Consider the following 144,179-nt stretch of genomic DNA (forward strand, 5'->3'; position numbering starts at 1 on the left):
TTAGACTGTGGATGGTAGGCCGTGATGTGATGTAACTGGGTCCCTAGGAGTGCTGCCCATAGGCTAGATGAAAACTGTGCCCCGCTGTCTAACGGGATATTGGAAGGAAGGCTGAAACGAGCTATCCAGTTGGCGATGAGGGCCTGGTGTAAGATGTCGTGAAAGTGTCCGAGAGTTCGACAGCTTCTAGCCATCTAATGAACCTGTCCACCATCGTGAACAGGTACATGGCACCTCTGCAAACTGGCAGAAGCCCAACGATGTCCACATAGACATGGTGAAATCATCTGTGTGTTGGCGGGAAGGACTGAAGAGAGGCTTTCACATGTCTCTGCACATTGGATGTCTAACAGTGGAGGCAAGTTATGGCCCAGTGGCCGACCTGTTTACATAGGCCATGTCATATGAATCTGTCTGCGACTAGTTGAGTTGTCCCTCGTATGGATGGGTGCCAAAGACGTGACGCCTCCATGTGGTGGGAACCAGCCTAGGTCGGCTGGTGGACATGTCACAGAGAAGTGTGGCTTCGGATGGGCGAAACATACATCTTCCAGCTGTAGCCCTGAGACTGCAATGTGATTAGCTGGTATCTCGCCAGCCTGTCGCTGGACCCCTTCGAGCACTGTATAGTTGATTCCATGGGACAGGAAGTGCACAGATAGGGCAGACATATGGGACAGAGTGTCAGCCACAAGATTATTTTTGCCAGAAACGTGTTTGATAGTTGTCATGTACTCTGAGATATGAGAAGTGGTGCTGCTGCTTTGCCGACCACAGGTCTGACACCTTGATGAAGGCAAAAGTCAGGGGCTTATGATCAGTGAAGACCATGAAATCCTATCCTTAGAAGAAATAGCGGAAATGGCATCTGGTGAGGTAGAGGGCTAGCAAATCCCTGTTGAATGCACTATACTTCTGCTCCAGGGGCCGCAGGTGTCTACTGAAGAAAGCAAGTGGTCTCTAATGTCCATCAATCAACTGCTCCAGGATGCTGCTGACTGTGAGGGCGGTGGGCATATCAACACACAGATTCACTAGAAGGGTGTTGTCGGCCAGAGTGTCTTTGGCCTGGTCAAAAGCTGCCAAAGACTCCACATCCCAGCCAAGTTCTTTGTTCTGACTGGACTGCAGTTTGAAAAGAAGTTGCATAATCCTGGCAGCTAACAGCAGGAACCAATGATAGAAGTTCATCATCCAATTAACTCATGCAAGCCTTTGACTGTAGGCGAACTTACAAATGGTCTTAACCTTTGATGGAACAGGGACCACCCCACGTCGATCGATGTGGTGCCCAAGGAAATCGATGGCTACCAGGCCAAACTGGCATTTTGCTGGGTTGATGGCTAAGCCGTAGTCACTCATTCATTGGCAGAGCAGCTGCAGATGTGTTAGGTTCTCCTGTCGTGAACAAATGGCGATGAGGATGTTGTCTTTGTAGATAAAAACCCAGCTGCACCCACCAAGTCCATGAGTCTCTGGAAAATCTGTGCTGTGTTTTTGAGGCCAAAGGGCATGCGGAGGAACTCAAAAAGACCGAACGGAGTGATGTAGGCTGTCTTGGGGACGTTGCTGTGGTGCATGGGGATCTGGTGGTACCCCCGGACTAGGCCATTTTTTGAGAAAATCCTAGCTCCGTATAGATTGTCCATAAAGTCCTGGATGTGTGGAACCATGTACCAGTGGCCTGTTATGGCTTTGATGAGTTGGCAGTAGTCCCCACAAGGTCTCTGTGCCCCAGAAGACTTTGGCATCATGTGTAAAGGAGAGGCCCATGGGTTGTCCAAATGCTGAATGGTTCTCATCTCCTCCATCTTCCTGAATTCCTCCTTGGTGAGCTGCAGCTTATTGGGAGGATGCCTGTATGGCTGGGCATGTAGCGGTGGTTCCTATGTGGGGATGTAGTGCTGGATGCCATGTTTCAAATGTTGTAGTATTATAATGGCTGGGAATCCTGCCGAGGTAGGGGGGCCGGGAACTTGGCTTCTCGAAAGGTGAAGGTCTGGAAGTTCCTGGAATTGACCAGGCAGTGTCCTTTCAGGTCTACCAGGAGGCAGTGGGCTCAGTAGGGATTGAGACACATTAGCCAAAGTGACCTCAGCAGGAACCTATACCCCATACGGTGAGGGACGATCCCAACTTCCCAGCACAGGTGTCTCACTTCGAGGGGGGGCAAGATGCTGACCTCTCCCCCTGTGTCCACGAGGAACACCGGTCTGAGTGCCGGTCCCATAGATAAAGGAGGCTGTCTCGGCGGCCGTCTGTCATAGCCATCAGCAACGGGTGGTCCCAGTGTGAGCAAGGTGGATGGCAGTGGTAGGATCTAGAACCCCATTTCTGATGCTAGAAACACCATTGCTCTGAGTTTGAGTCTCCACCTGCTGTGGCTGTTGCCAGCCTCCTGAGTGGAGTGGGAGAGAGATGAGTCGCTGGGTGTGACACAGCAACTAGGTCAATGGACATCCCACCATTTTGCTTGGCGTGCCACAGGACATCTGCATGGGCTGCTAACCTGCATGGGTCACTGAAGTTGTCATCCGCGAGGAGTAGGCAGATGTCTTCCGGCATCTGTTTGAGAAATATCTGCTTGAACAGTAAGCAGGGCCTGTGGGTGTCCATTAACACCAGCATATCGTTCATAAGGGCGGATAGTGAGCGGTCACCCAGGCTGTCCATGTGGCGCAGCCATGCCACTTGTTCACGGTGGGTAAGGTTGAAAATGCAGATAAGGTTCGTCTTAATTGCCTTATACCAGTCGGTGGCTGGCGGATGATGTAAGAAGTCGATGCTTTATCTGGCAGTCTCCTGCTCAAGTGAACTGACCACGTAGTAATATCTTATGGAGTCTGTGGTGATCTGCCTGACCTGAAACTGGGGCTCAGCCTGACGTGAAAATGGGGCTCAGCCTGTTCAAACCAGTCTAGCGGCTGTGAAGTCCAAAAGGTCAGCAGCTTCAGTGAGACTGTGTTCTGTGCGCTCATTCATCATGGGGTCCAAAATGCCGTTTTTGACCGTCAGGGTCACCACTGTAATCAGTGTGCTGTGCAGTGAATGAAAAAAAAACACACACACAGAAGCTGTGAGTGAGTTGAACCAACCAACTGACTTTACTGGAACTCTCTGAAAACTTATCAGCACCACTCCTATGATCCTTTTTGGCCCCTCTCACTGGGACCATTGTGATGTCAGCCCAGAGGGAGCCTGCACCTCCATGACTCAGTTCACTTGTGGATCAGTGCAGCTCGATACATTGGAAACATTTTTGGCAGATTCAAAGATGTTGAGACATGGCTGTAAATTGCTCCAGAGATTGCAGGCCCTATGGAAACTTTCTAATGCTCTTAATACTCGGCTAAATCCACAGGGTGTGTTCTTTGCCCCTTGTGAAGATTCAATGTATCTGGACATGTTCCATTTCTCCCAGACCAGGCATCTAATTTGGAAAGTTGGAGGAGCCAGTGATGTTAAAGTATTAAGAATATAGGAAGATAGGAATGTGAGAAATAAGAGTCCGAGTAGACTGCCTTGCCAATCCTGCGTGCTTCATCACTTGATATTGTGGATGATCTACTTGCACACCATTTTCTTTCAATATCCTCATATAAATATTAATATCTTGAAGTCTATTGAGAACTCTTGATTGAGCAAGAGCAGAAAGCTCCAAGATTCACTGCCTATGAACAAAACAAAATGTTGTCCCTGTTATTATGATCCTAGACTCCAGAGCTGGGGAAAAAATTCTCCTTGTAATCCAGTCTGTCAAACTCCATTTTACAAAGGGCTTGGTTGGGTGATCCGTGGGTTGGTGACAGTTGATCGGTTATGTTTGGGTTGGGTCAGATGATCAGTGGGGCTGATTAGGTAATTGTGTTGGGTTGGGTGATCAGTGTTTGGATTGGATAATCAGAAGATTGAGCAAGGTAATTGGTGATCCTGTCAGATAATTAGCTGGTTGGATCTGGAGATGATTATTTAAGCATAAGTATTGATCAAAAGATCAGTGAGAATTTATGGAATGGAGATTAGTATTAAGAGCAGGTTGGTATCAACCATAAATGCTGGCCCTGCCAGCAATGTCTATCTCCCAAAAAATGAAATAGTACAAGCAAATCCCTATTCTTGTACTGCTTTGGGATTCTTGGATGCACCTGACATGGTGAATGGGGCTACAGTTCAATATCTTGTACTCAATATGTACTGCAGTAAGAGTGTCTATCAAGATTTGGCAAGGATATCTCTTGAATGGGATCTTAAGAATTTGCATTATTGTGAATGTAGGAGTTTTGGATGGTTGGCGGGGGGGGGGGGGGGGGGAAGAGCAGAAGGTATTGGAGTGGAATGGTTACAATTAGGAGGGTGCCAGTGTTTTGATTGGAGAGTGAGGACCCATGTAATGACTGTAATTTAAGAAAAGCGATAACAACTGAAGTGGATTCCCTGCACTAGGACCCACTTCACCTACAATGAATCTTACTCAAGTATTGTGAAGACCTCATAATTGTTGGAACTAAAGGTAACATTTCTGCTAGGACTCCATTGTACCTGAATAAATTGTTCTCCTTTTTGATCAACAATCAATATTTGAAATCATGGGATCAGCAAGGTATTAAGTTGGTACAAGACTGTTATGAAGCTGGTTCTTTTCTTTCACTTAATGGATTTAGGGAAAAATTTGGAATTAGGTCAAATACACTGTTTGCATGTTAATTTTGGACAGGAGTTAAAGTTACCTAAGCGAATGAATTTTGATGCTTTAATCACAGAGGGTGGCAAGAAAGAATTTATTTCAGAAATGTACACATTAGGCTAAGAATACGCCTGAAGAAGCAGAAGCGTCCCTTTAAATTGCAGTTTAGGTGGCAGCGTTGAAAGCACAGCGCTGGCCACCTGAAACGACATCTGAGCGCATTCTGGCTCCTATCCCTTGGGCTGTCAATTCTGGATGGATGGCTGTCAGCTGGGACAGCCAGCGTGAGCTATCAGCATGGGGACATCCCACACAGGACGTCCCCACACTGATCCCGCTGCCCCACTCTCTCCCCACTCCTGAAATCAGTCCCCACACAGCCAGCGTGAGCTGTCCCCACACTGTCATGACTGATTTCGGGAGTGGGGAGAAGGGGGCTGGCCGAAACAATGCCGGTACCCAATTCGAGCGCCTCCATCTCCCCCGCTGGCTGCTCCAGCCTCCTCCTCCACCAGCCGCTCCAGCTCCGTGAGTGGGGAGAGAGTGGGGCAGCGGGATCAGTGTGGGGATTGAATTTGTGAGTGGCTGCCCGACAGCGTGGGGACTGGGAGTGGAGCTGTCAGGCACTGGCCAGCCGTCATCTGAATGCAGCTGCCTAAAAGCTGCTGCATTCAGATGATGGCTGGGGAGGCCACTGTGCTGCAGGGATTATCCCTCTTGGAGGAAGGTTACCAAACTCGCCTTGCAGGTGCCTCCTGCACATTCATGTGGTTTTCCCAAGCTGCATTTTGCCAAAATATGCGGCTTTACAAACAGGCCAATTGGCCACCTGAAAGTGCCTTTTGTTACAATGTAAAATGAGGAAGTCAGATCTGTATAAATCAAGATTTACATGGAAGACTTAGCTATTCCAATATCTCAGGAAGAATGACTATGTGTAAAGACAGTATGACTAAATTGATAAATGTGAGATATAGACTGGTTCATTATAATTTTCTTCGTCAGCCATATTTAACTCCTGAGAAGTTAAAGAAATATGGATTTAGTTCTTCAGATTTATGTTTTCAGTGTTGTAAGGAGATTGGGTCTTTTTTACACTCAGTTTAGCTTTGTGAAAAGGTGAAACCTTTTTGGTGTAGAATTTGGTAATTTTTGGAAGGCCTGTTTAAGTTGGAACTTGACCCGATGTTATTTTTAATTGGACAACATTGATTTTGGGTTTAAAATTGGAGAAGTCCCAGCTTGCATTTATTCGATTGGCTTTAACAGTGGCTAGGAAGTGTATTGCAATTACTTGGGAAAACAAAACTGAGTTGAATATTCAGAGATTGCTTGCTGAGTTGTGATCGTGTATTCCATTGGAAAAGATCACACAATTTATATATTACTCTTTTTTTATTAAAGTATGGGATCCGTATATGAAACAATATGGGCTTAGTAATGTAAGGTTTTTCTTTCTTCCCAGGAAGAGAGGGCACTCAGCATAGCAATAAGTAAATGACTATACATATGTTAACTCCATTTTATTTTATTTGGGGTAGTTTTTAGGGGAGGGAGGGGGGAATAAAAGGAAGAAAAGTTTTGTATATCTGTATTTCTTTACGTGCCTGTATACTTTATCTTTAATAAATAAAATATGCAAAAAAAAAGTGCTGTGAAGACCTCTTTCTCCATCATTTGTCACAGACTGTTGCATTCTATTGGAAGTTGCTGTGTACCAGGCATCTCTGTGTTCAAATGAACAAAGGACCTTAAAGGGAACTTCTAGCCTTTAGGGAACCAGAAGTTAGTATGTTTTCTCTATATGATTGTTTTTTTGTTTGAAACTAAATTGCATAGCAGACAAAAACATGGAGGTAAGGAATCTGATTTCTAGGTGTTACTACAGACAGCCATTGCATTAGAAGTCCATTAGTCAACTGATGTAGTAGGAGAGGGTTGGTACCTAAAGTGTTTGTTGTACAGTATAGACTCTGGAGAGCTGTTGAGATAAAACAGCAGGAAGCATCTGCTGTCCAGGCTCACTTCATAAACTGGCGCCAGTATTGTGTGTTGGGTGACAATGTGTTGAACAGTGCTGGAATAAAACATTAATACACTATAAATAACTGGGTCTTTATTTACAAAATGAATAGTAATAGTTTATATTGCACATTCAGTAAGGCAGCTCCAAATCACTTGTGGATCCTGAGGTCTGAAAATGGCACCTGGGTGCCAGGACTCCAGGCTCCAGACTTGGGTGGTGGAAACAGAGACTTGCTGTTCACAAAGCAAGAACAAACAATGGGACGTTACAGGGAGAAAATTCATAGAGATGACTTTCATTTTCAACTTCTTGACTTGGTCTGGGATTTTGCATCCATCTCTCTAATCTATCTCTGCCTGTTGCTGTTAGTCATTTTATTTACTTATTTATTGTCGTGTGTACAGTGTAAAGCTTAGTTTTGCGTGCTATCCAGACCTTGCCCAAAAATAAAATTGCTACTCTCTGGTACCATTTTGGATTAGAACATCAGAGATCCATGCACAAGTGACAAGATAATCACAGCAATGGTCAAACTGGGGATTTAGCATTTTAACACGACAGGCAAATCAGAATCATTTGTAGCAGCTTCCTGCTATTCCAGTAGCTGCTTGGTCCTCAGAGGGTAAATGGGAAAATATCTTGCATTGAAGGTTGGAATTGGTGCATTTTACTCACCCCAACTGGTACCAGAATTACATTCAATTTTATACTGGTTGTGACCACGACATCACGTGTGCCCTCCTTTCCACTGTTCTATGAAGGTATAAAGCCTGGCCCAGCTCCATTTGCTTTATTGCAGTTAGAAACCTCAGGCTGATTTTACTGTTTTACTTTTACTCGGGCTAAGATTGTCCATTGCAGATCCACTGTATTCCAGACAGGTTCAGTCCTATAGAATAAGTAGCACTTGAGGAACCAACCCCAGGCTTACTTTGAGTTTCAAGTTAAACACAAAAGTCTGCAGACACTGTGGTTGAAGTAAAAACCCACAGTGCTGAAGATACTCAGATGGTCAAAAAGCATCCTTTATATAGCAAAGATAAAAATACATAACCAATGTTTGACCTGCTGAGTTTCTCCAGCTTTGTTTTTATTTTGAGTTTTAACCTGGAGTTCAAAGATCATTCAGTCCAGCTTGTCTCATTTGCTCAAAGAGCTTGTTTATTTGTAGAAGTACTATATAATAATTGAACAATTTCAGGAACTTCACTTAGAATAGGTGTTAACTGGGTAACTAAGAGACCTGAAAAACAGCAGGTAGGTATTGACTTTAAGCAAGAACACAAAACTTGACTTTGCTGCGCGTTTTACAATAGGTCTGAAATTAAATGAAACAAAATTTCTGAGAGATATAACCATTTACAGCACAGAAACAGGCCAGTTTGGCCCTATTAGTCTGTGCTGAATATGCATTTGGCCCATAACCCTCCATACCTCTCCCATCTATATATCTATCCCCCCTTTTCCTTGAATATCAACATCGATCTCGCTTCTACCACCTCTGCCTGAAGTTCATTCCGTACCCACACCACCCTCTGCATAAATAAATTCCCCCTCATGTTTTCCCTAAACTTTTCCCCTTTTACTCTTAATCCATGCCCTCTTGTTTGAATCTCCCCCACTCTCAATGGAAAAAGCCTATCCACATTTACTCCATCTTTCCCCCTTATAATTTTGAATACCTCTATGAAATCACCCCTCAACCTTCTATGCTCCAGGAAATAAAGTCCCTGCCTGCTCAACTGTTCCCTGTAACTCAGACCCCGAAACATTCTCATAAACCTCATCTGCATTCTCTCTACTGTTTATATCCTTCCTGTAATTCGGCAACCAAAACTGCACAATATTCCAAATTTGGCCTCACCAATACCTTATACAATTTAAACATAACATCCCAACTCCTGTTGTTTTATACACTGATTTATGAAAGCCAACATACTAAATGCCTTCTTCACCATCCCATCCAATTTTCCTCATTATCCACAACACCGCCAACCTTTGTATCATCTGCAAATTTACTAATCCAATTTTCCACCCTATCATCTAGATCATTAATATATATGACAAAGAGCAGTGGACCCAGTACCGATCCCTGAGGCATTTCACTCGTCACTGGCCTCAATTTGACAAACAATTTTCCACCTCTACTCTCTGGCATCTCCCATCTAACCATTGCTGAATCCATTTCACTACTTCATCATTAATACCTAATGCTTCCACCTTCCTTATCAAAGGGAACCTTATAAAAAGCCTTACTAAAGTCCAAATAGGCAACATTCACTGCCTTCCCCTAATCAACCTTTTTAGTAACCTCCTCAAAAAAACTCAAGATTTGTTAGACATAATCTACCACGTACAAAACGATGCTAATTACTCTGAATCAATCAGTCTTTCCAAATAGTTGTATATACCACCTCTAAAAACACTTTCCATTAATTTACCCACCACCGATGTCAGACTTACAGGCCTATAATTACCAGGTCTACTTTTAGATCCTTTTGTGAACAGTGGAACATGAGCCACCCTCCAGTTCTCCGGCACTTCTCCCATGGCCAGTGACATTTTAAATATTTCTGTCAGTGCCCCTATTATTCTCCTCACATTCCCATCAACTTCCCCACATATTCTACCACTCAGCCACACACCAGGGTCAATTTACAGCAGCCAAGATATGTACCAACACGCATATCTTTAAGAAGTGGAAGCACCAAAGGGAAAGCCACAGTCACAGAGAGAACAAACAAGTTCCACACAGGAGCGCCTGAGGTCAAAATTGGAACTGGAAGGCAGCACCTCTACCAGGGCACCATTGTCGGTATTTACTGTTGAAGGCATAGCCATGTAAAATGAAGTACGTAGTGGTCTATTTCTATCGCTTGTCAATCACAATAGGGCATGAAAAGCATTGGGGTGACATGCAGGCTGGGGTGAAATTAATAAAAGGGTGGGGTTAATTGGATGGGGCATAATCCAGACTCTATTTTCAAAGACATTTTTTCTCCTTACTTTGTATTCAGTTTTCCACAAAAGCCAGTCTGTCTGTGTATGCTTCTTGCTAACAATTGACTTTAAATTATCACGTTATTGCATCTAGAGGCATTTTTTTTCTCTCTCAGATGTAAATGTGGCTCCAGTAAAAGAGGTTTGGGCTCTGCAACCACAACATTTTTATAAACAATTTTAAATACCTTTTGATTCCTCTGTACTGCAAATTTCAGTTGCTGAGAGAAAAATGCCGTCCAAAAGAGCATTTAACACAAAGTTGAAAAAAAAGCTTATTTTATTACAATAAATATTTACATTTTCCAATATTATTGCATTGTTTTTAAATTGGCTTTATGGGTTTACTTTATTACAGGTAAAGATCATTTATAGTTTTATTCTATGACATATGGTTAACAGGCAGAATATCCACATATTTTGCTTAACCGACACATACACACACACACACACATATATATATATATATATATAAATAAAAATTATTTTTGCTTTCTCACTCCCTTCTCAAATGAATTCGCTGGGCTCAAGCTGGTGATGTGGTTTTGCTGGTATCTGTCAGGCAACCTTCTCCATTACTAAACTGCTGGGTTCCTTATTTCTTTCATACCTGGCTGCGGGCTGACCTCTAAATGTATGGATTTGGATTTATTCTTTTAGGTCATGAACCTTGGTCTATGGTTTCCCTGGATAATGTAAGCATAGTCACATGCTAGCCCAATCTACCACAGATCATCTGATGCCCTGTCGATATCTTCAGTGTAGAGGAAGAGCTGCATCGGGCATAAGGACTACTATTCTCTTTGGATAGTCCTTCAGGTGTACGTGTGCTGGTTTACCCAAGACAAGGTGATGGGAGGACTGGAGAGTGATGGGTGAGAAAGCTGTTCTTTATGCACAACTGCCCATCATTGTGCCATATATAAACGCACTGACTCCTGTTGGGAGACCCGAGGGCTTCAGGAGGGAACGAGTGATGGCTCTCCATTCAATTTTCTACTGTACAATGATGTATATAGTTGGGAGCAAAGATAATTTAGCTGCATCAGTAGGCTATCTAACAATGCTTAGCATCACTTTTACAAGGAGCATTGAGGAATGGGTCATAATGGGCAGTCGGGCCACCAATGCACAAAACTCAATATATACGTAAAAGTAATGACAGCCAGAAACTAGTGCTGGCCAAGACTATATCCAGGTGGGGCAGTGAAGGGGTGAGGTAATGGATTACAAATACATGTGAGAAATTTCTCCCCTCTCTAATGCAGTGTGCTAAGGCCAATAGGAATACCTCAGTGACTGCTGTGACTGATGACATCATATCACTGGTCTAGTGGCTTTGCAAGTGTGTGAGGTTGCATAGGTATACTTTAAAATATGAGAAGTGAAACTGAGATGTTTCTGGGAACTGGTGAAAATCTAAATACATATTTCTAAGGAGCCTTTGCTCACATCTCCAAATGTGTCAGGTGCAACAAAGGGGGATGAAGGGCAGTGGTTTTTCTGCAGGCAAAGGCCGCAGTCAAATGACCAAAACCTGAAAGAACAATGAAATGCCTGGAAGTCCTTCTGCTGGCATTGCTGTAGGAGAAAAACACGATGCTGAAACACATCAAAACAGCCCTCATTCTTCTATGTAACACCATGCAACTTCTTTCTCTTCCTACACCCACTTAAGCCCTCTCTTCAAGCTAAGGCAAGTCAGAGAAATAGCCACTGATTATGCTTGGAAAGCCACCAAAGATAAGAGATTAGAGAATGTTACAGTGACATTTCCCAGGATAGTTTGGAGCGTGGACATTATTTTCCGTGCCGTACACAAAATAAGCGTGCTCTTGTCTTTTCCATTGGAAGTGCACCTTGGTCACAGGGATCAGTTCAATTGTCTGCCGCTGCAATGAAGGAGAGGTGGATTAATTAAATTGCACTGCAGTTGGAGGGGAGAATCAATAAACTTCAACTAAATGCAGTTGTCTAGAAATTAAATCGCATCGTTTTGTTGGGCTAAATGATCATGGCTTTTACCACTAACGATAGATTAGACCTTCCTCCCAACCTCAATAAGGAACCTGTAAAATTGGTAACAGAAAGCATTTAAAATTCGCAATGTGACACAGCTGAAAGAACCATTGAAATGTAATCATCTTGGTGAGTTAAGTTCAATGCCGCCACGAGACTCAAAGGGGTTGGCCTCCAAAGCCACAATCTCCCACTCACCACGTAACTCCAAAATTACAACTCCCAGATTCTACAAAGGGAACCATTTAAACATTGGTGAAACTGATACATGCCAGGAAGGAGGTCCTGAGGGTCAAGGGAATTCACAGGGGGGAGTTCTGTAAAAAGAGGTTGGAAGAGGTGGCTGGAGTTACCACCCCCAATAGAGTCTCACAACATTCGTTGAAAATGAACTGCAAATCACCTGTTCAGTCAGGTTTGGCCATCTATTTAACTTCCTTTGCCTCGTCACAGAGACTAAAACATCCAGGAATACACAGGAGGCTAACCAGTTGGAAGGAGGGAAGCCAATACCATGGATGGAAGATCACCTCTTGAATAGTGGAGGTGCAAATGTGGTACCCTCTTTTCAAGAAAGGCAGCAGGGAAAAGCCTAGTGATTGCAAACCTGTGAGCTGAAGGGATATACTAGTAAAAAAATCCAAGCAAGAGAATGTTGATCATCTGGAAAGGCAAGAACCAATCAGAGATAGCTAACTTGGCTTTGATGTTTCAGATCCTGCCTGAACAATTGGAATTAATTCTTTGAAGAGGTAACAAAGTTTTTTGATGAGAGCAGGATAGTAGATTTTTTTCCCCCATTTCTCCATTACCCGTACATGAGCATTTCTCCCAGTCTGCCTGAGCCCCATCCGATCCTAAACACAAGAAAAGGAAGCCTAGCTTCCCCATCAAACTTTTTCCATCACATACCACGTGATCCCACCACCAGACATCTTTCTGTCTCCAACCCTCTTTGCCTTCACAGGGACCACTCCCTTCATGACTCCCTCGCCCACTCATACCTTCCCACTAATCACCTCCTTGGTACCTACCCCTGTGATCACTGGGACTGCTACACTTGCGCCTTCAGCTTCTCCCTCACCATCAGCTCCAAACGGTCCTTGCAAATAAAGCAACATTTTACTTGTGAATCTGCAGGGGGTCATCTACTACATATGGTGCTGCCGTTGTGGCCTCTCTACACCGAAGAGATTAGAAGCAGACAATCTCCCAGTAGCCACCCATTTCAATTCCATACCCCACTCCCATGTTGACATGTCCGTCTATGGTCTCATGAACTGCCAAACTGAGGCCACCTGGGTACTCTCCAACCAGATGGCATTAACGTTGACTTCTCCAGTTTCCTTTAGGTCCCTCCTCCTCTCTCCATTCCTCTTGTCTCCTTTCTTCCAGTTCCCCATCCCCTTGCATCACCATTCAGAGAGTTATACCCTCCCTCGATCATTTCCCAGTTTTTATTTCTTGTGCTCTCCCACCCATATCTACCCATGACCTCTTGCCTTTGGATCTGTGTTCGTTCCTCCACCCATCCCCCCCATATCATTTCATTCGGACACCTCCCTGCTTTCTGCTCATAACTTGACAAAGGGCTCAAGCTCAAAACATTGGTTATGTATCTCTCTATCTTTGTTACATAAAGAATGGTGCGTGACTTGCTGAGTTTCTCCAGCATTTTTGTGCAAATCAGTATCTGCAGGCTTTCTTGTTTAACTCCACTAGTTGATGCAATTTTCATGGACTTTAGTAAGATCCCTCATGGGTGACTGGTTCAAAAGGTTCAAGGCCCATGGGATCTAGGGCAAGATGGCAAAAATGGATCAAAAATTGGCTCGGCAATAGGAGACGGGATGTTGGGAGAGTGTTTGATACCTGTGTGTAATGGTGTCTCACAAGGATCTGTACTGGGACCCTTGCTGTTTGTAATGTACTTGAATGAATGCATCATGGGAACCAGACAGTATCCTCCGGAAAACGAAGAGATGGTGGCGTCTACAGTTAAGTCTTCGTGGTGCTCATATGTGGCGATCCTGACTCAGAGCTGCTTCCCTCATTTGGAACACCTTGTGTTGGAGGAGCTTCCATCTGATGCCTCTACTGCATGAGGGAATTCACCTCCATGGTCCTGACTGTAGTCTGCATCTCGCCCCACCCCCCCCCCCCCCCACACCCCCCGACCCCTGCCACTGGCAGGCATTAAGCCAGCACTGGAGGGTATAAACTGCCATAATCACAAATATTATATGGAGTATCCAAATTACTCCTCAGTCCACACTATGGACTACAACCTTCACGAAGGTCCTCCCAAATCAGCAGTAACATCTCCTCCAATACCAGGAGACTAAACACTCTTGACCATTGCTACATCACCAAGGATGCCTACCACTCTATTCCATGCTTGGACTTTGAAAAATCAGACCACTTGGTTGTGCTCCTCCTTCCTGCATACTGGGAGAAACTGAAGAGAATGGAATCAGCAGAGAAGACTGTACAGAGGTAGTCTGGGGAGGCAGAAGAGTGGCATTGTGAATGCCTGGAATCAGTAGATTGGGCTATGTTTAAGAACTTAGTGGCAGATCCAAATGAATATGCCACACTTGTTATCAGGAAATACAAGGACAAGTATGTTCCAACTAAGACTATTTTTGTGTATCCTAACCATGAGCCATGGATGAATCAAGGGATTGGAAAGTTCTGTGGTGTCGAAGACCAGATCTGTAGTGTTCAGATCAGGCAATTCAGAAGCATCCAGAAATACCAGGTACAACACAGGCCATTACCAACACAAAAAGGCAATTCCAGACCAAGATGGAGTCTCAGACAAATATTTAGCAACTGTGGCAGAGCTTGCACACCATCACATTTTATAAGGAAAAACAAGTTATCTCTGTTGAGCTCAATACCTTTTATGCAGGCTCTGAAAGAAAAAAGTGATACACCCTTTTGAACCCACAGTCCATGGTGATTCTGTGCATCCAGTTCCTAAAGCTGGCATATAAATAATCTTCAGGAGGGTGAATCCTTGGAAAACACCTGGCCCAGATGGCATACCTGACCACATCTCAAATCCTGTACAGACCAATTGGCTGGAGTTTTTGCAGAGGTTTTTGAACCTCTCGCTGCTAGAGACTGAGATTTCCACCTGCTTCTAAAGGGCATCCATCAAGAAGAGCAGGGTGATCTGCCTCAATGACAATAAGCTGGTGGCACTGATGTCGATTTTGATGAAGTGCTTTGAGAGATTGTTTATGGAGCAGATCAACTCCTGTCTCAGGAAGACATGGATCCAGTTTAATTTGCCCATCATCACACAACGTCAATGGCAGATGCCTCCTCTTGGGCCTCCATTCTGTGTTAGATCATCTGAACTACAAGAACACCTAAATCAACTATTCATTAACTACAGCTCAGCGTTTAACACTGTCATACCAGCAAAAGACAATCAAAGCAAGGCACGTGGGATTCTGTTTGTCCCTCTTCAACTAGATCCTCAACTTCCTCAACAGCAGACCTCAATCAGTAGGATGAGCAATATCATCTGCTTTCTGACAGTCATCATGGACACAAGTTCATTGATGCGTGTTTCTTTGATGCTAACTATAAACAACTCCAGGACTATCAAAACACTGGTCTTCACTATTGATTCACCACATTTTTCTTACATTAACAGAAACTGTGAATAGTTATCTATATCTCCTTTATATTTACTGCATGATCTCTTTCCATACTGGGATAACCTATTGTATACTATAGTAGTTAGTGTATCTTATGTCCGTTTGGCTGCAGTAAGCAATAATTTATGTGCATTTCATTATCACCATCAAGTACCTAGAAAACATTGCCTGAGAAAGTGGTGGAAGTTGGGATCACCGGGAGCATTTAAGGAGTGTCAAGATGAATAATTTAGGAATGGATACCAAAGGACCAAGTGCTGGGAAATAGGATTAATTCAGTAAAGTGCTCACTGATCAGCATGGATGTTAGGCCGAATGGCCTACTTCCATGCTATACAATCCTATTGTTCTACGATTTGGAGTGAATCAGTAATTGGGAAATTGAGAATCACCACGACCTTTGCTTCCATAGTGAGTAGTCCATGCATGAGAAAGTTATCAAAGGTCTCTCCATAGAATGTAATATATCTCTGATATAACACAAGAAAATAGGAGCAGAAGGCTACTCTGGCCCACAACCAAGCTCCACCATTCAATTTGATCATGGGTAATCAATATTGGCCTCCAATCCACTTTCTGTGCCATACTCCAGAACCCTCAATTCCTCAAACACTGAATCTATGAAGACGTTGCTCTTCAGAAAGGTATTATGTTACTATCTGCATAGTTTTTTGCAAATATTTCTTTGCCTCTTGACTCCCCTGAAAAACTTGCCACACCTATCCAGAAGCCTCCAGTAATGGAGTTCTGCCAGCAGTGTCACCAGTAATGTCGATTGAGAGAGCTCAACAGTTAAAAGCTGCAAAGAAAACATCCCCTGGTAGTTTTAGGAGTTGTGGAATTTCGTGTGTGCAGGCAGGTTACTTTTACTGTTGAGGCTGTCCCGTGAGGACACCCAATATTGGCATACTGTCTCTTTAATCTGCAAGTTAATCAAGGACGTAGCTTTCTGTAGTCCTCGTTCTCTTTGAGCCTGTTCCACAACAGACGATGCATGGAGCATTGAGTTCCATGTTTTGATGCTGTGGACTGAAATGTGCACGGTATGATGACTAACATCATTAGATGTGCACCTGACACCAGATAAGCAGTCAGTGGCCAGTCCAGTTTAATGATTAATGTGGCCGGACTTGTGAATGATTGCAAATGTGATTTACTCCAGATAAAATCTATTCAGTTCACGTAGCACTGAGAAAAGAAACACCACAGGATCCAATTTCTCGGCAAATATGTGCACAGCTTTTTCCAGAATGATGTGGAGTAAGTTCCTCCAAAAACCTCTTGTGATGAGACAAATAGAACAAGCAGAGGCACCGTCAACCAACTAGATTTCAGCAGTAATTCTTAATTCAGAGAGCCTTTTCTCATGGAAATATGATTTTGACATTTTTAAACTTGTTTAAGGATCTTTTCCAGAATCAAGAAAATGGGATTATACTGTAACCATATAACAGGCAAAGTTTTAGAGGTTGTCATTGGCACTAAGTGTTCTGGACTGTGAAGCAGGCATAAAAGACAGGGTTAGATGATGTGACGAAATAGACAGCACATTAGCAGGTTGGATCCCTCCACATTGCAAAGCTGGAATTAAGACCATTCACTGAACACCAATGAAGAAAACCCCATCTGCAGATACTCCCACCCACAGGTGGATAGACTCCAGCATTCTGTACAAGGTTGCAGACCTTGTATGGAGTAATCATTGCACCAATAGCAAGTTAACCTAAACAGCTGATCCTGGATTTTAGCTGGTAGATAGTTTGGTGTTGGGTGATGAATCAGTCTGGAATAAGGAATGGGAAAGACTTGTACAATCTTTTAGCATCTTGGCTTCCTATCCAAAGGCAGGCACAGTGATCTACTGCAGAAAGGATAGCAAGCTTCAGAAGAAATGCTGTTTGGGTCTGGTGGGATGGGAATGCTGGACAATAGTTATTGAGTAATTTATTGGGCATGGAAAGATGTTTAACCCAAAGATTGGGCTTTTTTTCTTAAACCTCTCAGCCATTGGCTTTCTCACTGTTAAAATAAAGGAGGGAGAGAGTATTTAGAAGGCAAACCCTGTAAGCAGAATAATCCCCTGTCATCTGTCCCACCTCCATTAAAACTGGAAGTGGGCAGGTTTGTGACAATTTAGGTTCCTGCTTAAGATGTTTTGAATGTTAACCACTGAACTGATTCCAATCCATTCAATTTTAGGAATTAAAAATCAGTCTTTCAGTATCAGATCACAGATTTTATACCGGTCTATTGTGGTGCAGTGTCCTTGCCCATTCTCACCTGCTGTCGAATGCACATTGTTCTTCCAAATTTCTCCTGGTGTTCCTGAACCCCTTGTTGAGAAATCTGATCAATTAAAGAGTCTGGAAAACCAACAACAGGGTAAACCTAAGAAAAAGCATAAATATCGGAAGAAAGGAATTAATAAATTAAGAAATAGGAATTCCACCAACAAAACAATTTTTTTGCATTAATTTCTTAGCAGTAGAAAGGATGGGGATGAAGTATAGTAGAAAATGTTTGTGAAATCTGCTTTCTGGAATGAATAATCCAAATCTAGCAAAACTTTCCCTCAGTGGAGATACCCAGTTACGGTTGACAGGAATTACATAGGGGATTGAGAAATATTACGCAATAGAGTGGGTGCAGATGAGATTTATAATGATGCTGTCTGGATTGGAGAGCATGTCTTGTGTGGATAGGCTGAGTAAACTTGTTTTTTTCTCTTTGGAGTGACAGAGGTTGAAGGGTGACTTGACAGAGATGTTCAAGATAATGAGGTTTTTTCCCTCAAGGCTGAAATGGCTGACACAAAGGTGCTTGGGAGTAGGAGGTAAGTTTTTCCAGAGACAGTGGTGGGTGCTTGGAATACACTGCTGGCAATGGTGGTGGAGGCAGGTAAAATATCATTTTTAAGAGACTCTTAGATAGGTGCATGGAACAGAGAAAAATTGAAGGTAATGCATTGGGGAAATTATAGATGGATGTTAGACTAGGTTATTAGGTTGGCACAACACTATGAGCCAAAAGGCCTTTACTGTGCTGTAGGTTTCCATGTGTAGATCCATTTCCTATATTCAATCTTTTCAGATGACTACAAAAACTTGCCAGCAACATTCAAAGTTGGGCCGTTGGGAGGGGGGGGGGGCGGGAAGAAAGGGTGGATAGAGTGGGAAGCTGCAAGATGGAGGTGGCTGAAGTAGGATTCAGGCATATTTCACAATCATGTGTGGCAGAGACTTTGACTTTGTGCATAGCAGTTAAATGATGATTGGATTACCTTATTTAAGAGTATAGGATAAAACAGTTCTACTACCCTTCTAAGTAGCCCTATGAGAGTTGTGGTCCACAGGGTTTTGCTACCCTTGCCTTCACGTTCACCACGGGAACATGCTCAGACCTCCAGACTTACCCCAACAAAGAGACATGGTTTATAAAGGAATTGATTACCAACAGAACACATGCAAGATGAAAACACATACAAGATGGAAAGGCACACTGGGATGGCTGCTCCACAGTTAGCCATGCCTTAGGTTCACATGATAATTATCATTATGTTGGATCACATGATAGATCTGGATATAACATTCAAATACAGAACTATATCATGTATATAGTTAACAAATTTTGTGTTGATGTTTATAATGTCTCATCCATCTAGGGGAGCTCCAACAATGCAGAGCTCCCTCAGAATCTAAGATTGTTGGATTGAGACCTGCCTCTGATGCAGATCCAACTGATCCAGAGCCTCAAGGACCCCCCACAAAAACTAGAACCAGTCAAGTTGAGTGAGGAGCAGCCAATGAAAAATAGTCAGAACTTCCATCATCTTGTTTGATTCAACCATCGTTCTGCTTATTCTGTGATTGCAAGAGGTTCACCGTCACCTGGGTGCTACTAAATCAGACAACTGGAATAATAGATGAGTCTTTCAATACAAGAACAGGAGAAGGAATAGGCCATCTGGCCCATTGAGCCTGCCACTGACAGCTGATCTGGCCATGGACTCAGCTCTACCTGCCTGACTGACCCCCATTCCCCTTAATACCCGTATTATTCAAAATTTTATCTACGTCTTCTCATCATTCTAGTCTCATCTGTCAGTGGCAACAACTTCCCTGCTTCTGTCTTAAATTACAAAATTACTAAAGGCAGGGGTAGCAACACTTTGATGAAACCATCCTTAGAATCAGGATTTATTGTCATGAAGTTTGATATTTTGCAAACATTCATATTATCTTATAACATTACTATATATTAAAAAAAAAGTGCACAAAAAGTAAGACAGTGCCTTTGGTTCATTGATTATTCAAGAATCTGATGGCAGTGGGGAAGAAGCTGTCCTTGTGTCACTGAATGCTCATCTTTAGGCTCCTGTACCCTTTTCCCGATGGTAACAGAGTGAAGAGGGCATGGCTTGGATGGCGGGGGTCTTTGAGAATAGAGGCTGCTTTTTTACGTGGATGTCCTCAATGGAATGAAGTCTGGTGCCTGTGATATTGCAGACCAAGTTAACAACCCTTTGGAGTTTATTCTTGTCCTGAGAATTGCCGCCTTCATACCAGGCAGTGATGCAACCAGCCAGAATGCTCTCCATGGTTCGTTTACGAAAGTCTTTGGTGACATACCAAATCCCCTCAGACACCTCACAAAGTATAGCCGCTGGCGAGCCTTCTTTGTGATTGCATCAACATGGAGGCTCCAGGGGGAGGAGTCACGCGATGGAGTAGTGGCCGGACGGTGAACTCCAGCCCTCTCCAGAAAAGTCGGGAAAAACAAGAGAAAACACAAAGGCACAGAAATAAAAGTTACAGAAAAGTGAGTATAAAGGTGGAAAGAAGATGGCGACAAAAAAAGAAAAGTCGAAAGCAACGGTAAGAAGAGAGGAAGAGAAGACAAAGGAGGGAAAAGGTGAAGGCCTTACCTGTCCGAAGAGGCCCGCTGCGGAGAGAGAAACCCGCTCCCTCAGGTCGGTAAATAATGGACTACAAAAATGGCTCGCAGAGCCGAGTAAAAGTGCGCAGCCGCGCATGCGCGAAGTTTCGCGCATGCGCGATGCGAATGAAAAAAAACACACCGACGGGAGGGGGGAACAGCTGGGGAGTCGATCTCCACAGCCGGCAACGACAGCTGCAGAACACCTGCAGCAAGAAGAGACCACAGAAGACAACAGAAACAAGAAAGAAGAGGAGGAAAGGGCAACAAAGAAACAACAGATGGCCAACCCAGAGGAAGAAGAAGAGGAAGAGTATGGTGAAATAGAAGAAGAAAAGAGAGGCAAGGTAAAGGATATACTTGCTCTTATTAGAGGATACATGGAATCATTTAAAGAATGGCAAACACAGGAATTTAAGGATTTAAGAAAAAGAATAAACAACACAGAAGAGAAAATAAATAAAATGGAGATGACCTTAACAGAAATGGGAAAGAAAATGGACAAGATGGAAGAGCGGGCAGTAGCAGCAGAAATGGAGGTAGAAGACTTAAAAAAGAAATTGGAGAAATCTAATAAAAAAACTAAAGAGACACAAGAACTACTAGCTCAAAAAATAGATACAATGGAAAACCATAACAGAAGAAATAACATAAAGATAGTGGGCCTTAAGGAAGATGAAGAAGGCAAGAATATGAGGGAGTTTATAAAAGAGTGGATCCCTAAGACCCTAGGATGTCCAGAACTACAGCAAGAATTGGAAATAGAAAGGGCACATAGAGTATTGGCCTCTAAACCACAACCACAACAAAAACCAAGATCTATTGTAGTAAAATTCCTAAGATATACTACAAGAGAAAAGGTACTGGAGAAGACAATGGAAAAAGTAAGAGAGGTCAACAAACCACTGGAGTACAAAGGGCAAAAAATCTTCATTTATCCAGATATAAGTTTTGAACTCCTAAAGAAGAGAAAAGAGTTCAATACAGCAAAGGCGATTTTATGGAAGAAAGGGTATAAATTTATACTAAAGCATCCAGCGGTATTGAAAATATTTATTCCAGGACAACAAAACAGACTATTCTCGGATCCAGAAGAAGCACGAAAATTTGCAGAACAATTACAAAAATAGACTGAGGGAGGAAGACGGGTAATGAGAGTTAAGATGATCACAATTGATATGTATGTGGGTAAAGACAAAAATAGACTGAGGGATGAAGACGGGTAATGAGAGTAAAAATGATCACGATTGATATGTATGCGGGTAAAGAGGTATAAGAGTGAATAGAGACAAGGAGCATACGTGAATGTATCTGTACTTAGAGGAAAATATAGATAGTATAGACAAGAATTAATAAGGGAAGGTAATGGAATAGAGAGAATAAGGAGGGAATTAAAAGAGTGACCTTTGTGACATATGAAAAGTGAAATCTTTTCTGGGGGAGGCGGGGTGGGGGGAAATAGCGGTCACTGCAAAATCAGTTGACGCTTGCGAGTGGATTCGCAAATCCAAATGGAGAGGGGAGATGTGGTTGTCCGACAAGGGATAAAGGACAACTCAGGAGGTGAATGGGAGATTGGGAATAAATAAGATAGAAATAGGAGAATAAGGAAAATGTTGGATGTTGTAGGAATGTTGTCTTATAAAGAGTTGAAAATAAGAAAACAGAAATGGAAAAGGAGGAAAGGTAATGATGGAAAAACGGAAAGAGAAGATAAACAAAATATAAAAGGGCTACGCTGAACTATATGTCTTTAAATATTAATGGAATACATAACCAAATTAAAAGGAATAAACTACCAAATTTAAATGAATAAATGTATTCCATTAGAAAAAATAACATATTGGTTAAGAAATAATATTGAAATATTCGAACAAGTATAGGAGCCTTACATTAAATACAATAGCGAAAACCTACCGGGGACAAACATTACCTAAGTTGATGGAAGGAGAAGGAAAGAAAAGAATGGACTCAGTAGAATTTCTGGTGTAATTTTGTTGAATGACAACATTGTCTGACTGGATTAATGCAACCTAGATTGTATACCTAAAATGGATGAGAGGGGGGGTGGGGGGGTGGTTTGGGAGGAAAGGGGGGGGGGAGAAAAAGTCACTGTATATGTGTGAAAAAGAAATTGTGTATATCATGGCTAATGTGATTTATGGTGTGAAAAATAAAAAAAATTAAAAAAAAAAAAAAAAAAAAAAAAAAAAACATGGAGGCTCCAGGACAGATCCTCGGAAATGTTGACACCTAGGAAGGTTGTACCTGGTTGTAAATAATTGTACAAAACCCTGTTAGCGTTGTGTACAATTTGGGACTCTTAGTGAAGAAAGAATCTTCTTGCTTTGGAGCAGAGTCAGATTGGATCTATCATTTGAGGAGAGATTGAGTAGACCAGGACTCTGTTCTCTGGGTTTCAGAACTGTACTATTAAAATGACAGAGTGGAAGCAGAAAGGATATTTCCCTGGTAGAGAAGGGTAAAAAAAATTTTTTTGGTGGGGGGGGGGAAGTGTCACTCAATTTGAGGATATTTTTGGATAGGCAATAAAATGAACTTTGCTGGATTGATAAAAACAAACTACTGGAGGGTCTCAATGAGTCTGGCAGCATCTGTGGAGGAAGAGACACTGCATCTGGATTGTACTTGTACAATTGGATGATAAACAAACTTGAACTTGATGGGTATGTGTGAATGGGAACACATTGCAGGGTTACAGGGAAATCCCAAGTACAGCTACATGTCATGGATGTACATTCAGGTCCCTTTGGAATATTTTTGCCATGAGCTGCTACTTTCTGGAATGTTTCTGGTCTGTGTGACTACTTGGGCTTGATAAATGTGGTCAGCAGACGTCCCAGAAGTTGTTCTCTCTTACCTCATAATTTTCATCGGCAAAGACATTTTGCCCCGTTACATTATTGAACAGTGTGACGGGAAGTCCGATTTGTTGATCAGCCACCTGTTCAAAGACGTTATTGGTCCTGGCCAAACACAAGAATAGAATTATTGATGGTTAACACTGGTTGACATGGTGTGATAATAGCATGAATACCTCATTGAATCAGGTTGCTAGTTTATTATCACATGCACATGTTGTTTGCCATGCTGTGCATTGCATCAATACCAATAGTGACATTAAACCAACCAAACATCTGGAGAGAGGGAAAATCAGATATAAATACTAAAAATGCTGTGAATATTCAGCAGGTCAGGCAGCATCTGTGGAGAGTGGACAAACTGCAATCTTTCATCAGCAGTGTGATGAGTGAAACTTTTTTTTAAAGCTGAAAGGAGGATGAACAAGGGAAATATCTGGGATTAGATGGAGACAGAGAAATGGAATGACACAGATGACATTGGACTTGCAGAGAGAGGGTGATTAGGCTATTTTAAATTTCAACTAAGATGAGAGGCTGCAGATGTTGGAACCTAAAGAAACAAATTGTTGGAAGAACGCAACAGGTCAGCAGTATCCAGGGAAGCAGTGGTCTGGTGCATGACACCAGAGGCAGGGAGAAACACCCTGCAATGAGAAGGAGCAGTAGAAAAGATGACTCAACAGAAATGGTAACTACGGCAGCAAGAAAACAATTGGCTTGCAATCAGGGGACCCGTACGGGCTGCTGGAGACTGGCTCATGGAAACAAGTATCAGAACCATATTTCGAGAGGAAGCTGAGAGCAAGGGTTCCTGAAGAGTTTTGGGCGCTGAAGGTTTCCTGATCATGTTGGTGGTTTGGATCTGGAGCTCAGGTTGCCAATGGATCAAACAGGAGTCTGTGTGGCTGCAGAGAGTCCAGGAGCGCCAGAGGTGAATCCATGAACACTGCGACTCTGAAGGGACTCGCCTTTGCTTCTCTTTCTTTCCTACTGTAAGGGTGCCAGACAACACTAATGGTGACTCTTTGTCTGCCTTAAAGCAGGCAGAAGGCAATTTTGCTTTACATGTTCTGTACTATTATGACAATAAAGGAATCTTGAATCTGAGGAAGTAAAGGGTGGCACATTTCAGCATGAGACTTTGCATTGGGGCTGAGAGTGTAAAAAGGAGATAACCAGTATAAAGAGGTGAGTAGGAAAAGTGAGGGGGGTGCTGGCAAATGATAGATGGATCCAGGTGAGGAGAGGCTGATAAGTCAGAAGGGGGAGGGAAAGGAGGTGATAAGTGGAGTCAACAAAGGGCTGCAGAGAGTGATGAATGGAAATACAAGGAAGGAATGGTGGGCAGGAGTTGAAACTGATCTGTATAGAGAATATAAATAGAGTGAGATGAATGAGAACAGTAAAAAAAAAACCAGTGTTGGGTTGTAGGATGCAAGAGAATTTGTTTCTGGAAATATTAAAGAGAGTGTTTCAGATGCCCATCAGGTTAGGCAACGTCTGTGGAGGGAGAAAAACTGAGTTAACATTACGTGGATGAACCTACATGAGAAATGGCCAGGAGGAGGAGGTGCCAAGTCTAAGGTTATTGTGGAAAATAAAGCTGATCATGCAGGAGGTAACTTACTGATGTGGTCAGATGACTGGGCTAATGGGAGCCATATTTTTCCTGAAAATAACTCAAGCTTCCAGGGAATATTAGTGAATCTCACTGATACTAATGCGATAGCATACAAGGTTACTGCATGTGAAACCCTGTAGGAAACTCACACGTCATTTCAAAGATTCTGCTTCTTTATATATATATATATATATATATATATATATATTGCAGTCTGGCTCAGCATTCAGTATGTGAGGGGCAAAGAGGCGACATGAAGGGGTAAAAATAGGGCGATCAGCTTTAGCCACTGCAGAGGTCATTTCAGAGAGTAGGGAGTGACCCATATTACCTGTGCTACCATTGATTGGTACAGACCTACTCTAATGATCCCATCCACCTCCCTATTTAGTCAAATCTGTCACTTCATATTTTCTTTCAATTAAAATTTAAGAAAGAATATTAGCCAGAAGTTGCAGGACTTCTTAGAGTCAAACTGGAAGTATCCTAAAATTATTCTTCCAATAAAAAAGGCAACATTTGATAGAAACCCAACCCACATCAGATAGAAACTCAACCCACACCAGATACAAATCTGACCTACACCAGATATAACCCCAACACTTACCATTTGATTGTCAGCTGAATGTGGAATAGCAGTTGGCCACTAGTTTTGCAGACATGGCAGGATCGAGTGCCCCGGCCTAGACAAGGGCCACACCTGTGCAGAAGAACACTGGTGTTACCTGAGAAAGTTCAACTCCTCCTGCCAAAACCATGTGAGCCACACACAGATTATTAAACAGCCTGTGCTGCATTATGACCCAGGAAATCCCCTCTTGGTTCTATGCACCTCAATTATATTCTGGATGTAGATTTTGGGACAGAAGCTCAACAATGGGATCATCCAAACAAAACAAGATCAGAAATTACAGTGATAGCTATCTCAGGGGCCTGACCCTGGTCTGTTCTATTTGATATCTCTTTGTAACTCTGCAGACTGTACTGAGTTTTTGGACTGCTCACAAAACAAACTTTCTCGCCTTACCTCAGTACATGTACCAATAAACTTGAACTTGCGTAACTTATCTTATTCCATATGCCATTGAGCCCTACCTACACAGAGAGAGAACAAATGAATCACTCTGCACAGCTCTTTAAAAGACTACCACTCCATCTAACTGCCTATTACTTCACCATAACCCAGCAATCTCTTCACTTTAGTAATCCTTAGAGCAAGGGCATCCTCTAGGGCAGGGAACTCACATTCCACCTTAAGTATTCCCTATGCCATAGGTACTCTGTGATTAGTAAGGGATTGCTCAAGGTGGTATGTGAGTGGAAAGAAAAAGTTTGAAAACCACTGTTTTAATTGTACCTAATTGACTCGTTATGTGCCCGGTTTCATATCTCCAAACGAAATGGGCCAATGACTATTTTTCTCAAGCAAAATATTTCAGGAACATTCGGGTCTGAACCTTCCCTTCCCACTCACATATCACCTTAATCAATCCCTTACTAATCACACAGCACTTATGGCATAGGGAATACTTAAGGTGGAATGTGAGTTTTAATAAAAGGTTGCCCACCCCTGCCCTAGAAGATGGGCCTTCTCCCAGACCCAAACCCAGTGAGAGTCAAGGAGCAGCGACATGTCAGGAACCATCAGATGGGCCATGGCATGCCAATCCCACTCTGACTAGAACCAGTACCTGTCTTGTGCTCTCAAATAAATTTAAGTCTTTCTTTTCCCACTTTACACAAAATAACTCCTGTTTGGGTTGGATCAGAATGGAAAAAAGTCAGAAGTGACTCGAGGAAGAGATATAGAAGCATAAAAACTAAGACCATCAGGCTAGGAAACAGCTTCTTCCGCAGGCGGTGAGGCGGTTGAATAATTCTAGATACCTATAATTATTTTTATATACTTTTTTTTGTCATTTTTGTGTATGTGTGTGTGTGTCATGGTTGGGGGGGGTGTAGTGGGTGGGGTATGTGTGGCGGGGGTGCGGGAAGGAGGGGGTGTGGGTTAGCACTTTGCTCTGGATATACACTGTTTCATCAGCTTGTACATTCAGATGACCATAAACTTGAACTTTTACCCATGGATGCTGTCTGACCTGTGGAGCTTTCCTAGTAATTCTTTGCCAGCTCAACTTTTGCACCTTTTGTCCAATTAATTGTCAAGTTGGATGCAAGATTAGACAATCAGAGTGTCCAAGTCAGTGAGATATCAGCAGGGTCAAATCTGCCAATTTGACTTGTAGAGAGTGAACTGTCAGCAGGAGATCAGACCAGCAGGTTAACCATGACAACTATCGCCAGACCCTCTCCCGGAGAGATTTCACTGTATCAGGAACAGACCAGAGGCATCTTCTTCCAGGACTCTGAACCAGAGGTCAAATGCTTCATGCCTTAATGCCAACCCCCATTCCTCCCTCACTACCACCACCAAGAAGCAGCAGAAATCAGTTAATAAACTGACCTGTTACACACAGAATCACACAGACCTGCACCCTTGGAAATGGCCCCTGCTGCCTGCGAGATACAGCATGGTCCAGGAGCCCATGATGCCCAAACACACACACACAACCAATGAACCTACTAAACCAATATGCCTTTGGAGGAAATGCACATGAACAGTGTACAAACTCCTTACAGAGCGTCAGAATCAAACCCGGGTCACTGGAGCTGTGATAGCATCATGCTAACTGCTACGCTAACCTTTTAGTCAATGTATAGAACGATTCTCTACTTCCATGTTGGAACCTAATAGTGATTGGAATCTGCTCTTGATCCTTTTCTAACCCCCCCCCCCCCAAAAAGAATGACCCTTACATTTACCCCTTTCACTTACCTTTTTAATCCACTCCCTCCACACTGGATGCATCTCTTATTTCCATGTGATAGCCCTCGCCCTCCGCATGACAGACACTTCAACTGTGCTCAGACAAAAACAACTTGGGGTCAGCAGTGACTATCTGGGAATCGTCAGCTAAACGCACCACTGAATCACCCAGAAAACACCCGTGGTTTCAAACCTTTCCCCCTCCCACACACCTGGGAGCAGATCCTCCTCAGGTGAACTAACAGCGTACGCATCAAAAATGTGGATGTTGAGGCAATGAGATGGGAAGGGATTTGTACTAAAGCATAAAGTTTGTAAGGAAACCAAAGCTGGAGGTTTGAAACAAACAAAAAAAGGGTATAGCAAATTCAGAAAACCCTCCTTCACTGCTGTCACCATCTCACTGTTCAAAAGCAAGAAGCAGAAATCAGAGGAGGTTGCAGGTGAGGCACCTTACATCTGTTGCGGTGGTGGACTGCAAAGTGTAGGTGGGATGGCTGCAGCCTAGCGACTGTATCGTGGCAACAGACATTGATGGAGGGAAGGCAGAGCAACAGCTCGAGGACAGTTATGACCAGTGAAGGGTTGGTGACCAGTGAAGACTAGACTGACCTCAACCCACCTTTCCTTTTCCACCGCACTGTGAACACCGGTACTTCCCTCGGCCTTTGCACTTGTGGCAACGCTGAAACAAGATGCAGTTAGTTACATGAACCTGGTCTCACTGAAACAACAACAAAACCTAAAGGTCCACTGGACACAGCTCAGTCCCGGTCAGTGTGTCTTGGAGTTGGGCATATTGGGTTAGTGAAGTGCAGTGTGGAAGAGACCAGAACCAACAAGGATAATCTGGATTGGCAAAGGAATGTCTGTATTAGGACAGGGCTGCTGCCATCTGCGTCAGGGTGGGACCATCTGCTTTGATATGGGATTGTGAATCAGGACATGACGGGGATCTGCTTGTATCAAAGAGGGGCCAGTTTGTTTGCTTTGATACAGGACTGTTTGCTTCAACAGGGCCTTCAGGGCAATCTGTTCCAGTACAGGGCTGTATGTATCAGAACAGGACCATTTGCTTCAGGGCATTGGAATGAGACCATCTATAATACAACAGGACCATTTGCTTTGATATAGGGCAGTCTGCATCAGAATAGGATCATCTGCACTAGCGTGGGACCATCTATATCACGACAAAACTATCTACATCAGAACTGGATTGAAACGAGGGGAGATTTGATGAAGGTTTACAAAATTATGAGGGAGATAAACAAAGTAAATGCAAGTAGGCTCTTTCCACTTGGGTCAGGAGAAATAAATATGAGAGGACATGGCTTTAGGATGAAAGGAAAAAGGCTTAGTTGAAAATTAAGGGAAACTTCTTCTCTCAGAGAGTGGTGGGAGTGTGGAATGAGCTACCACCTGACAAGGATATGGTAAATGTGGGCTCACTCTTAAGTTTTAAGAGAAAATTGGATAGATACATGAATGGGAGAGGTCTGGAAGTTATGGACTGGATGAAGGTCAATGGTACTAGTGGAATAATATTTCAGCACAGACTAGAAGGGCCAAATGGCCAGTTTTCTGTGCTGTATAGTTCTATGGACTGGCTGGATCAGAACAGAACCATATGCACCAGTATGGGACTGCCTGTATCAGAACAGAACTGTCAACGTCAGGGTGGGGCCATCCACATCAGGGCACGAGAACAGGCTATATTAGTTGCTGGCAGGATCCAGCTGGCAATGCGTTAGATCTCGGAGCAACTTACTTAGAATAGGAATAGTAATCACTAAACTCTTATTAGCTGTGAACATTTGGAATGGAAAAATAGGGACGGTAGATCAATGTGATTCATAGGAATGAATTTACAAAGTGCAAAATGTTCAATTTAATGTTCCATTAAAGAATGGCACTGGTTTGTTTGTTTTAATCTTGCACAGTGAGGGTGAAGCTCCCCTGGATTTGTTGCCTGCCCATAATTACCTTGACAGCTGCAGTGTGAGGAACTGGGACTTTCTTGGTGAAGTCTTGAAACATGGGGGGTACCTCAACTGTGATGTCCCACGGAAGGGGAGGCGTTCCACAGGCACTGCTGTCGATAGATTGACCTGCCAACAAAAACAGGTGTCAGGGAAAAAAAAAAAATCAGAGGTTTTTGATTGGGGAAAAGCTAGATTTGAGGAGATGTGAAAGGACTTGCAGGGTGTGCATTGGGACAATTTGTTTTATGGGCAGGATGTAGTAGAGAGATGGAAGTCTTTTAAAGATCAGATTTTGAGAGTGCAAAAGCTTTATGTTCCTGTTAGGTTAAAAGGAGGGGCAAAAGGTTTGAGAGAGCCGTGGTTTTCAAGGAATATTGGAAACTTGGTTCGAAGAAAAAGGGAGGCGTACATTAGATATAAGAAGCATGGAGTTAAGGAGATGTTTGAAAGATACATTGAATGTAAGAGGAATCTTAAGAGAGGAATTAGGAAAGCTAAAAGAAGGTACGAGGAAACTATGGCAAGCAGGGTGAAAACTAATCCAAAAGAGTTCTACAAATATGTTAATGGTAAGAGGAAAGCTAGAGACAAAATTGGTCCCTTAGAAAATCAGAGTGGAAAACTGTGTGTGGAGCCTAGAGAAATGGGGGAGATATTGAACAGTTTCTTTTCTTCGGTATTCACTAAGGAGAAGGATATTGGGAGATGTGGGATAAAAAAAGCAAATTGGATAAATATGGGGAATATAGAGATTACAAAAGGTGTAGTTTTAAGGCTTTTGAAGAATATAAAGGTGGATAAGTCTCCGGGACCAGACGGGATCTTCCCCAGGACATTGAGAGAAGTGAAGGAGGAAATAGCAGAGGCTCTGGCGGTAATTTTCCAAATGTCATTAGATATGGGGATAGTGCCGGAGGATTGGCGCATTGCGCATGTGGTTCCGTTATTTAAAAAGGGTTCAAGGAGGAAGCCTGGCAACTATCGGCCTGTAAGTTTGACGTCTGTGGTAGGTAAATTAATGGAGAAAATTCTTAGAGATAGTACTTATAAACATCTGGATAGACAGGGTCTGATCAGGAGCACTCAACATGGATTTGTGGGAGGAAGGTCATGTTTGACCAATCTGATTGAATTTTTTGAAGAGGTGACTAGGAATGTGGATGAGGGTAGCGCAGTGGATGTTGTCTATATGGACTTCAGTAAGGCCTTCGATAAGGTACCACATGGAAGGTTAGTTAGGAAGGTCCAGTCTTTAGGTATAAATTTTAAGATAGTCAAATGGATTGAACATTGGCTGAAAGGGAGAGGCCAGAGAGTGGTAGTGGATAATTGTCTGTCAGGTTGGAGGCCGGTGACCAGTGGTGTGCCTCAAGGATCTGTATTGGGCCCATTGTTGTTCGTTATATACATTAATGATCTAGATGATGGGGTGGTGAATTGGATTAGTAAATATGCAGACGATACTAAGATAGGTGGAATAGTGGATAATGAAGAAGGTTTTCAAGGATTGCAGAGAGATTTGGGCTGCTTAGAAAAGTGGGCTGAAAAATGGCAGATGGAATTTAATGCTGATAAGTGTGAGGTGCTTCATTTTGGTAAGAAGAATCAGAATAGGACATACGTGGTAAATGGGAGAGCATTGAGGAATACAGAAGAGCAGAAAGATTTAGGAGTAACGGTACATCGTTCCCTGAAGGTAGAAACTCACGTGAATAGGGTGGTGAAGAAGGCTTTTAGTATGCTGGCCTTTATCAATCATTGCATGGAATATAGGAGTTGGGAGGTGATGTTGAGATTGTATAAGACGTTGGTGCGGCCTAATTTGGAGTTCTGTATGCAGTTCTGGTCGCCTAATTATAGGAAGGATATAAACAGAGTGGAGAGAGTGCAGAGAAGGTTTACCAGAATGTTACCTGGGTTTAAGCATCTAGAGTATAGGGAGAGATTGGACAGATTAGGTCTTTATTCTTTGGAGCGTAGAAGGTTGAGAGGGTATTTGATAGAAGTATTTAAGATTATGAAAGGGATAGACAGAGTGGATGTGGATAGACTATTTCCGTTAAGAGGAGGAAAGATTAAAACAAGAGGACATGAGTTAAGAATTAAGGGGCAGAGGTTTAGAGGTAACATGAGGGGGAACTTCTTTACTCAGAGAGTGGTAGCCGTGTGGAATAAGCTTCCGGGAGAAATAGTGGCGGCGGAGTCAATTGTATTATTTAAGAAAAGGTTGGACAGGTATATGGATGAGAAGAAGATGGAGGGTTATGGACATTGTGCAGGGAGGTGGGACTAGAAAGGGGTGTTTGGTTCGGTGCGGACTAGAAGGGCCTAATGGCCTGTTCCCGTGCTGTAATTGTTATGTTAGGAAAGGTTTGGTGGCTGGGCCATCGAATAATGCAGTTAAAGGGTTCATTGTAGGATCCTTCCCTTCAGTGTAGGAGGTGGTATACCCACTCTACCTGGGCTATGCAGTCTACAGTGCCTTTCTGTCCATATCCCTCATGTTCATTCCCTGTAGCACCGGTGCTGTGGGCACCATAACCCGACTTCCCTTGCCAACTCCAATGACACCTCCATGACTTTTTAAAATTTAAACTAGGACATACAACACAGTAACAGGCTCTGTTGGCCCATGAGCCTGTGCCACCCAATTGACCTACAACTTCCATATGTTTTGAAGGGTGGGAAGAAACCAGAGCACCCGGGGAAAACCCATAGACTCAGGGAGAACATACAAACTCCTTACAGACAGTCCCGATTGGAACCTGGGTCACTGGCGCTGTAAGAGCTTTGTGCTAACCTCTATGCTAACCATACCACCCAGAAGGGCACTTTTACTACCAAGGGCAGGGGGAAATCAAGGTCATGGACCACCACCACCCAAGCTCTCCTCCAAGTCGCACTCTTTTCCAATTTTAAATGTCATTGGTCCTTTGTCATCACTGGGTCCAAGTCCTGGAGCTCTCCATCCAGAGGATCAAACTGGTGGAGGAAATTGGCAGGTCAGGCAGCATCTATGAAGGAAAATGGACGGGAAAATGGACCATCGACATTTCGGGTTGAGATTCTTAATCGGGAGTGAAAGATTACAGGGGGATAGCTTGGATAAGGAGTTGGGTGATAAGAGGTTGGACAAGAGCTGGCAAACTATTTCTGTATCCAGGTGAGGAGGGGTTGATTGGCAGATTGGCAGCCAAATTATGTGCTGGCAGTGGAACCTGGTGGGGTGAATGTTAAGGGCCAAATGAAACCTATTTTTGTATTGTCTGATGGCAAGAGGGATGAGAGCAGAATAAATGGAGGAGATACATATGAGGGCTCCCTCAACCACAAAGGACAAGAAGCCAGTTTTCCTGAAAGGAGAACCTTTCAGATATCCTATTTTTTTTAAAATAATTGTTTATTCAAACTACAACACTACCAAAACTAGTGTTTTTTTTTGGCCAGGGCAGCAATGGCCAATATCAGAGGATGTGTTTAACAAAGGTGAGGGAAAGTTTAGGGGAGATGACAGAGGCAAGTTGTTTTTTTTTTAAAAAAGATTGATGGTGGAGTAGGTTTATATAGGTCATCACATCATGTACTGTTTATACATTCTATGAATGCTGCTGAGAGTTGGAAATAAGTTCAGCAGCGATTGAGGGAATGAAGTGAGATATACAGGAGGCTATAATTAGTCCAACCTCCGCATTTCCTGTCCAACAGCTCACTGAACCAGCAACATCCTGGATGTGACCCAAAGTCAATCTGCAGACATTGAGATACAACCCAGTCAAACTGCTTGAACCAATAGGTTGAAGTGGGACTTTGATCTGAAGATGCACATCTCCACTGTTCTTCAGTGTTTGAGGTTAATTTCTCACAGCTCAGTAACCTGGCTCCAGTTGTCACTGCAAAGCTTATTCTAATGGAGGTTTCACTCACCAGTGAAGGGAACATGAGTCCATTCAGTTAGCCGGGATTCAGTGAAGGTCTCAAGTCGATACTGGAAGAGAAACATTCCAGTAAGTTGGGAAAATATTACTTTTAAAGGGGGTACTTATCACGGCTCCATGGGCAGCAACAGTTCTAATCAGTGCCTCATCACAGCCTCCAATCCATCACTGCGGCATCAGTAGCTCCTCTTCATCATAGGAACCCAGAGACAGGCATGCATCAGGGCTAAAACCATAGTCATGCATTTCAACAACAGAAGCTAACTGTCATCGAGAGTTGCACAAGGACCAATCAAAGCCTAGCATTCAATCAGAATCCAATTATAGCCTTGAGTTACATCATTGAATTACACCTTTGCACCATTTGGAGAGGTTCATGGATATATTTTATGACACTGACAAAAATGACTTCATGAACATCTGTTAAAACACAGCACATATGTTACCAGCAGACAGCCTTATCAGTATGGTCTAACCAATGTTTTGTACAGCTTCAACATGATGTTCTAATTATTATACTCAAATGTCTCAGGCTATGAAGTCAGGTGAAACTGGTGTTCAACAGCCTCTGGCCAGGTTCCCATGGATAAAGGGCCACGCTATCTATCTATGTTCACACACCACAAACAGCAACTTGTGTGCATCACAGGAGAGAGCTGGTTCTCCTATCAGCTCATTTAGTGATGCAGCCTTTTGTACACTACTCCTGACTCAGTGTGGCTCAAGCCTCAATCCAATGGGTAGCACAGATGGAAGTGGTACTTCACTGTGGTCTTGAGGTCCAATACATTGTCTCTCCAACAAGAAATTTAACCAAAGCTCCATTTGTATTCATGTAGTTATTGTAAGTTATCAGAGAAACACAAAATAGGTGTAGACGCTAGAAACTTGAGCAAGCAAAGATTTGCTGGAGGGAGTCAGCAGGTCAGATGGCATTCATTGGGAGAATGGTCAGTAAAAACACACCAAAATACTAGAGGAACTCAGCTGGTCTTTCAGCATCCACAGGAGACAAATATATACAGGTCGTTCACAACTTAAAACCATAATTGGGACTGAAGGATTGGTTGTACCTTGAATTGGATGCAAGACTGATTCACCCCACCACACATGGCTTAACGAGGTCTTAAAGCAATTTTTAAGATTTTCAACAAATGAAAACAATATAGTACCTTTAATAAAGATACTCAACATATGAACTTCTAGTAAATAATTAAGAATCTCAACATATATACAGTAATTTTAATACAAAATATGTACCTTAGTTTTAATTAAGATTGTCAACATTTAAACTCAATTGTGATCTTCAAATTTATAGATCCTCTTTCAGCCTCTCTTTATCCTTTATCCTTTAAAATCGTTGACACGGTGGAATGCGACAACTCTAGACTGCATACATCATTGACCTTTCTTTCTTCCTCATGTTGGTTAATGACTTTTTTTTAAACCTCCAAAGTTATGGTTTTCCTCACTCTCTTAGCAGATCTATCAGCAAGGGATGTGTGTTTTCTCTTGCATGCCATGTTTCTAGGCCGCCTACTGAATGGCAACTGCACACACAATCCTATGTTGCGCATGCGCAGACATGGATTTAAAAAAAAAAATTGATTGTATGTGCAGGTGGATGTAACTTGTGTAGGTCAGAAGTCAAGGACTACCTGTATTGCTGATGTTTCAGGCCCAAGCCCTTCAAGGAATAAGTAGAATAAGCAAAAAGCAGGAAATCTCAGAATACAGACAATGCTGGCTGGGGGAGGAATTCAGACAAAAAGGTGTTAATTGGATATGATAAGGGGAGAGGTGAGCATTTATTATGCCTTTGTGAAAGGAGTCAAAGAGAGATGCAGAGCTGGGAAAAGGCAACAGGGAAAGAAGTGACAGGGGTGGTTTAACAAAAGCCAGAGAAGTTGATATTAATGCCATCTGATTGGAGGATGCCAGTTGGAAGATAAGGTGTTGTTCCTCCAATTGGTGGGTGATCTCAGTCTGCCAGTCAATGTTTGGGGTTTAAACCAATATCTTTTATTATGATAGATTCTCTGGCATTAGTTATTAAGGTAGTTCTCTCTGTTATCTTGGTCGGGTTTATCTTTCAACAAACACTTAAAATCTTTTTGTTTTTTGAAATCTGGCTGGCTTCATAATGTGCAATTTGGCAGCTTGAATTTCATCTACTTTCAAAAGTGCTTTGGTCCATGAGGTTGTGAAAGGCTTATTATAAATTTAAATTCTCTTTCTGGCCATGGTGTTGTAGAGTGAGAAAGCAAGCAGAGTGAGAAAGCAAGCAAGCAGGGTAGAACCACAGCTAGGAGTGAGAAGACATCGACCTTCGATTGACTCCCTTACCCGGTACATGTTGAATGGCGTGAGGTCCTGAAAGACCATGTCTCGGGCAGGACTGCTACTGTAACAGCAGCGGGCAGTCGCAAACTGCACCAATGCCTCCCTTGCTACATCTTCAGTGATGGATGGAATCCTGTAGGGAAATAAAGCAGTCACAAGAACATCAAGCCGATATCCCAGCTGCATGTGTGGTAGGGCTATTCTCCCAGGTCTTCCAGCCAGTACTAATTCTCAATCATCACTGACCATTTCCACACCACAGTGTATGATCTGACAACTCAGGGACAGGACTGGCTAGAGTTATCACTGTAACATTGACTCAGAACTACAATGTGAAGATGTAAGATATTAATGCCTTGGGATGCTGGTTTGTCCAAGTCAAAAGGATTCAAGTTGTCTTAATGAATGAATTACTTGTTTATTATTATTAGTGCAGCATGTAGGTCTGGTATCTCACAGCTCCAGCAACACAGATTGATTAGATTCTGACCGGACGTTGTCTCCATGTTTTCCCCTTGAATGCATGGATTTCTCCCAGGTGCTCCGGTTTCCTCTTGCCTCCCAAAGATGTGAGCTGAGTTAACTGGCCGCTTGAGATTACTCGAGTGATTGAATCTGGGGGATGGGGTGGAGAAGTTGGAGAGAATGAGGGAAAAATTGGTTACAGGGAAATTGGGGAATGGGAATTCTCTGTGAGCTGGCACAGACTTGGATGGGCTGAACAGCCTCTTATACTGTAAAGATGTTTAAGCAGGAAAACTATGTAAATCATGCAGCTTTTATTAGAATGTAGAATAGTATAGCACAGGAAAAGGCCCTTTGGGCCACAAATTTGTGTTGAAAAGGATGCCCATATTGAACTAAAACTCTGCTGCCTGCACGTGATCTACATTTGTTCATTTGCTACATATCCAAAGTCTGTCTAGAACCCATCATCAATCACTGTGTTAGACCACCACTTCAAGTGATGAAGAGAACAAATATTCCAACATACAGTATCTATGATCAAAGTTACAAGAGAAAGCTGCATTGAGGTGGGTGGTGATTTCAAAGCACACCATGTGTGTCTCCCTGCAGTTACAGCGAGTCAGTAGTTCTTGGAACTTACCTCCACTCCAACTGGGGCTGCTCGCGCTCCCTCTTATCAGATGGGTGAGTTGGTGGACTGATGTAGCTTCCACCTGCAACAAAGAGATTCGAACCATAGTAGTGTTAACATTTACAATGACAGTACTTGCAAATCCAGACTGAGGGCATGATTAAGGAGTTACGTCATAAAAGAGATTCGAAAGCGGCAATTGGCTCCTGTTGAGTGGTCTGGACAGCCATTCTCATCAGATCCCGACAGCACATTTAAGTAAAAGCCTCATTTTCTTTTCACTTTAAAATAAGACATACAGCACAGTAACAGGCCATTTTGGCCCACAATACCATGCTGCTCAATTTACCCCATTAACCTACACCCCTGGTATGTTTTGAATGGTGGGAGGAAACCGGAGCCCCTGAAGAAAACCCACACAGTCACGGGAAGAACATACAAACTCCTAACAGACACTTCTCGAAACGTTAATATTTTTTATGTAATTGATGGGAGAAGAAAGAAACCAAAGGACTCACACTATGCTGCGGGCAGCTGGATACTGGCTCATAGCCACGATATTTGAGAGGATGCTGAGGCCAAGGAGGGCTCCTAAAGGGCCCTGGACGCTGAAAGCTTCCACATCACGTTGGAAGTCTGGATCAGGGCTTGGGGTGCCGATGGTTTGAACTGGAGTCTTGAGCAGCTGCAGAATCGCTGTAGGAGAATCCCCAGACACTTGGTAACTCTGGGGGGGATTCTCTTTGGTTCTCTTTCTGATTGCAAGAGGTGCTGGACAATGCTAATGCTGAATCTTTGTCTGCCTTTGGCAGACTAAAGGGAATTCTGTGTAATATTACATTCCCATTTTATTACAGGACAATAAATAGTATCTGATCTGAAAAGTTGATTGCTTCACAGCAAAAAGGTTCATAAACTTTGAACAGAGTTTGGGGGGCATAGCCAAAAAAACGTTGACAATGGCTGATCTGGAGCACTGCTTGAGATGAGTTACAGTATCTGAGGCTTCTCCAACAATCCCTGCTCTGAAGATGAGATTCTATCTGAATGCACCGCAATTACTTGCCCAGGCTACACTGACAAAACCTCCCGAACCCACTACCTCTGCCCCCCAGAGGACCCTCACCACCTAGAGGCCCTCCTTTCTCTCACACTCACTATCCTGACTGGGAAGTATGTCATTTGTCTTCACTTCTACTGGGACGAAATCCTTGGAAATGTCAGCCCAATGCTACTGTCGTTCTGCCTTCACCAGAAAGAAGGCAGTGATTTTAGAAATGGCTCACACCCTCTTTTTCAAGCCATTCAGAGCTGACATTGAAAACAATTGCCAAATGGTCATCAACATTTCACCATGTCTCAGACAACAATCATTGAGAGGGTTCTCAAGTTCAAATTCATTGTCAAGTTGTACCTGGAAGGGTGTTCTGTGAGCAGTACAGCAAGTCAACTATAAAAAGTAGAAGAGCAAGAGGTGACTTAATAGAGGTATTTAAGATTATGAGGGGCTGCCAGCATCCTTTTCCTGGTATGACAATAACAATTACCAGGGGACATCAGTTCAAGGTGAGTGGAGGAAAGTGAAGGAGAGATCTCAGAGATTTTTTTTTTCTCAGAGTGATGGGTGCTTGGAATGTATTACCAGGGTGGTGATGGAGGCTGGTACAATAGTGTCATTCAACAGACTCTTACATAGGATGCAAGAAAAAGAGGGTTGTGGGTGTGAAGTAGGAAAAAAAATTAGACTGTTGTTGAGTAGATTTACTCAAGTCGACACAAGATAATGGAATGAAAGCCTGTACTGTGCTGTTATGTTATGTTCTATGTTGTAAGAGCACATTCCAGTTTGTGATGTTAAAGATCAATTAGTACAATAGCAAGGTTAGCATGGGAACACTATTGTGAGGTCCATTCAGAAAGCTGATGGCCGAGGAAAGAAACTGTCTTGTTGCAAAATCTTACACTTTTGAACCTTCTTCCCTACAGGAGTGTGTCCGGGGAGAAAATGTACTTTAACTGTGAGGAGCATTGCTGGTCATCTAGACCTTACCTGGAATCTCCAGTGGGAATCATGTAATAGCAATCAGGATCCAGGATCAGAGGCAGGGCAGCTGGTGTATTAATCCACTGTATATCTGGGCAGCTGCTTCTTAGCTAACCTGCTACTTTAGGCCTTTAAAGTAGCTTCTACAAAGCATTAATGTAACAATCGCTGCCTTAGAATGTGATAGGCCAAGTACCAAAGCAATCAGTCCTCAGAGAAAGCACGCAGAGGTTTCACTCCATACCTACCACCGTCTGCGACAGTCCCCTCATAGCCCGTCACCTGGTCCAGCATTTCAATGGGAGGTGCTGTTGGGCCTTCCTCATCTTCCAGGTCTTCTGGTCCATCTGCAGAAAAAGGCAAGAGCTGAAAGCACGGTGCAGCTCAAACACCTCCTACAAACCCTGGTGTACTGGGCAAAGCCAATGGTTCTACTGAAGCCACTGTCTTCACACTGGGCCCAGGAAGGCATACTAAACAAGCCAAGCCTTGTGGACTGGTCCACAAAATGTCCTCTTGGTCTATTTAATATGCTATATTTAATATAGGATCTTTCAAAAAGCATGGGATGTGTGAAAGAATTTTACAGCAATGTTGGAACCTGGCGCTGAACTTACAATTGTCATGTAGGAAGTATAGAACCATTATACATAGCAAACTCCCACAGACAGTAAGTAGTGCTAATGTGTGTTTAGTGTTGAATGGTTTGGGGAGGTGGGGGGGGGGAAGATGTTTTAAGATGGCTGTTTTTAAATAGGTCCATGAGATCTTATAAGCACCTTCATATCTCAGATTTTCTTGCAACACTGGAGGCCATTTGACCTTGGGATCTCTGCTGGCTCTTGGAACAACTCAGAAATGCCTATAACCTATTCTCTATCACATACTCCCTTATTACAGTTGTACACGGCCTTGATGAGATATATCTAGAGTTTTGATCCCTCCTGATTCTCCTACCACCCACCCAAATTATGGCACCTTCTAATGATTCTAAAAGGAGAAATTGACAAACCTTGTGGAGCTCACATGGTCCTTCATCCTATGGCACTGCCCCAACTGCAATACCAGTAACAATTTACTCTTTGGGGTTCACAAGCTAGCGCCTGAACTTCAATTCTTGTTTCATTAATTAATCAGGGCCAGAGGACACAAGGAAAACCGTAGCGACAACCAACAAGTTTGCAGCAGAGATTTCAGGGCTGGGGCTGATGAGGACAACACAGTAGTGGATTCCAGGAGTGGTTCCATAACTTTGCCACAATGGTAATGGGGTACCTGAGGAAGGGATGGGAAAGAAATGCAAAGTCCTCTCCGAATGCACTGCTACCTCCTGCTTATCCCCCTCATGGAATCATGGGAAACTTACAAAACTGAAGGAGGCCATCCTGCCTATTGTGTTTCCAGTGGTTGAAAAATCACCCTAGCCTAAATTCACCTTCCAGCACTGGGCCCGAAGCCCAAGGGGTCACGACTCTTCAAGTACGTCCAAGTGTGACTAAGTGTCACTATTGTAACACCCCCCCCTTCTTTTTTTGCTCTATTGTAATTGTGAATATTTATTATATATTATTTGTATTTAGACCAGAAGATATAAGAGCAGAAGTAGGCTGTTTGAACCGTTGGATCCTTTCCATCATGAGCTGATCCATTATACCTCTCACCCCCATTCCCCTGCCTTCTCCCCGTAATCTTTGACACCCCTACTATGCATATAGCTATTAATTACTGCCTTAAATACACCCAATGACCTGGCTTCCACAGCCGAACCCAACAGCAAATTCAAGAGGTTTATCACCCTCTGGCTAAACAAATTCTTCTGCATCACTGTGCCCTCGTTTCCTTTTACTTTAATGTATACTATTGTAGTTTTTTTTTCATGAAGTACCTATACAGTAGCAGCAAGTAAGAATTTTGGTGAATATGTGCATTGTACAATGTATACGACAATAATCTCATCATCATCGTCAAGAGTGGTTTAAAAGTGAGGATGGTCTCACTTTCAGACAGTGAGTCCTAGACAAAATGTTTCCACATCTCTCCTCTAATTTTTTTTTAACCAACTATTTTGAATCCTTTTTGACCCTTTATTATAGGAATTAGATCCTTTCCATATCCTCAGTGAGTCACTGCAGATTTTATACATTATCTTCACCTGATGAATACATATGCTACCACCAAGAGGACATTTTGTGGACCAGTCCACAATAAATGAAGCTCAGACACCAACACCCATTATGATCATGCCAACATACAGGCTTTGTACAAGTGGCAAGCTTCCACACCCACACACCAGTGCTAACCAACTCCAACAAGGGTAGTCCAAAATTTCCCCCAATAATCAATACTGATCCTCTTTCAGTCTACCTCCTGCTGTCCTGAGGTAGCTGCTAACATATTAAAGGCTCCATCTCACCTTTGGCACGCTCTCTTCTACCCCCCCTTCTATCAGGCAAAAGGTACATGTAATTAGGAACATGAACCTTCAGATTCAAGGACAGTTTATTTCCTGCTGATATCAGACTCTTGACTAAATCTCACACTGGCAAAAGGTGATGACCCCACACTGTCTTTTATGATCCTGATATGTTTTTGTCCTCTACTCCCTGCACTACTTGATTGATTACACCACTACACCCAACATTATTGTTTATGTACTTGTTTACTTGTTATCATTGCATTACCTGCTGCATAGGTTGACTTGTCTGGATATTGTGTCTATTAACAGTAAAACTATTCAATTTAATTCACTGCTCACTCTCCTGGCCAGAGGACACACTTTGCAGAAACTACACTGAACTGGCCTCTATACTTTGTTAATCTCAACAGCACCTCCCAATCATTCAGTGCCTGTCAAGCCTTAGCCACACCCTTCAGTGTCCACTGCCTCCAGCCTTTAATGGAAAATGGCTACACTTATTGATAGATCAACAAATGGGGTGTACATGGCAGAGTACACCCTCAACCAATATTGTTTGAGCTAGATGCTCCACCTACTCTTCATGAGGTCATCAAAGCCTCAATCTAACCAAAGCATTTGACACCGTTGGTAGAGATGGCCTACGGAAGCTCTTACCAAAATTCGGTTGCCCCCCCACACCAAACCAACATCATCGTCAGTTCCTTGAATGTATGGAAGCATCAATATGTGTGGCGAGTTGTCAGACCCTTTCCCATCAGCAACGGCGATAAAGAGGCTTGTGTTTTGGCTCCTACTCTGTTTGGAGTATTCTTTGTTGCTGTTCTTCAGGATGCCACATCAGACCTGAAGTTAGAGATCTTTCTACAAATGAGGGCTGATGGTGGTCTCAACCTCACAAGACTGAGAGCAAAAACAAAAGTCAAGGACATTGTGGCTCACGATGACTGTTCATTGGTTGTCCACTCTCTCAAAGAATTACAGGAGATCACCAGTCACTTTGCCAGTGCTGCTAAGAGCAACAAATTGACAATCAGCCAGAAAAAGATGGAAGTTTTGTACCAACCAACTCCTGGCTCAAGCTACAAAGAACCAATTGTCCTCATTGATGAAACTCATCTCAATGCTGTCAACAAGTTTGCTACTGGGCAGCACTATAACATCCTCATCTTCTCTAGATGTAGAGATTGAGTCAAGAACCAGAAAGGCCTGCTTTACCTTTGGTCAGCTGAAAGATCGGGTTTGGTCACAGAACATCAGGTTGGCTACTAAGTGCAAGGTGTACAGGGCCATTGTCCTGTCAGCCTTGCAATATGGATGTGAGACGTGGTGCTCATATCAGAGTCACTTATGTCAGCCTGACCAACTGCAGCAGCGTTTCCTACGTTCTCTGATGAAGATCACCTGAAAAGACAAGATCTACAATATTGAGGTCCTCTCTCAAGCTGGGATGCCAGCAGTTTCAAACTTGGTGATGTCATCCCAACTGCGCTAGGTACGCATGTTGTCAGAATGCCTGACAGAAGATTGCCCAAGGACATCTTATCTGGCCAACTGTCCAATGGTACCTGAAAATGAGGAGTTCAGTGACTATCGTAAAAGGAATTTCTGCACAGGAGTCTCAAGAAAGCTGACATTGCCCAATTAACATGGGAGGATCTGGCTCAAGGTCACTCATAGTGGAGAGATGCCATCAGAAAAGATGTGGAGGCTGCTGAGAACAAGCTCAACAAGGCAACAGAGGAAAGGTACAGGAAGTGCCATAACAAAGCTCTGCCCCTGGTGCCCCTCCAGGCCTCACCTGCCAAGTATGTGGCGAGCAGTGTCTGTCAGGGAGGGATAGACCTGTATAGCCTCTCCAGGATACACATATCACATCCTACAAACTGACTGAAGGGAACCATCATCATGCTATGGGATGGATAGCCGGAAGACGACGACATTGGGTGGCAAGGATTCAGAGGCCGTAACGGCCTGTTACCATGCTATATGTTTAAAAAAAACAAAAGAAAGCTTCTGGGGGTCGTGGCAAGATGGTGTAAATGCAAGACGCGTATTCCACCTTCTCCCAGCTGGAACATTAAACGCCCGACTTTAAGTTGTTTAAAATTAGTTAAAAATAATATTTTTAATTTTTAAAAACAATAGTAAATTACTATGGCAATTAATGTAAAAAAATCTAAGGCTCAACTCCTAAAGAAATTGCTATTTAAAAGTACGGAAGAATTGAGGCCTACCTGTGCAGTGGAATCCTCGGAGTTGATTTCGGCAATTCCCAAGGCCCAGAGGACCCCCAGCTTGGCCGATCTAGACACCGGCACCGACCTTGTTCCTGCAAGATGGCGCCGGCACCTTGGTGAGTTCGGCCGCTGCCGATCCACGCACATGTAAAGCCGTGCGCAGTCGACAGAGGGACCCGCTGCCCCACGATCTTGCCGGGCAGCCTGGGGACACGTGGAGTAGTGTCAGAGATGCTCCGACACTCCCTGTGGCTTTGCCTGGTCTGTGTGAAGCGTCGCGAGTCCGGGAGCTCCTTGACAAGGTGTGGGCTGCGGGAGAGCTCGAGCGCCGGTGGCCCGAAGAGGTCGGGTGTCCAGACCCGCAGCCGCACTGTCAAGGCATCTACACCGACAGAATTGGAATTACTTACTTTCGCAGAGTACGTACAGCAGGGGGAGCTAGCAACCTATGAAGGTAAATCTCAAAAAGTGGAACCGGTATCTGGAATGGATCCAGTATTTACAGTTCTGGAAGGGATTACCTAAAGGTTGGTAATATGTCAAAACAATTATCAGATCAAATGGATCAAGGATTTATGGAGGTGAAAATGAAGATGCATACTTTATGTGAAGAAATGTCAAATATGAAGCAAGATATGAATGTAGTCAAAAGTGACATTAATAGATGTATAAAATCTGTTGATACTGTACAAGAAAATTTTAAGAAAATTGATACAGCTTTTTCTGAGTGTCAAAGTCAAGTGGAGCGTAATAGAGAAAAAATAGAAAAAGTGGAAGGATCTTTCGTAGATTGGGGAATTCAAAAAAGAGACTTATTGAAGAAGATTGATTCTTTGGAAAATCAGAGTCGGAAAAATAATGTGAAGATAGTTGGTCTTCCAGAAGATGTTGAAGGCTCTGATCCTATAAAATTCTTTGAATGCTGAATCCAAGAAGTTTTGGGTAAAGAATTCTTTCCTGAAGGTTTGGAGTTAGATAGGGCTCATAGAGCTCTGAGAAGAAAACCGCTTCCAAGACAACAGCTGAGAGCAGTTTTGATTTGTTGTTTAAAATATCAGGATAGAGAAATGATTTTATGTATGGCAGTACAAAAAGCACGACAAAATCAATCTCCATTAATGGTTCAAAACAAGTGTTCTTTTATGCTGATTTGAGTCAGGAAGTTATTCGTAGACGTCGAGAATTCAATACGGCTAAAGATGCTCTGTGGCGAAAAGGTTATAAATTTGCTTTTTGTTACCCTGCAATTTTGAAGGTTTTTTTATGGAAACTTTCAAATCTCAATTTTTTGAAAATGATCATGATGCCTTAGTTTTTGCGAACTCTCTGCCGGAATTGAGAAGAAATGGTTATTCTCCGCTTTTGTCTCCTAAAAGGAGATCAAATGGAAATGGAAATGGCAGTGGAAATGGAAAGAATGGGAAGAATGGAAAAAATGGAAAGAAAGAAAAAATACAGAATCCTCTTGATATCCAAGATCCAGAGCAATCGTTGGGTTTGGAGTTACTGGGTTGAAGATTATTTGAATGTGTTTATCTATATAATAAATATGTATCTGGCTGTTCTGGGGGGGGGGGGGTGGACGACACTGAAAACTTTGTTAGTCATCTGCCACCAGTGGGTTTCCCAACACCCAGTTTTTTAGGGTAATACTGCCTTTGGGTGGGTTTTTTTTAAAATTTTTGATTTTTTTAAGAAGGGATTTTTTCCCCCCTTTTTTTTTTAAATCCTTGAAGGATTATAAAGGGGAGCATTATTTTATAGAGTTTAATTTTTTAGTGTGTGTATTTACTAATAGTTAAAATTATGTCTAGATTGAATTTTGCAACTTTTAATGTTCAGGGGTTAAATAACCCATAAAAAGAGAGTATTGGCATATATAAAAAAGATGAAAATTGATATTGCTTTTTTTTAAAACAAGAAACACATTTGACTGAGAAAGAAGATTTGAAATTGAAAAGAGATTGGGTTGGTCAAGTTTTTTTTATTCTTCTTTTAATTCTAAAGCAAAAGGAGTAGTGATTTTAATTCATAAGAACTTACCATTTGAATTGGAATCTACTGAAGGGATTGCTGGTAGAGTTTTAAGAGTTAATTGTAAAATTTTTGCAGAATTTTGGACTGTTTAATTTATATGCACCCAATACAGACGATGAGCGGTTTATTTCAGAAGCTTTTTTCTTGTTATATCAGGCTAATGAAAGTATTTTAGTGGGTGGTGATTTTAATTGTGATTTGGATCCTTTATTAGATAGAAATCCGAAGAGTATAAGGAAGTCAAAGATGGCAATACAACTTGATGCATTAATGAAAGATTTAAATTTGGTAGATATTTGTTGAAAAGTTAATCCTACAGAGAAAGATTTTTATTTTTCAAGGCATGATTAGTTTTATAGAATGGATTTATTTTTGGTATCAGCACATCTTCAGGGTAGGGTACTGCGAACTGAATATAAAAGTAGAGTTATATCAGATTATTCACTATTAATCTTCTCTTGTGAAAGTTCGGAGATAGTACATTCGACATATAGATGCAATGTTATTGAAAAAAAACAGAGTTTGTTACTTTTGCAAAAGAGCATATTTCTTTATTTTTGATTGAAAATTTTAATTCTGTGAAGAGTCATTTTATAGTATGGAATGCTTTAAAAGTTTATTTGAGGGGACAGATCATTAGCTATTCTATGAAAGTTAAGAAACAATATATGGCAGAAAGTTTACAGTTGGAAAATCAGATTGCTAAACTAGAGAAGGACTTTCAGAAGGATACAACAGAAGATAAAAAAAATCCCTATTAACGAAGCAAAAATTACGCTATAATACTTTACAAACTTACCAGTTTGAGCGCTTAATAGATCTAAACAACATTATTATGAGTTGGGGGAAAGGGCTCACAAGGTACTTGCCTGGCAATTCAAAGCTGAACAGGCGTCTCGGACTATTAATGCTGTTATGAAGAATTCAATAATAACTTACAACCCTCAGGAAATCAATGACCAATTTTATTCATTTTATCAAAAATTATATACTTCTGAGGGGAAACAGGATAATGGTTCTAAATTAAGGTTACCGGTACTAGATTAGAAAGATATTCAGGAGTTGGAATCTCCATTTATGGATTTTGAAATCAAGGAAGCTATTCCTATTGGTAAGTCCCCGGGAGACAATGGGTTTCCTGTGGAATTTTATAAACTTCTTTATGATGAATTTTCTAATATATTTGGGGAAGTGTTAAATCAAGTTACTGAAGATCAGAAGTTACCAGAAACATGTTCGAGTGCTTTAATAACTGTTATTCCAAAGAAAGACAGAGATCCTTTACAGGTATCTTCATATAGACCTATTTCTTTATTGAATGTTGACTATAAAATTATGGCAAAAGTATTAGCTAACAGACTTGCTAAATATTTACCTAAATTAGTACATATTGATCAAGCAGGTTTTATTAAGAATAGAAATGCCTCAGATAATGTACTTCGATTGCTTACTTTGATCAATGTTTATCAGCGGCAACCTAATCATCATATGGTAGTTGCATTAGATGCTGAAAAAGCTTTTGATAGGGTTGAATGGGACTTTTTATTTAAGGTATTAGAGAAATTTAAATTTGGCCCTTTCTTCATTGGTTGGGTTAAGGCTTTATATATGAATCCGATTGCTAGGGTGGTGACAAATGGACAGACATCTTTACCTTTTAAATTGACTCGATCAACTCGTCAGGGCTACCCATTGTCACCAGCCCTATTTGCATTGGCTATAGAACTGTTAGCACAGGCTATTAGACAAAATGAGGATATCAGGGGGATGAGGATTAAGGATGAAGAATATAAAATTAATCTATTTGCAGACAATGTGTTGATATAGTTACAGGAGTGTTTATCGATATTTGGAGAATTGTCAGAATATAAAGTTAATTGAGATAAAAGTGAAATTTTACCAATTGGAGTAGAAGATTATTCTGAATTTTAAAATATTACAAAATTAAGATGGACGAATAAAATCAAATACTAGGTGTATTTGTGGACAATGATTATCAGTAGTTATATAAATTAAATAATGTACCTATATTGAGGTGGATTTAAGCAGATTTAATTAAATGGAAAGATCTTCCATTAACTTTAATTGGACATGTTAATTGTAGCAAGATAAATATCTTCCCTCGGATTCAATATTTATTTCAGTCAATACTTTGTTTGCTTTCAAAGAGTTTTTTTTTCAGGATTTGAATAAAGCAGTACAAGAGTTTTTGTGGAAAAGTAAATTAACTCGAGTAGCGTTGTACAAACTTACTTGGAAACGTGCATTGGGTGGCTTACAATTGCCACATTTTCAAAATTATTACGAGGCAGCTCAGTTGAAGTTTATTAGTAGATTGATGGATTTGGATCAACCTCCTAGTTAGGCCAAGGTGGAGATATCATGTCTACCTAGAATGGAGATACACGAATTTATATTCTGTTGGAATTTGATTTTATACAGGAATATGATATGCCAATACTGAAACATTTATTAAAGATTTGGATAAAAAAAATTTAGGGTCGAAAGATAAATGATCAATTTTAACTCCATTATACAATAATCGGCTTATTCCTTTTTCAATGTTTAATAGTTATTTAAAGATTTGGAATTCTAGAGGTATAAAGACAATGCAGGACTGTTTTGTAGAGGGACAATTTTTTTTATTTATTTGAGAGAACGATTTGAAATACCTTTAAATTCTTTATTTGTGTATTATCAGCTTTCTTCTTTGGCTTGGCTTCGCGGACGAAGATTTATGGAGGGGATAAAAGTCCACGTCAGCTGCAGGCTCGTTTGTGGCTGACAAGTCCGATGCGGGACAGGCAGACACGGTTGCAGCGGCTGCAGGGGAAAATTGGTTGGTTGGGGTTGGGTGTTGGGTTTTTCCTCCTTTGCCTTTTGTCATTGAGGTGGGCTCTGCGGTCTGCTTCAAAGGAGGTTGCTGCCCGCCAAACTGTGAGGCGCCAAGATGCACGGTTTGAGGCGTTATCAGCCCACTGGCGGTGGTCAATGTGGCAGGCACCAAGAGATTTCTTTAGGCAGTCATTGTACCTTTTCTTTGGTGCACCTCTGTCACGGTGGCCAGTGGAGAGCTCGCCATATGACACGATCTTGGGAAGGCGATGGTCCTCCATTCTGGAGACGTGACCCATCCAGCGCAGCTGGATCTTCAGCAGCGTGGACTCGATGCTGTCGACCTCTGCCATCTCGAGTACTTCGACGTTAGGGATGAAAGCGCTCCAATGGATGTTGAGGATGGAGCGGAGACAACGCTGGTGGAAGCGTTCTAGGAGCCGTAGGTGATGCCGGTAGAGGACCCATGATTCGGAGCCGAACAGGAGTGTGGGTATGACAACGGCTCTGTATACACTTATCTTTGAGGTTTTTCAGTTGGTTGTTTTTCCAGACTCTTTTGTGTAGTCTTCCAAAGGCGCTATTTGCCTTGGCGAGTCTGTTGTCTATCTCATTGTCGATCCTTGCATCTGATGAAATGGTGCAGCCGAGATAGGTAAACTGGTTGACCGTTTTGAGTTTTGTGTGCCCGATGGAGATGTGGGGGGGCTGGTAGTCATGGTGGGGAGCTGGCTGATGGAGGACCTCAGTTTTCTTCAGGCTGACTTCCAGGCCAAACATTTTGGCAGTTTCCGCAAAGCAGGACGTCAAGCGCTGAAGAGCTGGCTCTGAATGGGCAACTAAAGCGGCATCGTCTGCAAAGAGTAGTTCACAGACAAGTTTCTCTTGTGTCTTGGTGTGAGCTTGCAGGCGCCTCAGATTGAAGAGACTGCCATCCGTGCGGTACCGGATGTAAACAGCGTCTTCATTGTTGGGGTCTTTCATGACTTGGTTCAGCATCATGCTGAAGAAGATTGAAAAGAGGGTTGGTGCGAGAACACAGCCTTGCTTCACGCCATTGTTAATGGAGAAGGGTTCAGAGAGCTCATTGCTGTATCTGACCCGACCTTGTTGGTTTTCGTGCAGTTGGATAATCATGTTGAGGAACTTTGGGGGACATCCGATGCGCTCTAGTATTTGCCAAAGCCCTTTCCTGCTCACGGTGTCGAAGGCTTTGGTGAGGTCAACAAAGGTGATGTAGAGTCCTTTGTTTTGTTCTCTGCACTTTTCTTGGAGCTGTCTGAGGGCAAAGACCATGTCAGTAGTTCCTCTGTTTGCGCGAAAGCCGCACTGTGATTCTGGGAGAATATTCTCGGCGACACTAGGTATTATTCTATTTAGTAGAATCCTAGCGAAGATTTTGCCTGCAATGGAGAGCAACGTGATTCCCCTGTAGTTTGAGCAGTCTGATTTCTCGCCTTTGTTTTTGTACAGGGTGATGATGGTGGCATCACGAAGATCCTGAGGCAGTTTTCCTTGGTCCCAACAAAGCTTGAAAAACTCATGCAGTTTGGCATGCAGAGTTTTGCCGCCAGCCTTCCAGACCTCTGGGGGGATTCAATCCATACCTGCTGCTTTGCCACTTTTCAGTTGTTCGATTGCCTTATATGTCTCATCCAGGGTGAGGACCTCATCCAGCTCTAGCCTTAGGGGCTGTTGAGGGAGCTGGAGCAGGGCGGAATCTTGGACTGAGCGGTTGGCACTGAAAAGAGATTGAAAGTGTTCTGACCATCGGTTGAGGATGGAGATCTTGTCGCTGAGGAGGACTTTGCTGTCTGAGCTGCGCAGCGGGCTTTGGACTTGGGGTGAGGGGCCGTACACAGCCTTTAGAGCCTCGTAGAAACCCCTGAAGTCGCCAATGTCCGCGCTGAGCTGGGTTCGTTTGGCGAGGCTAGTCCAACACTCATTTTGGACGGCGGCGGCCCCGATACGGGCAGGAGCAAGGGGGAGACGGCGGCCCCAGCCTCGGTCGAGTGAGGCAGGCGGAGGCCCCGGTCCGGGCAGGGAGTGGGAGGCGGCGGCCCCAGTCCGGGCACAGGGAGAGCAGCAGCGGCCCCGGCCACGGTCCGGGCGAAGGGTAGGCGGCGGCGGCCCCGATCCGGGCAGGAGCAAGGGGGAGACGGCGGCCCCGGCCTTGGTCGAGTGAGGCAGGCTGAGGCCCCGATCCGGGCAGAGAGTGGGAGGCGGCGGCCCCAGTCCAGGCACAGGGTGAGCTGTGGCGGCCTCGGCCCCGGTCCGGGCAGTATGGACCGACCTAGGAGGGGAGGCAGGCCCCTCCAGCCCGGGTAAGAAACCTGCATAGGAGAAGGCCACTCCGATATAAAACCTACGACCCAAGGACCTCGCTGCCACGTCCCAGCTTGCTTGGCCACGGCACACGAACCATGGGTGTAAAGGGTGGGGCCAGTACTGCGCACACTGCACTCCACCTAAAAGCTCCTTTGCGCAGGCCCGATTATCAGCTTAGGGCTTTGGTAAAAGTCAATTATGGTAGAGAGGTGTATTTACCTACTTTGTCCAAATTTGAATCTTTGACTTCTACTATACCAAAGAAGGATAATGTTTCAGTTATGTATAATTTATTACAAGACAATATGGATAAGTCAGATTGGGAAAAATCTAAACTTAAATGGGAGACTGAGATTTAGTGTTTACTTTTCCTGAAGATGATTGGGTGAACATGTGTCAGGACAATGTAATTAAATTGACTAATGTAAGATACGGTACGGTCAATTATAATTTTTTTTACATCAATTGTATTTGACCCCAGAAAAGTTTAAAATAATGGGCTTAGTAATTCAGATTCTTGTTTTAGATGTTGTTTATATATTGGTACTTTTTTACATGCTGTTTGGACCTGTGTGAAAGTCCAACCATATTGGCAAGAAATTAAAATAGTTTTGGAAAAATTGTATAATTTTAAATTACCTTTGGATCCAACGATTTTTTTTGTTAGGAGATTAATATTAATTAAAGGGAAAGTTCAAATTGCTTTTGTACGTTTGGTGTTATCGGTAGCGCATAAATGTGTTGCTAGTACTTGGAAAGATGATGTAGAAATTAATATAATATGCTGGCATAATGAATTGAAAGTTTGTATCGTTATGGAAAAAATTATTTATAATTTACATGATAATTATTCTTTTTTGTTGATGTGGTCTCCATATTTGAAATATATGCAATTAGATGTATTTTGAACTGTTATTAACATTTATAGATATATATGATTTATATTTTTGGCTCCACTTAAGGGGGCTAGCTGAAAGGGTGGGTGGGGGGAGCTAGTTGAAAGGGTGGGTGGGGGGGGCTAGCTGAAAGGGTGGGTGGGGGGGGCTAGCTGAAAGGGTGGGTGGGGGGGGCTAGCTGAAAGGGTGGGTGGGGGGGGCTAGCTGAAAGGGTGGGTGGGGGGGGAAGGGTTTTTTAATTGTTCCCTTTTTTGTTTTTTTTAAATGTTTGTTGTGTTTTTTTTGTATGTCTTTGTAAAATTACTTTGTTTGAATATTTAGATTGTATGCTATACTTTTTACTTATCTTTTAAATAAAGTTTAAAAAAAACAATGCTTCTTTAGCAGTTTTCGCCTCTAAACTCGAAGCACAATAGCAGCAAGTGCTTAGTTAATATCAGATCTGTGAGGTGCTCCCTACACCATGCCCACTTAGAGTTGTGCATTTTCAGGGCTACATTAGTGCTGTGTGACCACCAGCAGGGAGAAACTCCTTCACCACAGGATGAGAGGGTGGTCACAATATCCAGATTAATTTTAATTAAACAGATTAAGGATGTCCTTGACAAGCTCCCAGTGTCCCTTATCAATTTTTATGAGGGGGAGATAGTGGAGTGAGCAATGAGAATTAAATTGGTTCATTGCCACATGTACACCACAACACTCTGTTTTGCATGCTATCCAGGCTAGTCAACCTGTACAATGTCACAGTCTGGTATGGGAAATGCTTTGCACAAGACTGCATGAAACTGCAGAGAGCTGTGAAAGGCTGCAAGGACAAGCCAGGGAAATTTGGGCTGGTGATCTTAACATCAGTCATGAGTAAGTTACTAGAGGGAATTCCGAAGGGCAGGATCTATATCCATTTGGAAAGTCAAGGGCTGATTAGGGATAGTCAGCATGGTTTTGTATGTGGGAAATTATGCTTCACAAATTTAATCAAGTTTCTTGAAGAGGTGTTCAAGAAGATTGATGAGGGCAGGGTGGTCGACATTGTCAACGTGGACTTTAGCAATGTCCTCAATAGTAGGCTGGTCTGGAAGGTTAAATTGCATGAGATCCAGGGTGAGCTGCTCAGTTGGATACAGAATAGACGATGGTAGGAGTTAGAGGATTGTTATTCAGACTGTAGGCCTGTGATCAGTGGTGTGCCACTGGGATCAGTGCTGGGTTCTCTGTTGTTTGTCATTTATATTAATGACAGACAACAATGGTTATGGAGTTTGCGGATGACAATTGACAGTATAATGGTCAGTGAAGGTTTTCTGAGGTTACAATAAGATTCAGATGAACTGCGAAAGTGGGACAAAAAATGGCAGATAGAATTTAACTTGGACAAGTGCAGAGTGTTTACTTACGCAAGGAACAGTAGAGCCATGTGGATTGCTGGGGTACCGATACATAGTTCCCTGAAACTGGCAACATCGTAAACAAGGGTGGTGAAGAAGGCATTTGGCATGCTTCTCTTCATTGGTCAGGGCATTGACTGCATGAGCTGGGATGTCATTTTATAACTGTACAAACTGTTGGTGTGACCACACTTGAGCATTGTGCGCAGTTTTGGTCATCCAGCTATAAGAAAGATGTCATCAAGCTGGAAAGGATGCAGAAAATATTTATGCCAACACTATTTGGACTGGCGGACTTGAATTATAGAGAGGATGGGTCATTTCTCCCTGGAGAATAGGAGGCTGAGTGAGGACCTTATAGATGTTTATCGGGGGCATAGAGGTGAATGCTCAGTCTTTTTTTTTTCCCCAGGGTAGGGGAATCTAAAGCTAGTGGGCACAGGTTTAAATTGCGAGAAGTAAGATTTAAAAGGGACATGAGGGCAACTTTTTCCACACTGAGGGTAGTGGATGTGGAGAAGACAGGTACAAATGTAACATTGAAAAGACAAACAAGTACAGTTTAAGAAAAATTGATCGAGATATGGGCAAACATAGGCAAATGGGACTAGCTTAGGTAGACAGCTTGGTTGGTATAGATAAGTTATGCTGAAGGGCCTGTTTTCATGTTATAAAGCTCTCACAAGGTATTGGAGCAGAAGTAGGCCAATCAGCCCATTGAATCTGCTCAACTATCTTTCAACTCAGCCCCACTCCCCGGCCTTCTCCCCGTAACCCTTGATGCTCTGACTAATCGAAAACCTGTCAATCGCTGCCTTAAAAACACCCAACGATCTCACTTCCACAGCTAGTGGCAACAAATTCCACAGGCTCATGACCCTCTGGCTAAAGCAATTTTTCCGCATCTCTATTTTAAATTGACTCCTTTTATCCTGAAGTGTGCCCTTTTGACCTAGACTCCCTCAGGTATTTACAACTCTAAGGTAGTTAAACACAATACATTTCTAGCCTTGGGCATATTTTTGTAATTATAATTTGTTCTCTCATGGTGTTGTTGTCTGTACATTAATTTTTGCTATAAACCTTTTTATATTTTCACAGCAAGTCCTACAAACTAATTTTAGGTTTCCTGCTAATTTGTTCTCATAATCTGTCCTCTCCCTTTCTAAAATCAATTTTTGGTGCAGAAATGCCTCTAACAATCCATTTGGCTTAAAATGTTATTGTGCAAGGGAAATATATAAAGACACACATATAGTTAAGAAGACATGGGCAATTGATAGTTGGGAAGAGCTGAATGAAGATCTTTGATTGGCTGATAGAAAGTTTAAACAAATATTTGGTCAGCTGTGTTTAAGCATCTGGTGTTATTGATACACCCATCATTGCTGTATGGACTTTTTTTTCCTCCACCACCCAGAGTCTGCAGGATGAACTTTGTCATAAGTATTTATGGAGTCTTGTATTACTAGGCATTTATCATAGTCACAGATGCAAGCCCTTTGGCCCATGAGTTTTTGCCGACCATTATCCACCCATCTTTATATAATTCTACCCTAGCCCATTTTGTTCACCCCACATTACCATCGACCCCCACAGATCTCACCACTCACCTGTACTAAAAGGGGCAACTTACAAGATTCGATTCAATTCCAGATTCCTTTATTGTCATGTAATAGAACAGAACATTTAATATTACACAAAATTGTGTTCTGCTTGCCATAAGGCAGACAAATAGTTGCCATTAGTATTGCCTGGTGCTCCTTATGGTAAGAGAAAAAGAGAAGCAAAGGAGAGTTCGTTCAGAGTCACATAGGGTCCATAGATTTTCTTCCAGCGCTCCCACAACCTCTGCAGCTGCTTAGACTTCGGTTTGATTCATCACAACATAAACGAACAGAAGCAGGCCACTAGGCCCATCAGTTCTGTTCCGTGACTATGCGCTAAACTAAACTTATCCCTAGTTCCAATTACCAGCCTTTTCCCTTTCTCCCTTGATACCCTTACTAATGAGGTACTTGTCCATTTCCTGTTTAAATTCTCCCAGTGATCTGGCCTCCACTGCTTTGTGTGACAGTGAGTTCCACAGATCCACAACCCTCTGACTATAGAAGTTCTTCCTCTTCTCCATTTTGATTGGATAACATAATATTAAGACTATGACCCCTTGTTCTCGACTCTCCTATCAAGGGAAACATCTTATCCACATTCACTCTGTCAAAACCTTTCAATATTCGAAAGGTCTCTATGAGATTCCCTCCCCTCACTCTCCTATACTCCAAAGAGTACAACCCAAGAGCTGCCAAACGTTCCCCCATACTCCAGACCTTGAGTTTCAGGAATCATCCTGGTAAATCTCCTCTGCACCACTTCCAACAACATTACATTTTTTCTAAGATAGGGGGACCAAAACTGTACATAGTACTCCAAATGGAGTCTCACCAGTGCCCCATAGAGCCTCCTCCCAACTAGCTTTTGCCCATTGTGTTTAAGAGTAGAGAGGTGTTAAACACAATACCTCTTGAAATGAATGCTAGCTTAGCATTTTCCTTCTTCACTACCAATCCTACCTGGGCATTAACTTTTAGATTACTCTGCACAAGGACACCCAGGTCTCTTTGCACCTCCGAGGATTGAATTTTCTCCCCATCCAGATTGTTCTCTGCCTGTTTATTTCTACTGCCAAAATGTAGAACTGAACACTTCTCAACATTGTATTTCATCTGCCATATTTTTGCCCAGTCTCCCAATCTGTCTATATCCCTCACAATTTTACAGTTTCTTCAACAGTTCCTGCTCCACCACCTATCTTGGTATCATTTGAAAATTTGGCCACAAAACTATTTATTCCATAATCCAAATCATTAATATAAATTGTAAACAGCAGTGGCCCCAAGACCGACCCCTGCAGAACACCACTTATTACAACCAGCCATTCTGAATGGGATCCCTAATTTCAACCCTTTGCTTTCTGCCTATCTATCCAATCTAATAGCATCCCTGCAATTCCATTGGCTTTCATTTTATTTATCCGCCTAACATGCAGCACCTTATTGAAAGCCTTTTGAAAATCCAAGTAAATCCACAGCCTCCCCTTTGTCTATCCTACTCGAGATTTCTTCAAAAACTCTAATAGGTTAGTTAAACATGATCTACCCATTAAAAAAACTATGCTGACTAGGACCTATCCTGTCATATATTTCCAGGTATTTCATAACTTCATCCTTGAGAAGTGACTTTAATATCTTCCCCACCACTGACGTCAGACTTAAGGGTCTGTAGTTCCCTTTTATCTGCTTCCCATCTTTCTTGTACAGCAGAACCACATTCGCAACCCTCCAATCCCCTGGAACCACGCCAGAGACCATTGGTTTCTGGAAGATTGTCACCAATGGATCTACAATTTCCAAAGCCAACTCTTTCAAAATCTGCAGATGTACCTCATCCAGTCCGGGAGATTTATCTGTCTTTAATCCATTTAATTTACCTAGCACAATTTCTCTAGTAATCTTAACTGTATCCAACTCTACTCCCTGAAGCTTCTGTCTGTCAGGGAATCTTCCACAGTGAAATCAGACGTAAAATATTGATTTAATTCTTCTGCCACTTCTTTGTAACCCATTATAATTTTCCCAGCATCATTTTCTATCGGCTCTATGTCAACACATGTCTCTTTTATTCTTTATATATTTAAAAAACTCTTAGTATCTTTTTTTATATTGTTTGCCAATCTCCTTTCATTACTCATCTTTTCTTTCCTTATGACTTTATTTCTTTCTGTAAGTTTTTAAAAGGAGTCCCAGTCCTCTGATTTCCCACTAGTTTTACCCACCTTATATGCCCTCCGCTTTGCTTTTATCTTTGCCTTAACTTCTTTTGTTAGCCACATTGGTACCATCTATCCTTTGACTACTTTCCTTTTTCGAGGAATACATCTATCCTGCATGCCTTTTATCATTTGCAAAAATATTTTCCAATCCTGCTCTGTTCCTCCGACTAGTTTGCTTTTCCAGTTGACTTGGGCCAGCTCTTTCCTCATATCACTATAATTTCCTTTATTCCACTGAAGAATTGATACATCTGCTAACATTTTTTTTTTCTTTTCCAGTTTGAGATTGAATTCGACCATTGCTTCCTTGAGGTTCCAAGACCTTTAACTTCCTAACGACCTCAGGTTCATTGCACATGACCCAATCTACAACTGCTGATCCCCTGGTGGGCTTCTCAACAAGCTGTTCAAAAAATCCATCTCTTAGGTTTTCTACAAACTCACACTCCTGTGATCCAGTAAATTCCTGTCCTTTCCAATTCCCTGCCATGTTAAAATCTGCCATAGTTAATATATTATCTTTGCGATATGCCCTTGCTTTGAATTTCTATCTGTATCTTATAGTCCACTTCCTGGCTGCTGTTTGGGAGCCTGTATATAACTGCTAATATAATCTTTTTACCCTTGGCATTACTTAATTCAACCCATACTGATTCTACCGCTTTAGATCCTAGGACCCTTCTTTCTATTGATTGAAGGTCATTATGATCATCAGAGCTACCCCTCCACCTCTACCCTCCTGCCGATCTTTCCTATAGACTGTATCCTCGGATATTGAGCTCCCAATCGTACGCCTCATTGAGCCATGTTTCAGTAACGATCACAATGCCAAACCTTTTTAGTTGAATCTGCGCAACCAGGTCATCCACTTTGTTTCTGATGCTACGTGCATTTAAGTAAAGTGTCTGTAAGCCCGTTATCAATGATGTATGAGCTGTATTCCTGTTGAACTGCTCTTTCTCCTGTCTGCTCACCTGCCTTTCCTTTATGTCATTTTTGACCATTTCTGTACTATTAATTCCTTCCTCTGATGTAACTCCCTGACCCACTGCTATCCTATTTTCTATGCTCTCATTATGGTTTCCCTCCCCCTGCAAAGCTAGTTTAAATCCTCCCCAATGGCTCTAGCAAACCCTCCTGCCACGATATTGGTCCCTTTCCAGTTTAGGTGCAGTCCATCCTTTTTATAGAGGTCTGACCTCCCCCAGAAATGATTCCAGTAATCTAGGAATCTGAAGCCCTGTGCCCTACACCAACACTTTAGCCATGCATTCATCTGCCACAACTTCCTATTTGTACCCGGTCTCATGCGTGGCACAGGCAGCAATCCAGAGAGTACCACCCTTGAGGTATTCATCAACAACTCAAGCTCCAGATCCAGTGCCCGAGGCCCTTCAGGAGCCCTACTTGCCCTCAGCACCCTCTTGAACCCGGCTCTGATACCTGGTTCCCATGATCTAGTCTCTAGCATCCCTCAACCTATGCAAGTCCCCTGACTGTGTTGCCCGCAGCCTATGTAGGTCCTTCAGCTGCCGAGCCCCTAGCTGGTCTGCTGCCGTGGTCACCGTTCTATCACCTCAACTGGAGGTTTTCTCCCCATTACTGATGCCCTGTGCCAATCCACTACTCACCCACCCCCACTCCCGGAGACTGCATCCCCTCTTGGTTGCTGCTGAGCATAGCCGCTGTCATCTTGGACACAGGATTGTGGTTGCAGGATTTTAAAATAACGAACAACTTAAAGACTGTACAGAGCCAATTAACCCACCAACCTGCAAACTGACAGGCTGGGGAGGAAACTAGAACACCTGAGGAGGAGGAGCTTTTGAATCCATACAGTCACAGGGACAATCTGCAAACTCCACACAGGCAAAAGAGAGGAGAGGTTGGGGGTCAGGAGGTGAAGGGTAGGTGCCATGGAACCAGGGTCAGGGATTAGCCTGGGTGACTGGAGCTACGAGTAGTGGCCCCATCAGCTTTACCAGTGAGTTACTTCATGTTGTTGCTTGGGCTGTTTGCTCTTTACACAATGATAAGCATCCTCGTCTAATCTAACACAACTCTTATCTACTACAGTTTGGCATTTAACACCATCATTCCCTCAAAACTGATCAGAAAACATCAAGACCTGGGACTCAACGCCCCACTGTGTAATTGATGATGGATTTCATTACTTCAAGACCACAATCAGTGAGGAATGGTAAGAACATCTCCTCTACAATATCCATCAGTACAGGAGCACCACAGGGCTGTGTTCTTAGCCCCCATTCCATTCACTTTACACCTATGACTTTGTGGCTCAGTATGACAATAACATTATCTATAAATTGGCCAACAATGCCACAGTAGTGAGTTGTATAAAGGATGGGTACGAGTCAACATACAGGAGGGAGATTGAAAACTTGGCTGAATGGTGCACCAACAACAACCTTATACTCAATATCACTAAAACTAAGGAGCTGATTGTTGACTTCAGGAAGGGAAAGCCAGAGGTTTACAATCCAGTGATTATTGGGAGGTCAGAGGATGAGTTCTTGAGAGCCACTATCTCAGAGGATCTTTCCTGGATCCTGGACACAAATGGCAACCCCTCTACTTTCTTAGGAGTTTGCAGCGGTTTGGTATGACATTGGAAACTCTGGCAAATGTCTACAGATATTTGGTGGAAAATGTGCTGATGGGCTGCATCATGGTTTGGTAAAGGGACACTAATACCCCGAGAGAAAAGGTCTGCAAAAGGTAGTGGACACAGCCCAGGACATCACAGGTAAAATTCTTCCCACCATCGAGAATATCCTCAGGGAAAGCTGCCATCAGAGAGCAGCAGCAATCATCAAGGATTCACACCACCCAGCATACTCTCTGTTCCCACTGCTACCAACAAGAAAGAGGTATAGGTATCACAAGACTCGCGCCAGCAGATTCAGGAACAGATGCTACCCCTCCACCATCAGACACCTCAATAACAAACTCAATTAGGGGATGTGATATGGGGAGAGTAGATAGAAGCAAACCCCCGGAGCTCCCAGATCTATACGAAGATAAACTATAACAAAAGAATTTTAAAAGAGCCAAAATACTCAAAAGTTGTGTGGGAAAATACCAGGATCAGCAATAATGACGAAAAAAATGAAATCAACAGGCAGTAAAGGTAAAGAGCCGGCCTCGAGATCTCTAGAGCAACTCAAGGAGAACGGCGAGGGGGTGGGAGTGCAGGCTCGAAGCCTGACGACAGGCAAGGGGACGGTAAGGGGAGGTGCAGGAGACCTCAGCCCTGTGAGGGAGGTGTCAATGAGCACCTCGGCAAGCTCATCTAGAGACAAGCGCAGATACCCTCTCCCCCTAGAACAACGAGCTCCAACAGGCAGCAGAAGTGGAAAGGCGGGGGCGGGGAAACATGGGAAGCAGCGACCCCTGAGACAAGGAACGTGGAAAACTCACTTGAGGAAGTCATTAGCAAAGGGAGTGAATGTGGAGACTGGTGCCTTTGAGAGGACAATGGTATCGGCTGCATGAGGTAGCCAAGATAGAGCGTCAGGAAGGGGGGGGCATACTTGAAGCCCTCATTGTGGACAATTTTAGAGGCGATGGAAAAGAGACTCTCATTGGACTTGGGCAGGAAAACGAGCCAGTTAAATGTTAAGTTGGACAAATGCCATTCAATATTAAATGCTTTGCAAGGAAGGGTTACAGAATTGAAAGAACGAACAGGGAACAATGAGGACAGGATAGGGCAATTGGAAAATAAAGCTACAGATGCAGGGTGTTTATGGCAACAAACTAATATTCTTTAAAATTATAACCAGCTCAACACACTTAAAATAGTGGGATTAAAGGAAGGAATAGAGGGGAGAAACCCCATAGCCTTCTTTTAATGCTGGCTTCTGGAGACATTGGGGAAGGAAAGCCTGGGGGAAAATAAGTGGAGATCGAAAGGGCCCCATCGGTCCTTCTTCATGTGCCCAGGCCCCAAACAAAGGCCATACTTGGTGTTGGTGGAGCTAGTGCACTACCAGGACTAAGATTTTTTTTTAAAAAAAGAGCAGTGGTTGCTGGGGCAAAAGCAAGGGGATGGCAATAAGGTATTTTTAAAAAATCCTAATATCAGTGGGACCCTCCTGCATCAAAGGAAGGAATTGGAACTACTGAAAAGGATGGCAAAGCAAAAGGAGTATGACTGTGTAATCAAACACCTGGCAAACTTGAAAACAGTAATGCCAGGAGGAGAGGGGAAATTTTTCTCCCAAAAAGGTCAAAAATTTGTCAAACAACTGCCAATATGTAATAATCAGCAATAATGCTCATGAAATAATGACAGTAAATAATGTAAATAAATGGGGTGTAGAAATGGAAGAGGGAAGAAATGTAATGAGGGAAGGTGGGTGGAGAGGAGAGGGAGGTAGATGGGTGTGAAAGGCACAATCTTTAATATAGAGGGGGGTGGTAACGACCTGGAGGATTCAGTCAGCAGTGGGGAAAGAAGGGGAGATCTGTGAAGGGATGGAGAGAGGGAATGTAAGGGGGTGATAAGTAGTTTTATTGGCAGGTGTTGTAAAGGGTTGGGGTTTGTTGTAGTATCTTGTGTTATTTTTGTTTTTTTTTCCCCTTTTGCTTATTTTTTTGAAATTTTTTTTCTCTCTCCTTTTTGGGTTTGTGGTCATAGTTTTTGTTTTATCTTCCCAGGGTTTGTCACGGGCCTGGTGGCTGGAGCAGACAGCTGAAGGAAAAAGGTTGGATGAATGATGGACACGGGGCAATGGAGGTATGGGGGAAACACAAGCCTGGGGATCTCTGGGGCAATGGCTAAAGTATAAAGTACATTAGTTTTTATGTTAATGCTTGAACGGGCAGTGAAGAGAAAGAGTCTTGGTACACATTAAAAAAAAAGGAGTGGATTTGGCCTTTTTCCAAGAAAGGCATTTAATGGAGTGCAAACACCAAAAACTAAAAAGGGGATGGGTGGACTTGGTAATAGCCTCCTCATTCAGCTCAAATGCAAGGGGTGGCAATTCTGATAGGGAAGAGTGTTGCAGTGAGAATGCAGAATGTGATCACAGACAGAGCAGGAAGATTTGTAATGGTGCACTGTCAAGATATATTCGGAATTTTTCCCATTCAAGTACCAGAATTTTTCTTTCAAAACTTGAATGAAATAATACGTGAATTCCTTTGGAAAGGTAAGATGTCAAGAATTGGTTCAGAAAAATTAATGTGGAAATTTGATCAGGGTGGACTAAGACTACCAAATTTTAAGAATTATTTTAAAGCAGATCAATTGAGGTTTTTATCCTCCTGTTATCAAGAGGATGAAAAACCAGCTTGGATTCAAATAGAAATTAATACAATTAGTGAAACTATTTCAGAGTTAATTTTGTATAAATGGAATAGTGAGTCATTTAAAGGAACTAAAGATTTTTCTGTACTGAAACATATTTTAAACATATGGAAAGAATTCATATTGAGAGAGGAATTAAAAATTATCAATTACTAAAAATGTTAAAACAAAATCAACTTCTTCCTTTTACTTTAAAAAATTCTTTATTTGATCATTGGTTTAGTGAAGGTTTACAGAGAATAAAGGATTTTTTCTTAGGATAATTTTTCTTAACTTTTGATCAATTGAAATATAAATACAATATACTTAATAATTCAATTTTTGCATATTATCAATTAAAAATGTATTTGTGACAAAGACTGGGAGCAGATTTGAGACTCTCTAAACAAAGTCAATTTGAAGATATAAGAAGATACTTTTGTTGTTAAGAAATTTATTACTAATATGTATATAAAATTACAAGAGACTGTAAAGAAAAAAGATTTATATAAATCAAAAATCTGATTGGAGAAAGATTTAAATATACAAATTCAGGAGGAGATTTGGTCAAAATTATGTTATGAAAGTGTTACAAATATAGTAAATGTTATATATCAAATGGTTCAATATAATTTTCTTCATCAATTGTATTATACCCCACATGTTAAATGGACTTTATCCTAATTATTCAAATAAGTGTTTTCGATGTGCGAAAGAAATAGGGACTTATTTTGCATTCAGTGTGGTCTTGTAAAAAAGTGGAAAGGTTTTGGATGAACTGAGTTTATTATTAGAGCAAATTATGAAGATAAATATACCAAAGGATCCAAGAATATTTTTACTTGGAGATATTTATGAAAACAGTATTTGTCCAATTTCAATTTTACATCAAGAATTATTTTTTTTTTTTTTTTAAAAGTATTTAAATAGCAACTGCAAAGAAATGTCCAGTGATATCATGGAAAGATGATAGAGAAGTGTTATTAAGTAGATGGTACAATGAGATGCAAAATTGTATATCTTTGGAAAAAAATACTTATAGTTTAAGAAATAGAGTTGAAAATTTTTATAATATTTGGAAACCATATATGGATTTTATAGATAATTTTCCATCCACCTCTTCTATCTTATCCACTCCTCTTAATTAGTAATTTTTAATAACAATTAATGATCATCTATGCTAATATCATTGAATGTTAAATGGTAGGTGTTTCTTTCCTTTTCTTACTTTTGGGTGGGAGGGGGGATGGGGATTTGTATCATTGGCTTTGGATATTTGATTAATCTTTTATTTCATTTTTTCCTGTAATGATGCAAACAATTAAATAAAATTATTAAAAATATATATATTCAGAATCCTGGACCTTAGTAAACGTATATGCCCCCAATTTTGATGACAAAAAGTTCATATAGGACATTTTCATGGAGTTGGCAGAGGGAAAGGAAAACTTTCTGGTTGGGGGAGATTTTAATTTTTGTCTGGATCCTGTCTTAGATAAGTCAACAAAGAAAATAACCAAAACAAAGGAGACAAGGGCTACCATTGAAGGGATGGAGAGGGGGAATGTAAGGGGATGGTAAGTAGTTTTAATGGCAGGTGTTGTAAGGAGTTGGGGTTTGTTGTAGTAACTTGTATTACTTTTGATTTTTTTTCCTTTCTTCTTTCGCTGAAATTTTTTTGCCTTTTTGGGTTTGTGGTTCCATTGACGGCATGAAGGAGCTGAACTTGATAGATGTGGAGGCGGAAGCATCCGAGAGAGAGGGATTATTCCTTCTACTCAAATCAATGTGACTCCTACTCTAAATAGATTTTTTTCTTGGCTTGAGGGTAGGATCATGGAGGCTGAGTACACAGCAAGATTTCTCTCATATTTTTCACCCCTGACATTAACAACAGAAATGCCAGATAAGCAGGGTATGGCATACAGATGGAGTCTTAATATATTGCTGTTAAAGAAGTGGAGTTTTGTAGTTTTATAAAAGCGCAGTTAGACCTGTTCTACAAGGCCAACTGTACCTCCTATGCAACACCCTCAAAGCATATTTGAGAGGTCAAATAATTGATATACCAAAACAGTAAAAAAATATACGAGGGAGGTGGATAAATTAGAACAGGAAATTACTCATCTAGAAAAGAATTATATATGTAAAAAAATTAGGTTCAGAGGACCATTACAGGGCTCTAATAAAAAAAAAATGAAATACAATTCACTCCAAACGTATAGTAGGGAAAAGATCACAATGCAGTAAAAACAAAAATACTATGAATTGGGAGAGAGTGCCCACAAAGTCCTTTCTTGGCAGTTGAGGACAGAACAGGCCTCAAGGATGATCAATGCAGTACAAACTGGCATTGGCAGAATCACCCATAAACCAAAGGAGATTAATGAGTCCTTCAGGGAATTCAATGAGGGTTTATACAAATCAGAACTGATAGGGAGGTCCGATAAAGCCAGCAAGTTCCTGTCTAAATTAGAGTTACCAAATTTAGACCCAAAAGTGTAGGAAGGCCTAGATCTTTCCTTCATGGAAGAAGAGATAGTGAAAGCATTGAATCCTCAGCAGACTAACAAGTTTCCAGGGGAAAATGGGTTTCCACCTGAGTTCTATAAGGAATTTAAAGATTTAATGATACCTCTTTATATGGAGGTGGTAGATGAAGCAATGGAGACCCATACCCTCCAGAAATCCTTTTCAACAGCAATCATTAAGGTGATCCTTAAAAAAGACAAAGATCTGCTAATGCCATCTTCTTATCGACCCATTTCACTGTTAAGCACAGATTATAAGTACTTGCCAAAGCCCCTGCAAATATATTTGCCAAATCTAAAAAATAAACTTCAAGTGGGCTTTGTGCAAAAAAAGACAGGCAGTGGATAACATTGGCAAACTGTTAAGTATAATGCACCTGGCACAAACCAGAAATGAGAGGGGTTTAGCTGTGGCCCTGGATGTGGAAAAGACATTTGACAGATCGGAGTGGGATTTTTTAATTTAAAGAGCTGGAAAGGTTGGGGTTAGGGCCAACTTTTATAAATTGGATAAGGGTGCTGCACTATGCGTCCAAGGCTAAAGTTGTGACCAAAGTACAAATTTCTCCAGCTTTCCCACTGACGATCAAGCAAACAAGGGTGCCTGCGATCTCCAGCACTGATCATACTAGCCATGAAGCCACTAACTGAAGCCATTAGCCAGGATCCAGACATCAAGGGTTTTAGATCAGGCCAGGGAGAACATAAAATCAATTTATTTTCAGATGACGTACTGATATATCTGAAAGACCCAGCAAGCTTGTTGTCTCAGCTGCACTCTATTCTGGAGGACTATGGGGAGATCTCCATCTGTGGAGTTAATTGGGATAAGATGGAAACCATGCCACTTTACTAAGGGGGATTACAGTCAATATCAAGAAAACAGTTATTTAAAGTGGCCACAAAACAGGATCAAATATCGAAGAGTCAGAATAGACAAAAACTTGAATAATTTATATAAACTAAATTATACACGATTTGCTTGGGAGAATTGAGGAAGACTTAAGCAGATGGATGACCCTACCCATAACCTTAATGGGCAGGGTCAATTGTGTTAAAATGAATGAGTTGCCGAGACTGCAGTACCTCTTCCAGACACTGCCCTGGGGATTCTTCCAAAATTTGCTCTCATGAATAAGAATATTTCTATGGAATGGAAAGGTAGCCAGGGTCTCTATGGAAAAATTGGCCTGGGATTTCACTCTGGACAGATTATGATGCCAGACTTCAAGAAATACTATTGGACAGCCCAGTCGAAATACAACACCTCACTCTTTGAAGGGGAGGTGTACCATCTTGGGCACAAATTGACCTGCATGGGGTAGGCGAGAAGATAGCATAGGACTTTATTTATAAATGGAACGTTAAATTGTTATCTGTGAAAATAGGCAGCCCTATACTAAAACAAATTAACTTCTTGGAAGAAAATTAACCAATATCTAGGAATCAAAATCAAAATTAACCTATATCTAGGAATCAAAATCAAAATTTGGGGGTGGGAAATGTCCCCAAAGACATCCCTGACTCCAAATAGATTAATACCATTGACAGTAGGTAACAGGAACCCGGATATCTGGCATTGCAATGGCATCAGGTGCATAGAGGACTGTTACAACCAGGGGCAGCTAATATGGTTTGAACTACTCAGGCATAAGTATGATTTATCAAATAAGACATTGCACTGCTACCTTCAAATACGATCTTTTCTGCAGGACAAATTATGTTCAACTATGGCCCTACCAACATGCAGTGACATAGAGGCCATGATTCGAAGGGGAAACACACCCAAGTTCATCTTGGCAATCCATCTCTTGCTCCAAGCATGAGGACCTAAACCAAGCCTTCACAAATCAAGGCAGAGGTGGGAGATGCTGGTCCAACTTGTATTGGCTCAGAATGACTGCGTGGTACAGGCTGGTACAATACAACTTTCTACACTAGTTGTACCTGACGTTGCAAAAAATTGAGCAGATATAAACCAGAATTGTCAGACGTGGCTTTAGATGTGGCATTGAGACAGGAACCTTTGTGCATGCAAACTGGACATGTATCAAGGTGAGATCCTTCGGGAGGAGTCACGTGATGGAGTAGTGGCCGGAAGGTGAACTCCAGCCCTCTCCAGAAAAGTCGGGAAAAACAAAGGAAAACACAAAGGCACAGAAATAAAAGTTACAGAAAAGTGAGTATAAAGGTGGAAAGAAGATGGCGACAAAAAAAGAAAAATCGAAAGCAACGGTAAGAAGAGAGGAAGAGAAGACAAAGGAGGAAAAAGGTGAAGGCCTTACCTGTCCGAAGAGGCCCGCTGCGGAGAGAGAAACCCGCTCCCTCAGGTCGGTAAATAATGGACTACAAAAATGGCTCGCTGAGCCGAGTAAAAGTGTGCAACCGCACACCGACGGGAGGGGGGGACCAGCTGGGGAGTCGATCTCCACAGCCGGCAACGACAGCTGCAGAACACCTGCAGCAAGAAGAGACCACAGAAGACAATAGAAACAAGAAAGAAGAGAAGGAAAGGGCACCAAAGAAACAACAGATGGCCAACCCAGAGGAAGAAGAAGAGGAAGAGGAAGAGTACAGTGAAATAGAAGAAGAAAAGAAAGGCAAGATAAAGGATATACTTTCTCTTATTAAAGGATACATGGAGTCATTTAAAGAATGGCAAACACAGGAATTTAAGGATTTAAGAAAAAGAATAAACAACACAGAAGAGAAAATGAATAAAATAGAGATGACCTTAACAGAAATGGGAAAGAAAATGGACAAGATGGAAGAGCGGGCAGTAGCAGCAGAAATGGAGGTAGAAGACTTAAAAAAGAAATTGGAGAAATCTAATAAAAAAACTAAAGAGACACAAGAACTACCAGCTCAAAAAATAGATACAATGGAAAACCATAACAGAAGAAATAACATAAGGATAGTGGGCCTTAAGGAAGATGAAGAAGGCAAGAATATGAGAGAGTTTATAAAAGAGTGGATCCCTAAGACCCTAGGATGTCCAGAACTACAGCAAGAAATGGAAATAGAAAGGGCACATAGAGTATTGGCCTCTAAACCACAACCACAACAAAAACCAAGATCTATTGTAGTAAAATTCCTAAGATATACTACAAGAGAAAAGGTACTGGAGAAGACAATGGAAAAAGTAAGAGAGGGCAACAAACCACTGGAGTATAAAGGGCAAAAAATCTTCATTTATCCAGATATAAGTTTTGAACTCCTAAAGAAGAGAAAAGAGTTCAATACAGCAAAGGCGATTTTATGGAAGAAAGGGTATAAATTTATACTAAAGCATCCAGCGGTATTTAAAATATTTATTCCAGGACAACAAAACAGACTATTCTCGGATCCAGAAGAAGCATGAAAATTTGCAGAACATTTACAAAAATAGACTGAGGGAGGAAGACGGGTAATGAGAGTTAAAATGATCACGATTGATATGTATGTGGGTAAAGACAAAAATAGACTGAGGGATGAAGACGGGTAATGAGAGTAAAAATGATAACGATTGATATGTATGCGGGTAAAGAGTGAATAGAGACAATGTGCATACGTGAATGTATCTGTACTTAGAGGAAAATATAGATAGTATAGACAAGAATTAATAAGGGAAGGTAATGGAATAGAGAGAATAAGGAGGGAACTAAAAGAGTGACCTTTGTGACATATGAAAAGTGAAATCTTTTCTGGGGGGGGCGGGGTGAGGGGAAATAGCGGTCACTGCAAAATCAGTTGACGCTTGCGAGTGGATTCGCAAATCCAAATGGAGAGGGGAGATGTGGTTGTCCGACAAGGGATAAAGGACATCTCAGGAGGTGAAGGGGAGATTGGGGATAAATAAGATAGAAATAGGAGAATAAGGAAAATGTTGGATGTTGTAGGAATGTTGTCTTATAAAGAGTTGAAAATAAGAAAACAGAAATGGAAAAGGAGGAAAGGTAATGATGGAAAAACGGAAAGAGAAGATAAACAAAATATAAAAGGGCTACGCTGAACTATATGACTTTAAATATTAATGGAATACATAAGCAAATTAAAAGGAAGAAACTACTAAATTTAAATGAATAAATGTATTCCATTAGAAAAAATAACATATAGGTTAAGAAATAATATTGAAATATTCGAACAAGTATAGGAGCCTTACATTAAATACAATAGCGAAAACCTACCGGGGACAAACATTACCTAAGTTGATGGAAGGAGAAGGAAAGAAAAGAATGGACTCAGTAGAATTTCTGGTGTATTTTTGTTGAATGACAACATTGTCTGACTGGCTTAATGCAACCTAGATTGTATACCTAAAATGGATGAGAGGGGGGGGGGTGGGGGGGTGGCTTGGGAGGAGGGGGGGGGGAGAAAAAGTCACTGTATATGTGTGAAAAAGAAATAGTGTATATCATGGCTAATGTGATTTATGGTGTGAAAAATAAAAAATTTTTAAAAAAAAGGTGAGATCCTTCTGGGTGGAACTAGCCAAGTCCAAGAAAAAAAAAATTATAGGTAAAGTATTCCCACAGGACCCAGAATTGTTCCTGTTAGGAAACATAATGGACACAAGATTTACAATGAATCTGTCCAAATTTCAAATCCAATTTGTATCGATTGCATTGGCAGTGGCCTGGAAATCTGACTCCTGTCTGAGCATTACTTGCTGGAACACAAAAGTGCAAAGCTGTGTTCCCCTGGAGAAAATTATTTACGACTTAGAAAAGTATAACACTTTTTTTGAAAATTTGGCAGCCATAATTAAATTCCATAGGAGCAAGATCATAGTATGGACCATCGTGCCTCAACATCCACCTCCCTTCTATTTCTCAATTGGTTGGGGGGGGGGGGGGGGTTCATCCCATCCCAAGCAGGAAAAGTCAAGAGAAGAAAATAGCTGCTTTCTCGTAACAAACCCATAAAAATGTCTTATACTTTTGCTGTGAGTGTCTTGAATGTTGTGTGTAACTGTGGTTTGTTAAGTGTTAAATGTTGAGGGAGGGGGATGAAAAGAGCTTGAACTCTGCAGAAAACTTTGTATAAAACTGATAATTGTTAACTGTAGTCAATGCTGATACTGTTAACATTGACACTGATCATGTTGATTACTGAGTTCGTTTGGAAACTACAAATAAAATATCTTTAAAAATTAACTGCCAGTTAACGTGCCACGGTGAAAGCTTACGAATCAGCACACAGATCACCCAGGAGATGGCTGCCTAGGTAGGGTGTATCATCCCCAGGGCAAACTGACAGCCATGTGAAAGGGATGGAGGTATCCTGGAACCACTTAGTGAGGGTAGGTGTCCCTCTCCCCTGGGAATGTCTGCTGGAGCGTATGAAAGGATGCAGAGAACCGGTTAACTGTGGTCCAGTGTGAAGGCAAAACGGCCTTTTGAACCGGTTCGTTGAACAGCTAATTTACTAGTAAGCCAGTGTGAAAAGGGAGAGGTGACTTTAGCCTGGAGAGACCGCACCAAGTTGAACGAGGAGATGGCGCAAGGCCACTCCTCCAGTGGAGATTCACCAATGCTCGGATGAGGCGGCGGCTGCCCTGACCTTCCGCCCAGATGAATCCCATCATTCACGGTGTGGAACGACTTTCGGATTTTTAAATGGTGGAGAATGTGTTGGAATCTAGGGGTTAAAACAGTATGAAATAAATGATTAATCAATAAGTTTATTTGGACTGCATGAGTCAGGGAAAGAGGAATGTGGCTAAGTGGCTGTCACAGCATGGAGCAAAGTTGGCTGAACAAAATTGGCTGCTCCCAAGATACAGGGAGAGGATATGCATAAAACGATTTAGGAGGAATGCTCAACTGAAGGAGGTGGGAAGTAGCACAGGAGACACAGGCCAGATCAGAACAAAGAATGGCCCGCAAGAATCAAAGGGAATGGAAAACCAGTCTAGGAGGAAGATTAAGGCACGAGGAGGTGTTAAAGAGAACAGCAGAAATTGGCCAGACAGGGACCGAATGGTGATTAGAAATATCTGGGGATGAATTAATTTCAGATCTAAACAACAGGATAGTCTGGCCTGGAGGATTAACATGGGAATGCTACACCCCAGAAATCTGCAAAACAGGAGATGACTTGTGATAACCCTTATGCAAAAAGATCTAGCAGGGAAAACAACTTTTGTTCTGTGTGATAAGATTGACCTATATAAACTGTGCCAACTGGACAATAGGGGTCAGTCTCGGGGAGTAGCTCACTGGCAGGTGACCTATGAACTAACAGACTGACCCAGAGCTCTGTTAAGTTTTATTCTTGTGCTGTGTAATAAATTGACTGTTGAACCGAATACCTTCTCCTATCACTTCATTCAAAGAACGCGCTGGACTCAGACTACACATAGACTAAATTAAGAGTAGGTTAAAGCCAGAGTCCAACAAATGTTACCCAACTTGACTGGGTTACTTGCGCAGACGAGTTTACACAGGACATTCTGATGAGGCCATTCCAATTCCCACAGGGAATCTGGTGGAAAATGAAGAAATCATCCCATGCCAGCTGGAAAGGCGATCTGCCTCCCGCAGGCAGGAACATCAGTATAGTGTTGGGGACACTACACATCATTTGACATATCGTTGCACAACGTGTGCTGCAACACAGACCCCACACTGTTAGGTATGTTCCCCTGCCTCGCCACAAGCAAGTCTGAGCAGTTAGCATAATCCCTGTTCTTCCTTCGAAATTCGACTGACATTGTTTGTTGATATTTAGATTACTGTCCATTTAAAGGTGGATTTTGTTAAGTGTATTAGTGTTTTATTTTAACAAGCAAGATTGTTTAACTATTGAATTCAAACCTGTCTCTAATCATCACCCACTAGAGGGTGAATCGCCTACGCTCCAATGCTGTGCAAAAGAAAATGAGATTAGATCCACCTCTGGACAAGAACATGCCCACAACATCGTATGGAAAAATAGGAGAATCAAAAATAATCTAGACCACTGGCACAAAACTCTTGGTGTCGCAAACTTGTCCTTTGGTTCTCCGTCTGTCTCCCTTTTTCTGTCTCTGCTTCTCTCTAACCTCTCGCACACTCTACCTACCCTTAGCCGTTCCACACTCACTCTTTCCCCATCTCTTGACTCCAAGGCTAGGATTTATGTTCGTTTTTGTTCCCCACCCCGCCCCCGCCCCCGCCCCGATGAACTCGACTCTATGCAAATACGGGCTCACTCTGCAAAGCAAGGAAACTTTTTTTGACTTACCAGCTTGGCAATGAACGGGGTCCATCAGAAAATTGCAACGAAAGAGAAAAAAATCATGCAACAGCGATACTCCTCCAGACAGGAAGTTGCACTGAGAATTCGCAGCTTCAGCCCAATAAACTCTGGATTCCTGCCAAGTCCTCCCCGTTTACACCAGTTGCAGCGAAGATATGAAAGCACATGACTCGCAGAACCGACACATTGCATGCATGCGTTCCTGGAACTGACGCGGGTGCCCCGGATCAGTGAGCTGTTAGGGGGAAAGAAACATTCCCCGGTGTGGGTGCTGGCCGGAGAGGTTTCCAGAGCAGGCAGGGAGATCAATGTGGAAACCAGTCACGACAAGCGGAATCAGATTGGGAGTAAGGGTCCACAACAGAGGAGGCATTAATTAAAGTGGGGTTGAAGGTGAATGGTGCGTAAATGAAATCAGGGTGGGGCAGTGGGCAGAAATTAGGGAAATGGGTAAACCCCATTAGAAGATCACGGATTATTACCCACCTGTGGCTGCCTGCATCCGTCCATCATCCTTCACCCCTTCTCCATTCATTTATTTTACACTCTACTGACTGGCTGCATCAGCCTGGTATGGAGGACGCCAATACATCTAAGCAGAAAGTTCTGCTAAAGGTAGTGGACACCGTCCAGTACATTACAGACAATACTCTCCCCACCATGGACAACATATATAAGGCATGCTACCGTTGGAAAGCAGCAGCACTCATCAAGGAACAACACCACCCAGTGCATGCTGTGTTCTAGCTGCTGCCATCCCTAAAGATTTAGATGCCACAGGACTTGTACCCCTCCACCTTCAGACTCCTAAACAACTCTCAATCTGAGACTCATTTAAGGACTTTTACTTTGCATATTATTTATTACTGAATACAGGGTATTTATTTTTTCTGTATTTGCACTGTTTGTTCACAATTCTCTCCTGAATACTTTTTTCTTGAGTAGTTTAGTTACTGATAAGTAGAAATTCTGGCTTTCCTGCAGAAAAAACAACCCCAGGTTTGCATGTGATGTCATGTATGTACTGACAATGAATTTAACTTTGAACTTTATCACCTACTGACCTCTCACCTCTTTTTAACATCTCCCCTCTCTCAGTCCTGAAGCAGGGCCTTGACCCAAAAGTGTTGACTGTCCATTTCCCTTGACCCATTGGCAGTCTGCTTTTTTTTTGCTTCAGGTTCCATTATGTGCAGTCTCTTCTGTCTCTGGTTCCCCACAACTACTTCTCCACCCACCCTGCCTCCTACCTCCTCTCTCCCTGATGATGAATGTTCTAAATCAGAATCTTAGATGGCTTCCTCTTTCCTTAACCATGCTTTCCTATGCCACTGTTGAAGGTAGCCCAACCGCATCTCTGCTTCCTGCACATTTATTCTCACATGTCTTTTCCCAGCTCAAGCGATCTTAGTGTTCTCCTTGTCTGCCACTTCCACCCCAGCAGCTCCCCTGAATGGTGCCATCTTCGTACAGCTTCATCACATTAATGGTGATGGTGGTGGCACATTTGCCTTCATCAGTGAGAGTTTGAGTACAGGAGCAAGGATGCCATGTTATACTGTAAAAAATACTGGTCAGGCTACATTTGGAGCATTGTGGGCAGTTCTGGTCACCTAGTTATAGGAAGGATGGTCATTCACCTGGAGATAGTGCAGAAAAGATTCACAAGAATGTTACTTGGACTGGAGGGCTTGATTAATAGAGACTGGATAGGCTGGGACATTTTTCCTTGGGTATAGGAAGCTGAGAGAGGTTGGTCATGGCTATCCTGCATAGTCGACGATGATGGCCTTCGTTCTGTTGATCCACTGAGTGAAGACGCCTGTGCATGCATTTGTTTAAGATGTACTTAATTTTGCCCTCTAAGAAGCACACGATACTTCGACGATTAGAGATGATGGCTTTGTTGCAGCCTCCATCGGCCTTCACAGCTGTTGAGTTCAGAGTAACTTCATCTGCCTGTTCCACTGTTGAGGTCTTGGTTGGATTGTTCTTTTTCAGGGACCTCATCCTTGACTTTACCTCCATGAGTGGTCCTCTCAGGTTCACTCTCAGGATCACAGGACCACACAAGCTTCTCCACCACGACAAAGTGACAATCCTCTGAGAGAAGACCTTCTAGAGGTTTTTACAATGATGAGGGGCACAGATAAGGTGAATGGTTGTAGTCAATATCTCAGGAAAAGGATCTAAAACTAGGGAGCAGGTGAGAGGGGGAAGATTTAAAAAGCAAGTTTTTCACATCAAAATTGTTGGGTAAGTGGAACCAGCTGACAGGAAGTGGTAGAGGCATGTACAATTGTAATGCTTAAAAGGCATTTAAACAGGTTAACAAGGATATGGGCTAAATGCAGGCAAATGGGAATGGGTAGACAACTTGGCTGGCATGGACAAGATGGGCTGAAGGGCCTGTTTCTGTGCTGTGTAATTCTAAGAATCAATAACTTTTTCAAGTTACAAAGCCAAACAGCTAGAAACAGGCCCTTGGCCCATCTTATTAATACTGATCATCAAATACCTATCAATAGTAATCCCATTTTACCAGCACTTAGACTAGGCGTCGATCTATTTATTTATTTATTTATTTCAGATTTCTTTTGATGTATTGTCAAAGTACATACTTGTCATACATACAACCCTGAGATTCTTTTTCCGAAGGATGAGGCAGAATTATCACTTATTGATAGTGGGGAAAAAAACTGCACAATATACATGTAAACAAATAAAGAATCATAAACAGATAGCGAATGTAAACAAACTGCAATACAGAGAGAATTTTTAAATAATCAATAAAATGCAAAAGAGTCCTAAATGTGTCCCTGATTGAGTGTTGTTGAGGAGTCTGATGATGGAGGGGTAGCAGCTGTTCCTGAACCTGGTGAAGCAAGTCTTGTGGCACCTACACCCTTTCCTGATGGTAGCAGCAAGAACAGAGAGTGTGCTGGGAGGTGTGGATCCTTGATAATTGCTGCTGCTCTTGACAGTAGCGTTCCTTGTAGACATTCTCGATAGTGGGAAGGGTCTTACCTGTGATGTCCTGGACTGTGTCCACTACCTTTTGGCAATTTTAACCAAGGAAGAGAGAGAGTGTCTGCCTCCACCAGCTCCTCAGGTAGTGTGATCCAGATTCCAACCATCCACTGGGGGAAATAATTCCTCCTCAGATTCCATTTAAAACACTTACTCTAAACCTATGCCTTCCAGCCTTGAACAGCTGTACAATATAGAGGAATTTCCCACTCTCTGCCAAGTCCTTCATAATTATGGCAGGTCTCCCTTCAGCATTCTCAACTGTAAGGAAAATAACCCAGCCCATTCAGCCTCTCAGAACTGAAAACACTTCATCCTAAGCAACCCTCTGATGAACTCCTCTGTAATGTAATCGTTATTAGATTCATAGTTAGGGACTTATTTCTCTTCATTCGGCCCATAATCCCCTGGTCTTAACCGTCCCTATCCATGCATTTGACTAAATGTTCTTTAAATGCTACAAATAACCTGCCTCTACCATTTCCTCTGGTAGCTCATTACACATAACCCCCTCAAAAAGGTGTCCCTCAGGTCCCTTTCAAATATTTCCCCTCTCACAAACCTATGCCCTCAAGTTTTAAAAACTGCTGTGCTGGGTAATACGTAGGTGACTCTAAATGCTGGAATCTGAAACAACACATATTCAGCTGGAGAACATTCAGCAGATAGAGTAGCATTAGTGGGAGAAAATAAAGTCGATATTTTGGGTTTTCAGTTCCTCAACCTGTTGTTTGTTTGTTGCTAAGAATTATCCATGGCCCTCCAAGATCCACTCTCAGCTTCCTATGCTTCAGGGAGAAAAGTCCCAGCCTATCCAGCCTCTTCTTATTCAAACTCACCAGTCACATTCTTAAGAATCTTTTTTTTTCCCATTCTCTCCTACTAAATGACATCCTTCCAATAGCTGGGAGACCATAACTGCACCAAATGTGGTTTCTCCTATGTCCTACAGAGTTGTAACATGACATCCCTGCTCCCCCACTCAATGATCTCACTGGGAAATGTAAGAATGCCAAACATCTTCATAGCCTCCATTTTCATGGAACTATGTATCTGTATCCTTAGGTCATTTTGTTCTGGAATAATCTCCAGAGCCCAACCCTTCACAGTCTAAGTCATGCATGCTGGTCCAAGAATTGTAGGAATATGGTTGGCTCCAGAGCCCTGAAGTGAACCAACTATAGAACAGTACACACAGTATAGGCCCTTTGGCTCACAATGTTGTGCTGACCCTTCCCAACCTCACAGTCTATAACCCTCTATTTGTCTTACATCTGTATGCTTATCTAAGAGTACTAAATGTCACTATTGTACCAGGCTCTACTGCCATCCCCGTGAGTTCCAGGCACCTACCACTCTGTATAAAAATCTATCTCTTGACTCCTCCCTAAACTTTCCTCCACTTCACTTAAACAGGCTTCCTCTGGTATTGACCATTGCCACCCTGTGCAGGATATCCACCCTCTCTATGCCTCTTATAATATTGTACACCTTTGAGTCACCTCTCAATTCTCAATTGCTCAGTGGTCCTACGTGGTCTGGCCTCTCAAGCACACAGGTAATCCAGCTGTATGGTGCTGCTGTCCTAGCACTGAGGGCGATCTTCAGCCTCAGGAGCTTCACCTCATTGGTGAGCTGTTAAAGCAAGTCTCCAGCTGCTCCCTCAGTTGAGTGGGGAGGATCACATAGCACTCATTCAAAGGATATCCTGGGCAATGTTCCAATCCACATTGCAGTGTGATTTGAATTTGGGATCTTGCTGTATTACCATTGGCAACTGCTTTTCCAACACAGCAAGAGTGAATGCGCTCAAGAAAATGGTTGTAAAATGTTTCTCCTTCTTCTGGCTATCCATCCTGTAGGATGATGATGGTTCCTTTCAATGAGTTTGTGAGGGTTATACCCCAATCCTCATAAAGGAGCAGCGTGTGCTTGAATAGATTTTTGGTGAGTAGGGGGTTTCACAGGTCCAGACCCACCCTCTCAGCATCCCCTCCCAGATCCAATGGAATGGTGAGGTCCAAGGTATTTGGGGGAGGTTCTGTTGCAGTGAATGGCCAGACCAAGCTTCGATACAAGGGATGTCCTTTCCGCACTTCACGGCATATGTTTGCTAGATCGTCGTTGACCCTACCAGAGGATTTGTCTGCCCTTTGACAGGTCTTGTTTTTGATCCAGCAGGGTGTCTAGCCACCCTCATCACAGGCAAGCTTGGTGGAGCCAGTTTAGTCTCTGTGCATCTGACCATGCAACAGGTAGTTACATGGTACCAGTAGCCCTCTGACGAGTGACCTGACAACAAATAAAATGTTTAGCACTTCTCAAAAGGAATATGCAAATAGATTTGTTTCCCTTTTGAATTCCAATGTCATCACATGTGTTTGGTTGTCTCCTGATGTCCAGACAGCTGAGATGAACAATGCACAATGACTTAACAAAAAAAATTCTATATTCCAGAAACCATGTCCCATACAGGTATTGAATAAAGTCAGAATAAATAAACAACATTAAGTTAGCAAATTCCTGAACAAGTTCGCCTCACCAAGGCAAAGTTAACAATGTGTGTGACAGAATTATCAACAGATCTATCTTTGTCAATGAAGCAGATGATCTCTTGTTTACTGCTGGGTAATTATTTACCATTATGCTTTTTTGTGTGGCTGTTCATGTCCATTACCTTGAAGCATTCTACAGACCTGATGGCAGTTTCAGATTTGTGTGTTCTCCCACAACTCTTGGTGCACTCAAGTGTTTATGACATCTGTTTTAATGTATGGAACTTTGATGTTTGACTTTTTAAGTGATTTAGTGGAAGCGGCCATAAGAAGCAAATGTAACATCCAGAAGAGATGAGATAGGATGGATGGTTCTGATTTCATCCCTGAAAACATCACATAACACACACACATGTGAGCACTCACACACATGCACGATAACACACATATGCAAGCTCACACATACACAACACATACATGCACAGGGATGGAGGCATAGTCACACATGCACATTCACACACACACATAAATTCACATACTTATGCACAGTAGCTGTGGCAATTTTGTGACTGTGTTACAACCTGGTGTAAACCCTTCCTTACTCCCTCATTGTTATTCAGAAATCTATTTCCTTGTAATGTCCTGCTGGGTATTGCAACATATTGCCGTGACCTTGGTTTACCTAATGCCATGGTGACCTTCATTGGAGAGTCTGGGAAAGTGTGTGGTCACCACGCAGAACATGAATGCCGAAGACCAGAGCTGGAATACCGCTGAGATTTCAAAAGATTGCAGGGCAAAAGTAAGTTACCAAAAGATATGAGAGGAAACTGTAGTCTGAGGGTTAAAGAAGGTTAACGTCAAGTTTATTGTCATCTGGTTGCACAAGTACAACCTGACAAAACAGTGTTCTCCAGTCCTCAGTGCAAAACACTCAGACATACAACCAGACATAACACACATACAAGCTAATAAATAAATAAATAATGCTTCCTGAAATGAGAATCTGGGATGGTTAGTGTGAGCAGCTCCTTTGGTCGTTCACCATCCTCACTGCCTGTGGGAAGAAGCTGTTCCTCAGTCTGGTGGTGCTGGCTCTGATACTCCTGTATCTCTTTCCCAACAGGAGCAGTTGAAAGATGCTGTGTATGGATTCTAAAGAATTAGAGCTCCATTTCCAAGGTGGGGCAGACCCAATAGGATAAGGTGTGGTGCTCTGTCCCCTTTAGATCTATGCATATTCCTGATCAGAAAGGACATTAACCACTGAAGCTAAAACTCAGTGTTACCAATGAGATCAGAAAATTGAATAGCAAAAATGTATCCATTCTATGTAATTCTATGGAACCTAAATTTAATCATTGTTTTTTTCAAAATTAAATATGCCAAAGGGCCTGTTTCCGTGCTGCACCACTCTCTGCCTCTCTAACTTTGGCTTGCTCTGAACAGATTAGCAAAAATGTTTAACAGCTGGACTTGGGTGAGGTTGAATATGTCCAACTGAATCCCGAGAGCACAGGAAAGGAATGATTAAAATTAGACTGCAGAAGAATGAACATTCTTAACCCTCTTAAATTGGATTCTGGCCATTTTTAACCTTTCATAATATATATATAGTCTGGACTGGGTCCATGGGTAAACTGGAGTTAGTTGATCGGTTCAGTCACTGATTCCACATTATATCTGGCCTGTCACTGTCCGTTCATTCCCAACACAGTCCTAGATATTCAAACACAATTTTGAATGTTCTTAGCTTTACTTCCAGTACTTTTTCTTGTTGTGGAACTTGGTGAAGCAGTTATTTTTACCCTGAACCTTTACAAAGATACACTTTACATTACAGACACCAGTACAGACCAGCTGGTGGTTGAGTTTAAAACCAATACTGGAAAGGGGGACAGAGTATATGCACTTGTTGGTAGTTCAAAGGGAATAAATAGAAAAAAAAACTTGGAACAATGTTTGGAGTGATGTTGAGAAGTCTCTTGATTTTTCTGAGGCAGCGTCAGTTGGAGCCCCTCAGTGTGGTCACTGTGTCTTGACTTCTGAATGACAAGAGTGTGGGCATTCAGGGAGAGTTTCCAGGAATGGAAGTTGGAAAGAAGATGATTTCCCTCTGGACAGTTAGTCAGGAGAGGGAACACATGAGCCATTTGCTCATTTGCATGGACAGACTGAAGCTCCAAAGCTGTGGAATTTGCATGTGAATCATTGCTGAAGGGTCAGTGAGAGTGGAAAACAGAGAGGTCGAACTGTGTTCATAACAAGTAGAAAGGAATTATAGCTACCACAAAAACTGTGGAAATCGATTGAGACTGAAGGCAAAACATTTGTTCCCCACCTTTTGATGAGCTCCCCTGTACTAAGACGGTGGCCGGATGTCTCTCCTCTGCTGTAGTATGTGTTGTGGTCTTCACACATGCACAAAACCACACGAGCAAAGAACAAGCTATTGCAGGAGGTCATTGGGTCAGGTGGTATCTGTGGTGGAAGTAGTCAGTCAACATTTTGGACTGAGACCCTTCACCCAGACTGAAAGAGAAGAGGGAGATGGGTAGAATGAGGAGGAGGGGTGAAATAGGAGCTGGAAAGTGGATATGTTAGGAGAATTGATTAGTAGATAGGGTCAATGTGCATGCTCCATAGGGAATCTGTGAGGACTGACCGTCTGAGATCAAGTAATATCAGTAACCTCAAATTAACTTTTTATAGAGACTGGTGGGTGCCTGGAAGCAAATACAGTAGCAATGTTTAAGAGGCCTGTGGGCAGACATGCATTGCAGCAAATGGAGGAATATGGATCATGTGCAAACTACAGATATTTTGTTTAATTTGACATTATCTTCACCACAGACTATATGGGCCAAAGGGCCTGTTCCTGTATTGTTCTATGTTCTAACGGTTGTATCAATAAGATTAATTAATTTTACTTAACTGTGTGAGGTCTTCAATTAAAAACCACAATTCTTTTGGGAATTTGTTACTCTTTGCTCTCTCAATGTCTTCATGCCCTGATTATTTTTTGAGTGGATAAACTCAAACAAGTTAAACAGAAACCCTAATGTGATCGATCTTTGACCTTGAGGTGGTTGAGAGAGGCCCATTACCTTGCTACTCCCTCTCTCAGTTTGTGTGAAGCATTGTATTCTTGTAAATATTTGGAATTGAGGGACAGCATCTTCACCAGTCTTTGTTAAAATCTCGTCTTGACTAATCCAAGATGAGAAGGAATACAATCAGTCAAATCTGACATTATTTTCGCTGCCCTGTGGTTTCAGTCAAGAAAGGCTGAATAGGTCATTACCTTAGTGATGGCACCAGGAGCAATCTTGTTATCAACAGTTACAGTATATGCTGTGGAAAGTATACCGGCCAGTTGGGTCACGTCCTGGTTTGGAAACTCAAGTGCCCAGGATCGGAAAATGTTGCAAAGAGTGGCAAACCTAGCCAGATCTATTATGGGCACTGACCTCCTGTCATCCATATGAGGTACTTCCTCGAGAAGGCAGCCATTAACAGTTTTTTTCCAAGTTATCAGGCTCTTGAACCTCCCTATACCTCCTTTACCCTAACATGTCTACAAAACCAAGAATCTGTCTGCACTGTTGAAATATCACATTTTATTTTGCATCAACTGCAACTGGGAACATTTATATTTATATTTTTCTCTTGTGAAGAAATTTAATTTACACTTATCCAAACAACAGTTAGTCCATTTAACATATCCGTGTAGCTACAGCAAGCAAAGAGAATGTCAGTGCATCTGCACATTGTATTATGTGTATGGCAATCATTCTCATCATTCTGCAGGGGAGCCTTCTGATATCTTTTATGTACTGTGGTTCAGCTCAGTCTGACATTTTGTGGGGTAGAATTACATTTTTATCATACACTGTACCTTTATAATTCAGGATACTTGTGAGCCAGACAGATAATTTTCTTCTTGAACCACTTCAATATTCAGAGGAGACAGACACAGATCTCATGTTTTTTTGTCTTGATACATGCAGGGTGCAGGATCCAACCACTTACTAACATTGTTGATGTGAACCTCACTGAAGTTGTTCCCAACCACTGAACAATTAACTGGATATGTAGCCCTTCCCCTCCTGCCTCATCACACCTCCCAATACCTGAGTCCATGGGACTCGAGGCACTGCACCACCCTAGAGGAGTTCTTCTGGCTCTCATCCCGTAGGATGGTTCCTTTCAGTCAGTTTGTGGGGTTTGATATGTGCGTCCTGGAGTGGCTGTATATGCCAATCCTTGACAGGCCCTGCTGGCCACCTACTTGGCAGGTGAGGCATGGAGGGGCAGAAGCTCCATTATGGCATTTCCTGTACCTTTCCTCTGTTGCCTCATTGAGCTTGTTCTCAGCAGCGTCCACACCTTTTCTGATGGCATCTCTCCACTGCGAGCGATCTTGAGCCAGATCCTCCCATGTTGATGGTGCAATGGCAGGTTTCTTGAGGCTCCTGTGCAGAACATCATTGTATTGTAGTCACTCTCCTCCTTGTAGTTGGCCGTAAAAGATGTCCGTGGGCAATCTTCTGTCAGGCATTCTGACAATGTCCTGCCCAGCGTAGTTGGGCTGACATCACTAAATTTGAAACTGCTGACATCCCAGCTCAAGAAAGGTCCTCAGTATTGGATTCCTTGTCTCAATGGACAATAGGTGCTGGAGTAGGCCATTCAGCCCATTGAGCCAGCACTGCCATTCATTTAGATTCGGGGACTCCAAAGTGGTCGAAATCAACCCCAGGGGTCAATGGGATCATCCAGGGGGATGATAAATGACAGGGGGTAGATAAGGGGTCGATAACATAGGGGGGGGCCGACGTAAAGAAGTGCCTCCTTTGCCTGTTTCAGCACAGCCCCAGCCACCCCCTCCCCTTGGTCCAACATGGCCACCACCCCCCTTCAGCATGGGGTGGAGAGGCTTACCTGTTATGAACTGTGCCCCAGCATCATGCTTCCCCCTCATCGCACATCTGCCAGCCAGCAGCACACAGTCTATAGACCCCAGGATGCTGCATTTAACAGGTAAATGTGTTTTCTGCCCCTTAATTTGTCCTTCATTTGGGGGTACAGGGCCTACACCCACAAATGGAGGACAAATTAATGTCTGGATGGAGGTGACACAAGACAGAGGATAGAGGGTTCAAACGCTGGACTGTCCGGCCTAAAACTGGATGTCTGGCCACCCTACCTAGTGCCCCCTTGTCCAGCCTTACCTCTCATCCAGCACCCCCACATCTAGCACCTCCTTGTCCAGCCCCTCCAGTCTCCCCACCTGTCTAGCCTCCCCAGACAAACCCCCCTGTCTGCACCCCCCCATATCCAGTGCTGGGATTCCATGACTGGGGGTCAATGGTCTAAAAAGTTTGAGGACCCCTAATTTAGATCATGGCTGATCTTCCACTATCAGTACCCCGTCCCTGCCTTCTCCCCATAACTCTTAATTTCCCTGTCCACAAGAACCTTATCTAGCTCCCTCTTGAACTTATCCAGAAAACCTGCCTCTACCACCCTCTGCGGCAAAGCATTCCACAGACCAACAACTCTCTGGGTAAATTTTTTTCTCTCATCTCTGTCCTAAAGGGCCCTCCCTGTATTCTTAAACTATGGCCTCTAGTCCTAGTCTCCCCCACCATGTAATCAGTTTCTATTGTGTCCAATCCCTTAATAATTTTATAACCTCAATCATATCTCCCCTCATCCTTCTAAATTCCAACATATACAAGCCCAGTTTATCCAACCTTTCGGCATACATCGATCCCGCCATCCTGGGAGCAAACCTTGTGAATCTACGCTGCACTCCCTCAATAGCGAGAATGTCCTTGCTCAAATTAGGAGACCAGAACTGGACACAATACTCCAGGTGTGATCACATCAGGGCCCTGTACAACTGCAGAAGGATATCTTTACTCCCCAACTCTATTCCCCTTTTTTTATGAAGGCCAACATGCCATTTGCCTTTTTCACAACTTGTTGAATCTGCATGCTAGCTTTTAGTGACTGAAGTACAAGTACACCTAGATCACGATGTACTACCCCACTCCCCAACTTGACTCCATTTAAATAATAATCTGCTTTCTTGTTCCTGCTACCAAAGTGGATAGATAACCTCACATTTATCCTCATTAAACTGTATCTTCCATGTATTGGCCCACTCACCCAACTTGTCCAAGTCCCCTTGTATTTTCCTATCATCCTCCTCAACTTCACGCTGCCACCCAGTTTCGAGTCATCTGCAAATTTGCTAATGTTATTTATAATCCCCTTATCTAAATCATTAATAAATATGATAAACAACTGAGGACCCAGCATCGAGCCCTGCGGGACCCCACTTGTCACATCCTGCCATCCCGAAAGTGACCCATTAATCCCTACTGTTTGTTTCTTGTCTGTCAACCAATTTTCTATCCATGTCAACGCCCTACCCCCAATGCCATGCTCTCTGATTTTGCCTACTAATCTCCTGTGCGGGACCTTATCAAAAGCCTTCCGAAAGTCCAAGTATACCACATCCACTGGCTCTCCCATGTCCACCCTTGCCACATCCTCACAAAATTTCAGGAGGTTAGTCAAGCATGATTTTCCCTTCAGAAATCCATTTTGACTTGTAATGATACTATTATTTCTGTCTAAGTGTTGTTATTTCTTATTTTATAATAGATTCTAATATCTTCCCCATTACTGATGTCAGACTAACTGGTCTGTAATTGCCTGTTTTATGTCTCTTTCCATTTGTAAAAAACGTCACAACATTAGCCACCCTCCAATCCACAGGCACCTCTCCTGAATCTATAGAACATTGGAAAATGTCGACCAATGTGATCAGGCCCTGGGAGATATCAGCCTTCAGTCCTTTCAATTTACTCAAGACCACATGCTTCCGAATCTGGATTTCCATCAGTTCTTCCATTTTATCATTGGAATTTCTATCAATTCCTTCAATACTGCAGGACCTCTACCTTTACCTGACCTTTACTTGTATTTTCCCTGGTGAAGAAAGATCCAAAGTATCTGTTAAACTCATCAGCCATTTCCTTGCTTTCTATAATAATTTAGCCCGTTTCTGTTTTTAAGTGCCCAATTTTGGTCCTAACTATTTTACTCTGTACCTCAATTTTTCATCCTATATAACTTTCTTAGTTATCTTCTGTTGCTCTTTGAAAGTTTCCCAATCCTCTAGCTTCCCACTCCTCTTGATACTGTCCTTGACTTCCTTGGTCAGCCATGGTTGCCCTTTGCTCACCTTAGAACTTGTTGTCTTTTAAATTATAAGTAATTTTCTTAAGTGGTATACAACTCTGAACTTCAGAATGCCATCTTTCTATACCCAGATCCATGTCAGACTTCCAAGTTATGGCAATGCATTTTCTTGTAATTGCTAAGGCAATTTGAACAAACTTCTTCTGATAAATTTTCAATTTCAGTTTAGGTTTAACACCCTTTATATCACCCAATAAAAATAACTTCGGATCCTATGGGAATTTAATTCCAATAAATGACATATTTCTAACCAAAAAGGTTTATCTTTAGGACATTGTGAAGTAGGATGCAAAAATGTACCAACTTCCTGTCTGCACCTAAAATATGAATCCGAAAGAGTCTGATTCAATTTTAAAAATTTATATGAGGTTAAATATAACTGATGAATAAAATTATATTGTACCATTCTATATCTCACATTTATTGTACTTTTCATATTTTCTCTACATATCCCAATCCAATCTTGTCCATCTATTTGTTTATTCAAATCTACTTCCCATCTTTGTCTAGAATTATGAAGCCCTATTTTTCAGCTTTTCCTTTATATTAACCTATACATCATTGAAATAAATTTCTTTATATTTCCATTACATAACAGTGATTAAAATTCCATCTCTACTGGTAATAAGGGCTCTTGACCATAATTCTCACATAAAAATTTCATGACTTGATAATAACAAAATCCAGTATTTTCAGGTATCTTGAATTTCTCCATTCTGTCAAAAGAAATAAATTTTCCTGCTTCAAAAACATCATCTACCTTCTTAATTCCATGATCATGCCAAATCTTTTAAAATTTATTTCCCATGGAAAACAGAATCAATCTATTCTGAAATAACGGTGTTTTTCCAGACAATAAAACTTTTCCCATAATTTCTTTATCAACCTTATTCCAAATCTCAATTAAATGCTTCACTATGGGAGTTTCTCTATTCATTGTTAACAACTTTAATAAAGGAAAATAATTTAATTTAAAAACATTATTTAAATCAGCTTCCACTTGAATACCTAAATATTTTATTCCCCCTCTGGCCTTTTAAAATCAATGGCCTTCTTACAAGTTACATAATCTCCCTTTACTAAAGATATAATTTCACTTTTTTCCCCAAGTAATTTTATAACCAGGTATTTCTCCATATTCTTTTAATCTAAATTTAAGTTGACGCAACAAATTTAACAGATCTGTTAAATAAATCAAAATATAATCTGAAAACAAACTATTTCATATTCTTCCTGATTCACTTTAATACCCTTTATCTTTAAATCTTGTATTATTAATTCAGCAAAGGGTTCAATTGCTAAAACAAATAAAGTTGGTGACAATGGACAACCTTGTCTACTAGATCTATTCAATTGAGAAGTTGTTGACATTTGACCATTAGTCATTACTTTAGCAGTTGGGTTCTTGTATATTATTTTAATCCAGTCAATAAATGTTGACCTAATCCAAATTTTCCAAAACTTTAAAAAGAAAATCCCATTCTAATCTATCAAATGCTTTTACTGCATCTAAAGCCACTGAAACACTCATAACACCCCTTTTGAGCTAAATGTATTAAACTAATCAACTTTACCACATCATCTGCAGATTTCCTATTTTAACAAAACCATTTTGATCCAATTGTATTAACTTCGGTAGATATTTTATCAATCTATTTGATAACACTTTAGCTAATATCTTATAATCAGCATTTAATAGCAAAATCAGTCTATATGAAGGTGGTTTCAATGGTTCTCTATCTTTCTTAGGTATTACTATAATAATTGCTGTTGAAAAGGAATCCGGGAGTGAATGAGTTTCCATTGCTTGATTTGATACTTCCATAAATGGATGTATTAAAAGATCCTTACATTTTTAATAAAACTTTACAGGAAACCCATCCTTCCCTGGTGACTTACTATTTTGTAATGAACTCATTACCTAATTACCTCCTTCACTGTAAAAGGAGAAATCAAATCTTTTTGCTCCTGAACATTCAAACTAGGTAAATCTATTTGAGATAGAAATTTATTAAACTTATTTTCATCTTGAATTGATTCTGATTGATATAATTAAGAATAAAATTCCTTAAAAGAATCATTTATTTCATGTGGTTTATATGAAATAGTTCCAGAATGTTTTTTTAACTGCATTAATTGTTCTAGATACGTATTCTGCTTTCAATTGCCAAGCTAAGACTTTGTGTCCTCTTTCTCTTAATTTGTATCTTTTCTGCTTTGTTTTTTGAATTAATTTTTCAGTTCTAGATGTCTAAATAATATTAAGTTGAAGGTTTTTCATTAATTAATTGTCTCTTCAGAAAATTTATTTTGCAACTCCTTTTCCATCTCTTCTATATCTCTCAGTCTTTCTTAATTTTAGCTGAATAACATAATTTGTCCCCTTAAATAAGTTTTAAGTGCTTCCCATATAACAAATTTATTTTCTACTGAATTAGAAATTATATCCAAAATATTGATTTTGTTTTTTAATAAAATCACAAAAATCCTCTCTTTTTAACAACATAATGTTAAACCTCCATCTATATGGTGAAGGTTCAATTTATATGGTAAAAGGGGAGAATGATATTGTGAGAAACAGAAGTACCTTCACAGAAATTGCTCGAGACACAAAATGAGAACAAAGAACATTTATTATACAACAATGCAAAGTTGGGTGCTTCCCCTTACCCTGGGAATACACACACACACTGGGGCTCACCCAACTTTTATACAGGTTATTTCAGTATAGAAGTACCCTCCCCCTTACATTCTTCTGCCTCCTGGATGAGTTTGGCATTAGGCAATCCTGTCTGCCTATGTGCTGATTCTGTGAACTTGGAGGACCAGGGGGTATCCTGTCTGTGTCCCATCATGTTATTGTCCTTATTGTCCTTATTGACACCTTCCCAACTCTCAGGGCTTACTAACTTCTTATATGCAGAACTTGCTAATTCTGTCTTTTCTTTTCTTTGGCTTGGCTTCGCGGACGAAGATTTATGGAGGGGGTAAAAAGTCCACGTCAGCTGCAGGCTCGTTTGTGGCTGACAAGTCCGATGCGGGACAGGCAGACACGATTGCAGCGGTTGCAAGGGAAAATTGGTTGGTTGGGGTTGGGTGTTGGGTTTTTCCTCCTTTGCCTTTTGTCAGTGAGGTGGGCTCTGCGGTCTTCTTCAAAGGAGGCTGCTGCCCGCCAAACTGTGAGGCGCCAAGATGCACGGTTTGAGGCGTTATCAGCCCACTGGCGGTGGTCAATGTGGCAGGCACCAAGAGATTTCTTTAGGCAGTCCTTGTACCTTTTCTTTGGTGCACCTCTGTCACGGTGGCCAGTGGAGAGCTCGCCATATAATACGATCTTGGGAAGGCGATGGTCCTCCATTCTGGAGACGTGACCCATCCAGCGCAGCTGGATCTTCAGCAGCGTGGACTCGATGCTGTCGACCTCTGCCATCTCGAGTACCTCGACGTTAGGGGTGTGAGCGCTCCAATGGATGTTGAGAATGGAGCGGAGACAACGCTGGTGGAAGCGTTCTTGGAGCCGTAGGTGGTGCCGGTAGAGGACCCATGATTCGGAGCCGAACAGGAGTGTGGGTATGACAACGGCTCTGTATACGCTTATCTTTGTGAGGTTTTTCAGTTGGTTGTTTTTCCAGACTCTTTTGTGTAGTCTTCCAAAGGCGCTATTTGCCTTGGCGAGTCTGTTGTCTATCTCATTGTCGATCCTTGCATCTGATGAAATGGTGCAGCCGAGATAGGTAAACTGGTTGACCGTTTTGAGTTTTGTGTGCCCGATGGAGATGTGGGGGGGCTGGTAGTCATGGTGGGGAGCTGGCTGATGGAGGACCTCAGTTTTCTTCAGGCTGACTTCCAGGCCAAACATTTTGGCAGTTTCCGCAAAGCAGGACGTCAAGCGCTGAAGAGCTGGCTCTGAATGGGCAACTAAAGCGGCATCATCTGCAAAGAGTAGTTCACGGACAAGTTTCTCTTGTGTCTTGGTGTGAGCTTGCAGGCGCCTCAGATTGAAGAGACTGCCATTCTGTCTAAGGCTTACTAATTACATATGTGGAACTTGCTGACTCTGTCTAAGGCTAGAAGACCCTTATCTTATTCAAACTAACTTTACTTCCTACATTCTATTATCTACCCTTATCCATACTAGCTTTCTTCATCTCTCATATTTTTATATTAGTTTTACTCATCTCTCACAATATGATAATATTCTAGGTTTATATTCAGCAAAATTAATTCTTCCCTGTAACTGTGCAGATATTAGAGAAAATCTATTCTCAAATATGAATCATGTCTGTGGGAATAAAAAGAAGTCTCTCTACTTAGGATTTAACTTACACCAAATATCTTATAAATTCAGTTTCTTCAACAAACTCAATGTAATTTTAACAGTTTTAGTTTTTGTTATCGATTCAGTTGATTTATCCAATATAGGATCTAAACAACAATTGAAATCACCTCCTATTAATATTTTTTCATTTGACTCTGACAAATGTAATTAAGTATCGTGTATAAAAGCTTCGTCATCTACATTAGGTGCATAAATACTCGTGAGTGTCCACATTTCTGAATAAATTTGACAATGAACCAAAACATATCTTCCCATGGGAATTATTATAACATTTTGAATGTTCACCTATAATGTTTTCTTTATTAATATTACTACTCCTCTTGCTTTAGAATTAAAGATGAAGATACTACTTGACCAACCCATTCTCTCTTTAATTTCAAATATTATTTTTCAGTCAAATGAGTTTCTTGTAAAAATACAATATCAACTTTCATTTCCTTCATATAAGCAATTTTTTTTTCTTTTAATTGGACTAAAAAGCCCATTAACTAAGAAAATTTAGTGTTTTATTCCCATCCATTATTTAAATAAAATTCTCTTTCGGACCCCTCCTCCCAGATCTCCATCATCAAACCCAAGGAACTCCTGTGAGCGTGTCTGTCCCCCCAAAAATTACAGAAAATAAATAAATAGATAATTACCTTCCCATAGATGCTGCTTAAAAGATAAACAACACTACCCCCCCACCCTCCCTCCACCATCTGGGTTGTGGCTCCAGCCACAATATGGCACATGAAAGATAAGGCAAGTAAGAAAACAAACATCCCCTCCCCAGGGGAAAGAAAATATCAATGATAAAGTTAATTCAAACAGTCTTTCAGCAGCTGCTTCCAATAATCATTTACTTGATTATCATCAATTATTGCTGTTAGACTTTGTTCTTCCAGACCTATCTGCAACTCCTGTTGACAAGTTAAAACCTGTAATGGTACAGCTCTCTTAGGTGTAAGCTGTATCTATACCACCTCCCTTTGCATTTCTCATTGAGGGCTTGAACCTCCCACTCCCTGATGATCTTCTTTTAATAGAGGGAAGAGATTCTGAAAAAAAACTCTTACTTCTTCAGCTGCTGCAAAAAATCTAGATTGGTTGTTATCTAGAAACACCTTTAATGTAGCTGGGTGTCTGAACATAAACTTGTAACCTTTCTTCCAAATAATCGCCTTCACTGGATTGAACTCTTCTTCTGTTTACCACCGCCTTACTCAAATCAGCGTAAAAGAAAATTTTATTCCCGTCAATTATCATTGGACCCATATTTTGTCTTGCCTTTTGGACTGCAACTTTCAGAATTCTTTCTTTATCTTGATAACAAAACCATTTAACTAATACAGCCCTGGGTGGTTGAGTTGACAATGGCTTCCTCCTTAAAGCTCCATGTGCTCTCTCTAATTTAATTCCGTTAGGAAAATGTTCTTCTGCCAGAACTTTAGGAATCCATTTCTGAAAAAACAAATCCAGAGGAATTTTGCCTTCAGAATCTTCTCTAAGACCAACAATCTTTTTTTAAAAAAAATTCTTTATTTTTCACACTATAAACCATATAGATCAAGATACAAACATTTTCCTTCTTAAATATATATAGTGTCGTTTTCTCCCCCCTTCCCTCCTCCCCTCCCTCCCTCCCAACCTCCCCTCCCTCCCTCCCTACCTCCCCTCCCATTTATTTAAAGTTCAGAAAATAAGATACATTAAACCTGTCAAACAATGTTGTCACTCAATAAAAATAAACAAGAAATTCCACTGAGTCAGTTCTTTTCATTCTCTTCTCCTTCTGTCATTTTAGGTGGTAGATGTCCACGGTAGATTTTCTCTATTATGTTTCATGTATGGCTCCCATATTTGTTCAAATATTGTAATGTTATTTCTTAAATTATGTTATTTTTTCTAATGGAATACATTTATTCATTTAACAATGGCGTGAAGCAAGGCTGTGTTCTCGCACCAACCCTCTTTTCAATCTTCTTCAGCATGATGCTGAACCAAGCCATGAAAGACCCCAACAATGAAGACGCTGTTTACATCCGGTACCGCACGGATGGCAGTCTCTTCAATCTGAGGCGCCTGCAAGCTCACACCAAGACACAAGAGAAACTTGTCCGTGAACTACTCTTTGCAGATGATGCCGCTTTAGTTGCCCATTCAGAGCCAGCTCTTCAGCGCTTGACGTCCTGCTTTGCGGAAACTGCCAAAATGTTTGGCCTGGAAGTCAGCCTGAAGAAAACTGAGGTCCTCCATCAGCCAGCTCCCCACCATGACTACCAGCCCCCCCACATCTCCATCGGGCACACAAAACTCAAAACGGTCAACCAGTTTACCTATCTCGGCTGCACCATTTCATCAGATGCAAGGATCGACAATGAGATAGACAACAGACTCGCCAAGGCAAATAGCGCCTTTGGAAGACTACACAAAAGAGTCTGGAAAAACAACCAACTGAAAAACCTCACAAAGATAAGCGTATACAGAGCCGTTGTCATACCCACACTCCTGTTCGGCTCCGAATCATGGGTCCTCTACCGGCACCACCTACGGCTCCAAGAACGCTTCCACCAGCGTTGTCTCCGCTCCATCCTCAACATCCATTGGAGCGCTCACACCCCTAACGTCGAGGTACTCGAGATGGCAGAGGTCGACAGCATCGAGTCCACGCTGCTGAAGATCCAGCTGCGCTGGATGGGTCACGTCTCCAGAATGGAGGACCATCGCCTTCCCAAGATCGTATTATATGGCGAGCTCTCCACTGGCCACCGTGACAGAGGTGCACCAAAGAAAAGGTACAAGGACTGCCTAAAGAAATCTCTTGGTGCCTGCCACATTGACCACCGCCAGTGGGCTGATAACGCCTCAAACCGTGCATCTTGGCGCCTCACAGTTTGGCGGGCAGCAGCCTCCTTTGAAGAAGACCGCAGAGCCCACCTCACTGACAAAAGGCAAAGGAGGAAAAACCCAACACCCAACCCCAACCAACCAATTTTCCCTTGCAACCGCTGCAATCGTGTCTGCCTGTCCCGCATCGGACTGGTCAGCCACAAACGAGCCTGCAGCTGACGTGGACTTTTTTACCCCCTCCATAAATCTTCGTCCGCGAAGCCAAGCCAAAGAAAAAATACTATTGTTGTATTCTCAAGTTATCTTCTAATTTCCAGGCTGACATAATACATTTTTTTTGCTACAGCTAGGGCTATCCTAACAAATCTTTTTGTGCACCATCCAAATCAAGTCCAAATTCTTTGTTTTTTATGTTACTTAGGAGGAAGATCTCTGGGTTTTTTGGTATATTGCTTTTTGTGATTTTATTTAATATCTGGTTTAAATCTTCCCAAAATTTTTTCGCTTTCTCACATGTCCAAATTGCATGAATTGTTGTTCCCAATTCCTTTTTACAGCGAGAACATCTTTCAGATACTGTTGGGTCCCATTTATTTAACTTTTGAGGTGTAATGTATAGCCTGTGTATCCAGTTATATTGTATCATATGTAACCTCGTATTTATTGTATTTCTCATCGTTCCTGAGCATAACATCTCCCATGTTTCCTCCTTTATCTTTATGTTTAGATCTTGTTCCCATTTTTGTTTAGTTTTACCATTTGTTTCCTCATTCTCCTTTTCTTGTAGTTTAATATACATATTTGTTACAAATTGTTTGATTATCATTGTGTCTGTAATCACACATTCAAAATTACTTCCCTCTGGTAACCTCAGACTGCTTCCCAATTTGTCCTTCAAGTATGATTTCAGTTGGTAGTATGCCAACGCTGTATCGTGAGTTATATTATATTTATCCTTCATTTGTTCAAAGGATAATAATTTATTTCCCGAAAAGCAATTTTCTATTCTTTTGATCCCTTTTTTCTCCCATTCTCTAAAGGAAAGGTTATCTATTGTAAAAGGGATTAGCTGATTTTGCGTCAGTATTAGTTTTGGTAGTTGGTAATTTGTTTTATTCCTTTCTACATGAATCTTTTTCCAAATATTGAGCAGATGATGTAATACTGGAGAATTCCTATGTTGAACCAATTTTTCATCCCATTTATATAATATATGTTCAGGTATCTTCTCCCCTATTTTATCTAGTTCTAATCTAGTCCAATCTGGCTTTTCTCTTGTTTGATAAAAATCTGATAGGTATCTTAATTGTGCGGCTCTATAATAATTTTTAAAGTTTGGCAGTTGTAAGCCTCCTTGTTTATACCATTCTGTTAATTTATCTAGTGCTATCCTCGGTTTACCCCCTTTCCATAAGAATTTCCTTATTATTTTCTTTAACTCCTTGAAGAATTTCTCTGTCAAGTGTATTGGCAATGCCTGAAATAGGTATTGTATCCTTGGGAAAATGTTCATTTTAATACAGTTTATCCTTCCTATTAGTGTTAGTGGTAAGTCTTTCCAATGCTCTAAGTCGTCTTGTAATTTTTTCATTAGTGGATAATAATTGAGTTTATATAGATGTCCGAGGTTTTTATTTATTTGTATACCTAGGTATCGCGTTGCTTGCATTTGCCATCTGAATGGTGATTCTTTCTTAAATTTTGAGAAATCCGCATTATTCATTGGCATTGCTTCACTTTTATTTGCATTAATCTTGTACCCTGACACTTCTCCATATTTTTTCAATTTCTTATGTAATTCTTTTATTGATATTTCTGGTTCTGCTAAGTATACTATAACGTCATTTGCAAATAAACTGATTTTATATTCCTTGTCTTTTATTTTTATCCCTTTTATTTTATTTTCTGTTCTTATCAATTCTGCTAGTGGTTCTATGGCTAACGCGAACAATAAGGGCGATAGTGGGCATCCCTGCCTTGTTGATCTGCTTAAGTTAAATTGTTTTGATATATATCCATTTACTGTCACTTTTGCCAATGGCCCCTTATATAATGCTTTAATCCAATTAATATATTTCTCTGGTAAGCTGAATTTTTGTAGTACTTTGAATAAATAATTCCATTCTACTCTGTCAAAGGCCTTCTCTGCGTCTAAAGCAACCGCTACTGTTGGAGCTTTATTTCCTTCTACTGCATGAATTAAGTTAATAAATTTACAAATATTGTCTGTTGTTCGTCTTTTTTTAATAAATCCAGTTTGGTCTAGATTTACTATTTTTGGTACATAGTCGGCTAATCTGTTTGCTAATAGTTTAGCTATTATCTTATAATCTGTGTTAAGTAAAGATATTGGTCTATATGACGCTGGTGCGAGTGAATCTTTCCCTGTCTTTGGTATTACTGTAATTATTGCTGTTTTGCATGAATCTGGTAAGCTTTGTGTTTTATCAATCTGGTTGATTACTTCCAGGAGGGGAGGAATTAATAAATCTTTAAATGTTTTATAGAATTCTATTGGGAATCCATCCTCTCCTGGTGTTTTATTATTCGGTAGTTTTTTTATTATCTCTTGTATTTCTACTATTTCAAATGGTTCTGTTAATTTATTTTGTTCCTCTGTTTGTAATTTCGGTAGTTCAATTTTAGTTAAAAATTCATCTATTTTGTCTTCTTTTCCTTTGTTTTCATTTTGATATAATTGTTCGTAGAATTCTCTGAAGTTTTCATTAATCTCCGTTGGATTATATGTGATTTGCTTGACTTTTTTCCTTGATGCCAATACCATTCTCTTAGTTTGTTCTGTCTTAAGCTGCCATGCTAGAATTTTGTGCGTTTTTTCTCATAGTTCATAATATTTCTGTTTTGTCTTCATTATGTTCTTCTCCACCTTATATGTTTGTAGTGTTTCATACTTTATTTTTTTATCTTCCAATTCTCTTCTTTTAGTTGTGTCTTCCTTCATTGCTAATTCTTTTTCTATATTTGCTATTTCCCTTTCCAACTGCTCTGTTTCCTGATTGTAGTCCTTCTTCATCTTGGTTACATAACTTATTATTTGCCCTCTGATGAACGCTTTCATTGCGTCCCATAGTATAAACTTATCTTTCACTGATTCCGTATTTATTTCAAAGTACATTTTAATTTGTTCTTCAATGAATTCTCTAAAAGGGGGGCGTGGCAAGATGGCGTAGGGAGCGGACGTGCATTCCCGGTCTCCCCCAGGCAGTTATATAAATACCCGTTTTAAGAATATTTCTTTTCTGTTAAAAGTCTGTTTTGTTCATCAATTGTTTTTAGTTTAAAATAGCAACAAAGATTAAGGAAAATAGAGTTCAAATACAGAACAAAACTACACTCTCCGACTTTGGAAGAAACTCGGCCTACTTGCCCAGACAGAACCACGGAGTCAAGGCTGCAATTTTCTTAAGAACGGAGCTCATTAATTGGACTGTCGGATAAGCTGGCCTTGGACACCCCTCTGATAGATGGTGATGAATATTGATTTGAAATGTTTTATGAAGATAAATTGCAGTAATTGGCATTGGTTGCCCGTGAGTTTTAAAAATCCAGATAACATTAAAGTTCATTAGTCATTTTTTTTGGATGGAATATCGGAAGGATGAATTTATTATCTATAAATACAGAACAAAATTACATTCTTTGACTTTGGAAGAAATTTGACCTATTTGCCCAGACAGAGCCGGAGTTGGTGCTGGAATTTTCTCCAGAACAGAACTTATTAAAGTTGATTTCGGACTCCTTTTTGAAAGATGGCGACGAATGTTGATTTGAAATATTTGAAATATTTTCTGAAGATAAACATATATATGGAACTCCTTGACCTGCAATAAGGTTTATTAGTGATTTTTTTTGGATGGAATATTGGAAGAGTGAATTTATTATCTGTGAGTATGCATACATTGCAAACAGATTTTAATAGTTTTGAAAAGGTTTTTTTTAAACTAAACAACAAGATCAGTTTAATATTGAGAAAATTGGAAAAAACTGAAACTTTATTATTAAATTTGGAAATTCAGTAGAAAGAAACTATGAACAAGATTGATGATTTATAAAATTAAAGTCGAAGGAGCAATGTCCAAGAAGAGTTAAAAATTTTGAATAAGTTTTTCTTGAAAATAAACAATAATTTCAACTTAACATTGAGAAGATTGACAAAGTGGAAAATTTGGTATTAAATTGGGAAACACAGAAGAAAGAACTTATGAATAACATTGATGCTTTAGAAGATCAAGACCGAAGGAATTATGTTCAAGAAAATTTTAAAAGATTTGAAAAAAAACCTTTTTTTTTAAAGTAAGCTACAAATTTAACTTGAGACTGAGAAGAATGGAAGATTCAGTGTTGAACTGGGATGTTCAGTGGTGTTTTAATTCAGTAGATGAAATTCAGGAAGACTTGAAAAAAAAATTAAAAAAAAACTTTTATTGATTGTAAAGAATATTTAACTCAGTGTTGGGAGGGTGGAAAGGGTGCAAAATTTAATATCAAGTTTGGATTTTCAAAAAAAATGAATTCTCTAAAATCCTGCCTTTTAAGTAGCATGGAGTTTAATCTCCATCTATACATTCTTGGAGGGATGTCCTCTAACTCTATTGTCAATATCAGGGGTGAGTGGTCCGATAATAGTCTAGCTTTATATTCTGTTTTCCTAACTCTGTCTTGCATGCGAGCTGATAACAGGAATAGGTCTATTCTTGAGTATGTTTTATGTCTACCCGAATAATATGAATATTCCTTTTCCTTTGGGTGTTGTTACCTCCATATATCCAAAAGTTGCATTTCTTGCATCGATTTAATTATTAATTTGGTTACTTTGTTCTTTCTGTTAATTTTTTTCCCAGTTTTATCCATATTTGAATCCAAATTAAGGTTGAAATCCCCTCCTATTAGTATGTTCCCTTGCGTGTCTGCTATCTTCAAAAAAATATCTTGCATACATTTTTGATCTTCTTCGTTAGGTGTATATACATTGAGTAAATTCCAAAAATATCTGACATTTTATCATTACATATCTCCCTGCTGGATCTATTATTTCCTCTTCTATTTTGATTGGTACATTTTTACTGATTAATATAACTACTCCTCTAGCTTTTGAATTATATGACACTGCTGTTACATGTCCTATCCAATCTCTCTTTAATTTCTTGTGCTCCACTTCAGTTAAGTGTGTTTCTTGTACGAATGCTATATCAATTTTTTCTTTTTTCAGTAAATTTAGCAGTTTCTTCCTTTTGATTTGGTTATGTATTCCATTAATATTTAAAGTCATATAGTTCAACATAGCCATTTCATACTTTGTTTATCTTTCCTTTCCGTTTCCTCATCATCACCTTTCCTTCTTATCCATTTCTGCTTTCTTTATTTGAACACTTTATAAGACAACATTTCTAAAACATAAAACATTTCCCTTATTCTCCTATCTAAAGTTCCTTTAACCCCACTATCCCCTCCCCTTCCTGAGTTGCCCTTTGTCCCTTGTCGGGCAACCACATCTCCCCTCTCCATTTGGATTTGTGAATTCACTTGCAAGCGTCAACTGATTTCGCAGTGACCGTAACTCTTCCCCACCCAGCCCCCCCAGAAAAGATTTTAATTTTCATATACAACAAAAGTCACTCTCTTAATTCCCCCATACTTCCTTTCTTCCCTTTCTTTCCCTTCTTAGTTCTTACCTATATTCTATTTTTTTTATATATATACATATACACATACACACATGCATATAGTTTGTGGTCATTTTTGTTCTCGTTACATATCTTCCTCTCTCTGTCTGTTTTGTAGTTGTTCTGCAAATTTTCTTGCTACCTCCGGATCCAAGAATAGTCTGTTTTGCTGCCCTGGAATAACTATTTTAAATACCGCTGGATACTTTAAATTTATGTCCTTTTTTCCATAGGATCATTTTTGCTGCATTAAACTCCTTCCTCTTCTTCAGGAGTTCAAAACTTATATCTGGATAGAAAAAAAAATTTTGACCTTTGTATTCCAGTGGTTTTTTGTCTTCTCTTATTTTCCTCATTGCTTTCTCCAATATATTTTCTCTTGTTGTATATCTTAAGAATTTTACTAGAATGGAACTTGGTTTTTGTTGTGGTTGTGGTTTAGGGGCTAATGTTCTGTGTGTCCTTTCTATTTCCATTTCTTCCTGTAATTCTGGTCTTCCTAGGACCCTGGGGATCCATTCTTTTATAAATTCTCTCATATTCTTGCCTTCTTCATCTTCCTTAAGGCCCACTATCTTTATATTGTTCCTTCTATTATAATTTTCCATTATATCTATCTTCTGAGCTAACAGCTCTTGTGTCTCTTTAACTTTTTTATCAGATTCTTCTAATTTCTTTTTTAAGTCCTCTACTTCCATTTCTACGGCTGTTTCTCGTTCTTCCACCTTGTCCACTCTTTTTCCTATATCTGACATGATCATCTCTAATCTATTCATTTTTTCTTCTGTACTTTTTACTCTTCTTTTTATTTCACTGAATTCTTGTAATTGCCATTCTTTTACTGATTCCATATATTCTTTAAAAAAAAATATCCATTGTCTTGCCCTTCCCTCCATCTTCCATTTCTCTGTGTTCTTCCTCTTCTTCTTCTGAGTCCATTCCAGGATCTGTGTCCTTTACCTCTGTCTCTTCTGGTTTTCTTGTTGGTTTGTTTGTTTTATTTTGTTGGGTATTTTTGGTCTTCTTATTTTTATTAGAAGTGTCTTGCTGCTGGTCTTCTTCCTCTGGGTTGGTCATCTGTTGTTTCTTTGATTTCTTTTTACTCTCTTCTTTCTTGTTCTCGTTATTTTCTATGTTCTTCTCTTGCTGCTTTGTTGTGGCTGTCAATTTCAGCTGTGGAGATCGACTCCTCAGCTGGTCCCCCTTCCCGTCAGATTTATTTTTGTCTTGCGCATCGCGTATGCGCGACCCCTTGCACATGCGCGGTCGCGTACTTTTGTTGGGCTCCGTGAGCCATTTTTGTAGTCCAGAGTTCGGGGCTTCAACTGACCTTAGGGAGTGGGCTTCTCTCTCCGCGGCGGGCCTCCTCGGACAGGTAAGGCCTTCACCTTCTTCTTCTGACGTCCTTTCTTCTTCTCTTCTTCCCATTGCTTTTGGCTTTTCTTTTTTCGCTGCCAATTTCTCCACACCTTTATTTTCACTTTATTTTGGTTTTTGTGTTTGTGCCTTCGTTTTTTCACTGTCTTTTTTTTACTTTTCTGGAGAGGGCTGGAGTTCCCCGACCGGCCACTACTCCATCACGTGATTCCCCTCAGACCAACAATCTTTACATAATTACATCTTCTATGATTTTCCAATATATCAATCTTTGCCAGCAATAGTTTCCTCTACATTTTCCAAACGTTCCCAGATGTTTCAACCCTTTCAACTCTGTCCATACAAATGTTCACATCATTTGTAACTATCAGCACATCCAATTCCACTCTTTGAACATTTTCTTTAACTTTATTGACTTCTACAGCATACTTCATCATATCATTTCTGACATCCTTCACATCACTTTGTCTTAAATTCTGAAATTGCCCCATCATTAGTGACGAAAGAGTTTTTATAGTTCCACTTCAACTTTTTGCAAACTCTTCATCTTCATCTGATTCCTCTTGGTCTCCTTTTTCTTCTGTGTCACTACCTGTCATTAAAAAAACATGTTTCAGACAGCTCTGTCCCAAATTGTAGTTCCTCCATTCTACCAGCACCAGAGGTGGTGCTGTCAAGCCTCCAGTCAGAAGCTTATTTTTCCTTTTCAAGCATGTGCGGGGGTAACCCATCGTGTATGCGGATTACATTCTGGTATTCTTCCGGAGAGATCCGAATGGCTCCAGCGCCATCATCTTTGGTTCCCCGGGAAGGTAGCACTACTGTCAGCTTCAGGAAGGCCGTCATTGCCTGCGTCGTCCATGGAGGCTTCAGAACTTGAGTCCCAGACTCCAATGTTAAGGTAGGCTGTATATTCTCCATTTTCTTAATTTCTTTACTCACTGTTAACTTGGTTTTCGCTGTCCTCTTTCCTCTTCCAGCCACGTCCAGCACGTTGCAGGTAGGTTCTAGGAGTTTTTAATATCTCTAGATTATTTTTAAAATTCTTATTTCTGGACTTGTAAAATTTTTCCCCCAAGAGAGTCTTTGTTCCACCTCCTTCCCTCATGCCACGATGCTCTGCCCCGGTTCTTCGTAGCTTGAGCCAGGGGCCAGTTGGTACAAATCTTCCATCTTTTTCAAGTTGATTATCAATCCATAGCATTTAGCAGTACTGTGCAGAGGTTTGATCAATAAACATAGATCTGACCACACCATTTGATGATCAGTTAAGCACTTAGCTCCACGCTTAACTCTAGAGATATGAACATCAGAGATGACTCATTGTTGGGTGATGACATAGTCAATGAGATGCCAGGATTTAGATTGTGCATGCATCCATGTGCATTTGAGCTTGTTTGGCAATATGAACAGTGTGTTAGTAATGCACAGTTTGATTTCTGTGCACATCGAGAGAAGCAGTAGACCGTTACCGTTACTGTTGCCAATCCCTTGGCGTCTGATCACACCAGGCCACACAATGAACTCCTTGCCAATCCAAGCATTAAAGTCTCCCAGCAACAGCAGCTTATTGGAAGTTGCTAAGCTACTGTTGGTGGTTTTCTACTCACTATAAAATATCTCCTTGTCTTCACTGGGATTAATCAGAGTTGGGGCGTAATGTTGACTATGGTGAGGTGACACTTTGCTTGCAGAGGCATTTGCAAGGTCAGGATTCAATCATATACAGCAACAGGCAGGGTTGGTAGCTTTGCTGAGAGGCAGTTCTCGATAGCCAAACACACACTAGATTATTTTTTTCTCTTCGGGCCTGCCAGACCAGAAGAATATGTACTCTCTCTTCACACAGTGTCCCCTCTAAAGCAAGTCGAGACTCCTGAAGAACAGCAATGTCCACTCTGTTGTCCTTGAGAACATGAGCAACAAGTGCAGTACATCTCTCTGGGTGGTCAGAAATAGTATTGTCCAATAGAGTTCATATATTCTATGAGATGACGATCAGATCTTGCTTGTGATTCTTATTGGACACCCTGCCAGGTGGAGCAGATTAGCCAGGTTGGTGTGAGCGGGCTTTGTTTGAGCCACCTTTTCTAGGCCCTTCCCTAGGTTGAACAGTGCCTCTCTAAACAGGGCTGCTCAGACACAGAGGGTGCTGCCTTGCTGGATCGCCACTCTGTAATCCATGTGCAACAACTCTCCCTCTGCTGCCTGCCTGCAGACTTGTGACTACGGCTCCCAGGTGGCCAAGCCTACCGCTTTGCCACTTGTCTGTCGCTACTGGACTTGGGTGTGTTGAAGACACCTCACTCCTCAAAATCTATGTATGTATGTTTAAGTTTAGAAAAGTTATTTGATTCACAGTCCAATCTCACTTCTCATTCCTCCAAATTTACTGGTTGCAGGCAATTCTCATACTGTGCACAAAATTTAACAGTTATGAAGTTCACCAGGCTTTGGTACTTGAAAGGTAAATGGTTACTGTTCAGAAAAGTTACTTGTCAGTTTTCAGAGAGAGATTTGTTGTTCGCTGGACACCCACAACTGATTCCTTGTATCCAGCTGAAGAAACTTGTCCCATCAGGGTTTTCCAAATGATAACCTCTTTCTTTCAGGACACCACAGAGTTCCTTTTTGTTTCCTTTATTTCAAGTGAAACATTAGACAGCTGGTCCTCTCCTCTTGTATGAACCACAACGGCTTTGACCAGGCTGACTTAAGCTCTCACAACCCATCTTCCAAATGGGATTTTTCCACAAACTCGCCAGCTTGTCCTTTTCCAGTCCCAGCTGCTGCTGACTATAAAACTGCAAAACTGAATCCCCCCCCTCTCTCTCTCTCTCTGAGAAAAAGCTTGTTTTACTCTCTCTGCTTGCAAAACCAAATGACCCTATTACAACAGCAAGTTCCACTCCAGACAGCCTGTTGCTCTAATGAGTTCTTTAATCTGTTGCCTTTTTGTAAACAACAATCCATTAGTGAAGTCTCTTGGGCACTCTTCAAAATTTTTGCAAAGGCTCTTGGAGCTAGACTGTCTAACATGAGCAGAGTTCCAGTATTTTAAATAAGATCTGTTTTAAAGTTTTTGTATGTGACCTACTAAAAAATCTGCCCAAATTTATCTCAAAAAAACATATCTATAATCTGTTACACCACCCATTTCAATTCCCCATCCCATTCCCTTGCTGACATGCATGTCCATGGTCTCTGCACTGCCAGACTGAGACTACCCACAAATTGGAGGAACAATATACCTCATCTTCCAACTGCGCACCCTCCAACTGGATGGCATTAATATTGTCTTCTCTGGTTTTCATTAAACCTCCCCCCCCCATCAACTTCATCCTCCATCGCCTTTCCATAGCTCTTTCTCTCCCTTCCCTATCTCCTTTTGCACAAACATTATAAATTCTTACCTCATCCTTTATCATATCCAATTAAAACCTTTTGTTGGTCTAGATTCCTCCCCCAGGAAAATTCTGAGGCTTTCTGAGATTTCCTGCTTCTGGCTTATTCTGCTTATTCCTTGAAGGGCTCAGGCCCAAAATGTTTGCAATATATCTTTGCCTTTTATGGAACCTGAAAAGACCGGCTGAGTTCCTCCAGCATTTTGGTGTGTTTTTACTACAATCACAGCATCTATTTCACTCAGGTTTCAAGTACTGCTGAATTGGATGTTACCTGTGGCACTGCAGAATTTGGAAAGTGACCTTGAATGCAGATTTCACAAATGCATTGACTAATGTGATTTAGCTTTGCTCAACTGAACTCATTTGTGCCAGATTATCCCCCTCTGGGTCTGAGATTGCATAATAAATACCTTACTCTCCTCACTTTGCTCCGGTATCAGTTTGAAGCAGGAACAGATGGAGATAAAAGAGAAAAGGATCATCCTCAATTAAAAAATTGTCTCTCAGGTCCCTTGAAACACTCCCTATTCACCTTAAATCTGCGCCCTTCAGTTCTAGTATCACCTTCCCTGGGACAAAGCTTGTGAGCATTTACTTTATCCATGTCCCTCAAGATTGTCTAAACATTTATCAGGTCACCCCTCAGTCTCTTACACTGCAGGGAATAAAGATCAAGCCTATCCAACCTCTCCTATAATTCAATTCCTCCAGTTCCAAACATTCTGGTGAATCTCCTCTGCACTCCCTCCAACTTATGAATATATTTCCTATAGCTGGGCGACCAGAGTTGCACACAGTACTCCAAGAGTGGTCTCAGCAACAATGTTTTGGAAACAAAAGATCAATTCTAAGTTAAGGATAGTTATATAATTGTATTAGAAAGAAGCCCTTCAGCCCACTATGCCTCTGTTAACCTATTTTTTAAATCACATTTGCTGCATTAGGACATGATTGTATACCTTGCTTATTGAAGTGCTTGTCCAAATGCCTCTTAATGTGGTGATTCATTCCAAGAGTCAAATCGTAGGGGAAACAGTTGAATGAGCGAAGATAGGAATGATATGCTTGGAACATAAACACAGTAAAGGATATAATGGCAGTTCAAGGAGGCAGCTCCCCACTACCTTCTCAAGGGCAATTAGGTACAGGAAATTAAATACTGGCTCAACCGCAAAGCCTTTGTCCCTTTAATGAATAAAAACAAAACAAGTGAAAGTATCTGAATTCAGACAGCAAAATGAGTGCCAAAATGGAAGTGGAGGGGATCTTCGAGCACAGAAGGATGAGAGAAAACTTAATAAAGATCTACAAGATTCTGAGAGGCATTGATAAGGTGGACAGGCAGTGCCTTTTTCCCAGGGAAGAAATAGCAATCACCAAGGGACATCTCTACAAAGCGAAGGGAGGAAAGTTTAGGGGAGACATTAGGGGTAAGTTTTTGACACAGAAGGTTGTGAATGCCTTGCTAGAGATGGTGAGGCTGAAGCATTAGCGACATTTAAGAGACTCTTCAAGAGGCACATGGTTGAATGAAAAATAGAGGATTACGAGGTAGGAAGGGTTTAGTATTTTATTTCGTAGGAATGTATAGGTCACGACAACATCGAGGGCCGAAGGGCCTGTGCTGTGCTGTAATGTTCTATGTTCTAAGAAGCAGGGAGATAGAAACTTTACGGTTTTAAGCTATTAGTATTGAAAAGAGTCTGCAAGTGAATCTCGGGTTCCAGGAAAAGTTTCTTTTCTTCCCAGCCATAAAGTATGGCAGAAAAGATTGTAAAATAACACACAAATGTATCATGAGTTATGGGGAGAAAATGGACTAACTTGGGATATTTTTTTTCTGTAATCACGGAGGGTGCGGTTTTTATTAAATAAAAATCAATAAAATTATGTGAGGGTAGACAGTAAGTATTTTTCCTGGGGGAAAAATAGTTGTATTTAGGAGGCTTTTAGAATTAACATTAATATGCAGGGAATAGGGTTAGGGTTAGGGTGAATCATGTGTAAGCAGAAGAGATTTAATTTAATTTAGCATCAAATTTAATTTAGCATCATATTCAGCAAAGCTGTATTGTTCTATAAGCCAATGGGAAAGCAGCAATTCTCAACCTTTTTTTTGGCTATAGCCCCCCCTCCCCCAACCCCAGGACTCAGCTCAAAGTTTATGGCCTCCCTTCCCTCTGAAGCAGTCAATCTTTGGTTACTTCCATACTTCTCTCCTACCAACTATATAAAAAACAAAAAAAAATGTGAAGAGAAAGCAAAGCTTTTACTTAAATGTGCTCTGGTCCCCTACAAGTTGGGGGAGGGGGGGAACCCGTTGAGAATGGCTATCTTAAAGCAGGACAATAGAGACATTATAAACTGCTAAGAGTAGAACCCTTCTAAAAGAGCTTTGTGGGTTGCTCTAGGAAGTTGTTTGTAACAGTTGATTCTGAGGAGACTTTACAGCAGTGATCGGAATGTGAGGCCAGTACATGCTGAGCTCCTTGGGGAACTGCCAGCTAACTAAGTTGCATAGAACATAAACAATAATGTCATCAAAATGTAGAATAGTACAGTGCAGGAACAGGCCCTTTGGTCCACCATGATGTCAATCTAACGAGTCCCACATGTCAGTACATGGTTGAATCAAGTCACCTTTATTTATCATTCATTCCATGCTCGCACGGTTAAGACTCTTGTTACTCCAGGACCACAGAGCATATTTATATAAATACAAGTTAGAATAGAAATTAAACACATTGAAATATTAAAATACTAAGACATACACAATAAAAGTCCACGATACACTATCCGCATATGTTCTGGGAATTCAGGAGACTGGTGACTTGGGAGAAAAAGAAGAGTTGCCCAATCTGGATGCAAGGGCCTGAGTGCTATGGTACCTTCTACCAGATAGCAGAAGGGAGAACGGTTTACGAGGGGTGTGTGGAGTCCTTCACAATGTTTATTGCAGTGGTTCTCAACATTTTTCTTTCCTCTCACATACCACTTTAAGTATTCCCTATGCCATAGGTGCTCTGTGATTAGTAAGGGATTGCTTAAGGTGCAATGTGGGTGGAAAGAAAAAGTTTGAAAACCACTGTTTTAATCGTTCCTAATTGACTCGTTATGTGCACGGTTTCAGAACTCCAAAGGAAATGGGCCAGTGACAATTTTTCTCAAGCAAAATATTTCTGAAACAATTGGGTCTAGAGCAGTAATTCTCAACTTTCCCTTCCCACTCACATACCACTTAAGCAATCCCTTACTAATCACAGAGCATTTATGGCATAGGGATTATTTAAAGTAGTATATGAGTGAAAAAAGAAAGGTTGAGAACCACTGACTTATTGGCTTTCACAAGCATTGAGTGTTGTAGATATTATTCATGGTAAGAAGAGAGCGCCCAATGATCTTTTCCGCTGACTTCACTATCTTCTGCAGTTCTTGCGGTCCAAGGTGGTACAGCTTCCAAACCAGGCAGTGATTCAGTTGCACAGGAAGCTCTCGATACATCCTCTGTAGAATGTAGTGAGGATGGAGGGTGAGAGATGAATTTTCCTCAACCTTAGCAAGAATTAGAGGCACTGCTGGGCTTTCTTGGCTATGGAGCTGGTGTTAAGGGACCAGGGGAGATTCTCCACCAAGTGCACTTCAAGGAACTTGATACTCTTGACAACCTCAACGGTTGAGCCTTCAATGGTGAGTGAAGCATGGTTCCCTCTGGGGCCTCCTGAAGTTTTGTTTTATTAACATTCATATACAGGTTGTTGGCTCTGCACCAGTCTGTTAATGACTGCACCTCAATTTAATAAGGCCCACTATAGTCGTATTGTCAGCAAACTTGATGATGTGGTTCGACTTGTGTTTACCTGCACAGTCGTGGGTCAACAGAGTGAACAGCAGTGGACTAAGTACACAGCTCTGGTGGGCCTCTGTGTTCAGTGTGATGGTCTTGGAAGTATTGTTACTGATCTGAACGGCTTGAGGTCTCCCTGACAGGAAGTCAAGAATCCAATTGCAAAGGGAGTTGATTAGACCCTGCAGCCTCATCCTCCTTATCAGCTACTAAGGTATGATTGTGTTGAATGCTGAATTGAAGTTAATAAACAGCATTTGAACATATGAGCCCTTATTTTCCAGGTGGGTGAGGGCTAGATGGAGCATACAGATTCAACTGCTGGGAGGACACAGACGACTTCTTCGGCATTGGGACAATGGTGGCGGCTTTGAAGCACATTGGGACCACAGCACTTCGCAGGAAGATGTTAAAGATGTCGGTGAGAACATCTGCTAGCTGAGCTGCACATCCCCTGAGCACTCTGGCGGGAATGTTATCTGGTCCAGCAACTTCTATGGGCTGACCTTGCCTAACTCTCTCTTCACATCAGCCACAGACACAGCACCTAATCATTTGGAGGAGAGGTGGTCTTCTTCGCCATCACATAGCTTTTCTGCCTCAAAACGTGTATAAGTTGTTGAGTGCATCTGAGAGGGAGGCATCACCAGCACAAGCAGATGGTGTTGCCTTGTGGTTGGTGATATCTTGAATTCCCTTCCACATGCGCCGTGTGACCTTGATGTCCAGAAAGTGACTGTGAATGTGCTGGGCTTATGCATGGTCTGTATCCATCTGTCCCTGCCTGTTCATGTGGATGATTAAATGTTGCCTAAAACGTTACTTTTCTATCTGCTTCCACTGGCTTACCTCTGGCAGTGCATCCCAGACACCCACTGTGTAAAAATACTTGCCACGTAAATCTCCTTGAAACCTTCCTCTTTACCTTAAACCACACATGTCAAACTCTGGCCCGCGGACCAAATTTGACCCGCGATATAATTATATTTGGCCCGCAAGATCATTTAAAAAATGTATTAGAGGTGGCCCGCTGGCCGCCGCGCCAGTATAGCGCATGCACAGTAATACAACAAATCCCAGAATGCATTGGCGTCAGCCCGCTAATTGCCCCCACCTCCTCTGTTTACGTTGCAGGGTCTCACCGTGGACTCTGGTTTTGGGGCCTGGCCACTTCCCAGCGCCCGGAACCAGAGGCCTCGGGCCTGACCTCGCCAGGACCGTTGCCCACTACCCCTCCCTGCCGCAGGCCGACCCGCGACTCACGGTGATGGGGCCGCTGATCTGCCGAGATGCCGCCCTGCAGCGAGAGCCGATGCCCCCCCACTGTCGTTGTCCAACCCGATCGCCCGCAAACCCCGCCCTCCCGCACACAGGCCTGAGTAAGGATTATGAACTTTAATCTCAGGTAAAACGATCTTCCAATAATTTCATGTCACAGTGATAAATATATTCCTGGTTAAAAATGGTCCTGCACCTGGATACAAGCTCATTAGGCATAAAACTTGAAAGGTGTGTAAATCAAAGGATATCTGTACCAATGGAAAAAGGGCATGGCAAATAACCCTGCTAGAGTTCATGCCCACAATCAGTCACCCATTTGATTGTTTCAGGAATCATGTTATTCTCCCACATTCTCAATAGCCCTCAGATTTTACTATTCGACAGCACACTAGCAACATTTGACAAATCCTCTATAGAGAAATATTATTTATTGAATATTTTATTTCTCATTTGTTAATGCTTCTGGAAAGAGTTTATCCAAAACTATTATTAAACATTTATTTTAATAAGAAAAAGTTTAACATTACATATGTTGAAAGAAGAGAAAACATGCAGATGTTGTTGAAAATTTTCAATAAATATTTAGTTCGGCCCTTAACTTAGTCCAAGTTTTTAATTTTGGCCCTCCGTGAATTTGAGTTAGACACCCCTGCCTTAAGCCTATACCCTCTGATAATGACATTTCTATTCTTGGTAAAAAAAGACTCTTACTATCTACACCTCTCACTATCTGTCAGGTTGCTCTCTGGCTTCCACAGCTCCAGAGAATACAATCCAAGTTTTTCCAGCCTTTTCTTGGAGCTAATTCATTCCAATCCATATAATACCAAGTAAATGACTTCTAGATCTTTGGCCCAACTGCTTCATGAAGCCACCATTATACCAGTACTGAAGGAAAGGATAATAACGGGTCTAAATGATGACTGCATAAAGAGCTTTGAGAAGTTGGTCATAGGTCTCATCAACTCTAGCCCACCAGCCAGCCTTGACCCACTTCAATATGCCCAAAGGCCAATGGCAGGTATCATCTCCCTAGTTCTCCATTTAGCCCTAGAACAGTGGTTCTCAACCTTTTTCTTTCCACCCACATACCACTTTAAGAAATTCCTATGCCATAAGTACTCTGTGATTAGTAAGGGACTGTTTAAGGTGGGATGTGAGTGGGAAGGGAAGGAGGAGAATCACTGCTCTAGACCCAATTGTTACAGAAATATTTTGCTTGAAAATATATTGTCACTGGCTCATTTCCTTTGGAGTTATGAAACCATGCACATAACGAGTCAATTAGGTACGATTAAAACAGTGGTTTTCAACCTTTTTCTTCCCATCCACATACCACCTTAAGCAATCCTTAGAGCACCTATGGCATAGTGAATACTTAAAGTGGTATGTGAGTGGAAAGAAAAAGGTTGAGAATCACTGCCTTAGAACACACCTGGATGACAAGGTCAGCTATGTCAGAATACTGTTTATTGAAGACAGTTCTGCCTTCAGGTCCCACTGCTAAGTGTCCAGACTGTCGTGGAAAGAGGAGGACCAATGGACTTGGAGACCAGAGTGTCGGAACCAGGCTTTGTGTAAGTACCTTTAAAAAGGGAGCTGATGTCAATTTAAGCATTAAACAGAATGGTGATTGGTTGGAGTGAGTGCAACAGAAACAAATAAAATAAAGTGAAGGGAAGCTCAAGCAGAGCAGCCAATGTGGAGTGGCTCAGTGTAGGAATGGTACTTTGAGGCTTTGGCGAGGAGGAACAGCAAGATAAGGCTTTTGAAGTGGTTATATAAAAGCCACCAAATTACAGGTAATTAAATAAAGTCAGCATGCAGGATCAGGTGATATGTTGTAGCTGCATAATGTGGGAGCAGGTGGACCCCCTTGTGATAACTATATTAGCAGCTTGAAGAATTCAGGCTCAAAGTTGATGACCTGGAATCTGAGCTTCAAGAAAGGGGAAGAGATTCCTGGACACTTTTTCAGGAGGGAGTCACACCTATTTGATAGTTGCCTCAAATTTGGCCTGTGGTCGGGGACCACTGCAAATGAGGGGCAGATAGTGGGATCCAAGAGACAGTGCTAGAGGAGCCTTCGCTCACAAGTTGGAGATTCTGGCTCCTTGTGTGGTTAAGGGAGGGTGCTGTTGAAAGGATGAGCTACCTGACCATGGTTCAGGAAGCCCAAATGAAACATTTGGCTTCACAGGTGTTTATGATTATTCAGGTATGTTGAATTGCTTCATTAGTGCAAGTATAAGAGGGCTAGGTTTGCTTCTAAGCTTTTGATCACCTTTGGAGTCTGTAGTTGCCGTTTTTCAACATGAGGACCAAAGTTGTACCAGTGAAAGTCAAAGAAGCCATTATGAGGCTGAAAAACAAGAATAAAGCAGTAAGAGACATCACTCAAACCTTGGGATGACCAAAATCAACAGTTTGGAACATCATTAAGAAGAAAGAGCTCATTAACTGCAAACAGACTGGAATTTGATTACAAACGTAAAACTGTGGAGCACAGGGGCAAATAAAGAATAAAAAGTGTCTTTGTCCAAAACATTATGGAGGGCACTGTAGTTAGGAGAATAGACAAAGTTCTTTCTCGCAGAGATAGAGCATCCCACAGGCTCTGTGCCTGCCTGGTCCCTAGGTTCAGGATATCTTCTCTGACCTGCAGAGGAATTTGCAGTAGGTGAGGAAAGATCCATTTGTTGTGGTCCATGTGGGTACTAAAGATGTAGGTTGAATGAGGAAAATTGAAAAGCTAATGGAATTTGAGGAGTTAGGAACCAAATTTAAAAAGCAGAACCAAAGAGGTGGTAATCTCTGGATTACTACTTCAGCCACGTACAAATTTGCACAATGTTCAGAAGATTAGAGAGTTAAATGCATGGCTCAAAGATTGGAATGAAAGAGGAGGGTTCCAATTCATGGGAAATTGTTACCAGTAACAAGGGGAAGGATGGAACTGGTCAAAGGGGATGGGCACTGTGATGCGACCTGGATCCTGGCAAATCGCATATTTAGGACTGTGGACAGGGCTTTAACTTAAATAGTGGGGGGGTTCAACAGATTGGAGAGGGATGTATGATGTAAAAGAGAGGAGTGTGGATAAAGTAAAAGCAAAAGTTAAAAAAGAGAAAAGTAAGAGTGGAAGGGATAAAAGTGCAAAAGAGGCAAAGATGACCAGATTTTAAAAGCTCAATGGGTATAAGGGTATTTTATCAGAATGCCCATAGTATTCAAAACCAGGTCAGCAAAATTGTGGCACAAATCAGTACAAAGGGGTATGATTTAGTGGACATTACAGACTGGAGAGGATTGGAATTAAATATCAAGGAATCATGTAATAAGGAAGGACAGGTAGGAATGTAAGGGTAGTGGGTCTTCTTAGTTAAGGATGAGATCAGTGAATAATGAGAGATGATGCAAAATCTAAGGAGCAAAATGTTGAATCTATTTGGGTAGATTCAAAATAGTAAAGTGAAAAAAATATCTGGTGGGAGTTGTCTATAGGCCACCCAATAATAACATTACAATGGCACAGGCAATAAACCAAGAAATATTGGAGACCAGTAAAGAAGGAACAGCAGTTATCGTGGGGGTCTTTAACATAAATATAGATTGAGTTAATCAGTTTGGTCGAGATCACCTTGAGGAGGACTTCATTGACTGCATATGTGAATGCTTTCTTGAACAGTATGCTACTGAACCTACAGGTGGTATCTTGGATTAGCAATCTTGTAGTTAGGGATCCTCTTGGAAAGAGTGATCACAGTATGATTGAGATTGTCATAAAAATGGAGGGCACAATAGTTGGGTCTAAAACCTGTGTATTATGTTTAAACAAAGGAAACTACAAGGAGATGAGGGAGGAATTGGCCAGGGTAGACTTGGAATGCAGCTACATGGAGGGATGGTTGAGGAATAGTTGCAGACTTTAAAATAGACTTTTCATGGTGCTCAACAAAAGTATCGATGCACCATCAATTTCCACAAAAAACTGAGGTTGTGAAACTGATAGGCTTTTATTGCCTTTTGACAGGAGCAGCAATCAACCTCATCAACTGATCATGGCAGGGTGAATGGGGAGCATGCAAAGGGGTTATTGGTAGGATCGGTCTTGGGAGGCATATCCAGCTGCCAATAGTCAATCACAGTACAACAGTGGTTTACCACAAATATATTCCAGTTAAAAGCAAGGACAGCCAGGCCTGGATAACTAAGGATATAAAGGAAGGCTTCAAACTAAACATTTGTGTGTACAAAGTTTCCAAGAGCAATGGGAAACTAGAAGATTGGGAAAACTTTAAAAAGCAACAAAAAAAATCCATGAAGTGAGTAATAAAGAGAGGGAAGGTAGATTATGAGAAAAGATTAGCACAAAATATAAAAACGGACAGTAAAGGTTTTTATAATTATATAAAGTGCAGAAGGGTGGTTGAAGAGAAGGATCTTTAGAGGATGAGAAGGGGGAATTGATATTGGGTAATAAGGAAATTGCTGAGGCTTTGAATAATTATTTTTTGTTGGTCTTCATGGTGGATATACGTTGAACATCCCAAAGACGGATGTTATGGATGTGATGGGAGAAGAGGACCTGGACGTAATAGCTATCAGTAAAGTGGTAGTTCTGTGAAAACTTGAGGGTCTAAACATAGATAAATCCCTTGGTCCTGATAGAATGCATCCCAGGGTTCTGAAAGAATTGGAAGAAGTTATCATTGAGGCTTTGGTGTTAACTTACCAAAATTCTCTGAGACTCTGGGCAGGTCCTGGTGAATTGGAAGATAGATAATGTCATGCTACCATTCAAAAAAGGATGCAGGCAAAAGGCAGGGAATTATAGGCTAGTTAATTTAACATCTGTAGTTGGGAAAATGTTTGAAGCTATCATTAAAGAATCTGGAGTGATTTAGATCCATCAGGCAGATGGATTCAGCAAAGGCATGTTTCATTTGACAAATTTATGGAGTTATTTGAGAATATAATGAGCGTGGTAGATAGAGGGGAGCAGATGGACATTGTTTACCTAGATTTCCAAAAAGTCATTCGATAAAGGGCCACATAAAAGACTTGTACAGATGATAAGAATTCATGGAATTGTGAGTGATGGTCACGTCTCCAGAATGGAGGACCATCGCCTTCCCAAGATTGTGTTATATGGCGAGCTCTCCACTGGCCACCGTGACAGAGGTGCACCAAAGAAAAGGTACAAGGACTGCCTAAATAAATCTCTTGGTGCCTGCCACATTGACCACCGCCAGTGGGCTGATAATGCCTCAAACCGTGCATCTTGGCGCCTCACAGTTTGGCGGGCAGCAACCTCCTTTGAAGAAGACCGCAGAGCCCACCTCACTGACAAAAGGCAAAGGAGGAAAAACCCAACACCCAACCCCAACCAACCAATTTTCCGCTGCAACCGTGTCTGCCTGTCCTGCATCGGACTTGTCAGCCACAAACGAGCCTGCAGTTGACGTGGACATTTACCCCTCCATAAATCTTCGTCCGCGAAGCCAAGCCAAAGAAAGATTAGAATCAATAGAGGGTTGGTAAAGAATAAACAGCAAAGGGTTGGGGTAAAAGGGTGTTTTTCTGATTGGAAATCAGAATGAGCGGTGTGCTACAGGATTGGTGTTAGGTCTGCAATTGTTTACGGAAAAATCTGTGAACAATCTGGAAGAGGGGTCAGAGTAAAGTGTATCTAAGTTAGCTGGTAACACTAAATTGAGTGGAAAAGCAAATTGTGCAGAGGATATGGAAAGTCTGCAGAGAGATATATAGTGCCCTCCATGTTTGGGACAAAGACACTCTTTTCCTTTATTTGCCCCTGTGCTCCCAGTTTTAAATTTGTAATCTAACAATTCACATATGATTAAAGTGCACATTCCATCTTGGTTTGACATTGTAGAAATTACAGCACTTTTTATACATAGTCCCCTCATTTCAGGGTAGCATAATGTTTGGAACATTTGACTTCAAAGGTGTTTGTGAGTACTCAGGTATGTTTAATGCTTCATTTGTGCAGGTATAAGAAAGCTAGGCTTGATTCTAAGCTTGCCGTTTTTAAACAGGGCCAGAAAAGTCAAAAAAGCCATTATGAGGCAGAAAAACAAGAATAGAACAGTAATAAACAATATTAATAGTTTGGAACATCATTAAGAAGAAAGAGCATACTAGTGAGCTCCGTAATCACAATGGATTGATAGACCAAGGAAGACTCCACCTCTGATGACTGAAGAATTCTTATCATAATGAAGAAAAATCCCCAAACACCTGTCTGACAGATCAGAAACACTATTCAGGAAGCAGGTGTGGCTGTGTCAATTACTAATACTGCAGAAGACTTCATTATTAGAAAACAGAGTCAACAATGCAAGATGCAAACCACTAGTTAGCTGCAGAATAGGATGGCCAGATAACAGTTTGCCGAGAAGTATTTAAAAGAGCCTGCAGAATTCTAGAAAAGGGTCTTGTGGATAGATGAGACCAAGATTAATCTGGTGAGGCCGTATCTGGAGTACTGCATACAATTTTGGTCTTCTTACTTGAGGAAGGATGTACCTACTTTGGAGGCAGTGCAGGGGAGGTTCACCAGGCTGATTGAGTGATGAGGGGTTTAGCTTATGAGGAGAGATTGAGTCATTTGGGACTGTACACACTTACACACTGGAATTTAGAAGAATGAGAGGAGATCTTGTGTAAACATAGGAAAGGTATAAATAAGATAGAGGTAGGTAAGTTGTTTCCATTAGTGGGGAAGACTAGAACTCGAGGACATAACCTCAAGATTCAGGGTAGTAGATTTAGGAACGAGAAGATGAGGAACTGCTTTCCCAGAGGGAGGTGAATCTGTGGAATTCTCTGCCCACTGAGGCAATAGCAGCAACCTCAGTACAGGCAGTCCCCAGGTTGATTTGTATTTAAGTCCTTATTTAGTGTCAGTTAGTCAAATGTTTATCTTACTATATACAGTACAACTCTGATTATCCGAAATGGTCGGGACCGGGCCTATTTCAGATAATTTTTTTTTTCAAGATTACTTTTTTAAAAACAGCCCAGTAGCAACAGCAAATTGTTTGTAACAGTTTTTTAAAAAAAAACCTCAAACAACAAGGTAAGGCTTTTTAAGCATTAAAAAAATGTTTAATATTCACCAAAAAAAATGCTGGTCACCAGTGATTTCCCCCCCACCGAGGCTCATGCCGGAAGCCCGAGGACTACTGCTGTAGCTGCCAGGAGCCTGAGGTACCGGTCAGTTTGGCTCTGAAAAAAATTTTGGATAAATGAGGATTTCTGATTTGTTTTGGATATCCTCATTTATCCAACATTTTTAAAAAAAATTCTGACCAAGGATTTCAGAGAATCCAATTTCGGATAATTGGAGTTGTACTGTAGCATATACAGTATATATTTTACCTTCCTATGCATGTAAAACACTAAAGAAACACTTCCAAATACACTACAACATCTTAAACATAATACAGTACATAATAGGATGATGAAGGAGTAAATCATGGAGAGATGGCTACTGTTGAAGAGGATGGACCTGGTGCCGGAGAATCAGGGTTTGATTCTCCTACTGGAGACAGAGGGTTTACTACTGGAGTCAAATTCTTGAAGTAGGCATCAAGGGAGGTTTGTACAGAGCTTTTCTCTTTCTCGTCATAAATGGCCTCAAATCCCCTGGCAGATTTGGTACAGTACAGGTGTATTAGGATTTTTGCCACATTAAACTTGGAGATGGAATCATCTGCAAAGAAACATCTGTTCATTTCTAGCTGCCTTTAACAGTAAAGCAGTAAAGCAGTAAAGAGTCACCAAACTGTTGGTTCACAAGTCACTTGTAAACCAGATAAAATAAGAGTACTGTGCAGGTGCGATGTTCAAATCCTTACTTTCATTTTCAAATCTGTTCTTATGCTTGAGATATGCAGTGCGCTACTCTCTTGCGATGCTGGGTGATGGCGGCATCACACGAGAGTGTTGTACAGCATACTCTCTTACGATGCTGGGTAATGGCGGCATCACACGAGAGTGTTGTACAGCATACTCTCTTGCGATGCTAACTTAACCTCGCTTGAACCAGAAGATGATGGCATTCTACTTCCAGCCAGCTTGTTGGTTTGTAAGTACGAGTTGTTTATAAATCGAATGTTTTTAACCCGGGGACTATCTGTAAATATATTTAAGACAAAGTTAGATAGATTTTTACATAGTAGGGGACTCAAGGAATATGGGGAAAAGGCAGGTAGGTGGAGATAAGCCTATCATTAAATCAGCCATGATCTCTTAAATGGCAGAGTAGGCTTGATGGGCTGGATGGCCAACTCCCGGTCCTATATTTTTATGTTCTATTAAATATTTCCAATGACCTGACCTGGGATGAGCACATTGACATGAAAATCAAGAAAGTACACCAACAACTCTACTTTCAAAGAAGACTAAGCAAGATTGGTATGTTCCCCATCCCTCTATAGTACACCACTGAAAACCTACTTGTTGGACGGAGTGACACACTTAGCGTAACGGTTGGCGCAACACTATTGCAGCACCAGTGATCCGGATTTGAATCTGGCGCTGTCTGGAAAGAGTTTGTACCTTCTGCCTGTGACCTGCGTGAGCTTTCTCTAGGCGCTCCAGTTTCCTCCCACCCTTCAAAACATACACGGTTGTAAGTTAATTGGGTGAAATTGGATGGCACAGGTCTAAATGGCCAGAATTGAATCCTACTGTGTTGTAAATAAGACCAATTCATGGTATGGGTGTTGCTGTGCTACAGAAGGTAGTGAATGGAGCTCAGAGCATAAAGAAAACACCTATTTCCTCCATGGATTCCATCTTTGTTTCCTCAAGAAAGAAGAGGAGGAAAGGGCACCAAAGAAACAACAGATGGTCAACCCAGAGGAAGAAGAAGAGGAAGAGGAAGAGTACAGGGGAATAGAAGAAGAAAAGAAAGGCAAGGTAAAGGATATACTTGCTCTTATTAAAGGATACATGGAGTCATTTAAAGAATGGCAAACACAGGAATTTAAGGATTTAAGAAAAAGAATAAACAACACAGAAGAGAAAATAAATAAAATGGAGATGACCTTAACAGAAATGGGAAAGAAAATGGACAAGATGGAAGAGCGGGCAGTAGCAGCAGAAATGGAGGTAGAAGACTTAAAAAAGAAATTGGAGAAATCTAATAAAAAAACTAAAGAGACACAAGAACTACTAGCTCAAAAAATAGATACAATGGAAAATTATAACAGAAGAAATAACATAAAGATAGTGGGCCTTAAGGAAGATGAAGAAGGCAAGAATATGAGGGAGTTTATAAAAGAGTGGATCCCTAAGACCCTAGGATGTCCAGAACTACAGCAAGAAATGGAAATAGAAAGGGCACATAGAGTATTGGCCTCTAAACCACAACCAAGATCTATTGTAGTAAAATTCCTAAGATATACTACAAGAGAAAAGGTACTGGAGAAGACAATGGAAAAAGTAAGAGAGGGCAACAAACCACTGGAGTATAAAGGGCAAAAAATCTTCATTTATCCAGATATAAGTTTTGAACTCCTAAAGAAGAGAAAAGAGTTCAATACAGCAAAGGCGATTTTATGGAAGAAAGGGTATAAATTTATACTAAAGCATCCAGCGGTATTGAAAATATTTATTCCAGGATTCCATCTTTGTTTCCTGATGCATCGGCACCAGAACAAATGTTAGAGGGAGCATTAGTGTGTGGGGTGGGGTGGGGGGCACAGTGCAACACACATAAAGTAGTTCGGTGGGGGTGATGTTACCATCATCCGTTCCTCCACTGTAGGTCCAAAGAGCACTGCTTTTGTGATGTCATTTGCCACTAGTGATGCTTGATGAATGCTAGTGACACGGCCTGGGGCAGGTGGAGTCGCTAGTGTGCGTCAAGCTAGATGCTAGTGATGCTTGACACACGCCAGTGATGCCTGAGTGGGTGGGGAAGGTCTGATAGTGAGCGCTGGCCACAACCATATGCCCCCCCCTCCTTGGCGCCATCCGTGGTTTTCTGCTGCCTTGGAAAGGCTCACTAAAGGACCTATTGCACCCCAGACACACCCTTTTCTCCCCTTCCCATCAGGGAAAAGAGTGTGAAAGCATCCACCATCAATCTGAGAGACAGCTTCTTCCCCATAATAGTGCTTTCATACTGCCATTGCTTGGAGCTAATTAATCTTCCTTTACATTATAATTTTATACACTGTACATTGTACACTTTACACCACTGTTAGAGATAACCTGTTGATCTGCTTGCAGAAGATTCCTTCTTGCTGTACTAAGTATTTTGCTAGGTGCACAGTGCTGGATGTCACTGGATGTGGTCACCTTTGTCTGTTGCTGCAATGAGCTGTGTGTCAAATCAAAGTTCATTAACACCAAGGGTCACCTCGTGCTGAGGGTCTAGCTGTCCCCAGTATTGTAATGGATGGGGCTGACCCCATTGCCTTGCAAATTCTCCATTCAAATGTCATCACGGAACATCCTGCAGTCCCTGCAGAAGAGGACACGGTGGATCCTGTTAGATGGTTCCACAAACTAACTGTCACTAGTAGATATCACCAACAAGCACCACACCTGGTTTTGCTGGCAGAAGGACGAGCTTTTCCCCTCAAATCTTTCCTGCCAACAGACTTTCCTTCTCTCTCCCAACACACTCTGCCTTCGAGAAGACTGATGATTGGGTGGGGGGGAGGGGTGGGGGGGCGGTCATGTAATGTCGCGAGGAACACCACTTTAACTGAAAATGGTGGTTTAGGGTTTTTTAGTTTTTAGATTTTGTAGTGTTCTTACTTTTTTTCCTTCCTTCTTTCTTATACATTTTCTGTTAACATTGTAATATTGTGATTTATTATTATTTGTTATTACTATCATATATGTTGATTTAAGTAAAATATTTTAAAAAGAGAAGACTGATGGGGAACAGACAATTGCCTACCAACACACCCTACCAACTCCCAAGGAATTTACTAGAAAAGTTAAAGTTATAAAAATTATTTTAAAGTTACTTTAAAATGTTTATCAGAAAGTAAAAGGATGTCATCAAAGAAAGAAAAAGTTATAAAGAGTATGCCAAAAGAAAAATGGGAAGAGAGAAAGGTGAACTTGGGCCTACCTTATCATTGAAGTTGGATCCGGATCTGCTGGAGAGGGCCCTAGTGAAGGACCATCCTCTGAAGCTTTCTCTGCGGCACCCCACAAAGATGGTGCCACTGGAAAGATCAAAACTGCATCGCACATGCATGACTCTTTGTGCATGCATACTGCAGAAAAAAGATAGTTCTGAGCAAGAGGGGGACACTTCAAGTGTGGAAGAAGATTCTGATAAATCTGGAAGTGAAGAAGGAAGATCTAAAGGCAAGAAAAAGACTTTTAATAAGAAAATGGATAAACTTTCTGATGCACTGGAAATTAATTTTAAATTTTTAACTGCAGAATTAAAGCAAGTTAGAACTGATATGACTAAATTGATAAATAATATTTCACATAGAGTTGATAGTGGAAGAGAAAATTCAAATGCGCAATGAAGAAAGGACAAATGTTAATGAAGATTCAATGACTGCTTTGATAGCTATGAATGAAAAATTGCTTGAGAAAGTTGACATCTTGGAAAACCAATAGAAGGAATAATCATAAAATTGTGGGGCTGTCTGAAGGTAAAGGTCAAGATGTGATCTGATTTTTTTTCCAAGAATGAATATCGAAAATTCTTGAAGAAGATAATTTTGAAGATAAGATTCTGATTAAGAGAGCTCATAGAGCTTTTAAACCAAAATCAGGTCCTAATCAGAGACTTCATTCTATTTTGATCAGATTTTTAAACTATCAAGGTAGAGAGAAGATGCTTGGTTTAGTGATGAAAAGAGCTAAAGAATATGGACCTTTGAATTAATAAGGGGAAAAATTTTTTTAAAAAATCCAGATCTGAGTCAATCTCTTTTGAAGAAGAGTTTAACCCGGTTAAGAAGGTTTTATATGATAAAGATTATAGATTTGTTCTTCGCTATCCAGCCACTTTGAAAATATTTTTTCTGGATCAGCAGAATGTATTTTTTTTTTACAAATCAGGTTCAGGCTGAAGAATATGTGAATAGTTTGTCTAAAATTCAAGTAACCATAGATGATTTGCTGAAATAAATTGCTATTTTATAAAAAGGGGGTGTATTCCCCCTTTTTTAAATTTATTTTGATGGATGAAGAGACTTTGTAAGGGGAAGTATTGTTGTTTTACAGGAAAAGTTTTTCCCCTGGAGGTCGGGGAAGTGTTTGTTAATTTCTGATGGCTACATTTAAAATGGAGTTGGTAATGCTAGTAACTCTAGCATTCTGGGGAGTGGGGGGGGGGGGGGGTGGGGGGTTTGTTTTATCTATTTTTCTTTCTTTTTTAATAATAACTCTTTATAATATGTTCATTTTGAATAATTTTGATGTTTTTGGATTGCATACATTGACACTTAGGACCAAGTTAATTTTTGGGAATCCTTCCTGGATAGGAGTGATGGATAGAAATTTTTAAAAATGTGTAAAGATGATGAATAAAACAGTTAAGATTTTGAGTTTTAATATTAACGGGATTAACGGGCCCAAGAAGATTTTATCATATATTAAGAAAGTGGGAGTGGATATTGCCTTTTTACAAGAAATTAATTTAACTGAAAATGGTGGTTTAGGGTTTTTTAGATTTTGTAGTGTTCTTACTTTTTTTCTTCCTCCTTTCTTATATATTTTCTGTTAACATTGTAATATTGTGATTTATTATTATTTGTTATTACTATCATATATGTTGATTTAAGTAAAATATTTTTAAAAAGGGAAGACTGATGGGGTACAGACAATTGCCTACCTCCTGTTTTTTTTATTTCTTGTATATATTTTTTAGGAATAAAATTTATGTAAGAAGTAAAAATGCACAGAGCACTGTGGGGTGGGTGATGGAGGACGGGGGTCTGATGTTTGAAATGATGGCCCAAAGCCAATTAAAGCACTCAGTGACCTCATGAAGTACTTCACTATCCCATCTTCTGATCCACTAGGATTTTCTGTAAATGTAGTGTCCAGTTGACTAAGAACTAATCTGCAATAGGAAACATTTTCTGATTCCCATTGTTTGAAGCATCCGCTTGGAAGTGGAAGAGTTTTCACCATGGGTGATAAGGAATGGAAAAAATATAGCATTTATATCTTTCACAAAACCTTCAGCCTTTCTCCTTCTGGAAAACTGCTGTCCAACATTTGAATCATTACTCATGGTAATTTGACTCTGCAACTGGTTTGGGTTGTGCTTGTTGCTGAGATGTCTAAAGAGAAACTGAAGTAGGAAAAGAATGAAAATAGATGTAAATTTACTGTGCATGCCCAGGTTCTCAAATTCATAGATTATTTTTTAATCATTTTGTTTGCTGGGCATTTACTGTGTATCAGCTACCAAATAAGTATTTTTTTTAAAGTCAATTCTGCATAAATAGAAATATAACATAGCACAACATTACTCACTGACAAAGACAAAGGAGGAAGCCAAGCCAAAGAAAAAGAAAGAAGTGATATGTACACAAAATTTGAATTTGGTTCAGTTTTGTACTGTAGAATACAATTTATTGGATTTTTAAAGCTTCATGTGCATTTATATATTTTATGCATATCTTAAGTGTTTATTATCTCTTTAAATTTAATTCAATTGTTCACCATTATAGTTTATCTTTACAAGTACCTTTTTGGGAACAGCAAGTGAGAATTTTGGTGCATATGTATACTGTACAAATATTAATGACAAAGTCTTTATCATTTTAATTTACCCAACTAATAATTGTAAGTGATATATCACAGCCTTCTGGTTATCAAGTACTAAATGTAGGATGTTCAAGCCTTTCAATTTTTCTTACCTATTTTAGATGCCATAAATTAGAGCTCAATCTAGACCACCCATTCTCAACATTTTTTGGCTATGCCACCCATAGGACTCTGCTCAAAGTTTATGGTGCCCCTTCCTTGTTAAGCAGTCAAGGTTTGCTTTTTTCCATACATCTCTTCTATTGACTGTATAAAAAGCATAAAAAATATTGATGTTACGCGAGGTGAAATGTGCTGTGGCCTTTGGGGCCCGCATTGAGAATGGCTGATCTAGACCTTTAAGAATACTCATTGTGTTGCTCTTCAGAAATGAGCAAATTTATCCTGTTGAATAGTAAAGCCATTTAGGTCAAAAATATGAGTCACTCAAACCACGCAAGGGTATGATATTCCAATCCAGTCTTCATTTCAAAGCCTTGTAATTTTTGCTTCCTGGAAGTGAGGATGTCTGCACATTTTGTGGCTTCAATGTAGGCAAGAACCTGAGAAATTCTAGTTTGATGCCCCACTGTCCCCATCCGATGATGCTGGGGTGGGGTGGGGGGGTGTGAGGGCAGGTGTAACACCACCTATCTGCTGCTTTCCTTCACAATCCCCACATGGAGCAGAGTCTGTGAAGTTGGGAGTGGAGAAATTATCTCCACCCCTAGCACCATACCTGATTACAGCCTTCCCCAATAACTATGACACCAGTGAGGTCAGGCTCCCTCACCTGATTGAAGATCCCGATATTAATGAAGCTACAAGTCAGAAAGTCGACATAAAGGAGGGACAGTGTACGGCCTTTAATCTCCATCCGAAGATTCCCTATTCATTCCAGAGTGATCAAAGCTGATACACACCAGGCATGCATGAGGTTTCATATCCCACCTCATCCTCCCCAGCTTCCTGTTTCCTTTCGCTCAGTGCTCACTATTGTGCACAGCTCCTGGTCTATTTCTGATCTCTTCCTGTTGGTTTCTAATTTCAGCACAGTGACAAAGGAGGAAACACAATCTGAGCTCGGAGTACGTCACTGAGCACACGGTGGGTCTCATCATGAAAATAGCACCCTTCAGCAAACATAGTGTCATGGTTTGCACGCTGGGTTCTACAAGTAATGGGTTTTTCTGTCTGGATTTTGTCCTTCCTTTGATATTGGAGACCAGTCCAATGCAATGTCCAGTGCAGTGCAGAATGAACTCGAAATCTCCTGGAACAGTTGAGGAAACTGAATCACCTCAAACCAGTGAGGCTTCAGGCTGTCATCTGAAACAGCTCACCAGACAGTAGATCAAACTGCCAAGAAAATGCACCAGCACCTCTACTTTCTCAGATGTCTGAAGAAAATTTGCATGTCCCCAGTATCTCTTACCATTTTTTAAGATCTATTATAGAAAGTAATCTGACTGGATGTTTCACAGCTTGGGACGGGAACTACTCTACCCAGATGCAAGAAATTACAGAGTTGTGAATGTAGCTCAGACCATCACACAAGCCAACTTCCAGCTGTTGCTGTCTTGGGAAAGCAACCAACATACAAGACCCATCCCACTCTGGTCATACTCCTCTTCCCCCTCCCATGGGGTAGAAGATACATGGGTATGAAAACATGAACTTCCAGATTCAATGATAGTTCCTCTTCTGCTGTTACCAGGCTATTGAATGGACCTCTCATTTGTAAAATGATGTTGCCCTTGCACTGTTTTAACTGAATTTTCTTTTCTCTGAAACACTATACGCAGCAATTTTATTTTACCTTACCTACTGTACAGAATGATAGGTTGACTTGGCTGGATAGCACACAAAATGTTTTTCACGGTATTCAGATACATGTGATAATAAACAAGTCAGTTCAATTCAATTCAAATAGTTGCAAGGTAGGATATCCTAATTTGGATGAAGTTCTTCCCCAACTAAGTTTCTTCACAAATACTGGTGATCTAGCAGAAAGATGCTCAAAAATTGAGATGGATCTTTCTTCCTCTTCTTCAGACAATGTTTTTGAACGATGCCAGAATGGAGAGGAAAATTAATGCTGCAACAGTATGATACACGTTACAAGCCAAGAGGACCCCAAAACCCAGCAGCAATATATATTAATGAAGACAAATGGTTACTTAAACAAAAGTTGTTTTTAATTATCTTTAAACATGAAAACAGAATCACACTTTAACTTATCACTATTAACTTAACTAACCTAACTTAACCCCCTTCTAGTTCTAAGTGCACGTGTATGTAATGTGTGTGTAAGTTTAGATAAGTTATTTAATTCACAGTCCAATCTCACTTCTCATTCCTCCAAGTTTACTGGTTGCAGGCAATTCTCATACTGAGCACAGAATTTAACATTTATGAAGTTCACCAGGCTTTGGTACTTGAAAGGTAAATGGTTACTGTTCAGGAAGGTTCTTGTCGGTTTTCAGAGAGAGATTTGTTGTTTTTGGACACAAACTGATCCCTTTTAATCAGACACGTCAGTGTTTTGCTGAAGAAACTCACCCCATCAGGGTTTTCCAGATGATAACCTCTTTCTTTCAGGTCACCACAGAGTTCCTTTTTGTTTCCCTTATTTCAAGTGAAACATTAGACAGCCAGTCCTCTCCGCTTGAATGAACCACAAGGGCTTTGACCAGGCTGAACTAAGCACTCACAACCTGTCTTCAAAATGGGGTTTTTCCACAAGCTTTCCAGCTTGTCCTGTTCCAGTCCCAGCTGCTGCTGCTGATTGTAGAACTGCAGAACTGAATCCCCACTCTCTCTCTGAGAAAAAGCTTGTTTTACTCTCTCTGCTTGCAAAACCACATGACCCGCTTACAACAGCAAGTTCCACTCCAGACAGTCTGCGGCTCCAACGAGTTCTTTAATCTGTTGCCTTTTCGTAAACAACAAACCATTAGTGAAGTCTCTTGGGCACTCTCCAAAACGCTCTCTCTGAGAAAACCCTGTTTGACTCTCTCTGCTTGCAAAACCACATGACTCTCAGAACAGCAAACTGCACTCCAGACAGCCTGCGGCTCCAAACTCCTCCTCCGATCTCTTTCATCTGTTGCTTTTCAAAACAACAATCCATTAATGAAATCTCTTGGGCACTTCCCAAAGTTTTTGCAAAGGCCCCCAGGAGCCACCCTGTCTGGCTTGAGCAGAGCTCCAGTATTTTAAATGAGATCTGCTTTGAAGTGTTTGTATGTGACCTACACTAAACAAAAACTGCTCCAATTGATCTCCCAAAAACAATACAAACACAACATAATCTGTCACATACAAAATAACTACAGATACTGTTAGTCTGAAATAAAAATGAATGATAAAAATAATCTGGAGGTTGGGCTGCATCTGCGGAGAGAGGAAACCTGATTTAACTTTTCAGATTGATGACTTTGCATCAGAACCACTCTATTTTGACAGAAACGCTGGCTATCTGAAACTGTTCAATTCAACATTAAACTACAGTATTTTTATCCATGTTTTCAATATTTATGTTAGTTAAAATTTTATCTGTCTTTTGAATATATTTCTGTCCTTTTATAATTATTATTTTTCTGTCATGTACTAAATTTATATGTATTGTTTGTCACTTTGTTTTATGCAACTATGTTGGGTTTTTCCTCCTTTGTCTTTTGTCAGTGAGGTGGGCTCTGTGGTCTTCTTCAAAGGAGGTTGCTGCCCGCCGAACTGTGAGGCGCCAAGATGCACGGTTTGAGGCGATATCAGCCCACTGGTGGTGGTCAATGTGGCAGGCACCAAGAGATTTCTTTAGGCAGTCCTTGTACCTCTTTGGTGCACCTCTGTCACAGTGGCCAGTGGAGAGCTCGCCATATAACACGATCTTGGGAAGGCGATGGTCCTCCATTTTGGAGACATGACCTACCCAGCGCAGTTGGACCTTCAGCAGCGTGGATTCGATGCTGTCGGCTTCTGCCATCTCGAGTACTTCGATGTTAGGGATGAAGCGGAGACAATGCTGGTGGAAACGTTCTAGGAGCCGTAGGTGATGCCGGTAAAGGACCCATGATTCGGAGCCGAACAGGAGTGTGGGTATGACAACGGCTCTGTATACGCTAATCTTTGTGAGGTTTTTCAGTTGGTTGTTTTTCCAAATTCTTTTGTGTAGTCTTCCAAAGGCGCTATTTGCCTTGGCGAGTCTGTTGTCTATCTCGTTGTCGATCCTTGCATCCGATGAAATGGTGCAGCCGAGATAGGTAAACTGGTTGACCGTTTTGAGTTTTGTGTGCCCGATGGAGATGTGGGGGGGCTGGTAGTCATGGTGGGGAGCTGGCTGATGGAGGACCTCAGTTTTCTTCAGGCTGACTTCCAGGCCAAACATTTTGGCAGTTTCCGCAAAACAGGACGTCAAGCGCTGAAGAGCTGGCTCTGAATGGGCAACTAAAGCGGCATCGTGTGCAAAGAGGTTCACGGACAAGTTGCTCTTGTGTCTTGGTGTGAGCTTGCAGGTGCCTCAGATTGAAGAGACTGCCATCCGTGCGGTACCGGATGTAAACAGCGTCTTCATTGTTGAGGTCTTTCATGGCTTGTTTCAGCATCATGCTGAAGAAGATTGAAAAGGGGGTTGGTGCGAGAATGCAGCCTTGGTTCACGCCATTGTTAATGGAGAAGGGTTCAGAGAGCTCATTGCTGTATCTGACCCGACCTTGTTGGTTTTCATGCAGTTGGATAACCATGTGGAGGAACTTTGGGGGGCATCCGAGGCGCTCTAGTATTTGCCAAAGCCCTTTCCTGCTCACGGTGTCGAAGGCTTTGGTGAGGTCAACAAAGGTGATGTAGAGTCCTTTGTTTTGTTCTCTGCACTTTTCTTGGAGCTGTCTGAGGGCAAAGACCATGTCAGTGGTTCCTCTGTTTGCGCGAAAGCCGCACTGTGATTCTGGGAGAATATTCTCGGCGACACTAGGTATTATTCTATTTAGGAGAATCCTAGTGAAGATTTTGCCTGCAATGTATGCAGCAATGAACTCTCATCATCACAAACTCTGAGGGCTGTAAGGTACCTGGTTAGAAGGTAAGGTGAAATTCTTTTAGATTACATAAGCTTTGCTGAAGAGAGTAAGAAATTAAAGACAGAAAGGTCTGGCAGTAATGAAAAATTTATGTGGCTAGTTGCCTTTGACATGCAAAGGTCACTGGCCCCTGACAGACCACATAATCTGCTGGAGAAATTCAGCAGATCAAGTAGCATCAGTGACAGAAAAAAAATTGTTTATGTTCCAGGCTTGAACCCTTCATCCGGACCAATCTCAGTGATGCTGTTCGACTTGCTGATTTCTTCCCACTCATGCTGCTCGACCTGCTGAATTCCTCCAGCAGATTGTGCATTGCTGCAGGTTCCAGTATCTGCAGACTCTTGTGGGAGGAAACTGAAGACCCCGGGGAAAACCCACACAGACACTGAGAGAATGTACAAATTCCTGACAGACAGCATGGGATTTGAACCCCAGTCCCGTTTGCTGGCGCTGTAAAGGCGTTGTGCTAACTGCTACACCAACCATGCCGCCCACTGTAATGTTATTACTGAGTGGCTTATGGGCAACTTTCACCTGTGCTTTTTTTTTTCACTTTGCTATTTTGAATCTTTACCCAAATGGATTGAGCATTTTGCTCCTTAGATTTTGCATCATCTCTCACTATTGCACTGATCTCATCCTTAACTAAGAGCACTACCCATCACCCTGACATTCTTGCCTGTCCTTTCTTATTACTTGATATCCTGAGATATTTAATTCCCAATCCTCTCCAATCTGCAATCACATTTCTGTAATGGCTACTAAATCATACCACTTAGTATTGATTTGTGCCACAAGTTCACTGACTTTGTTTTGAATACTACAGGCATTCAAATAAATTCATTGTACATGTAAAATCTGGTAATCTTTGCCTCTATTGCACTTGACATTTATCCCCTCTACAATTTTCTCTTTTTTAACTTTTGTTTTTCCTTTATCCACACTCTTCTTACTTTATCCATTCCTCTCCAATCTATTGAACCAACCCCCTACTATTTAGTTTGAAGCCCTGACCATGTACTAAGTTATGTGATTCACCAAGATCCAGGTCCCATTATTGAGCCTGTCCCCTTTGAACAGTTCCTTCTTTCCCCAATACTGGTGCCAATTTCCCATAAATTTGAATCTTCTTCTCCCACACCAATCCTTGAGCCATACTCTCTAATCTTCTAGAACCTGTTTAATTTGCATGCGGCACAGGTAGTAATTCCGAGATTGCCACCTCTTTGGTTCTGCTTTTCAATTTAGTCCCTAGATCCTCAAGTTTCCTTAGCAGAACCTCTTTTCTCAATGACCTACATCGTTGGTATCCACATGGACCACAACAAATGGATCTTACCTCTCCCACTGAAAATTCCTCTGAGGTCAGATACGATGTCCCAAACCCAGTCACTAGTCAGGCAACACAGTCTTTGGGAAGCTCTATCCCTGCGACAGAGAACTTTGTCTATTCCCTTATCTATACTATCCCCCAATTACCACTATATTTCTTTATCCCCCTCTTGAATGACTTCCTGAACCACAGTTAGGTTGCTCATCCTTCCTACAGCCGCCAGTCATAGCCACACAAGGACTAAGAATCTCAGACCTGTGAAACAAGATCAAGGGCTGACATTCCTCCAGCTATCTTTTGGATCCCGCTACCTTCCTGTTTGGAGCAGCTTTCAGCAGCAATCCTTTTACGCAGGAGGTGGAGCATATTTGCTCCACCTCTGACACTACCACCCTTGGTGGAGGAAACCTGGAGCTAGTTGGACCGGCTAATTCAACTTTGGACCTTTAATGCAGGTAAGTGGAGGGTCTTAAAGGCAGAAGAAACCTGTCTTTACAGATTACTAATTTTCACTATAAAAGGGCCTGAAGACAGGACAAACATGGCTGAGTTTGTGGAGCTTCCTACTCCTGGATTATGGTGCCATCTGGAGCTTTATTAAAGAAATGTACTATTAAGTGATTGGGCTGAACCTTAAAGTCAAGCCAAACAAAACAATTGACACTTAACTACTTAAATCTACAAGTCTAGGACCACCTACCTCCCATGCCAGGCAGAGAGCCCAGTGGAAGAGTGCAGCCTTGGCACAGGAGTTGGGTCCCCATGCCCTGGTTTTGATTGGGACTGGACTTTTGATTAGGAAGCAAAGAGGGTTTTTTAAATTGCTTTAGTTTAAAGTTTTAAATTATTCTTTTTAACCGCTTTTACTTCGCTTTTATGTTCTTTTAAAGAGCATGCACTAAAATTCTAGAAATATAGATAAATTATTCGCAGTCCCTCACAGAAACAGGATTTAGTCAGCTGTCAAAATGTTCAACTTTATTATCATCTGAATGTACATACGCAACCATACAAAGCAGTGTTCCTCTGGACAACGGAGTGTTCACATAATACACTTTTAACACAGTACGTAATGATCACAGGCAAATGTTGAAATTGCAGGGGCCCTGATGAATATATTCAAAATGTCCTTAGCCACAGGAGGTTCCAGAGGATTGGAGAGTAGCTCATGTTGTCCCGCAGTTTAAGAAAGACTCAAAAAGTAAACCAGGTAACTATAGGCCAGTGAGCCTGACATCAGTAGTAGGTAAATTATTGGAAGGAGAAATTGGATATATAGATATCTGGACAGCCAAGGGCTGATTAAGGACAGTCAGCATAGCTTTGTGTGTGGTAGGTCATGTTTAACAAATCTTGTAGACTTTTTCAAGGAAGTTACCAAGGTAGATGAAGGAAAGGCTGTGGATGTTGTCTACATGTAAGGCCTTCCACAAGGGAGGTTAATTCAGAAGGTTCAGACACAAAGGGGTTGTAAAATGGATTTGAAATTGGCTGTGTGGGAGAAAACAGAGTGGTAGTGTGGATGGTTGCTTCTCAGACTGGAGGTCTGTGACGAATGGTATGCCTCAGGGATCTGTGTTGGGACCATTATTGTTTGTTGCCTATATCAATGATCTGGATGATAACATAGTAAATTGGATCACCAAGTTTGCTGATGACACAAAGATAGGAGGCGTAGTGGAAGATTTTCAAAACTTGCAGAGGGATCTGGACCAACTGTGTCAATGGGGCAGTAAATGGATGATGGAGTTTAATGGAGACAAGTCTGAGATATTGCAATGTGGAAGGAAGGATGTACACTATGAATGGTAGGGCACTAAGGAGTGCGGAGGAACAAAGAGACCTTGAGATACAGGTACATTGTTTTCTGAAGGTGGCGTCACAGGTGGACAGGGTTGTAAAGAAAGCTTTTGGCATCTTGCCCTTTATAAATCAAAGTATTGAATATAGGAGTTGGCATGTTACGTGGAAGTTATTTAAGACATTGTTGAGGCCAAATTTAGAATATTGTGTGCGTTATGGTCACCTAGCTACAGGAAGGATATTAAGAGTGCAGAGAAGATTTACTAGGATGCTGCCGGATCTTGAAGAGTTGACTTACAGGAAAAGATTAAACAGGTTAGGACTTAATTCTTTGGAACGAAGAAGAATAAGGCAAGATTTGATTGAAGTTCACAAAATCATGAGGAGTATAGGCAGAGTAAATGCAAGAAGGCTCTTTCCACTGAGATTAGGAGAGATAAATACGAGAGGTCCTGGCTTTAGGGTGTAAGGTTTAGGTGGAACATTAAGGGGAACTTCACTGGGTGTGGAAGAGAGCTGCAACTGATGTGGTGGTTCTGGACTCGATCTTGAGTTTTAAGAATAAATTGGATAGATATATGGATTATGGAATGGGAGCAGGTTATTGGGAATAGTTGAACAATGGTCAGTACAGACTAGAAGGGCCAAATGGCTTGTTTCTGTGCTATAGCATTCTATGGTTCTATAAAAATGAATAAATATTCATAATTTTCTCAATTTACGAGAGACTCAAGGTTACAGGATATTGTTCAATAATCTGATAGGTTGTGAGAATAAACAGACAGTCCTGATTTTGATGTTCCTGTATCTCCTATTGGGAGTAGGTCGAAGATCCTGTGTAATATTTTGAACTCTGTTTAAGCAATGTTGCCGGTAGAGGAAAGTGAGGCCCCAGTAATCATCTCAGCCATTTTTTGTAATGATAATGTTTATTGTCATATACATTGTACAATATACATATGCATCAAAATTCTTACTTGCTGCAGCCATGCAGGTACTTCATGAAAAACTGATAATAGTATACATTAAATTAAAAATAGATAATAAATGTAAAAGGTGAATGATAATAAATATTCAGTTATGGAGAAAAGAAAGTGTCAGGGGCAGGTTCAGGAACATTGTCTCCTCATAGTACTATGGAGGCTGTGCCCTGGTTAATACACAAGAACCACAGAAGGAAAGAGGAAATAGGCCACTCAGCTCCAGAAGCCTGACCAACCATTCAGAGTTGTTCTAGGCCTCATCTCCTCTCTGAGACAGTTTTCCATGCCCTCAATTCAAAAATGTATCTGATTCATTAAATACCATCAATGATCTAGCCTCACCACCCTGCATGGTGGAGAATTGTGGAAATTCAATGGCCGCTGCAAGAAGATATTCCTGCACAGTTTTAAATGACTGCTGCAACTATGTCCCCTCAAACTGTCATGGATGCCAGGTCAGCAAGACAGACCCTCCACATAAAGGTCAGGTAGGAGTGGACATGGGCCTGTACTTTAAATAATGTGGAAGGAAGCCTTTAACTCTTCAGGTCTATTTTCAGTTCATGGCAAAGCAGTATCATACTTATCTTCCTACAGCCCTGCATTGTAACCTGTTCTCGCCCATCAACTACCTTTGTCTTTTTGTGCAGTTATTTAACACCAATTAACCTATTTTTTTAAGGTTGGAACAGTCACACAAGGGATGCTACCCCTTTGATATGGAACAATGTTGGAAAAAGATACTATTTAACAATATGAATGCATTACATCCACTCAACATCTCACAGATTACACACTGAAAGGCAGGTGGGCTCTCACAATTACATACAGCCCGACAGATATCGACAGTTACACATGACTACACTCCTACACTCATCGCCTCACTGGAAATCAGTCACACCCCTCCAGAGAGAGCTGAGGATATAGAGGAAGAAGAGCTCAGCATTTCATGGCACTTGCCCAATTTGGTTAAAAATGCTGAGGTGGGAAGTGAGGCAAGAGATGAGGAAAATCTAATGTGCCAGCTTACCAAAGGGTGAGTCCATATATCCGGACTTGAGTGAGGATCATGACATAGAAGGGTATATGGAAAGACTATTAGAAATGTAAGGCGTAGGAGGGTTTTTTTTTTAATCTCCAAACATGCCAGAGGCCATAAAGAGCCTGAAGTAAATCACAAAATTCTATAGACACTGTGGTTGAAGTAAAAAACACAAAATGTTGGAGAAGCTCAGCAGGTCAAACAGTATCCTTTATGTAGCAAAGATAAAGATACATAACTGATGTTTCGGGCTTGAGCCCTTCAACAAAGTATGAGAAAATGCTGGCAGGTGTCTGAACAAGAGTGGGGGGGAAGAGGGGGTAGCAAAGGCAGGAGATGATAGGTGGAGAAAGGAGGGAGGGGACAGCAGCAGAGGGGAAAGAGGGTGGCTGGGTGGGTAGCAGACAGGAAAAGGGGAAGTAAAGCAGTAAAGTCAATGTTCATGCCATCTGGCTGGTGAGTGCCCAGATGGAAAATAAGGTGGTGTTCCTCCAATCTGCGGGTGGACAGGGTGGGATAGTACACAAGGCCATGGACAGTCATGTGACTCAGAATTGAAATGGTTGACCACTGGGAGGTCACTGTGGTTACAAATGGAGCAGAGGTGCTGAGTGAAGCGATCTCCCAGCCTGCTCAATGTAGAGAATGGCACAAAGGCTTATGGGGCCCCAGACTGTGGTGAGGGAGGAGGTGTGGGCGCAGTCACAGGGGAAGGTGCTGGGGGTGTGATGGGTGGGGAGGAATGAATACATGAGAGAATCATGGAGAAAGTGGTCCCTGTGAAAGGCCAAGAGGGGAGGAAAAGGAAAAATTGTGTCTGGTGGTAGGACCCTGTAGTAAGTGCCGGAAATTCTGGCGGTTACTGTAGTGGATGAGGGGGATTCTATGTTGCTGTCTGGGGGCAGAGGGGGCCAGGGCAGATGAGCAGGAAATGGAGGAGATGCGGATGAGGGCTAAATTGATAGTGGTGGAGGGGAAGATCTGGATTGGAAGACCTCATCTTGGGAACATATGCGGCAGAGATGGAGAAATTGAGAGAAGAGAATGGAGCATCGAGAGCAGTAGTTCCATTTTATAGATGATAGACAATTCTGTGCTAGGTCACATCAACATCTTTACAATGTAGCAGCAGGAAAATGTGTTTTCCCTTCTGGGGAAGGGGATGCCTGTACTTTCAGTCACAATTGAAGGATCTAAGTTGTTATAAGGATCTGTACTGAACCAAGTGTGACTTATCTCTTGCAAGTTTCTTGCTTACCTGATATGAAATTTGTTGGCTTTATGTTAGGTTCAGGGTTTGCTAATGATGCAAATTTCAAAGCCAATGCAGATATAATCCCATTAAATAACTGCACAGTTGCTTATTATGCTCAGCACCGACAAGAGCAACTATGAAGATTGCAAGTGCAGAAACAACTATCAATGCTTGAAATCCGAAATGATTTTAAGGGAAATGAATAATGGCTGTGCAGGGAAACTCCTTGAGGAGTGAACTAACAACAGGTAGAACTGGATCAATTCTGTTCTGCTGCATCTTTATAATAATTCACAAAACAAACCTCTTAATGCATTCAGCACTCTTTAGTGCAAGATATTCTCTGTGCGTCGGCTTCTTTGGGGACTTATCTCTGGATCAAAATTTGCTTGCCTCCAGTGATCTCTAAACCTTTAGACCAGTTTTCTGATATGGGACCCTGTTAAATTCCATATTGCCTTCATCATTACAAAATTCAATCCAATATAGTCATATTGACAATCTTTGACTAATCTTTACCCTTCCAAATACAGATTGATCTGGTCTCTCAGAATTTTTCTTATAACTTTCCCATCACTAACATTAGAGTCATGGGCCTGACATATACCCATCCTTCCCCTATTGTATAAAATTACCATATATATTCTTGAAATCTATTACAGTACTTTACTCTTCAGTTTACTGCACCTTCAAGTTTTGTGTTATCTGTATGTCTTTTATGCAGTGTAATTGTACCTACACTTCCTCTGGCAGTTTGTTTCACATACCTATGCCTTCTGTGTGAATAAGTTCCCCATCTGGACCCTTTTAAATATTTTTTCTCTTATGTTATGTCCATCTCCTCTCACTTTCACTCCCCTCCTGCTGAAAAAACTACAGGTATACCCCACTTTACGAAACTACAGAACTTTTTGTAAGCCGAAATGGTGTAAAGCGAACAAGCAATTATCACTGATTTCTTTGGGATTTTTTTCTTTTTAAAATATTTTTATTGAGTTTAATATATACATTTGCATACAAATTTCAATGAGATATATAACCAGCCATCTCATATACATGTAAAAAAAAATCAGAAAGAATAATAGCATTAGTTGCCTATTCATATGAAAAACAAAGCAATTAATATATTCTTAATGTACACAATTAAACCCATTTACCAAATTATTTGGGTTTAAAAAAAAAGAAACCTATTGTGATGGGTTATATTATATTTTATATTATATATAAATATGTCTTTAAAAGAGATAGATTGTGAGGGGTTTTGAAGATGGGTTGTGAGTTCTGAGTTCAGCCTGGTGAAAAAAAACCCTTGTGATCCTTACAAGAGGAAATGACTAGCTAGAGTGTTTCTCCTGAAATAAGGGAAACAAGAGGAACTCTGTGGTGACCTGGAAGAAGAGGTTATCATTTGGAAAACCCAAGATGGGGCAAGTTTCTTTGGCAAGATACTGAAGTACTGATCGTGGGAAATCAGTTTCTGTGTGTGTCCAGCGAGCAACAAATCTCTCTCTAAAACCAACTAGAACCTTCCTGAGTGGTAACCATTTATCTTTTCACTACAGCCTGGTGAAAATTCATAAATGTTAAATTCTGTGCACAGTATAAGAATTGCCTGACTTGGAGGAGTAAGGAGTGAGATTGGACTGTGAATCAAAGAACTTTCCTGAACATATACACATTACATACACGTGTGCTTAGAATTAGAAGGGGGTTAAGTTGGTAGTAATAAGTTAAAGTTTGATCCTGTTTTTATGTTTAAAGAAAATTTAAGTAGCCATTTATCTTGGTGAATTTCTATTGCTGTTGGGTTTTGAGGTCCTCTGGGCCCGTAACACTATAAAACTAATCTACCCCCTCCCTCTCATTAAGGTTACCATTAGTTATACAAAAGGAAGTTTGGAATCAGATAGCGACCTCCTGGAATTCAGGACTCTTCAGAGTTCTTAATTCTTACAATCATAATATTCAATTTTTGAGTGTTCCCAGACCCCCCCAATAAAGTACCAAATAACACATAAAAAACTAAAATAACACTAATATTTTTTAAAAGCAGGAATAATATGATAAATACATAACCTATAAAGTAGAAATAATAGTACAGTGTCGTTCGGCTGAGTCTTTGGATGTTTGGGGTGGTGGGAGGGTACAGGAGACTGGGTTCTATTAACATCTCATCCTAGTTCCCAGGGAAGAAGCTGCATGGGGTGCGCACGCAGCCTCTCTAACAGCTCGGTGTTTTCAACAATGTTTTTGTAAAAGCAAAAATCCTTTTGTAAAAGCGAACACAAATTTCTTCGTAAAAGTGAATTTGTGTAAAGTGAGTATTCGTCAAGCGGGGTATACCTGCATTACTATTTATCTGATCTCTCCCTCATAAACCTCTACCAGGTTACCCCTCCCTCATCTCGTGCTACAGGAAAAAAGGCTCCAGCCTAAATTGTCAAGCTAGTTAGCCCTGGTAACATCCTTCTGAATCTTTTCTCCACTCTTTCCAGTTTAATTCTTGAGGAAGATGATCCAAACACAATACTCCAAGTGTGGTCTCACCAACATCCTGTGCAACTGGAACATGACCTGAACTCAGTCAGTGAAGGCAAGGGTTCCAAATCCCTTTTTGGCCAGAGAAATACAAAAACTGAAGGTGCTGGAATGTCCAGCTGACCAAGCAGCATCCTCGGGTAACGTTAGCGTTTCGGGTTGGCACTCTATCGGTCCTAAAGTAGGAAGAGGCGACATCAAATGTATGGAGGGGAGACTTTGCGATGTATTTAATAATGTTACATTCAGGTATGTTTCGCGAGGGTAAGTCTGACTGTGTGTTTGCACGTTTTGGTAGCGAGGACCCGGTTTCGTCGGGATGTCCTTCTACAACCAGATGATAAGCAGCGGCTCAGAGGAGGTAGGGGTGGAGAGCACTTGGGAAAGGTTAGAGAAATAATAATTAAAGAAGAAAGTAGAACAGATAGAAACAGGAATCAGGTGTGGTGGTGTTGGGGGGGGGGCACGACCTAAATTTGGAATAATGACTGTTCTTACGGCTGTCGAGGAGGGTCTTCTCCATCACTAAGGGAGAACAGTTCCCAGATTGTTGTAATTTGATTTCCCCCCCCCCCCCCCCAGTTCCTTCAGTCATTAGTGTTACCTCATCAAAACACCCACGGAACATGCACATCAAACTGCCTTTCCCTCACTAAAAATCGAATCCACGCGGCTCCTTTCCAGCCAGGTCGCAGGCCGTCGCCACTCACTGGAAGCCCCGCCGGCATCGGCTGAGAGGGGGATGACGTCGACCAAAGTTGTGCGCTTGGAGGAGCACCACATTTGCCCGTCCCGCATGAGGTACGCAGGAAGCAGTGACCTGGAGCTCAGAGAGGGGTGGGTGAGTGAGTGGGGAGGGGGGGGGGGTAGGGGAAGCGGCGCGCATTGGAGAGGGGCGGGGGGGGGGGGGGGGGGGAAAGAATTCCTCGGACAATATGGCGGCGGGGAATCTAAGACCGTGAGCGATAGTTGCGCAAGCACTTGAGTGCCGGCCTGGGCGGCGGCGATTTGCCTTTGATCTGGGGACCTGCTTGGGCGGCTTTGGCCGCTTGGCGGTGGCCGGCCTGGTGGTGGTGGGGGTGGAGAGTCTGGAGGCCTAGCGCGGGCGCGGGCTGAGGAGAAACTCGAGAGTGGGCGGGAGGAGGAGGAGGCGGCGGCGAGGGCGGGCGATGAAGAGACAGAGTGAGCGAGATTCGAGCCCAGGCTCGGCCCCCGGGAGTGGGCCCGGCGGCAGGTCGGCCAAGCGGGCACGGGAGCGAGAACGGGAGAGCAGGGGCGGGCGGGAGGAGTGTGACGGGGGCCGGGCCGGGGGAGGAGGCAACTATCACAAGGCCGCACTAAGCACCAAACACCCAGGCCGCAGTAGAAGTCGGAGCCGGGACAGGCCAGCTGGAGGGGGAGGAGCAGCAGGAGAAAAATCCAATAGCAATAGCCGTAGGGAGGAGAGAGGGGACCACCATCATCACCACCATCACCACGAACCAGCCAGGTTGCCTTCTGCCAGGGCCAGTTCGGCACAGAAAAGTAAAAGTGATAATAGCAGGCCAGCTGGCCTGGAGTACAAGACCTTGGTGGTCAGCAGCCTGGGCTCACAGCTGACAGACGAGGCAGTGGAGGATGGCCTCTTCCACGAGTTCAAAAAGTTTGGGGAGGTGAGTGTCAATGCCACCCACACGCCCGAGGGGGGCCGACTGGCGTACGTGCATTTTCGGCACCACGAGGATGCCAAGGAGGCGAGGCATGCCAAGGGCCGGCTGGTGCTCTATGATCGGCCCCTTAAAATTGAGCCCGTATACCCCAAGAGGAGGAGCTGCACTCCGCCAGAGGTGAATTACGTTCCCATCCACACTGGATATCAATACCGGCAACGTTCTTTGTCACCTGGGGCATGTGCCCTCAGAGATCAGAGGACAAGACATGCCAATTATCCCATTGAGGTGGTACCGCTGCCTAGGGAGCGTGAGCGGTCATTAGATTATTATGGGTTATTTGATGAGCGTGGACGTGCTTACAGCTATCCGGTGCAGGAAGACGATCTGATGCCTGAGGATGACAAGCGAGCCACCAGGAATTTGTTCATCGGCAACTTGGACCACAACATTTCAGAGAGCGACTTGAGGCGTGCTTTTGAGAAGTATGGCATCATTGAAGAAGTAGTCATTAAGCGGCCACCCAGAGGGCAAGGAGGCGCATACGGGTTCTTAAAGTTTCAGAATTTGGACATGGCGCACCGGGCCAAGGTGGCCATGTCAGGCCGTGTTATCGGCAGGAACCACGTTAAAATTGGATATGGCAAAGCCAACCCAACGACTCGCTTATGGGTGGGCGGTTTAGGTCCTCTGACCTCATTGGCTGCTCTCGCCCGGGAATTTGATCGTTTTGGTAGTATTCGCACCATTGACTATGTTAAAGGCGACAGCTTTGCTTACATACAGTATGAGAGTTTGGATGCTGCCCAGGCTGCCTGTGCCCAGATGCGGGGCTTTCCCTTGGGTGGTCCTGATCGTCGGCTGAGGGTCGATTTTGCCAAGGTAGAGGACACTCGCTACCAGCAGCCATACCCCCAGGTGCCACTGCCCATGCATTATGAGTTGCTGCAGGATGGGTACAGCCGGAGCCTGGAGCGGGAGGCCCGGGCCCGCGACCGGACCTCACCCCTAGCCCTGTACCATGAGCGAGACAGGAACTTTTCCGACGGCGACTGGAGTGGCCCAACCAAGGCCCTGGATCGTCGCAACAATGCTGATGGATATAGTGCCTCTGTCCGCAGTCACAGCAGAGATCGCTGGACAAGTGAGCGGGAGAACGACCGAAACGCTGCAGCTGCCAAACCGTGGGAGGAGCGGCGGAAGCGCCGGAGCCTCTCCAATGATCGTGTTCGACCTGTCCATTCACCCTATGAGGAACGGATGAGAACCAAGCCTCGGGGCTCATTGGAACAAAGCCCAGACAAGAGGAGCAGGGACAACAGGGCGACAGATGGTGTGCCTGACAAGGAGCAGACTACTGCTGTTGCCCTAGAGGACTGTCGCCCTCCCCTTGAGGATAAAATACTTCCAGATTTCCACGAACTAGTGCAGCTCAGAAAGAAAGACAGTGAGCGCAACCATAGAACTATTGAGGTTGATTCTAACACTAAAGCCAGTGTTGAGGCTCCAAAAATTGAGACCAAGAAGCCAGCCAATTTGTTGGAGTTTGCCCAGGCTCTATCATTGGCCTGGAATGGCGTGCTTGTACTCAAAAACAGTTGCTTTCCAACGAACATGTTCACATTAGAGGGTGACTCTGCCATCACCCTTGCCCTCTTAAAGGACTCTGCAACAGGTGCCAAGGTGTCTCAGCTGAAGATCGCACAGCGTCTCCGTCTTGACCAACCCAAGTTGGACGAGATGACCCGTCGCATTAAACAGGGCAGCCCTGATGGCTATGCAGTGCTGCTTGCTGTGCAAGCTCCCCAGGCTGGTGAATGTGCTGATGGGGCAGTGGCAGTCGAACTTGGCCTCCAGCAGCGTCTCCTGCGGAATCTGGTTTCGTACTTGAAGCAGAAGCAGGCAGCAGGGGTGATCAGCTTGCCTATCGGTGGGGTGAAGGACAAGGACAACACTGGCATGCTGTATGCCTTCCCACCTTGCGTCTTCTCCCAGCAGTTCCTGCAGACGGCTATGAGGACATTGGGGAAAGTGGATGAAGAGCATTTGATTGTAGTAATAGTACGGGACTCAGTCTGAGAGAACAACAGTTTCACTGATTGTCATCTTGATACAAATGTAATTCCTTTTGTTGGGAACAATAATTTGCTAAACCAAACAAATAATGTGTATCTGCACCTGAATTTTTGGTTGTCTAATTCTGTAGTCTGTTTTTACTATTTACCATATCTTTTTATTCCTTCCAAGTGGAATTTTAGGCTGAACTTTGACTTTTCATTTGTTTTTTTTAAATTGGCTGTATGAAAAAAGTTCTGAATTGTCATAAAGCTGCGTCTAACGTCTTTTTAATTCCGTTCTGTCCTTGCCTTTTCTTTCATGCTGAGACAGTTAAATATGCAAATTATGATGATTATGAATGTTTCACAGAGATCTGAAGACACCTTTGGTTTTCATTCTAGAAGTTGATAGGCACTAGAAAATATATAAAAAATGTGAATTTGATGTATTTTTCCCCATGAATCTTTAGTAAGGAATTGGTATGTAAGCTCAGTGAATTCATGGCTCCTAAATACTTAAATTTTTCACAAACCTTAGATTTGGATTCTCTTAGAATTTGTAACTGATTATTTTAACTTTTCTAATTGCTCAGATTTTTCAGCAACTACTTTTCAATTTCTGTCTAATTATTAACTCACCTGATCCCTCTCAACTCTTCCTCTATGACCTTGTTTCCCCAATACATAGTTTTCCTTCCCACATGAAAACGATGCACTCATCATCTGAGCTTCAGCGTTCACTCTACATGTGCATTCTACCTTTGGCTTTAGGACTCTTATGTACACTATTGAGATTTTCAGTCTGCCCACTTTTTTCTATGTATATCCCACTCTCCCCTCTCCCCCTCCCTCCCCATCCCTCTCTTCCCCCCTCATTTTTTTGCTTATCAAGAATCTACCTCTGCTCCCACTGCTCTTTTGTGGAAGAGAATTCCAAAGTAATCTTTTGAAAAGAATACTTCTGAATTTTCAACAGCACCTCTAGTTTTAGCTTTAACCACAATCAAAAACATCCTCACCAGTCCCAGACCAAACATGTCATGTCCCCTTTCATTTTTCTAAAGAGCATCTGTCCAGACCATTGTGCACACACTAAAACACAATACACAGTACATAATAATAACATAAATATTCAAAATAAATTTATACACACACACACACACCATTTGGGATGATTTTCAAGGTTACGAGATGCTGTTCATCAGTCTCACAGCCTGTGGGAAGAAGCTATTCCCAGCCTAGCTGTCCTGATTTTGATGCATCTGGTACTTGTGCCTAGCATGTCCATTCTTTCCTCGAAAGACAATCTGCCTATTGATGTTATTAATATGGTAAACCTCTGAACTACTTTTGTCCCCTCTTGGATAAGACCAATATTGTAAAACAGTATTTTTGATGTGGTCTCATTGACCCTGTATACATGAGGCACAACCATTTCTGCTGGCAAAAGAGAATTGCATGTGTTAAATTCCCTAATTAATGGTGTGTCACCCTTTTAAATTGTACACAAAAGGCACCTGGATGCCTCTGCCTCTCGAACTGTCAGGCTGCAATCTTTTTGTTTGTCTTAACCAAGTTGACATGTTCATGTATGCTGCTATCCTGTCAACTCATCCTCGATAAGTAAAAGGCAAAAACTCAAGAGTTCACATGTTGACTGATGAAACTGGAATGTTTATGCTGCTGCAAGGGTGATTCATACCCAACAGAGTTTCCTTTATCCTGAGTGAACTAACTCGTGTTGGATTCCAGCCCCTTGAACAAGGGGTAATTATGTCTGTGTGGGCCACAACGAAGGACACATGCACACCAGCAAAAGGCCATTTTCAGGTACCAACTGTCAGATTCAAATTACTATCATATTTACAAGCAGCAGTTCACAATGAAAAGATGGTGGAGTAGGTAAGGGAACAGTGAGGATTCCAGATGAAGGAGAGAGACTGGCCATGAGTTAACGGTGCCTGAGCAGTTGATTATCTCCAGTGTTTTCTGTTTGTCTTCCAGAATTTCCAGCAACTGTTCTTATTCGTGACGGTAAAATATAGGATTCAATCTTGAGCTGGAGGGTTCATGTATAGAAGATACATATACAGGAAGGTGGGATTTGGGTTGGGGGAGGTAAATTTGTAAGTTGGATATTAATTGGACCAAGTGGCGACTCTTCCTTACGGTGGACAAAGATAAAGAATTTCATATATGTTATATTCTAAATGTAGTATTGTGAGACAGTACTGGTACCTTTACCTTTTAAATCAGTAGGGTTGGATGATCTCAGCTTTCCTACAAAATAGAGTGAAGAAAAGATGAAAAAGTATGTTGTCTGGGTTTAAGTTACAGGGAAACGTTAAACAGGCAAGGACAGTGGTTCTCAACATTTTTTTTCCCACTCATACCACTTTAAGTAATCCCTATGCCATTGGTGCTATGTGATTAGTAAGGGATTGGTTAAGGTGGGATGTGGGTGGGAAGGGAAGGTTGAGAATCACTGCTCCAGATCCAATTGTTACCAAAATATTTTTCTTGAGAAAAATTGTCATTGGCACAATTCCTTTGGAGTTCTGAAACTGTGCACAGAACAAGTCAATTATATACGATTAAAACTGGTTTTCAACCTTTTTCTTTCCACCCATTTACCACCTTAAGCAATCCCTTACTAATCACAGAGCACCTATAGCAGAGGGAATACTTAAACTGGTATGTGAGTGGAAAGAAAAAGGTTGAGAACCACTAGGCTAGCAGCTCAGGTAACATCTGTGGAGAGAGAGAAAAAATGGTGTTGGATAACCTTGGATCAAAAGGAGCAAATGAGAAACTACTGGAGGGACTTAGTGAGTCAAATAGCATCTGTGGAGACAAAGGGATGGTTAAAGTCTTGGGTGCTGATGCATGGTAATGAACCAACAATTTGATCATCCCTTACCAACAATTTGATCATCTCCTTGCCTTCAAAATTGCTGCTTGATCCACTGAGCTTTCTCATTTTTCAGTTCTGTTGAAGCTTGTTGACCTGGAACATTTTTTTTTCTCTCTCTTCATGATTGTTGTATGAGAATTCTGTTTTTAATTCAGCAATGTTAATCATTTTAATCTGTTTTTATACTATCCTCCTGCTTAAAACATCAATTTTAATATCATGCAAAGCTACCTCTACCTCTACATGAAGTTTCTCTTTGGGTCCCTAATAGACATTTACCTTAAGCAACTACTAACAGTTTAAGCCCTGCCTTTTACCCACATGTTGAGTTTGTAGCAAACTATCGTATCTTTCATATAAATGAAATTAGATTTTCTGCAATTGATTATTTTCCTCAGAGTTTTTCTTGTCCATCGTAATTTAAAGTGCTGGGCTTTTACTGCAACGCCCTCCATGTATAACACTACATCCTCCTTTGCTGGACTGGGAAAATGCTAACAAGAAAAGTTCTTCCAAACACAGAGATTGAGGGGGTACATAATTCTTTGAAAGTGGCATACATGTAGAGAGTGATGAAAGTATTTGGCACACTTGTCTACTTTGGTTAGGGCATTGAGTACAGTAGTTGAAAAGTCATTTTATACAAGATATTAGCAAGACTTGCCATAATGTATGCAGTTCTGGTCATCTAGCTGTTGGAACAATGTCACTAAGCTAGATTGGAGCAGAAAATAATGTCTGATGTTATCACTGGGACTGGAGGGCTTGAGTTAAAGGACAAAAGGGGATAGGTTAGGGCTTTACTCTGGAGTGTAAAAAGCTGAAGATTGACCTTACTGAGGCATATAAAACCATGGTGACAAGTATTTTTCCCCCTAGGATTAAGGAGTCTCACACTGAGTGTAGTGGATATATGAAATAAGCTGCCAGAAGTATTGGTAGAAATTGATGCGATTGCAATTTTTTAAGCAGGTGCATCGATAGAAAAGGTTCAGGGGATGTAGGCAATGAGATGAGGTCAGGGAGACAACTTGTCAGCATGGAAAAGTTGGGCTGAAGGGCCTTTTACTGCACTAAAATTCTATGACATACATATTTTATATTTTTTATACTTAAGGTTGACAATTGTGTTACATTTTCCCAGTCTTAAACAGGATAATAAACTCCAAATCTTAACTAGTTATAATGCCATTAAAATCAATAATCAAATTATAATGTTCATTCATAGAGGAATAATCTGGAAGTACATGATGGTTTACTCCTCTTCATAGTCATACAGTGCAGAATCAGGACCAATTTGCTCACGCTAACCAAAGTATCCCACCCGCTTTAGTCCAACCTGTTTGTCCCAAATCCCTCTAAACCTATTCAATCCATGTTCCTAAATGTAAATCATACACATCCATACCTGCAATCGCACAAACTAACACTTAATGTTCTCAACATTGACACCTATGTTACCACAAATTATAAACACTGAACACCTCCAGTAATTTACCATTTAGTGTTGGTTTGAGTCATTCATGGTCTTTCTATGACTTTCAATCAATTACCCTTGTGCTACAATTCTGAAATATGGACATAACATGCTATGATCTTTTGTTATTGATAATCAGATAGTACCCCTCAGTCCTTTACATTTATATTGCTTCACTCAATGACACCAACTCTGACTATTGACACACTGTGAAACATGACTCTACACTTATTGAAAGTGGGGGAAAAAAACTAGGTACTGAAAATCTAAGTTAAAAACAGAAAATGCTGGAAATAATCAGCAGGTCAGGCTGCATCTGTGGGAAGAGGAAGAGTGTTAATGTTTCAGGTTGAAGACTCGTCATCAGATCTAGAACAATGCTCTTTGTTTGACTTTCAATTGGATAGCATAGTGGTTAGTGCAAACACCTGGGTTCAAATCCAGCGCTGTCTGTAAGGAGTTTGTGCATTCACCCTGTGTCTGTGTGGGCTTCTTCCAGGTGTTCCATTTTCCTCCCATCCTCCAAAAACATATGGAGCTTGTAGGTTAATTGGTGTATTTTTGCAAATGGGCTTGTTGGCCAGGAGGGCCTGTGACT

At 41.6% G+C, this 144,179-nt stretch overlaps 2 protein-coding genes across 4 annotated transcripts; one reads left to right on the forward strand and one right to left on the reverse strand.

Annotated features, from left to right (window-relative positions):
- Window positions 1-9,994: 9,994 nt before the first annotated feature.
- On the reverse strand, window positions 9,995-72,194 carry LOC138763140 (protein SSUH2 homolog). Of its 3 annotated transcripts, none has more exons than XM_069936817.1 (12): window positions 72,095-72,194; window positions 39,323-39,421; window positions 37,040-37,112; window positions 35,935-36,064; window positions 33,578-33,638; window positions 29,655-29,779; window positions 28,294-28,356; window positions 27,681-27,763; window positions 25,452-25,544; window positions 23,220-23,325; window positions 17,684-17,791; window positions 9,995-11,602 (listed from the first exon to the last, which is right to left on the reverse strand). In XM_069936817.1, the coding sequence occupies exons 1-12, from the start codon at window positions 72,117-72,119 to the stop codon at window positions 11,462-11,464; spliced, it is 1,107 nt and encodes a 368-aa protein (XP_069792918.1). In that variant the 5' UTR covers window positions 72,120-72,194; the 3' UTR covers window positions 9,995-11,461. The 3 variants fall into 3 exon arrangements, with proteins under 3 accessions (XP_069792918.1, XP_069792920.1, XP_069792921.1); XM_069936819.1 differs by lacking the exon at window positions 72,095-72,194 and adding an exon at window positions 43,728-43,849; XM_069936820.1 differs by lacking the exon at window positions 72,095-72,194 and having other exon boundaries at window positions 39,319-39,419.
- Window positions 72,195-136,406: 64,212 nt separating this feature from the next.
- rbm15b (RNA binding motif protein 15B) lies at window positions 136,407-139,485 on the forward strand. Its single transcript, XM_069936801.1, has one exon. The coding sequence runs from the start codon at window positions 136,654-136,656 to the stop codon at window positions 139,210-139,212; it is 2,559 nt and encodes an 852-aa protein (XP_069792902.1). The 5' UTR covers window positions 136,407-136,653; the 3' UTR covers window positions 139,213-139,485.
- The last annotated feature ends 4,694 nt before the right edge of the window (window positions 139,486-144,179 follow it).

This window comes from Narcine bancroftii, chromosome 5, assembly GCF_036971445.1.
Source record: "Narcine bancroftii isolate sNarBan1 chromosome 5, sNarBan1.hap1, whole genome shotgun sequence".
NCBI lineage: Eukaryota > Metazoa > Chordata > Chondrichthyes > Torpediniformes > Narcinidae > Narcine > Narcine bancroftii.

What these genes read in the sequence shown, in the direction of transcription:
- rbm15b (XM_069936801.1), top strand. Translation starts at nt 136,654, where the DNA reads ATGAAGAGACAGAGTGAGCGAGATTCGAGCCCAGGCTCGGCCCCCGGG.
- LOC138763140 (XM_069936817.1), bottom strand. Translation starts at nt 72,119, where the DNA reads ATGGACCCCGTTCATTGCCAAGCTG. An exon ending in GACTCATGTTCCCTTCACTG is followed by an intron (nt 29,780 to 33,577) that starts GTGAGTGAAACC and finishes TTTTGTTGGCAG; the next exon opens with GTCAATCTATCGACAGCAGT. An exon ending in GGAGGGAGTGGATTAAAAAG is followed by an intron (nt 25,545 to 27,680) that starts GTAAGTGAAAGG and finishes TCTTCTGCACAG; the next exon opens with GTGTGGCCCTTGTCTAGGCC.